The sequence below is a fragment of the Oryza brachyantha genome, chromosome 1 (assembly GCF_000231095.2).
Source record: "Oryza brachyantha chromosome 1, ObraRS2, whole genome shotgun sequence".
NCBI classification, from domain to species: Eukaryota; Viridiplantae; Streptophyta; class Magnoliopsida; order Poales; family Poaceae; genus Oryza; species Oryza brachyantha.
This window is the reverse complement of record NC_023163.2, coordinates 5,647,261-5,750,783: the sequence shown is the minus strand read 5'-3', so window position 1 is coordinate 5,750,783 and position 103,523 is coordinate 5,647,261. Positions and strand designations below refer to the sequence as shown.

Here is a 103,523-nt window from a genome sequence, read left to right as displayed (position 1 = left end):
CCTAATGACAGAAGCTAGACGGAGAATCGTATGGGCCAACCGGCCAGACAAATATTCGATACTTTATCCTAATTTTGCATAGAGTAATGGTACAAAAAGTGAACAGTTTTAAAAGTGATCAATGATCAATATATCATATATGTTCATTTAAAATTCACTGCATAGCTCGTCACCGTATTGAAATGATCAATAATCGAATTTGTTATCTTCCTTGCAATATCTCTTAATATAGATTACCAAACAATTTGTTAAAATCCATCTTCCATTTTATTTTCTAGCCTAATCTTAAGAAGTTGAGCAATTTTACGGTCCAACAAAAAGTAACTCATGGTACTAAATCGTCTTTAATCGTTGAACCTAACAACGCATATCCTACTCAGCTATATCCAATGATAGAAAATGATTCGGTATCTCGAGGTATCGGTACCTCGAGGTATTTTTGTTGGACCAAAACAGATCTCTAAGAAGTTTGATAGCAGAGAATGCTAGTTTTGTAGTTGCAGTTGAAACCGTTAAAGTAAAAACAAGGTGAATTAAACTATAAAGAGAAAAAGAAACTATTTTTATTGAGAGGGACCATGCCTCCTGCTCCCCCAAGTTCTGCCGCTGCATAACATAATTATCGATATTGATTACGCCACACCGATTATCATGATTATCGATTTTAAAAACCGTCACAATTATTGTAAGCATACCTCGATAATCATTGGACACCACACCATTTTCCTCTCAAAACTACGACGGTTTCATTTAAATTTTCAATTTTCAAATCTATATAGTTTTTAAACTATAATCATAATTTTTGCCAAAGACAAACATCGCAAACCCATCTCTCACCAAAAAATCGGCCAACCTCCATAGACGAATGCATATCCTCTTCAGTACTGCTCACTCACAAGTATACACCATAAGTTGTTAAGAGACTCCACGTACTATTGGGCCCATATTACTTAATCTCAATTTCCTGTAGCCCGCAGTCCATCACCTCCGCTTTTCCTGAGAGCGAAACGAGGGCTACGATCGCAAGTGATAATCGACCGAAACTTTTCTTTCGTTTTCTATACGCACGTTTTCTGAACTACTTTATAGGGTATTATTTTAAAAAAAATTATATAAAAGTTGTTTTAAAAAATTAAGTTAATCTATTTTTTAAATTTATAAAAATTAATACTTAATTAATCATATACTATTGGCTATTCTCGTTTTACATGTTTTGATTTGAATTGACTCTGGGCTAGTTTTACTTGCGAACGCAGCCGAGGAGAGGAGGCGCCGAATCCTCGCGTGTCGCCGTGGCTGCATCCGTACGGTGGACGGGGCCACGTCCGGGTTCCGGGACACCACGACGCGGCCGCCGTGCGACGCAGCTGCAGCCAAAGCCGCGGCCTTTGCGGAGAGGAGAGAGAGGTGAGATGAGCAGTGTACTTTGGTTTAGTTTTGGTTCTTTTCCCCGCGGGGCACGCAAGGCCAGGGCCGGGGCCATTCGCGTTTGCGCCTCTCCTCCCCTCCTCTCCGTCGCTCCTCCTCGATCTCTCTCCCACTCAGCCGCGTCCCACTGGTAGCAGCGCCTTCCGTTTCTCTCCACCGACTAAAACCCTCACCGCCCACCCCCCCGCCGCGGCAGCCGGAGGCGCGGCGGCGACGACGACGTGCTTGCGCGCGCGCGCGGCCGCTCTGCTCTGCTCTGCTCGATCCTCGTCTGAGAGAAAACCCGAGGTTCTTCTTATTCTCCTTCTTCTTGTTGTTACCTCACTGGGGGCGGCGGTTTCTTGATCGGTCGATGCTGCTGGCGTCGTTGTACTTGCGTGGAAAGGTTTCGTTTTTCCTCTCTCTCACTCTCTCTTCCCATCGGGGATCGCGGGACGGTGGTTGGTCTTGATGATCCTAGCGTTGGGTTCCTCAGTCGCGCTGTCCTCGCGATCTCTCGTTTTCTTCGTGGAATTTTGGTGGTGGATGATGGTAATACAATGATACTCCTGTTCATAGACGGCGACGGTCCAAGACTGTTCCTTTTTCTTCTTCTTCTGAGATTTGTTCTGTTGCTGTAGCTAAGCGTTTTCTTGGCTTCCTGCTGAGAAAATCAATGTTCCTCTCTCTCTCTCTATCGTTTTTTTTTCCTTGTCTGTTCTTGGGGTAATGGTTTCCCGGTCCCATTGGACCGGCCTTCGCGTGTCTCACTGATTGGAGTGTGGAAGTAGACGCAGACAGGTGAGGAAGATGAACACGAGGTCTAACCGATAAGTTTACCGGGTAAAAAAAAGTATACTAAAAGGGAGAAAAGAGTAGTTGCGTGGGGAGTTGGAATTCTCCAACAAGATGTCGTTTTTTTTCCTTTCCAGTTTTGCTTGATGAGAAGATCGGTTTGTTTTGAAAGTGGAGGACCCCTTTTTGTTGTTTTCTGGCTGTTTAATTCTGATGGTGGCGTGTCAATGTATTTCAGGTGCTTTTTGTGTGAAGCGGGTTTTAAGGATGGTTCTGAACAGGGTGCTCAAGCTGTTTTGTGTGAAGAATAAGGATTCCAAGAAGAAAGGTGTTGTGCTACTATCCCTGATTAACAGGATCTTCGCATCAGTTGCTTCTGTTTGACTGATCATAGATGTTTTAGTCGTCTGGTAACAAATTATCAGTTCGTTTTGTGCATTCTTACTTCCATGATTTCTGCATTTTTTATGTGTAAATGTGTTCTCCGGTGTAGGGATACTGCAGATTAAGTGGGGTTGTCATGGATTTAAATTACTGGATAATTTGCATCTTTTCACTTGATCGTTTTGTTTCAATTATCAGAACTAACCAAAATACCAAACAAGTGGAGCATCTGAAAGAAACTAGTAGTGTCTTTTATGAGGTGAACAGTTATTTGTGCAGTGTATCTTACCACTTACCCCAATGTGATGTGGAAACTACAAACTACAAACTTAATCTTGACAGATTCTGAGTGCTAGTGGTTTGGTTGGATATATCCACTGGATAATGAACTAATAGTGGATAGTATGGTTTTATGAATCAGTGGCTCTTAGTGGTCACATCGTTTTGAAGTTTGTTGAACTGTATAAAGGGGAAAAAAACTTATTAATACTTTTCGTCAGCCTGAATACCCAGCCTCTAAATCTGTGCCTGCCATTGATGCTGGGGAGAGGAGTTCGTGCTATTTTTTTCAGTATATCATGTGTTTTTTTTCTTCTGCTTGGCGTTCTCTAATAAAAGAATATTTTTTCATGCAGGCAAAGCCATCAACCCTCTTTGTAAAGGTATCTTGTCATGCAATTTGTTCCTCATTTGTTTTTGTAATTTTTTTGTGCTCTGTCATCCATGTTCCTGAACCTGTCTTCTTTTAAAAGAATAAAATCAACGAAAATTTAGTGGTCTCCCCCCCCTGTTCCCTATAAAAGGGAAGCAGTTATCTGTTACTTTAACAGAAATACATATTATCTGAATGTTTATCTCTCTTAGCTTTCTTGTCAGTAGTCAGTACTGATGCAAGTAAAACCTCTTTTTTATGGTTATATTCTATTTGTATCTGTCTTAAGCTCAGCGTACCTTTTCTTATAACATCGCTACTTCAAATTAGTTAATCATCACTCTACTGGCTTTCAGTTGCTGCTCCACATCCCACTGAGAATGTCTGTACAAACAACAATCTTTTGGATCCGTTATCAAGTGGGACTGGTACTGTACTATCGGTCCAAAAACATGATCCTGAATGTTCAAGTGTTATTTCATCAATGACAAGGACAGAATATGGATCTGAAAGTGATGGTTACAATTCATTTAACCAATTTGATGTTGTTCAAGATTTTTCTGATCATTACTATGCAAAGAATTCACCAGGGAAGGTATGATATGCCGTTGTATGAATTCTATTTCCATTACTAGATCCAACTGTAAATTAATGTCCTGTTTTTATCTGTGAAACTGTGACCAGACCACCAAAGAGTGGGCGAAGACAATCCAAAATGAATGGAAGCTTCTACAGAAAGATCTACCTGGTCAGTGCATGATTCTTTGTGGCAAATCAGTGCCTAGATGATGAACACATATAATGGTCCTTTCTTATTGTCACTGTCTCACTGTTTTTGCCGATTATATCTGATCAGTTTGACGTGCCAACAGAATATGTTTGTCATCTTTAATGACTTAAAGATAGTCACATGCCCTGCCTGGGGTTGGGTAGGATATATTAATTGGTTATACCAATTTGCTGTGTGGTTGGGAGTTCTAACATGACTGTTGCTGAGTCCCAAACTAGCTAAGGGCATTGTCTAGGCTTGATGTATAAAATACTTTATTGGTGTCATATCTGATATTTTGTTAATGTGCAGCAAACCTGCAATCTTTTATTTATGGTCTGCATTTATCAATGAGAGAATTCTTTATATGGCATTGAAATTAGATTGGTTTCCTTATATGCCACTCGAAATTGGCTCTTCCCTCTATGCCAATACCGTCAATGGACCGTTAGTTGACCGCTAAGTCAACGGGAAAAAGACATGTTTGCCCTTAAGGAAAAATTCATGTGACTAACAAAAAATTGTTTCTCATAGGTTATATCCAACAGTTCTATTAGTAATAAATTGTTCCATACATACACATATAGCTGCTAAATTTTACTCAATTGTCATCTATTGTGTAGCACAATTTATTACTAATAGAGCTGTTGGATATAATCTATGAGATAAAATTTTGATAGTCACATATGAATTTTTCCTTAAGGATGAATACATATTTTTTTCCATTGATTTAACGGTCAACTAACGTCTCATTGATGGTATGGGCATCATGGGATGCAGAAATTGGAACAATGACATGAAAGGGGAAGAGCCCATTTCAAGTGGCATATAAGGAAACTGGTCAATTTCCAATGACATAAATATTTCTCTCTTTATCAACCTTTTTCCATGTAATCTTGTCACAGGAGCATATAACATATCTTCAGAAATTAATCCTTTTAAGTTTGGGGAATGTGACAAATGGAAAAGGCATATATCAAATCATGTCACCAAAGGCAGCTACAAGGATCGTTACATACAGTTCACATTTGTGCCTTATCTTTCGTTTAGAGAAACGGTGCCTGAAATTAGCTACGGTCTTTAATACTAGATACTTGCATCTCATTCTGGTTTCAATCATGCAGAATCTGTCTATGTTAGAGTTTATGAGGATAGGATTGATCTGTTGAGGGCTGCTATTGTTGGGCCAGCTGGAACTCCATATCATGATGGTCTGTTCTTCTTTGATGTTCGCTTTCCTTCTGAATACCCACAATGTCCACCAGTATGTAAACACTTTACACCTGCTTCCCACCATTATTTTAATGTTACTACCATCATTAATATCTCTTCCATATCATCCAACTTGTACAGAAAGTTCATTACCATTCCGGTGGGCTTCGGTTAAATCCAAACTTGTATGAGAGTGGGAAAGTTTGCCTTAGCCTGCTGAACACCTGGTGGGGTACTGGATGTGAGAAGTGGGGCAAGTCAAAATCCACCATACTGCAGGTGTTGGTTTCCATCCAGGGTCTTGTGTTGAATGATAAACCATACTTTAATGAGCCAGGCAACAAAAATTCGGCCAATACAGCTCCTGGAGAGAAGAACTCATTGGCTTATAATCAGACTACCTTCCTACTATCCTGCAGGACAATGATGTATTCGCTTCGGAAGCCTCCAAAGGTAACTTCAAATCCCATCTCTTTTCAAGCTAAAACTGGTAATTTTGGAAGTTGCCGTACTGGAAAAAAATAGTGATAGTAAGAATTACAGCTGTCAGGGTTGTAGCAGTACCTGTATAGTCATCCAGATATAATAAACTGCTCCCTGTTTATGTTGTTAATCACTGTTAAACAGTTTGAAACTACTATAACAACCTACTGTCAATTAGTCATGCTGTGCCAACTGCACTTGTCATTCCCTGAAACTCTTTAGCAGGCGGCCAGGTGCCAGGAGAGGTGTTTTCCAGTAGGAAGATTGTGTTGTCTCATGAAATCACCCCTACAAAATTTATATGTGGGCACACTTAACAAAAAGATAATGTGTTTGGAATATGACAGCATGTAATTACAAATGACTAAATACATGGGGAAGAACATTTGTTTCGAGCTCCTACAAACACAATTTGGGCCGCGTTCGGCAGTAGGGGGAAGTGGGTTAGTTATCCGGTGTGAAAAACGTAATAATAGATTAGTACATGATTAATTATTATTAATTATTAAAAATATTAAAATATATATAAATAGATTAATATGATTTTTTAAAACAACTTTTCTATAGAAATTTTTTGCAAAAAATACATTGTTTAGCAGTTCAGGAAGTGTGTGCGCGTGAAAAACGATAGGGTTTAGATAACTTATCCTGGTTCCATACCTCTCTTGCAGTATTGTTATCTCTTCATGAGATTGAATTCGTTCTCACACACCATTCGTCCACTGCAGCACTTCGAGTCCCTCGTTGCACGCCACTTTCATGATCGCGAGCGCGCCATCCTGGACGCGTGTGGTTCATACATGTCTGGCACGGTCGTTGGATCATCCCCTGGGAACGGCACCAAGTATCCCCGGGACAACAGATCCTTTGCAGACTTCAAGAAATCGCTAGAGAAGTACACTGAACTGCTCCGGAAGGACCTGGCCACAAACCGCACTCAGTTCCTGGAACTGACAAGAGACTCTTCTTCAGCTGCAGCTGCAGATGAGATTGTTGTCTACCAGCAGCTAGAATCGTTTTGTCAGAGCATGACCATTGCAGGTTCACCTGTCTAACTGGAAAGTGAAAACCTGGGGGTGTATAGATCATAGCGCGTCACACACACACTGTGTAGGTTTTTTTTGAAGGCAACCACTACGAATTGTGGAAGGATTCGGCTTGAGTTCAGTGGTTGCCCATTCGCTTTAGCTTTTTCTGATGATACATCAACTGGATGATCAAAATGTGGCCCAATTCTGTAAGACTTGAACCTGTTGCATTTTAGGTTTTTTTTTAATAGAACCTGTTGCACTAGTTTCAATGCCTGTATTTACATGATATACCAAATAGAACTCGTTATAGTTTTGTTTCGGAAACGTGGCATTGTGGTGACAACTTCAGGACATCTTTTTATGCTCGTACTTGTATAAACCACCACAGATTACAGATTCAGTCATGATGCATAGTCTGTAAAAGCTTAGTCCATATCGACACGGCGCGATTATTGTTTCGCAAAAAACAAATGTCTGAATTTCACCGTTTTTTGTTGGTAATTGCGATCACCGACCTTAATCCAAAAACAACTACTCCTTGTTTCACAATAAATGCATTTATGTAATTCAAATTTATCTCGCAAGGATTGCATTTGTACAGTACTATTTGTCTCATTAATCATATCACAGTCAAATCTCTATCCATTTTACTCGTGCCTATGTTCATGTTTTCGTGGAGACCGAAGCACAATTATTGTGTTAACAACTTTTCACGATGATAATTACGGTTAGCATGATAACCGTGGTTTTCATTAGAGACGATTTTGTAATCCCTATCTAGCTCTCACCAACATTTAAGTCATTTTTAACTAATTTGTATCTACGGTGCATGCTAAAATGTATTTATACTGGGTCGTAGAGTAGAAACATTAGTTTCTCTCTCGCGCGAATAAGTTTGGTTAGCTAAACAAGGGCATACACTAAAATGAACATATGGCTATGAGTGGTAATAGGTCAAGGTTCTTGGTTATTTTATAACCCTATTTAATTTTTAAAAAACTTTAGTTCAAAACTTTATATAGTTTTATTTTCAACATATTTTAAACCCAACCTTTAAATTTTATAGGCAAAAAGTTTAGGCTTATTACCATCCCCCTAGATATGGCTAGCACTGCGAATGGACGCCATTAGCGCTAACCATTGTTATTAACATTTAATGATGAGTGAAGTACACCCGCGGTCTCTAAACTTATGTGGATGTGTCATCTAGATCTCTGAACTCTCAAAATATATTTTTGGGTCCCCGAACTTGTCCGAGGATGTCATATAACGAGCTCCAACCCGCTCCATCCGTTGACGTGCTATGCCACGGTGGTGCATACGAGAAGGGAAAGAAAAGAATAAGGAGGAGAGAGATACTGACATATGGGACCCACATGACACCATCAACATGGAGGCGCCACCGTGGCATGCCACGTCAGCGGATGGAGCGGGTCAGAGTCTATTTGGACCTATATGACACCCCCGGATAAGTTCAGAGACCCAAAAATGCATCTTGAGAGTTCAGGGACCTATCCACGGACAAGTTCAGGGACCCAAAAATGCATTTTGAGAGTTCAGGTACCTAGATGACACATGCACACAAGTTTAGGGACCGCTGGTGCACTTTACTCTTTAATGATTCTTAAGTGTATAATAATAGATAGTACTAAATTGAGTTAAAAGTATTGAAATTTAAGTTTGAGGTTGAAGTTTTTAAAGTACAGTTCAAAATTTCAATGGAGTTAAAAAATTCATCGCACATGCATGGCCCCACCTTTGACCCGGAATCGTGCCGTGCGCTAATTAGGGCTGGCTCATCTGCTCGAGGCAAGTCTTTTTCAGCTAATAAATGAACATCTGCCTGAGCCCTGAGGCAGGTTTTGATCAGCCAAGAGGTGAACTGCACAACGCAGGTTTGATCAGCTAAGAAGGGTGTTTGGACAAAGTATTTATTTTTAGTCTTTTTTACTATCGAATGTTTAGATGTTTATTATAAATAGTAAACATATACTATTAATAAAACACATTCCTAATCTTGGACTAATTCGTGAGACGAATCTATTGAGCCTAATTAATCCATATTTAGTCTACGTGATGCTACAATAAACATGTTCTAATTATGGATTAATTAGGCTTAAAAAATTCGTCTAACGGATTACCACTTATTTATAAATTAGTTTTTTTTATTAATCTATATTTAATACTTCAAATTAGTGTCTAAACATCCGATATGACATGGGCTAAAAATTTTAGCCCCACTTAAACAACCCATAAGGAACGAACATCTGTCGGTTGGTGTTACGAAATCTTGACAATTCATTAGTCATTGTTAGCAACAAACTATCACATTGTTCTGCACAGAACCTCTCAAGTATACCAGGATTTTCTTGTGTATACCAAGGACTCCAAGAATCATGTAAGGTAAACAACATTACAGTAGTAACAAAGAATCATAGACATAATGACAAGAAGCACAAAACATCTGTACTGTATCTAATGGTTTCAGTTTGAGTCCTAGAAATACTCAAAATCGCGGGGGGAGGAATCGCTCGCGGCCGCTGGCTTGGCCGCCGCTTTGGTCGTCGGCGCGGCGACCTCCGGCGGCGACAACGCCGGCTTCTCCCTAGCTCCGAACTGGCTGAAGTCCATGGGCTCAGGTACGGAAGGCGGGTGAGCGCTCCGGACGAGCGCCCAGTTGACGCCTTCGAAGAAAGGGTGCTGCTTGATCTCGGTGGCGCCCCTCCTCGACGCGATCCTCTTGTGGGGGTCCTTCACCAGGAGGCCGCGGATGAGGTCCCGCGCGACGCCGCTCGCCGGCGCCGGGAACCCGCCGGAGTCCGGGAACCGGAGCGGCTGCTCGACGACGTTGCAGAGCGTGGCGCGGTTGGTGGCCCCCTTGAACGGCGTCATGCCGTGCAGCAGCTCGTAGAGGAAGACGCCGAACGTCCACCAGTCGACGGCGCTGCCGTGGCCTTCCCCGCGGATGATCTCCGGCGCCAGGTACTCGTGCGTGCCGACGAACGACATGGACCGGGCGTCCGTCGGCTCCGCGTTGAACTCCAGCGGCGCGCCGTGGTGGAGGCCGAGGTCCGACTTGGACGTCTTGCGGTTCCTCTTGGGGAGGATCCGCGGGAAGAACGCCGACGGCGGGATGCAGCCCACGCCCACGCCCTCGCCGTCGCCGGCGCCGACGAGGCCCCTCACGACGCCGTTGGCGCCCGCGTGCACCGACGACGACTTCACCAGCATCGGGCTCACGGAGCACCGCAGCGACAGGTCGAAGTCGGACAGCATGATGTGACCGTCGTCCCTGACCAGCACGTTCTCAGGCTTCAGGTCTCTGTACACAATGCCAAGCATGTGCAGGTACTCCAGCGCAAGCAACACCTCAGAGGCGTAAAACCTGATCAAAACAACCCAAAAATTCACAATCTTTGGAATGGACAATGTGCAAGAAGATACTGGAGCGATCTTGAAATGGACAAAACCAACCTTGCAGCTTGCTCATTGAAATGCTTGCTGGGTTGCTTCTGCCGGAGCGAATGAAGGTTGCCGCCGCAGCAATACTCCATGACAAGGCAGTAGAACTTGTCGGTCTCGAAATGGGTGTACAATGTGGGCAAGAAGGGATGATCAAGAAGGCCCAGTATCTCCCTCTCGGTCTCTGCCCGGACCAGCTTGTTCCTGCTGATGAGCGACTCCTTGTCCATCACTTTCATCGCGAAGAATGTGTCGGTGTCCCCCAGCTCCACGAGGTACACGCTGCCGATGTCTCCGTAGCCGAGTCGCTTGAGAAGCCTGAAGTGGACAAGGTTGAGGGAGGAGTCCCTCGAGTTGGCCAGCCGGATGGCCTCCCACCTGCGGTCGCCTCCGGTGTGCCGCTTCACCTGACCGGAGCTGCAGCTGTCCAGACTGTTACTTCTGGCCATGCTACCTTGGCTAGACGCCACACAAGAATCATTGGTCTTGGCCCTGCTCGCTGGTGATTTCGTTGCCGTAGTAGTTGTGCCAGATGTTTCAGATTTTGTTGTTGCTGCTGCTGCTGCTGAACCCTGCACTGGATTTGTTTTGTCAGCTGGGTCAGATTTCTTCTTGAGGCGCGATTTCTTATCAGAAGGGATCTGAGATTGCGCTGCTGCTTTGGAGGTTGTGGATGGATTGGCTGAAACACCTGATTGATTCCGGTCTAATGTGCCATGGGACCCTGCATTTCCACGGGTATTGAAATCCATTGTGTCATTCGCTCTGGACAGCTTGTTGTATGACATGGAGTTCATCTGAAATTTCAAAAAGAGTGTGGAGATTAGGACAGTAACAAATCAGAGGTGGTGATGGTTAAGAATCATTTACTGCTTGAGCCCTTAACCATAAGTATCAGTCAGAAGCAGGATGAAAATCATAAACTTTGCAACGACAATAGATTCCAAGATCAAATAGAATTTGACAACAGAATTTATTGCAGATATATTTCTACGGAACTTAAACAGAAGGCCAATGAACAATAGCATCTCCAAGAACAGTAAATACTGGTGCGACGAATGCGCATTTAGGACATCTAACCATATGTGTTCGCCAAAATTTACCATCCATCATGGTAGTTTTTCAATATCGGACACAACCGGCACATATGAATTTAAAATATATATAAGTCGTGCAAACGTATTGAAGGCATTACAAAATATGTATTTTAAATATTCCAATTGATAAAGGATAACAAAAAAGCATATCTATACATGATTCTTTTGACTTACTTTGAGCAACACAACATGGGTGTCATTTCCTACCAAGGTCAATCCAGCACGTCGACATGATCATGCAAAATTGTGAACACTAAACAAACAATTATAAATGGATATATTAAATCCATCAAACTGAAGAATTGGGTCTAACATAGCAATACACAATCCTCCATCTCACAACGCATGGGAGAAAAAAAAAATCAGCATGATGACATCATCCGGTTTAAACTTAAAGTTCAACGATTAATCCCAATCAGGCGGTCTAGGCATTCCGAGATTCAGGGAAAGAACGAAATCGAAATCATGCACAGGGAAGGAAACAAGCCGCACGGACCTAGCGATCGAACCCAGCATTCAACGGAGGAAGACGCGGCGAGAGATCGCTCCGGGAGAGGAGAAGCCAAGGCGCGCCTCCATGGACGCACCGCACCGCACGCGCGTGTACCGGAGCGGAAGAAGGTAGAGCCGGCAGGCCGGCAAGGGCTCGATCGATGCGCAGGCGCGGCCTGGGTGTGGGTGCGGGCGGGAGGAGGAGGAGGAGGAGGAGGTGGGGAGCGAGAAGAAGGTAGATGGAGCGGACGAGAGGAGAGGAGAGGAGGCCTCGGCTAAATTTAAGAGGGACGGACGTGCGCGCGCGTGGGTCTCGTACGCCGCGCGCCATGGAGTAGGTGAGCAAGGGTGCAAGTGCGCAATGCGGTGGCCGGCGGCCGGCGGCCGGCGGCGGCGGAGGGGAGAAGAGGCGGTGGTTGAAGGGGTCGTCTCGTCGGCACGGGAGATTGCCAAGGCGGGGGCCGGGGGGGCGGTGTTCCCGAGAGAGGCTCCGGCCGACGTGGGATGGGACGGGGTGTGTTGTTTGGCCGGTTTGCTCCAACGGCCCGGCCCGGCCCAGGCCCATGTTACGTTGTTGTACATCATGGTTCCAAAAAGTTCAGTTTGAGTCCCTCAATATAGGCCGGATATGGTCCGCATCCTTAGACTGCAAAACTGGATATAACGACGGCTCCATTTATAGAAACCGGTGCAAAAAACTTCCCACTAAAATCTAAAAAAAACACTAAAATGGGATTGACATGTCGTTAGAAAGTTAAACTAAAATGGAATCTTGATTTTTCTTTTTTGAGTTAAGCAGGGTTGTTTGGTTGATAACGAATATACAATACCAATTAGACTACCGTGTGGTAGAAAAACACTACCATGCCTTTTCCTCGTGATGTGATTAGGGGTGAGCGTTCGGTTTTGCAAGAAAATATGCCTATCTAAAAAGTCAAGCCAGAATTGCGACAAAAAAACTCAAGACCAAGCAATCCAGTTTCGGTCAGTTCGATTTGGACTTTTCGGTTTTGAAGAAATCCGCTATCTAAAAACTCAGGCCACAATTGCGCTAAAAAAATCTCAAGACTGAGCAATTCGGTTTTGGTTAGTTTGGTTCTGTCTTTGATCATGATAGGAATGTGTAACAGCTTGAGGACATAAAAAAAATCAAGTAAACTACAAAAGAATTTTGGTGGCATTTCCCTCTTTTATGAAATTAAATAGCAGATGATCATAACCAATAATATATAGTGTGCTGATTTACCAACATATTGTCAAATCATATTTGGTCTTACTTCCAACTTTTGCTCCAAATCACCAAGGTTACTATTAGCTCTATGGCATTTTTCCTAATTTCTGTTAATTCGGTCGTTTTGATTAATAATGATGAGGATGACCAAATAAACCAAATTAATTTTGGTAACCAAATTTCTAACCAAAAAATTTAGTCTTGATCATTTTAGTTTCAACTCAGTTAGTTTGGTTTGGTTCCTCGATCTCAGCTACTTTTGTCCACCCATAGAAGTGGTAGTGTTGTTTTGTCACACTAGGCGGGGTATTGTGGCAAGAAGGTTTGGATAGGAAATAAGAGTTGGAATGGTGTACTTTTAAAATTAAAAGGTAAAAAAAGGTTCAAAAATAGCAAGAAATTATAATAAAGGACATGGTTTTATATTTTTAAAGGAAAATACAGTCCCATTCCTATAAACAAACTATTATAAAATGGGGGTGTTTGAGATAATTGAGATTAAGGTACCGAGAAATTATCTAATTTTGTAGTAACTATTTGAGGGCATAAATAATTGAATTAGCTAATATAAATTTAAGATCATGTTTAAGAAAAGTATGATCAGAAACTTGTACATGTAATTATTTTCTGCAACATACTATTTCTGTATTTTAATAGATGATGTGAAAATGATTTGATAGCATCTCTAAAAAAGTTAATAGCGTCACCAATTAAAATAGGGTTAATTAGATACATACCATTATAATTTTACCGGATTAGAAAAATACCATTACAATTCAGCAAATCACAAGGATGCCATTACAAATTGCATGAAACTTGCTAGACGTCACCGCATACGACGGCCGGCCGTTTGTTGACTAGATTTGACAAAAAAAATTTGTTGATGACGAATCTGCCCCTGCGTGCATGGCTGGCTAAACTGGTCGGGTCGGACCGAGGGAGCAAGGCCAACTAGACCGCTCGCGCCTCCCCTTTCACTAAGCCGGCGGTGAGGGCGACGACCACGACGGCGGCGGAGGCGGCAGCGACGACTAGCGGCGGAGCCAAAGTAGTCTTCCCAACACCACCAATACTAGAAATGGCCACCACATTTACATTCTCAGATTCATATTCATATTCTTGGTTGCTGCAAGATGATCTGGTTGATGCAGAAGGGAGACCGTTGTTCGTCCTGGTCCTCTTGCGAGCTGAAGCAGCTTCTCCTTCGATTCGCCGCTTGTGCTCCCGTCCAGAGCACATCTTCACCTCCAGTAGCTTGAGCACCTCACTCTCCAGGCCACAGACCTTAGATTTGTTATAGAAGCAGCTCATGGCCGACCTCAGCAGCTTGCCGATCCGATGAGGTGGCTCGGAGCGGGCGCAGCGGTCGAGGACGGCCCCAAGCGTGTTCCTGAGGTAGTTGAGATCGTCCAGGATCTCCCTCACCGTGTCGCCGTCGGCGATGCCCTGCAGGAAACCACCCTCCTCCCACAACGGCTGCTCCAGCTCCGCCGCCGTGTCCGGCACCGGTTGGAGCTGGCGGTGATGGCGATTGAACTCGTCGAGGAGGTCGGAGGCGTCATAGACACAACCCTTGAGCTCGGGAAGGAGCCTGGCCACCTCCTTGTCGCCCTTGATGAAGCTGAACCACTCGGCATGGCTGATGAGATCCGGCAGCTGGAGCATGCAGTAGTGGAGCTGCTTCATCTTGGCGTCTTCCCGCTTCCACTTGAGCTACCTCCGCTCCGCCAGCGCCTCATCCTGCCGCTGCTCCCATCGGCACCTCCACCGGGACAGCAGCTCCGACGCGGCGGCGAAGGCCGCCCCGAGGAACTCGAACCATTGTTTGGCGTTGGAGACGTGAGACGTCGCGGATTGGGGCATTTCGGCCATTAACAAAATACAGTACACCCAGATCAACTACAAACGGTTTACCGGCGTATGCGGTGGCGTCTAGCAAATTTCATGTAATTTGTAATGGCATCCTTGCAATTTATTGAAATGTAATGGCATTTTTTCAATCCGTTAAAATTGTAATGGTACGCATTTAATTAACCCATTAAAATACGGAGGGGTACTATTCCGGGACTTAAAACATGTTTGGGGAATCCAAAACACATAATTGGATTATAAAAGAGAATCAAGAAAGGAGAATTACACATCCCTCGCACACGGTTCTGTCATCATTCACTCTCATTTACAACACATTACTTATTCTCTATTTTTAGAGATGCTATCGAATCATTTTATACAAAATCCATGTTGCATTTTAAATACGTACTTAAGGCAGTGTTCTTTCCTAACTGGAGAGAGATGGAAGATGAAATAGTTTTATACTTTATTAATAGTATAAATAATGAATTTAACTACTGTAAAGCTAAAATTTTACTTTAGAAAAGTGAGATTGTGCAATTCTATATAAAAACCTTTTGACGCGCCGTTTACGGTTCAGGAGTTCAGGAAGTATGTGCACAAAAGGCAATGGAAAATCTCCACTATTTAGAATGACTTGAAGGCATCTTTATGTTGTATTCTTCACGGATTATTAAATGGTGTGATTTTATTTAAAAAATCACTATAAAAGTTTTATCATATCTAATCCACAATGTAGATTTTCAACTTCGTAGTGATTAATTGTATCGTTTAAGCCACTAAAGAGATATCATCTACCCAATAACGCACCAACTAATTTTACTCATTCTACATATTTCATTTATCAATGTTCAAATCCGACGGCTAAAATTATCTTCATAAGATCGAACGGCTATGACTAACTCCACCGCTCCTTACACAAACTTAATATATATTATAGACTTTCTAAACTAGAAATTGTCTTACACAGTATGGAGTTTCCATATGTTAGAAATTATCTTATTGAAACAAGACACACAGTTTATATATAATAGAGATTTTATATAAAGTTTCTATAAATATGCGATGTATATCTTTAGAATCAAAGTTCAATTATAACATCAGCAAGGCATATTTAGTATCACAAGCCAGCATATGACATTGTTAGAACACTAGTAACGATACCAAGCAATGAAATCCATGTTCAATTCCATGTCGCAGTTGAACTAATCATAAGATCGACCAAAACTATGGACCAGTATCATTGGCAATCAAGTAGCCAAATCATTAACAATAACATCAGAAATAAATCTCTACAAAATAGAAATGAGTAGCTGGGGTTCTTGAAATATTTTGTTGATGCCGTCTTTTTACGTAAAATAAGTAAATTCATTGATCTGTCATATGATGCATTATTGCAGAATATTTTTTTATTCACTGAAAGATGTGTGCATCACTAGATAATTACGAAAAGGAAACGAAACAAATTGAAACATCTTTAGTTATTTCACTTTTTAAAAAATGTCACATATTTTTTGTAACTGAAAAAACTCCTATTACAAATATTTGGTAGGTCTTATATGATCACTTAATATTTGATTTAAATGTCTTTTTATATAATAAAAGAAGACAAAGCCAATTTTTTTGAAACTCATAAAAAAATTAGGCTTTGAATTACTTGTTATTTGAGAATTGCACATTTGGTTTTGCTCATTTGATATGTACGAACGTCAACAAATTTTCGTTTATTATAAGGGGATAGAAAGTTATGTTGGAAGCAACATGTGTTTGTCTAATGTAGTTTTTATTAAGTTTAGCGTCATATAGTTTAAATTATGTGTTAATATTATATAATATAAATAAATTATTTAATTAAAATTACCGTTGAATTGTGTGAACTTGATCTCGTAACGATTCTAAAATTAGTGTATTGATTTGTCGTTCCAATATTTCTGAAATTAGTATACAAACTTTGCATTGCAAGTTCTGGAATTACCTTACCAACTACGGAACTTTTAATTGTAATGTATGCCAACCTATAATTAATTATGTAAAATTACAATAGTCACTATTAACTAGTGATTCGTTGCTATTTTGTCAGAGTTTGTTTAAATAATAATCATATTAAGAAATGCTTGATAGACAAACATCTTCAAATATTTAGTTTATATGATTGTATTTGAAAGAGTTTATGATATTTTTTTTGCATTACTAAATTGAGCCTCAGCTTTAGCACATGTATAATAATAGTATAAGTTAAATAATCTTTTGTCTTTTAATTTCTCAAACATAGCCTTAACGATCTGATAGCTAGAATATAGAAGATCATATGATTTTCTAATATCCATTAACGATATAAATGATAGAATTAACTATTAAAAAATTAAAAATCTACTTCTTATGTAAACCGAAGGGAGAATGATTACATTCTTTTATGGCTGAAAGATAGAAGTTTATTTAATTTTTAATAGCTATTCAATTATATAAATAATGAACTAATCACTAAAAAGTTAAAAAAATCTATCTAGATTTTGTTAGTAGAAGACATACTGAGCAGTAGTTTGGTAGCGTAAAATCCGAGAAAAAAAAATAAAATTCTAACAAAAGAACGCGGCCAATGCAGCCATCCTGGATATTTTTCTCTAGCAGTCGTGAGTTTTTGACAGATGACATTTTTTCGACACTGGTCACTATATCTGCATGAACAAACAAGGTCACCGACTCTCGTCTGCATGCGAACGACATCATAGCCACGGTGGCAAGTAGGTGGGCCCCTACCTTTGTTTGCCAATGTTACCCGATAGACCATCTTGGAACGTCTTTTTTAAAAATTTGAATTGAATGCACACCCCGATATCTCAAACTTTCCTTCCCTTCAGTTCAAAAATTTTAAATCCGGAAAGACCTTCTACTCACCTCCCCAGTAACTCTAATGTAACCTTGATCCGAACCCATAACTCACCCGCCCACGTCAGGTGATGGTTCCGCCTTTAATAGTATAGCCAACTGCAAGATCTAATTTATCTATAGTAAATCTAACAGTTAATTTATATAATAATTACTTACAAAACATTAATACATAGTCCTATATATCATACATACTGGCTATAAATTAGTAGCTCACTGCTTCTCTCTCTTCTCTTTTACCTCTTTAAAATATATTTATAGCTTACTTATAGCTTGCTATTGTACCTGCTCTCATGGTGAGCGTACCACGCAAACAAGAGGGTGGCCGACAGGTGGGGCCCGGGGGTATTTAACTTTTTGCCACTTTTAGAAATGACATTTAATATATTTGCCACCCGCTGTCTATGACACGTGGGTTATTATGTCTATGTGAGAGCAGTAAAAAGTTAATTATTGGGACGGTTCAAAAGCGACCGTTTTCCTCCTGTGGCAATAAAGAAACAGAGAATAGTGTGTTTGAAAGAATAAAGAAAGAGGGCGCACCGTTGCACACTCCACGCTGCCTTTTGCTGTGTGCATTGTGGGCACTGATGAAGTGATGAACTCTTCTTTGGTCCTCACTAAATTGCATTGTGACAAATGAGTCCTCGTCCCATCTCATCTCACGTGGGGATTCAGATTTCAAAATTCAAAAGAGATTAGGAGTGCAAGGGGGAGGAGTAACTGGACTGGCCACAAAGGGACAAAAGGCAATCTTAATTTGACCGTTTTAATACAGCTGACTATCTGAGTTTTGACAAACATTAGGTGTAGTGATATAATCTTTTTTTATAGTTTCGTATTACACGGTTAAGTAAAATTGTGTTTATATGGGGTATTTCTCTAGCCTCGTATTTTCGATGCTTATAAGTTAATTTGGATTTTTGACCCTAAATTTGAAGTTGATTTTAAGGTTGTTTAATTATACTGCTTTTAGATTGTTAAGAATACATATATAAAAGTTTTATTAATTTTTTTTTACAAATATATTGTTTGGATTTTCACCTGAAAAAATGACCTCCCTCACGTGCAACACTATGCAATTATAGTCTTTAAAGAACTTCCATAATTGTCGTTCACATAATTAAGAAATATTTAATATTACCTTCCAACCGGTACGTATAGATATTTGCTATGATATCACAATACTCCTTCCAATGTTGCAAACATGTCACTTTGGGCATGTTATAAACTCCCCGACCGTTGGACGTTGTTTTAAACTTCCCGACTGTTGGCTATAAATGTCTTGTACGGTAAGCACAGTACCATCTTAAATCTTGACATGCACTTTGCACATGTTTCAAACTTTCCGACCGTTAGTAATAAATCTCTATCGTCATGGACGCATATCAGGCCAAAACTACAAATCTAAGCATCAACTCTATCCTTTTAAACATGTTGACATTCTCTCCGACAGGAGATGTAACGCTCGCAACTAATTTAGTTCTGTGCCCGTTATACTTATGAATAATAGTTAATGACATAAACAACCCACCTACGACGCGATAAAACACACGAATAACCGAAACTATCCGTACGAATAAAATAGCCGCAAAACCAACCAGATTACCAAGGCTGGAAGCACATGCTGTTTGAAATTTGAACAACAAGCCAATGTGAGTAACTGAGAGCAGAAGAAGCTGATGATGGCGCAGAGATAGATTAGAGAGTAGTAGGCCCAAAACTGGAAGTGTAACAATATTGAAAGTACAGGGGTGTTTCCCTAAAATAGCAGCCGGCGGCGTCACTACTCAACTCCTCTCCCTTTTCTTTCTTCTCCTCCTCCTAATCCCGTCGTGTCGGAGACCCAAACCCTCGCCTCCGCTCCCCGCCGCCCTCGCAACCCTAGCCCCGTTGCCAGAGTAGGACGGGGTGGTTGGTTCCGGTGGTTGTTGTTGAGGCGGAGCTCTCGCGCCGTCCGTCGGTGATGTCGACCAGCCACGCCGCCGCACCCCGCCGCTCGTCCTCGGCGATGGCGACCGCGGCGGCCAAGCGCCCCGCGGTGGCGGAGGGGGGAGGGAAGGCGGCGGCGGCGGCCGCAGCCGCGGCGGGAGGGCAGCAGGCGAAGAAGCGCGTGGCGCTCGGGAACATCACCAACGTCGTCGCGGCCGCGGGAGGGAGGGCGGCGGCCGCCGCTGGTCCCGGGAAGGCCGGCAATGCGGTAGGGTTTTTTCTTCGCTCGCGTTGATGGATCGATCGCTGCGGGATTGGGCGATTACTTTTGTCGAGACATCGCTTCTTTGTCGCGCTTTGGTTTGAGATCTTTGGTTCTTGCTGTGTTTCGAGATGCTTCCTTTTGCTTCTTGGTTGCTCCGGGGGCGGATCAAGTGCGCTTTTCTCCGTTCTTGGAAGCGGGGAATTCTCGATGAGGGAATGGCCGAAGCGATCTGTATATAATTTTGGTTTTTCTCCCGTCGTGGAGGAGATACGCCTCGATTTGTTGGTTTCAAGCCAACCAGCAGCGTTTCTTGAATTCGTGTTCTTGAGTTCTTTCAGCCTCAACATTTGCATTTCTTCATCAATCAAGCAGCATTTCTTCAGTATCTTATTGTTTAGCCTGCAAACGTATCTCCCTTTCCAATCCCCAAGATTTTCTTGCTATTCTAATTCAAATTTGAACCTCTGCCATTCCTTGTCGTGGTATTCGATTGATTTATTTCTTGGGAACATTCGAAAGGTCAACAGTCTAAACTGCACCGGAGCATAAAGTTCATTTACCACCTTTAAAATAAAGCTTCTTGGTGTTCGTGAAGTGTTTTTTCTTGTTTGCTCGCTTTGGAATCTTCTATTGGTATTGTGATATTGTGTAATGCCTCTAAATTTAAACTCCAAAATGAATATAGCTTTGAAACAAATTAAATTTCTTTTGTTCGATTCTCCTCGCAGAAGTTGAATTCAGCTGCATCAGTTGCACCTTTGAAGAAGGGATCTTTGGGTAGTGGCCGCAGTGCGAGCACGAATCGGGCCTCTGCGGTGAAATCGGCTTCCACCAAGCCAGCTCCGGCGATATCACGCCATGAGGTCGCCGCGCAGAAGGAGTCTGTTCTTCCTCCCAAAGTGCCTAGCATTGTGGCGACTGTCGCACTCGCACCTGCACATGTACCCTGCAGCAGCTTCGTCTCTCCGATGCATTCAGGAGATTCAGTTTCGGTTGACGAGACGATGTCGACGTGTGACTCGATGAAAAGCCCAGATTTTGAGTATATTGATAATGGGGACTCCTCCTCAGTTCTTGCTTCCTTGCAGCGAAGAGCAAATGAAAACCTGCGCATCTCAGAGGATAGAGATGTTGAAGGTTTGTTTTAGTTACTTAAATTTGCAGTGATGGCCAGAATTTGTTCCAAGTGGCACTTTTTATTGGACGTGTTGAACTGTTGATTGATGTTATCCTTTGTTTCTTTTGCAGAAGCTAAGTGGAAGAAGGATGCTCCTTCCCCAATGGAAATTGACCAAATTTGTGATGTTGACAATAACTATGAGGATCCGCAGTTGTGTGCTACTCTTGCTTCTGACATCTACATGCACTTGCGTGAGGCTGAGGTAATACATTCTTGTTTGCTTGCTCATGATTGCAGACTTGATTGCATCCATTACTAAACGAGCAATTTTACAGTCCAACAAAAAGTAACAAAAAGTACCTCGAGGTACCGGTATCTTGCGGTACCAAATTGTTTCTGATCGTTGGATCTAACAACGCACATCCTACACAACTAGATCCAATGGTGAGAAATGATTTGATACCTCGAGGTATCGATACCTCGAGGTACTTTTTGTTGGGGAGCAAATCTCTTACTAAGCACAAGTAAAAACTTTACTTTGATAAGGCTAAATAAGACAATAGGTGCAGTCCCTAGTTCTCAGGTCCAGTGGGTGTAACATTGCATTATTCCACTGTAATCTAGTACTAGCACCACTGCACCAGTCAATTTTATTTGTCACTTTGGACAGATGTTTTGGAATGTTTCCTAGTAATTTGGTTGTCCTAAATGACAAATAATTATGTCTGGAGGGAGTATCATGATGGTCTTCATATTTCTCTACAAGCCCTTCTTTTCTGCTTTGCACTATCATCAAATCAGACTTGTTTTGCGACCATAATTTTCAGTAGTTTGCTCTGCGTAGTATGTAAACACCTTATATGAAACACGCTTGGAGAATAATTTTTCTTAATTGTTGGTTCCATTTAATAGCCTTCACACTGAAATTACTTAGACCCAGTATAAAAGCACAGCCACTATAATATGTAGAAATTGTAATGGAGTTATCTGCATAAAGCATTAATTGATGCGACGGGATTGATATATCACTTTGATTGTTGTAACGAATGCTCTTGATTCTTGAATTAATTTCAATTGCACATGATGTTTTCCGTAGCATGGCACTACTGCAGTCAGTTTGATCAAATGATACTTAATCTGACCTGAGCACACTAACTTCAAATCAAGGTTAAATTCTGTATTTACATTCTGGTTTTCTATTTGCCTTGTTGCAGACCAGGAAACGTCCATCAACTGATTTTATGGAAACAATCCAAAAGGATGTAAACCCAAGCATGAGGGCGATCCTGATAGATTGGCTTGTGGAAGTAAGCTTTTTTGTCACAAAAATCTTTTACTTGGTAGGAGCATAGAGACCACACTCATTACTTACCATTCTATCCACTCCTTTGCTTTGTGCAGGTCGCTGAAGAATACCGTCTTGTTCCTGATACATTATACCTGACAGTTAACTACATTGACCGCTATCTTTCTGGCAATGAGATCAATCGTCAAAGATTGCAATTACTTGGTGTTGCTTGTATGCTTATTGCTGCGTAAGATCTGACTAGCAATTTTTCAATTTATATTCTGCTTAGTTTGCATCTGATTCTTGCATACTCATTTTGGCATGCTCAAATTATCAGGAAATATGAAGAGATATGTGCACCTCAAGTAGAAGAATTCTGCTATATAACTGACAACACATACTTCAGAGATGAGGTTCGTTGTGCATCTGTGAGCACATATCTGTGCAGTTGCTCTGTTTGTCTTCATGGCTAACACATAGATAATCAGGTTTTGGAAATGGAAGCTTCCGTCCTGAATTACCTGAAGTTTGAAATGACAGCCCCTACGGCAAAATGCTTTCTGAGGTTCTATTCTCTTCCATACCGTTCATGTTTATAATGCTGAAATGAGTTGAACTCCACTAATCTAACTTGTTCTTCTTGCGTACAACAGGAGATTTGTTCGTGTTGCACAAGTATCGGATGAGGTGCTGATCGCCTAACCATCTCCTGCTTACTTCAATTCCATACATGCTATTATATTGCTGATACGTTGAATTGCATTAACAACTTTTCGTTGTGCAGGATCCAGCTTTGCATCTTGAGTTTCTAGCCAATTATGTTGCTGAGCTATCACTGCTGGAGTACAATCTGCTTTCTTACCCTCCTTCACTAGTAGCAGCATCGGCTATTTTCTTGGCCAAATTCATACTACAGCCAACAAAGCACCCTTGGGTACGTGGTGGCTTGACCATCCATACTTCTTTATATCAACAGTCAAATATAAAATATACAAGAGCTAACATGTGCCTCTCATTGTAAATTGGAAGCAGAATTCCACCCTTGCTCATTACACACAATACAAGTCATCAGAGTTAAGCGACTGCGTAAAGGCATTGCACCGCCTTTTCAGCGTTGGTCCCGGAAGTAACCTTCCAGCAATCAGGGAGAAGTATAGCCAACATAAGGTATAACTGTATATCCTCCCCCCCATTTTCTTCATTTAGGTATACAGTTTCTAATGCTGTCCTGTAACTTCATTCCTGCAGTACAAATTTGTGGCAAAGAAGCACTGTCCGCCTTCAGTTCCGACCGAATTCTTTCGCAACGCAGCATGCTAAACTAGAAAAACCCAGGATTAGTTACAGTTGCTGACTGAATTTTTCCTCCAGAGGCACCTATGCCAGGTTGAGCTGCCAATCCGTCCATATAACTTCGATGCAAGGCATGCTGATTGCCCACCTGTTCTTTCAGGTGGTTTGGCTGAGTGTAGATTCTAGATATATGCTGCTGCTGCAGTTTGGTAAGGCCGTGATACTGATGCGCTTTCTTCTATCTTCCCCTTCTGCTGTTCTTTTCCCTGTACCTAGATCCATGTTTTTCAGTAAATTGTACATCAGAGCCCTGCAGCAAAAGCTTGAAACATCTTGTTTGTAATGGCATGGTACTTGGAAATATTAGCTGCCAACCTGGGCGTCTTCCAGGTTGATGTATGAGAGTCTGTTCGTGCTGCTCTTGTCGAGTCCCAATAAGAGCACCACATTTTAAGGTGGTGTTTAGATTGAGAAAATTTTTGGGAGAAACGTCACGTTAAATGTTTGACTGGATGTCGAAAGGGGTTTTCGGATACGAATGAAAAAATGAATTTCACGGCTAGCCTAAAAAGCGCGAGACAAATCTTTTAAGCCTAATTAATCTATCATTAGCACATGTTGGTTACTGTAGTACTTATGGCTAATTATGAACTAATTAGGCTCAAAAGATTCGTCTCAAGATTTCTTCCGTAACTGTGTAAATTTTTTGGTTCATCTATATTTAATGTTTTATTTAAGTGTTCAAGATTCGATATGATGTTTTTGAAAAAAAAAATTAGGAACTAAAAAGTCCTAACTGTGCTCATTCTGAACAAGTTCCATGTCCAATCTGTCCTTGCTATCAAGTACTACTAGCATTCTTGATAGTCAAAAGTAGTATTTGAACGAATTGATTTTCTTCTTTACGAATAGCAGCTTCATTTTCCCCCTTCTTTACCTGTTTCTTTTGGCGGATACATGCAGCTGATGTGATCGACTTACACCGCGTTCGGGTAACGGTGGGAAAGTTAACTTACTTGGTACTAAAAATTAGTAGTAGATTAGTATATAATTAATTAATTATTAAAAATATAAAACAAATTAATATGATTTTTAAAAACAACTTTCCTATAGAAATTTTTTTAAAAAAATATATCGTTTAGCAGTTTGGAAAACGTGTGCGTGAAAAACCAAAGGTTAAGTTAACTTATAGGAGGGGGCGAACATGATCTTAAGCATAATGAGGTAGGAAGATGCTCGATCCAATGTATCTTGACATATCAGCCTCATTCTGATATAACGTAATAGGGATGTTCCGTTAGAGTTATAACTGATCGATATGAATGATCAGATTTGGATAAGTTGTTGGGAGATGCTTTGATGGGTAGATAACATTTTTCGACACCGGTCACTGCTCCTGCATGATTGCATGAACAAACAACAAACAAACGGTCATCGATTCTCATCTGCATCCCAACGGCATCGTAGCCATGGCGGCAAGCCCCTACCTTGGTTTGCCGCAACGCTTACCTGATAGGTCGTCTTTGAACCCCCCTCAAAAAAAATTGAAATGAATGCACACCCCGATATCTCAAACCTTCCCCTCCTTGCACTTCAAAAAAAATTTTAAAGTTGGAAATCCCTCTTCCACTCACCTCCCTGGCACACACCGAAAATCGCAAGCTCAAGTGCCACTAGTGCGCGTCAGGTGATGGTTCCGCCTAGGTTCACTCGCGGTGAGCGTACCGTGCAGCGTGCAGCGGGAGGGTCGGTGACTGGTGGGGTCTGCGCCAGGCCCACTGCTGCATCCAAGCGAAGGCATCGTCACACACCCGTCGATGAGCGGATGGACGGTTGGGATGGATGGAGGGACAGTTCAAAGTTCCAACGCGGTCGTTTCCCTCCTGTGGCGATAAAGAAACGAGGATTTGGTGTGTTTAGAGAAAAGAATAAAGAAAAAAAGGGCACATAGTTGCACACTCCATACAGCCTTTTGTTGTGCATTGTCGGTAATTAAAAAATATATATAGAGAGAGGGATATTTAACTTTTTATCACTTTTACAAATGTTTGTAACAGATTTGTCACTAAACCCATCTGTCATAGATCCATGAAGATCCACATGTTATAGACAGTAAGTGACAAATCTGTTTTGTCCACTCATAAGAGTGGCAAAAAGTTAAATTTTCCCTATATAGATGATGTTATATGAATGTTCTGTTGGAGTGATAAATGATATGAATAGAAAATCTATTTTGGATGGTAATCCAAATGGTAATATGGATGATAAAATTTAGATTAGCGGTTGAAAATACTATAAGGATTAATAGCAACTCAATTGACCACAAAGAGACAAAATGCAATCTTAATTTGACCAATTTAAGAGCACCTCCAATAGTGCCCAATATATGTCCCTAAAACTTATTTTTGAGAAATTAGCCCAAAATAATCTCCAACATTGTCTAATACCTACTCCCAATTTTACAGTGCTCTTAATCTTGACTCAAAAATAAACCAAATTTTTGGTAAACTCAGTCGCTCCATCTGGTAAGAATAGAAGGAGTGTTGGAGTTGGAGAAAATTTAGGAGGATAATTTTTTAGAACGACACCCAATATAACGATTTCGAGACTTGATTTTTAGTTTCATATTACACAATTAAGTAAATTACGTTTATATGACGGCTCTCTCTTTGAAATGCTCTATAGCTGACTATTTGAGTTTTGACAAACATTAGGTGTAGTGGTATAATCTTTTTTTAGTTTCGTATTACACAATTAAGTAAATTACATTTATATGGGGGGTGGGGTATTTCTCATGTGCAACACTATGCAATTATAGTCTTCAAAAACTTCCACAATTGTCGCTTATAGAATTAAGAAATACTTAATGTTACCTCCCAACAGTTATCTATAGATATTTGTTATGATAGCATAATACTCCGTCCAATCTTGAAAACATGTCACTTTGAGTATGTTTTAAACTTCCCGACCGTTAGATGTTGTTTCAAACTTACCGACCATTGGCTATAAATACCTTGTACGATGAGCATAACAATCTCAAATCTTGAGATTGTGTCACTTTGCACGCGTTTCAAACTTTCGAACCATTCGTAATAAATCTCTGTCATCATGGATGCATATCCAGCCAAAAATATAAATCTAAGCATCAAACATATATGTTTAAACATTACGATTTCCTCTCCGACAGGAGATGTAACGCTCGCAACTAATTTAATTCTACACCGTTATATTTATGAATAATAGTTAATAACCTAAACAACAAACCTAGTAAGCATTAAAACAATCGCACACATAATTGAAACTATCCACACAAATAAAATAGCCGCAAACCAACCAGATTACCGAGGCTGGAAGCACATGCCGCTTGAAATTTGAACAACCACACTGCTACAAGCCAATACAGTAGAATTAGAGTGACGGGGCGGCGCAGCCACTTGGCAACCCGGTGGGGCAGTGCAGCGACTGCAGCCCGCGGCGGCCAGCGTCCTCACCCTTCTCTCTGGCGACTGTGAGTTCCGATCCCTACGCTCTTTCTGTCTCTATGCCTTTTGCGGATCGCTAAGGCCCTGTCCAGGGCCGGGATCTACTGGGGGAGAAGTTCGTCCTATTTTTATTTTTGGGGCTGAGGCTAGGAAAGAAATTTGGGATCAAGGCCGTTCTTGCACTAACTCTTTCTCATCCACATCAGCAATACAAATTTATCTTATAACGCTATGCACAAAGTTAGAGTAATGTATGTTTTCTTCATTAATAAATTAATTTTTTTATTTCTTTTTATCCATCACATTCAACAAAATCTAATTTAAATTGCAAGTCAACTATAAGTCGTTGTCATGTAAACACATTTTTTTTCTCTTTATTCAATGTCATTATATTTACATGTGTGAATATGAATAGAGTCAAATAATAATTGGCTTTGGACGTGACCTCAATGATATAAGAGTGAATTACACGATGGACTAGTTTTATTTACCTAAGTTGCATAATGGACCATGCTCCCCTTCATGCTTTCACTTAGAACCAGGTTTCTTTTCAAATTAATTCACATTGGACTAGGTTGGTCCTTTTCTCTCACCGTTCTCCACCATTGATGCCAGAGCATGAGCTTGACCATTTTCTCACTGTCTATGCAATCATTCCTCGTGCTGGCACTGACCATCAATGAGTTCATGACAGGAAGTTCAGAGAGCCACACAACCGCTTGAACTTGAGCTTGAGCTCGAGCACAGGGGAGGCCATGAACTCGTGTGCAGTTGGACGGGAGAGGATGAGCCCGAGCTCACCAGCATGATGAAATGGCAATGGGCCAGAGACTCATTCAGATTCATCGGGGGTTGATGATGAAGAACATTTCAGACCCTGCCATGTGGGCCACTGGTCCAATGTGCCAAATTTGGTGGTTAAACCTGGTTTGAGGTAAAAAGCTTACCTCCCACCTAGTCCAATATGCAACTTAGGTCTTAAAACATGGCCAAAAGTGAAATTTACTCATGATATAATAGCTAAAGGATGGAAAAATATTCGTTTTTTTGTTATATCTATTTAATTAATAAATAATAGAATTGACTACTATAAAATTAAAAAAAATTACTTAAATATACATGATGATAGGCTTATATATGTATATATATAATATAATTTTTTAAAAAATTAAACTATTTAATAGTTAGAGAAGAATGCTTACATAAACCGAGAAAAAAGGCACGGGAGAACATAGGTATCATGACGATTTTTCTCTAGCAGTCATGAGACTCATGACTTAGGCCATGCACAGTGCGGTGAGCTGACGCGCACCTTCATCCGACCAGCTCAAAGATTTTTCTCCAGCTCAACTCATCCCATGCCCCTGTAGAGCTCCTCGTCTTCTTTGCAGGGCACAGGTTTCTCACCAGAAAATACAACTTTTCTCATAGCTTTTGTCAGCGCACGGGTACCGAGAAGAGAGAGAGGGACACCGCTGACAAGCTGTCGCCGTCGGGACTCGCCATCGCCCGCTCGATCCGTCGCCGCCTCTGCCCAAACTCGTCGTCGTTCACCCGATGCACCACCAGGACGGTCGGCACTCGGCATCGCCGCCGCAACTATCACCGCGACTCGAAGAGAGATGGAGGGAGACGAACGAGAGAGAGGGAGACGGAGAGAGAAGGGAATAAAAAAAAGTTTATGTGAGCCCATCTTAAGACACATGCACTATAAGGTAAAATCTTATGTATAGTTTTATTTTATATGGCACTTTTTTTTTTCCTGAAACTCCTCAGAGCTCGATAAAGCATGCCCTTACGAGAAATCGACTGAGGACAGATAATAATTTTCGACTTAGGTCACTTCAGCCTGCATGAACAAACAACCAACAAACGGTCACTGACTCCATCTGCATCCGAACGGCACAGTAAGCACGGCGGCAGGCACGTGGGCCCCACCTTTTGTCTGCCGCAACGTTTACCCGATAGACCTGGTTTGAAAACTTCTATTTTTTTTTTTCAAATTTGAAATGGTGCACGCAGTGTCCGGGAACCAAACCCTCGCCTCCGCTGCGCTCCCCGCCGCCCCCACAACCCTAGCCCCGTGGCCGGAGTAGGAGGGGTGGTGGTGGTTGTTTTGAGGCGGAGCTTTCGCGCCGTCCGTCGATGATGTCGACCCGCCGCTCGTCCTCATCCTCGGCGATGGCGACCGCGGCGGCCAAGCGCCCCGCGGTGGCGGAGGGGGGAGGGAAGGCGACGACCGCGGCCGTGGCGGCAGGGCAGCAGGCGAAGAAGCGCGTGGCGCTCGGGAACATCACCAACGTCGCGGCCGCGGGAGGGAGGGCGGCGACCGCCGCTGGAGCCGGGAAGGCCGGCAATGCGGTAGGGTTTTTCTGTTGCTCGCGTTGATGGATCGATCGCTGCGGGATTGGGCGCTTACTTTTGTCGAGACCTCGTTTCTTCGTCGCGCGTTGGGTCGAGACCTTTTGGTCGTGCTGTGTTTCGAAATGCTTCGTTTTGCTTCTTGGTTGCTCCGGGGGCGGATCAAGTGCACATTTCTGCGTTCTTTGGCCATCTGTATATAATTTTGGTTTTTCTCCCGTTGTGGAGGACACACGCTTCGATTTGTTACTTTCAAAGACAACCAGCAGCGTTTCTTGAATTCGTGTTCTTGAGTTCTTTCAGCCAAGATTTGCATTTCTTCATCAATCAAGCAGCATTTCTTCAGTCTCTTGTTGTTTAGCCTACAAACGTACTACTCCATCCAAAAAAGACAATTTCTGGGTCTGGTATGTCCAGCTTTTGATCATCCGTTTTATTTGAAAAATTTATTAAAATTTTTAAAAAAATTAGTCGTAGGTAATTTATCATGCAGTAATAATAAAAATATTAATCATAAAAAATTTTCAAATAAAACGAATAGTTAAAAATTCTATCAAAAAACACAGAAATTCGTTTATTTTGGTACGGAGGTTGTATCTCCCCTTTCCAAACCCCAAGATTTTCTTGCTATTCTAATTCAAATTTGAACCTCTGCCATGGAGCATAAAGTTCATTTACCACTTTCAAAATAAAGCTTCTTGTTTGCTCGCTTTGGAATCTTCTAAATTTGAACTCCAAAATGAATATAGCTTTGAAACAAATTAATTCCGTTTGTTCGATTCTCCTTGCAGAAGTTGAATTCAGCTGCCTCCGTTGCACCTTTGAAGAAGGGATCTTTGGGTAGTGGCCGCAGTGCGAGCACGAATCGGGCCTCTGGAGTGAAATCGGCTCCCACCAAGCCAGCTCCGGCGATATCACGCCATGAGGTCGCCGCGCAGAAGGAGTCTGTTCTTCCTCCTAAAGTGCCTAGCATTGTGGCGACTGCCGCACTCGCACCTGCCCCTGTACCCTGCAGCAGCTTCGTCTCTCCTATGCATTCAGGAGATTCAGTTTCGGTTGACGAGACAATGTCGACGTGCGACTCGATGAAAAGCCCAGATTTTGAGTACATTGATAACGGGGACTCCTCCTCAGTTCTTGCTTCCTTGCAGCGAAGAGCAAACGAAAACCTGCGCATCTCAGAGGATAGAGATGTTGAAGGTTTGTTTTGGTTACTGAAATTTGCAGTGATGGCCAGAATTTGTGTAAAGTGGCACTTTTTATTGGACGTGTTTAACTGTTGATTGATGTTATCCTTTGTTTCTTTTGTAGAAGCTAAGTGGAAGAAGGATGCTCCTTCCCCAATGGAAATCGACCAAATATGTGAAGTTGACAATAACTATGAGGATCCGCAGTTGTGTGCCACTCTTGCTTCTGACATCTACATGCACTTGCGCGAGGCTGAGGTAGTACATTCTTGTTTGCTTGCTCATGATTGCAGACTTGATTGCATCCAATACTAAACACAAGAAAAAAATTTACTTTGATGAGACTAAATTAATAAGACAATAGGTCCAATGGGTATAACTGATACAAGGCATATTACCACGGGTCCGCCTCTACTGGAAGTATAATTTAATCGACACCGTTGATCTATTTTTATTGGACGACTGGGATTAAATTATACTACCAACAATATTTGGTATAGTAAAATTTGAAGGGGCAATGTTGTCCTTTTTATTGTGATCTTTGTTGCCAAAAAAACAAAATTAAAAAATACTACTAATTAATTAACAAAGTACTACAAAAATACCTTTTTTTAATCAATGGCTGAGATTAGTTCTACTGATAGTATAATAATACTAGTAGAATGCACTAGAGAGGGACCTATTACCATGGAACATTGCATTATTCCAATGTAATCTAGTCCTACCTCCCATCAATTTTATTTTTCGCTTCGGACAGATGTTTTGGCATGTTTCCTTAGTAATTTGGTTGTCCTAAATGCCAAGTAATTATGTCTAGAGGGAGTATCATGATGATCTTCATATTTCTCTACAAGCCCTTCTTCTCTGCTTTTCCCTTTGTTGGTGGGCAACTACATTATCCACCTTATCATCAAATCAGACTTGTTTTGCGACCGTAATTTTCAGTAGTTTGTCCTGCATATTATGTAAACACCTTATATGAAACATGCCTGAAGTACAATTTTTCTTAATTGCTGATCCCTTTTAATGGCCTTCACATTCTAATTACTTAGAGCATAAAAGCACAACCACTATGATATGTAGAATTTGTAATAGAGTTATCTGCATAAAGCATTGATTGATGCGACGGATTGATATATGACTTTGATTGTTGTAACCAATGCTCTTGATTCTGTGACTACTGCAGTTAGTTTGATTAAATTCTGTATTTACATTGTGGTTTTCTGTTTGCCTTGATGCAGACCAGGAAACGTCCATCAAGTGATTTTATGGAAACAATCCAAAAGGATGTAAACCCAAGCATGAGGGCGATCCTGATAGATTGGCTTGTGGAAGTAAGCTTTAATGTCGCAAAAATATTTTACTTGGCAGGAGCCTAGAGACCACACTCATTACTTACCATTCTATCCACTCCTTTGCTTTGTGCAGGTCGCTGAAGAATACCGTCTTGTTCCTGATACATTATACCTGACAGTTAACTACATTGACCGCTATCTTTCTGGCAATGAGATCAATCGTCAAAGATTGCAATTACTTGGTGTTGCTTGTATGCTTATTGCTGCGTAAGATCTGACTAGCAATTTTTCAATTTATACTCTGCTTAGTTTGCATCTGATTCTTGCATACTCATTTTGGCATGCTCAAATATCAGGAAATATGAGGAGGTATGTGCACCTCAAGTAGAAGAATTCTGCTATGTAACTGACAACACATACTTCAGAGATGAGGTTCGTTGTGCATCTGTGAACACATATGTGGGCAGTTGCTTTGTCTTCATGGCTAACACATAGATAATCAGGTTTTGGAAATGGAAGCTTCCGTCCTGAATTACCTGAAGTTTGAAATGACAGCACCTACGGCAAAATGCTTTTTGAGGTTCTATTCTCTTCCATAGCATTCAAGTTTATGATGCTGAAATGAGTTGAACTCCACTAATCTAACTCGTTCTTCTTGCTTACAACAGGAGATTTGTTCGTGTTGCACAAGTATCGGATGAGGTGCTGATAGCCTAAGCATCTCCTGCTTACTTCAATTCCATACCTGCTAGTATATTGCCTATATGTTGCATTGCATTAACAGCTTTTCGTTGTGCAGGATCCAGCTTTGCATCTTGAGTTTCTAGCCAATTATGTTGCTGAGCTATCACTGCTGGAGTACAATCTGCTTTCTTACCCTCCTTCACTAGTAGCGGCATCGGCTATTTTCTTGGCCAAATTCATACTACAGCCAACAAAGCACCCTTGGGTAAGTGGTGGCATGACCATCCATACTTCTTTATATCAACAGTCAAATAAAAAATATACAAGAGCTAACATGTGCTTCTCATTGTAAATTGGAAGCAGAATTCCACCCTTGCTCATTACACACAATACAAGTCATCAGAGTTAAGCGACTGCGTAAAGGCATTGCACCGCCTTTTCAGCGTTGGTCCCGGGAGTAACCTTCCAGCAATCAGGGAGAAGTATAGCCAACATAAGGTATAACTTTATATCCTCCCCCCATTTTCTTCAGTTAGGTATACAGTTTCTAATGCTGTCCTCCTGTAACTTCATTCCTGCAGTACAAATTTGTGGCCAAGAAGCACTGCCCGCCTTCAGTTCCTACCGAATTCTTTCGCAACGCAACATGCTAAACTAGAAAAACCCAGGATTAGTTACAGTTGCTGACTGAATTCTTCCTCCAGAGGCACTTGTGCCAGGTTGAGCTGATTGCCCAAGGCATGCTGATTGCCCACCTGTTCTTTCAGGTGGTTTGGCTTAGTGTAGATTCTAGATATAGGCGGCCGCTGCCTGCGTGTGTGGTAATGCTGTGCTTTCTTCTATCTTCCCCTTCTGCTGTTCTTTTCCCTGTACCTAGATCCATGCTTTTCAGTACATTGTACATCGGAGTCCTGCAGCAAAAGCTTGAGGCCATGTTCTTTTCCTAAAAACATCATATCGAATATTTGGACACCTAAATAAAGTATTAAATATACATAAACATTAAAACTATTACATTGTTACGGGAAAACAGTGAGACGAATCTTTTGAGCCTAATTAAAACATGATTAGCCATAAGTGCTACAGTAACCAACATGTACTAATGATGGATTAATTAGACTCAAAAATTCGTCTTGCGGTTTCCAGACGGAATCTGAAATTTATTTTATAATTAGACTATGTTTAATATTTTAAATATGTGTCCAAAATTTTGATTTGATGTTTTTGTAAAATGTTTTTGCAATCTAAACCAGGCCTGAAACATCTTGTTTGTATTGGCATGATACATGGAAATATTAGCTGCCAACCTGGGCGTCTTCCAGGTTGATGTATGAAAGTCTGTTCGTGTTGCTCTTGTGAAATCCCAATAAGAGCATCACATTTTAACTGTGCTCATTCTGAATAAGTTCCATGTCCACTCTGTGCTGCTATCAAGTACTAGTACTAGTACTAGCATTCTTCTTGATGTTTTCTTGTCAAAAGTAGCATTTGAACGAATTACTTCTCATCTTTAGGCATAGCAGCTTCATTTTTTTTCCCCCTTCTCTACTTGTTTCTGTTGACGGATACATGCAGCTGATGTGATCGACTTAAGCATAATGAGCCAGGGTGATGCTCGATCCAGTGTATCTGGACATATCTTTTCCAACAAAAATATCAGTCTCATCGTTTTGCTTAAATTAATCATAAGCAAAGCAACTTATTAACAATAAAAATAATTTATAAGTAAAATATTAATATATTTTTTAATTAATCCAATAACAAAGGGTAGAAAATAAATCATGTAAAAATCACTAAAATTAACTCCAATTTAATTGTAAAATTTAAAATTTTAATTATAAGCATAAGCATACCTGAAAAGATATGGGACTATATATTTCTTAAACAAACGCGTTAAGAACACGGAATATTCTGTCAATGTACCTGTCAATGCAATCTTGTTGAACAAGTCTGTAGTCATGCTCAAGCTATTTCCATACTGGATGCTAAGGACAGCTGTTTCAGACGTGCATGCCTACGTATAGCACAATCATACTGTACTTAAACTAATTAATCGTTGTGAAAAAATGTAGTAATCTAGAGAGATCGTGCCAACTTGTGCCATTAGCAAATCACGGTTAGCAACGACCAATTTCAAGAATATATGACAGCTAAACTGATGGGCCTGGACGGTTCAAGAAGATTGTGTGTTGCATGTATAGGAATGTTTTGAACTTGTTGCATGATTGATTGAATTAATTTGTGCCTGATGGGGTCATTAGCATATATAGTAATTGATTCATATATTTTATTAGTTCCTGTATTTTTCATGATCTGTGATGAAGAATTGTTGTGTATCTATGTACATACATACCACTTACATATAAAAGACTTGGATATTATGGAATGATCTAATATCAATTAAATGGGTAGAAGTAAGATTTCGAATCCAGACTGTCTAATCCACCACCTCGTGAAGCTAGCGAGAAAATCTAGGTGTTTCTCCACTTACATATAAGAGAATATGTGGATGTATATTGTATGCCTTGGAAATCAGTAGCTAACTCACCTAAACTTTCTGTTTGAGCAGAAGCAGTAGTTGGGACATAGATGCTCTGGGGGTGTCACTGTTTAGGAATTTTGTTAGTGTAAAAGCAACCAAAAACTATTCTTTATGTTTGTGAATATTTGCAAGGAATTATGATTGCAGGATTCCTAGATCACTGTGAGATGGTACTATGTAATCACCTCATACGTAGTACAAAGGAAATATGATTACAAAAACATCCTCAATCATTGTAAGATGGTACTCCTAAATCAAGTGTATCGAATAATTAATACCAACTGCTCCTGAATAAATAGTTGTACAATTAGCAATATACTAGTACATATACTACGTATTTTTTGTGGGGCAGATGATTACATACAATTCCTAGTATTCTTGGCGAATATGCTGGCAAAAAGGGGAAATACATTGATTTTTCTCCTAGCAAAAAATATTAAAAAAAACTCTGCAATTTCCTTTATTTTGCGATGAAAATTCTTCACAATTTCTGTCATAACCATAGTACTCATTTTGCCAAGAAGGCAACAGAGCTATTACTTGGAGGGATGGTTTGGTTATCCTGAATAATAACCTAACCTGATTGGTGATGCAGACAGTATTTGCACGGAAATTAAGTTTTATTCCGTTGGGTATTAAACAAACGAATCTTAGCTCATCAGTTGAGTGTCCAGTCATTACAAGTAACTTGACCTGGAAATTTTGATTCCTGGGGCTCCTAATTATCTTTTCAGGAAACCATTTCTGACCTAATTGATTGTGTGCAGAGAAGCAGAGTTGAAGCACACCATGGTTGCTTGTGTGCTGCACACACTCAAGCATAGCTTGCTGACTAGAACAAAATAATGCATAAAATTTTTTTTCAACTAATTTAAGAATTGGTGTTTGTTGATTGAGGAATGCATCAGTTATTAGCTGTTCTCGTTACATGGCTCATAAACATCTGACAGCAAATGAGGGCTGTCATGTGGCAAGTGGGCATGAATTCTATTATTCAGGACAGTAGAGGAGGGCCTATGTTTTGTGTTGTTTTCTTTCAATTTTTTCATGTAGTTATTGGTTCTTGCTAGACCCAATCTTGCTAACTATATATGAAACATTTTATTTCCACCAAAACAAACAAATAGTCTTATATCCCAAAGGAAAAACAGTTTATTTATACTTGCAGACTCCTCCTCATCATCGTCATTATAATTATTATCGACATCTTCTTATTCTTTCTTGTAAAAAGAAAAAGAAGATATACAAGAGAGACATGAGAGATACAAGAAGAACAAATAGACTTTTTTTTTCTCTCGATATAAACAGAAATAGCGTATATATATCCGAAGTGGCAGACACCTACGGCCAGTTGGGAAGGAGGGGAGCTGTCATGCAGGTAGAGGTACCATTCATGCCAGCACACTGGAGTGCAACACCCTCCTCTCCATACAACCAGCCTCAAAACCCTAAAATATCCTAATAAAAATCTTGAAGGAAGGAGATGTGAAGGGTATTCTAGCTAATGCTGCAAGTTAACTTACTAAACAAACACTGCTCAACACAGCTGCTGGATTTTGTCTAACCTGAGACCATTAGGTGGCAAGTTAGCTGGGGTTTTGCCCCATTAAACTTCTGATCAATGTAATTGTTTGAGAGTAGTATATACTATTTATATATTGGCTTCTTTCTTGGCCCAGGATGAGGGCTGTGATTGGCTGGGAGTTGCTTCTTCGAGGAGCTCACGCTACCTCTCTCTCTCCTTGGAGGGTGTGGGCCCCACAGTCGAGCAGGTGTGGGCCACACGCAAGAATGCCAGTGCCATGGACACTGTTAGTATTATCTGGCTCTACCCGATCTTCTGTGGGGTTAAGGATGTGAGGCTTCCCCTAGTCTAGCGAGTGGCGTGTTTCGAAAGATGCAGTTGGTTAAGGGTTTATTTGAAACGAAAAAAAACCATATAAATTATGGGGATTTATTTTTAATAGAAAATAATCCTATAAATCTCTTTGAATTAAATGACTAATTCCTACCAATTTCTTTGACATTTCTATGGAATAAGCTATTATAAATGAATTTTGGAGTAAAATAAGCATAAGGTCTTACGTCTGACTTTGTTGTGTCTATAATTCGTGTGTTTTTATGTGTACCAATCAAACATCAATTTTGAAGTTTTCCTGGCGTTTTGAAATCCTGTAGGAATTCAATGTGTCTGGCATGCCATTTCATGTTTGTTTTATTCCTGTGATTTCACAATCCCGCATTTTAAATAAAATCTAAACGTATGTTCTCAAAAAAAACTCTAAACGTAAATTGGTATAATATGTGGTGGTAGTTACGGTAGGCTCATATATATCCAATTATATATTTTCTTCGTTTCACATTATAAGACTTTTTAGCTTTAACTAGATTCATTTGTGTGATAATAAATCTAAACACATATATATTGATATATTGATGAATTTAAGTAAACCAAAAAATCTTATAATATGAAACAAAGTATGTATGTGGTAACAACATGGAAAAGTTTGGACAATAATATATAGTTATTGTTGTTTAGCAAAATCAATGAGAAAGACATTGAATTAGCCCGGGGCAGATACATGGTGTTGCTGCTTTTGCTGAAGTTTAATTAGCTTTTAAATACACACTACTTTTAGAATAAGGTAATAATAACACGATGTGTCCAGTATATATTTCATAACATTCTTGCTTCTTGCAAAAGAGACGCTAGTTTGATGTGAACTCGCTATCAATAATATACAAATAACCCCTTTCCCTAAAAAGTGATTAGTATCATATAGGAAAAGGTGCATGCTGGATGATGATCTCACATTCAGGGAAAAAAAACCAAAGACAAGGGAGAACTCATTAAATTGCATAACTAATTCATATTTTTCTAACTATTGGTTTCTTAACTTAAGTGCTCCTATTTTATAAAACGGCATATATACACACACGCAAGCAATACTATTTCCCTAATTTTTATAACCCTTTATTTGCTTAAATAAATTACTCAAATCAAAGTAACTTCATCATCATCCATCCAGTTGATAACAGATTACAGAGTCATGGCACAGAGGATCCTAGCCACACAAAAAAAAAGAAAAAAAAACACTTCCTCTTCTCTCTCGTCCAGCGCAGCTTTCAAGCCTCCACGATCCACCACCATCTCCTCCGTGGCTTAATGACACCCCTTCCATAATCTCCTCCATTTTGACACTTATGCCCCTGCCACCTCCAAACCAAATGACCAATTGAGGGTCATACCCAGGGGCATTCATGTAAATATCTCCCAAGTTCAGGGTGGCTTTCTGGCCAGCCCATTATATATCACTCTCATGGGCAAGGGTGGCTCCTGTACTGCTGCCCATTGATAGGCTGGTGATCACAGCTACAACACATCACAGGAAGGAAGCCAAGAAGACATCTTCCTTTATTTCTCTCTTTCTTTCTCCTTGCTGCCTACATGTATGTTTCTTCTCTATCTTGCTCTGATCATATATTTCTTCCATGGATTCATTCCTTGATCTCTAGTTTCCATGATAATATAAACTCTCCTGTAGATTTTTGTTTTGAGTTTTAAGAAGGGATTTTGTTGTGGATTTTTTTTTCTTATGATGTTTGTTATTGTTTTTTGTTATGATTTTGGAGTATAGATTCTTGAAGGAGAGAGATGGCCAGTGTTTGGAAGACCAAGGTTCTCCCTGGACTCAACAAGTTCTTTGACAAGGATGGCAAGAAGGCTGCTGCTGCTGAGTTCTTGAAATCCTTCAACAAGGTAGGGTACTAGGGATACACACACTCTTTGGAAGGTGAAATTATGTTTATTTTCACATATTTTTTTATTGATTGGTTTGTGATGTGTATATGTGTTTGTATAGGAGGAGATTGGCAAGGAGATTGATGACAAGAAGACAGAGCTGGAGCCCAAGGTTGTGGAGGCTGTTGAATCATCTCCTCCTGAGATTAAGGTAAGAGGTTTTCAGGTGTTCTTTTAGGTTTCTTGAGGACATCCTTGCTCAAGTGAGATGATAATTTACATCCTTTTTCTGTAAAAATATTGTAGGCTTTGTTAAAGGACAAAAAACCAGCCAGCAAAATCAAGAAGAACGCACCTGCAGTCACCAAGTTCCTTGAGGAATTGGCTAAGATTGGTAAGAATGGACAAAATCAAGTATTATTGGTTTTCTATTTGATCACATCATGTACGGAATATAATAATTACAGTATTTTTTAATAAAATATGTAACTTGTGTTTTTTACATTTCCATGTAAAAATGCATTTTTATATGAAAATAAAGAAGGTTTATCACCCTTTAGTGTATTTCCAAAATAGATCATAACATCAGAAAGAAGATAATTTTTTTAAAAGCATTAGTTACCATTTAGCAATCACCCTTTTTGTAAACAAATAGAATCCCTAGTTGCTTTTAGCCATCTTGCTTATCCATTCTATTATGTTTTTATTCGATAGGGACCTTTACTATTTACCCTCTGAACATCAATCTGGACTTTATTCCCTCTTGTTAGACAATTGAACTTCATAGGAATCTTCTCATCTATGTCTCTTTGAACAGAATCTCACATGCTAACTCCTTTACCATAGCTGATGCGGACAAAAACCAAAATAGTCAAACAAAAACCAACGAAACTAACAAGGTTTTAAGTTAAACATAAACCATAAAATCTACTCTTTCTCTCGGTGTACCTTAAAATATCTCGTATGTGTGAGAAGCCTCAGATTTGGGCACAACTACAAAATGATAATCACCCCATTTTTTTTTTGCTTCTGTTTATGCTTATAAGTCAAAATTTAAATTTCTAACCTTAAAATTAAAGATGATTTTAGGATTTTTTCACCGAAATTTATTTTCCAACATTACTTTGTGATCGCTAAAAAAATATATAAAAGTTTCATTTTTAAATTATTTTGCGTTTACAAAACTGTCGTTTGACCCCAATATTGAAAGGATTTCACACTACTATTCCTAAACAAACATTTTTTTTCATTAGGTGGCCCTTAAATATTTTATTTTTTGATGTACAAAATAAAAAATAAATTTCCATGAATATTTTTCTTATAGTGAAACTTATCTCTCTCTCTCTCTCTCTCTCAGAATTCCCCGGAGCCAAGCTGGTGAGCGACGCGGTGGCCAAGTCCGGCACGACGCCGGTCTCGCCGGCGATCGCCTTCATCCTGGAGAAGGTCGCGCCTTTCGTCCCCAAGGAGGAGCCCAAGGCCGAGCCGGCGGCGGAGACCACCTCCCGGGAAGTCGCCGTGGAGGAGGAGAAGAAGGAGGAGGAGGCGGCGGCCCCAGCCGAGCCCGCCGCCGCGACCGAGGAGGCGGCGGCGGCGGCCGAGGCCCCGTCGGCGGAGGTGGTAGAGGAGAAGAAGGAGGAGGCGGAGAAGCCGGCGGAGGCCGCCGCCGAGCCCGCCGCGCCGGCAGCTGAGCCGGAGAAGAAGTGATCACTGCAGAAGCAAGCAAAAGCTAGCTACTTTGCATGGTAGCTAAGCCAATTAAGCTGGTGGTAATTAAAACCAAGATTAAGTTAAATGTGATCACTGTCTCTCTCTGTCTGCAACAAAAGTAAGTACATCAAGATACACATACACTTGGCATGCAAGAACATTTGTTATGAAATTCTTTCACCCTTGATCTTTTCTCTCCTATATATCTGTATGGTCGCCTCATCATCATTTGTAAATTAATTTATGTGGGGTTTTTTGTTTTTGGGGTGATTAAACATGTGTAATTATATTCATATGTTTGTTGGTCATGATAAGGAACTTGTGTATATTGTCCATATCTTCCTTTTTGTTTTTCAAATTTTCGGCTTGAGGTGTGATGAAGATATATATATAGACATAAATCTACACCCTCTCCAATTGTAATACAAATTGATTGCTGTGGATGTATATGCATGGTTCTAGTTTGTTGTTATTGTTAATCCAAACTTGGTGACATTTTGGTTACCTAGGGGGAGAAAAATCTACCTCACATGTCATGATCAACTTAATTTGATTGCATATACGTAAACAAAAAATGGTTAGGTGGGAAGGACATGTCTGGCCTTTCCAGTTAATTGTTCCATGAGTGATATGATGCCATGCATGATGTGCATCTTTATACTATCCTCTTCATCCCCCCCAAAAAAAAAAGACTCAACCTGTGGCCACTTCTATTACAGTGAATCTAGATAGACGGTTATGTAAATTCGTTGTACTAGAAAATGTTACATCTGATCGTAGGTCAAGTCTTTTTGGGACAGAAGAGTAGCACATAGACAGTATCCTAATTATGGATGTTGTTTTGCAAGCTTCACAAACTACACGTACACATCTTAACTGAATTTTAGTTTTGCTGTAAGGTACTCACTAATTATTGGAAAAATTTAGAGATATATAAATATTGATTTTTTTTCTCAAAATAACACTTATAGTCTATCCTACCATCTTTTTATTGAAAAAAAACAACATCAGCACAATATAAAAAACACACAATTTTGGAATTAAATTCTTTCAGGCTATATCTATAAAATCTAGTAAGTAAACTGTATAATATTCATCGATATATTACATACTTATACAAATATCTATATATTAATAACTCCAGGAACATTCTTTTACAGAGACAATAAACATTATATAAAAAAGTTCAATGTTTGAACAATACTGGACTTCAAGCTACTGGACCTAGGTGATGACATATCATCTTGATATATCCAAACTTTTCCTCACAAGATAAGCACGAGGAATATATAAAATTTTCAGTGACAAATAAGCTGAACACTCTGGTACTACATGTGTACCAAATCATGGCACGGAACTTGATTATTCAGAGATAATTAATTACTGCTTAGGAACCTGAAGCAAGCAAGCAAAGCCCAGAAGCTAAGCCAGAGCCAGACACCAATCAGTGACACGGCGAAAACGACGTGAGCTCGATCCTAATCACTCGCAGTCACTGCACACATCTCTCATTGAAAAAAAGAAAAATTAAAAAGAAGAGGTCGAAAGGGAAATGTTTAATTGATTAATTAACTGAGCAAAGAAGAGAGTGAGGCTCCAAAAAGAAATTAAGAAAGGGAGTAGTAGTAAAGATGTTGATTGATAATTAAGCTTTTGCCTTGGATATTTTTTTTCTTTTGCTGTTTAGGTCAAGGGCAGAGGAGTCATTTCAGTTCTCTGTTTATTCTTTTCTTTTCTTCTAAATACCTGGGGCGTTTGTCGCTGTTTTTGCTCAAACATCACAAGGTCCACAGACATGGGCACTTCAGTATGCCTGTCTTGAGCCTGCAGGATTGTGTGATGATACACCGATATATATATATATATATATATATATATATATATATATATATATATATACACTGTGAAAAAGAGGCTTATAATTAAAATGGTATAGTTAGATTATTCAAAATATCAACTTAGCTGGGATCCATTCGCTTTTTAATTACAAAAGAGCATGTTTATTTTTTCTTTTAGTTGAGGGCATCGTCTGGACTTGTTTAAAAGTTACTTGCAATCAGTGGCAGAGCTTGAATAAATATATAGATGCAATTATATTAAAGGTGGAAGATTTGAAAAAAAAAAAGGAAAAGAAGAAGTGGCCATTTTCAAGTTTATGTGCTTGGTATAAAAAGTGGGGAAGATTCATTGGAATCTAAAGCTTGCTGTCAAACACACAGTACATAAGAACCCATGGGAATTAGATTCCTTCCATTGGTCATTTTCGGAAAGGATAGGTTTTTGAAAAAGACAAACAGGGGAATGGAATCTTCTCTTCAGTGGTATTTACCTTTTATTTGACTCTCTTTCAAGTCTGTCCCTATATAATTTGTCTGCTAATACTATATTTGATTTAGGGATAAATGTTTTTAAAACCTAAAAATGTATGTCTTAAAGCCATACAATTACTGGAAAAAATCTCTGAGTTATTAGTAAGGAGCATACTGCTTAGAAAACATCTGCCATGAAATAAAAATCGATATAGTGAGAGGAACTGTTTCTAAATACAGTTGGAAAAGTAATAGAAGATATTTCTAGGTTTCTTTTTGCTAATATTAGCTAGTGTAAACATTTCTGTCAATATAAATCTGATCTGATATTCTCATTATCTTTCGGAGTTTAGTTGGGCAAGTTACATAGAGTTGTCTTGAACGATTGGGATGTGTTGGTGGTTGGTCTGGTAGAGTTTAGCCAAGCCAGGGAAGTCCAGGGGCCACAGGGCCAGGAGCCCAGGACTACTAATATGTATGGTTAAACAATAGAGATTGTTGCTTCCCAGGCCCTAACTACCTCATGCTAATTAAATTGAGAAGTTTAATTTGCTAGTATTATTAGTTTTGAATCATTACCTAGCTTCTCCTTATTCATTTCATTTTTTTAACTTAGACAGTACAGTGCTTCCCACATAGAAAACATGTTATTGGTCGATATATTATTTGTAAAAAGCCGATGAAATCTTAACACTATAAATTTAACACGGCGGCTCAAACTATTTAAATGTTACTGTGGACCTGTTTAAGGAGCTTAAAGATTCTGGAAAGCAGCTGCTGAAAAGCCAGCTTCTCGTAATCTGGAAAAGCTAGGAAACCAGTTTTTGGCTTCTAGTTCATTTTCTGGATTCTGCAACTTCAGATTCTTAGAAGTTGCGTACTGTTTAGAAGAGCTTCTGACTTCTGAAAGATTCTGTGAGAAGCTACGGTTGCCACAAGCTTTTCAAACAGGCCCTATATCTGATCCCTTCACTATACAGTACTTAGTGGGGACTTGAACTTCCAAGTGTTGCTGACACACTATTTGGATTGGATTAGCTGATGTATCTCGCATAGGAAATTATAACTTGTTAATAGCCCTGAATGTCTTTGTAGTGTGTAGAAGGAATTTGTCATGCTATAGCAGCAAGTGTCACTATTGATGTAGCAAATGTGATGCGTTTGTGCCATCTACCAATGTTTACATGACAGTAGCCATGATTATGATAATATGAAAATTGAGCCACAAGCTATGCTCACTAAGGAAACATCAGATTGCCTTCTTCTGCTTGCTAAAATACCCCCCGTGTGCTTGATACTTATGCCATGGTGGTTGATAGCTGAGAAGACAAGAGAAGTTTCACATTAATATATTTATCTCTAAATTAATTATAACTTCGACAACTACCATGATATCTACTGGTAGCAGAAATAAATCTTCCGTCTTAGTTTTATATTATCAAAGTGGCTTTTATGCGGCTTAATAAGCACTAGTTCAGTACAAATTGTCAACCTGTAGTTTAAGTTGAAAACAAATATATTTTGGACGGACAAGATCATTGCCAGATGCGAAAGACAACGTGCATTTTGGGGGCCTCCCGAATATCGCGGCGCAAATCACAGCCACTCTCGTCAGGGCGACACAGCATGTGGATGCAGTTAATAATAATTCTGAAGGTCTGAACTAACAAACATGGCAGCACGCATCTTTTGTATAATTGTCTGTATGCTCTGATATGGTCTCTGTACCTGTACGTGTGTGGCATCTGTATATGTGCATACGAAACGGATTGGACCATGGCTGGCATCTTGCTACCATGCATCTCCAATATTGCAGAAATGCGGAGCAAAACGGAGGTTTTTTTTTTTTGAGATTTTGATATCTTCTGATAAGGCCATGTTTAGTCCCAAAAACTTTTCTCACAAACATCCCATCGAATCTTTGGACACCTAAATAAAGCATTAAATATACATGAACATTAAAACAGTTACGGGAAAATCGTTAGACGAATCTTTTGACCCTAATTAGAATATGATTAGTCATAAGTGCTACAGTAACCAACATGTGCTAATGACAGATTAATTATGCCCAAAAGATTTGCCTCGCAGTTTCTTGGTGGAATCTAAAATTTTTTTTATTCGTGTCCGATAATCCCTTTCGATATCCAGTTAAACGTTCAACGGACCCTTTTGCCAAAAAGCTTTGGCAACTAAACAAGGCTGAGAGACCTTTCTGTCTTGATCTTTTTTGCTGACAGTCTGAACGTTTTCTGGTCTTGTTGATCTGAACCTGATACATGATGATCTATCAACAACCTGAACTTTTCAGTTACGAGCATGGAAACTAAAAGACAAGAAAGTTCTCGGTTCTCTTCTCTATAACGACTAGGTGATAGAATAATATTTTTCAAGTACAAGAAAACTATGTTGACGAGGTTAGAGGCTTTGTTAGTAAAATCTGAGGACTCCTTCGGAACGGAGTACTTTCATGGGAATTTCAAATGATTCAAATCACAAGAAAAGTTTCTCAATTAGACTGTTTGGAACATAGGATTGAAGCTAGCTAAATTTCTTTGGATTGTAATCCTATACCCCAATTCTACAGGTATATTGTACATGAGCTTCAGCCTTATTTTGATTTTCCTTTAAGAACTCCAATGCATCTTCCTCTTTATCTCTCCTCTCTCTCCAGAAGCAACCCAATTTTTTGTGTTATTTTCTCCTGAAGCTATCAAACATATTATCTTGCAAATCCATGTGTTTTGTATTCGTATGAGATTTGCTTATACATGGCATCTTAATGCTAATTTTGTTTCTTTTCCTATTTCTGTGTTTCTAAAATCCTAGGCTCCAAATTAAGGAGCTCTGGAAAAGTTTGGTCGAATTCTCTGGCCGTTTGTGCCGTTGCAGGTTTGCCAATCGCCCTTGAATCAATGCAGGTTTGCTGAGTGCAGGTGGGTCAGTAGCATAGTAGGCCAAGGACTGGAAACATGTAACATGGCATTCTGATCTCAGCGGCCACAGCTGCATACCAAGTGCGATGTCGCCATGATCGAAGCATTGGATTCCCAAGCTTTTTCCTTCCCATTTTAGGTTGGAGATGATCGCAAGTCGTTGTGATCAACCACGAGCAGGTTTGCATGTTTACTGCATTGTAAGAGGTGCCCATCTTTTGGCTTCTGGAGGAGTGAAACGACATATTTGTAAATAAAAAATAATTTATAAATAAAATTTTTATATATATATTTTTAGCGATCTAAAACCTACGTCTATAAAATAAATTACGATGAAAAAATCTCAAAATAAACTCTAAATTTAAAGTTATGAATTAATATTTGGCTTATAAGCACAAACATAGACGGAAAGGTAGGATGGAAAATGATGACATCGGCACGTGTGTTTCTTTTACAACATTGTTCTTTGAGGAAAAAATGCAGTGGTCAATCTTGAGAAATGCTTGCTAGAGGATTTTGCCAGTTAATTTTACCATTTGGCTTTGACTGTGTATATGTGATAAAAAAATACAATCATGTGTCCGTTAATACCATATCTCTAATACAAGCAACCAACCGTAATCTTATATTAGTAGCTATACTCATACAAACAAAGAAACACATGTATATATACTTCTAAACCAGGCCATGCTCGTCTCGGATGGGAGAGATGTGCCAGGCTAAGACGATGCTAGGAACCAAACGGGGTGGGTCTAATACACGTGCGTGTGCGTCGAGCCGGCGATCAGTTTAGAGGTTAGGATTATACGTATACCTACCTACCTACCTATATAAGTTTATAGGTCTAAAATTTATGCATAGAAAGTTTATACATATAAATTTATATATACAAAACTTTATACACATAAATGATATATATATATATACACACACAAATATACACCCATAAACTTTATACCCATAAACTTTAGACATATAAACTTTAATATATATACACACATTTTAGATTATATAAACTTTATACATACAAACTAATATATATACACACATATACATATACATTAATACAAACACAAAAGGATATATATATATATTATTGATATATTGATATAAACTTTATATAGAAAAATCTTTATACATATAAATTTATACATGCAAACTTTATACCCATAAAGTAAAAAAAAAACCTGTATACCATAAATGGGCCGGCATATGACTTAAACGGGCCGTTTAGCATTCGCGTGCAAATTAGTCTTTCTGAACCAAACGCGCCTATGCAGACTTGAAGGAGATCTCGACTTGAAGGGCCAACGTTACTGGGCCGAAAAGCACGACCCAAACGAACACTTCCTCCGGCCCATTAATCTTGTCTCGTCGTCGTCTCCTTCTTCCCGAGACCCTCGTGTGTAGAGAGAGAGAGAGGAGTCAAGCCTTGGTGATAGTACGAACCGACTAGTGGAGTGGGAGGCGTCTCTCTCTCTCTCCACCGCCACCGCCGCCACCTCCACCAACCGGCCGCTCCCTCCTCTCCGCGATGGCGGGATACCGCGGCGGCGGGGGCTCCGCCTCGGGCGGGGGAGGAGGTGGGGGCGGGGCGGCGGCGTTCGCGACGCGGGTGCTGCTGCTCCTCACGCTGCTGCCGATGGCGCTGGCCGCGTTCGCCTTCGCGCTGCAGTGGAGAGGGGGGATGCGTGACCCGGCCGGCGCCGCGTGGCCCGCGGAGACGCAGAGGTTCCCCGGGATGGAGAACAGCCCGCTCGGGTCCTCCTCGGGGGGCGGCGGCGGCGGCGGGTCCTACTTCGCCGTCACATCCTCGTCGGCCTCCTCCGCGGCGGCTGATTGCGCGGAGATCCTCGGCCGGAGCGCGTCCTCCTCCCACGGCATCTCGCTCTACCGCGGGTGGGGCTTCGACTCCGACGCTGGATTAACCCCTAAGGTGCGATTCGCCTCCCGATCTGATAGATCTCGTCGATGTGACCTCGTGCCGTGGAATTGTGCTTGCTTTAGATGTGAATCCAAAAGTACCAACTGTTAACCCGCGTGGTGTTAAGAGAATCGCGTTCCTGAAATGTTTTGGTGAAATCGAATTTGTGTGGCCGCGAGGATGAGATATCGTCACCATATGCTGTTTCTTCGTGCAATAAAGCAATATTTTATTTTCACAGTAGGGAATCGGCAATGCTATCAAATGGTTGTTCCGGGTGTTATATGCTTTTCTTATGTTCGTAGGTCTGTTCTGCAGACAAATGCTTATCTTCTATGAGTGTATTTTGTTACTTCAATGCTAATTAGTTATTTGTTGTACACTGTGGTGTTTCTGGCCTACTTCTTCACTATTGCATCAAATCGAATCCTGTTTGATGTGATTTGGATTTTGGAAGTTAGTGCTTGCTTACAGGATTTTTTTCAAGCGCACACTGTAGCTCAGAGATAGGAAATGTGTTTGACTTAGAGCAATGTTGAGTGGTACATTCTTCTGAAAACTTTGATTGATAGGGTTTAGTCTAGAGTTCAGTAGTAAACATTATATAGTTTTCTACATTGTTCAAAATACTGAAATCATTGGCCTAGTTCTTGGCAAATGGGGCCATTCATGTGATAATTCATTAGCACATTTTCCTGCATTTACCATTAAAACGTCAGCATTTGAACATCCTGTATTTTGCATTGATATGGATAGTGCATGGAGTTGTAATCAAGCATCCTGCATAGCAGCTCCAGAAAGCATGCTCATGCGCCTCCTATGGTTTTAGATAGTTCATGAATAGAGAAGACCTATATGATGATCATGCCTTGAATTGTCTGCTTTTATGTTGAATTTGAACATGAAATTAAATCTTTATTATTTGTGAGAATTTGCACCATGACATGAGCTTATGTTTAGCTGATAATGTCCCTTGATGTACCTTCATTATACTGCAGATCTGTATCACAGGAAGCACATCCGCAGGCCTACACCAAATTCTTCCATGGTTGTACTACCACAAGGTCATTGGTGTTTCACACTTCTTCCTTTTTGTTGAAGGAGAGGCTGCAAAACCAGCTGTCACATCAGTTCTTGAATCCATTCGGGTAAATAACTCTGCATCCTTTTGTTATGTAACTTGTGGATGATCTAATTCTGACTCCCTTTTTTGTTTCTAATTTAGGGTGTAAAAGTCATTTACAGAACTAAAGAGCTGAAAGAGAAACAGGACAGAAGGTATGGTGATATACTGAGTCTGAGAAGCTATTTATAGTTCCCTTTTTGAAAAGCACTTAGTTCATGTAAAAACTGAATATCCGTTGGGTATTGGTTCTCCAACTATCTAAAATTTAATTCTTGTAGGTAAGACTGCTTTAACAAGATATAGATTATAATTAGTGATAATAAAGTCTTATACATTTTTTACAAGATCTGAGCATTCAGTATTCTTGTTGATTGGAATCTGTATCATGTCCTGTATTCTTGGTTCTCTTGTGCAAGTGAATTATATTTATGTTGCTAACAAGTGTGTGCTGCATTTTTCTTGACATTTCTGTGCCTGAACTTCTACTGTTAAACCATTTTCAGTCGCATTTGGAATGAGACTTGGCTGGCAGGTTTCTTTTACAAACCGTGCAATTATGAACTATTTGTCAAGCAATCGCTGAACATGGAAATGGCTATCATTATGGCAAGGGTATGAGCTGTTTCTTTTACATGCTCAATAGTGTTCAATTACATTAGAAATATTTTATGCTCTTCCGTAATGAACTAATGATGATAATTATCGCTTTTTTTATTCAAAAGCACTAAAGCCTTTTGTTACCCATTTTCAACTATTTTTATTATATTTCCCTCATTTTCTAAGGGGAACAATAATTTGTCATTGGAGCATGTTTAAGCCTCGCTGTTGAACTATGCAGCATAATACAAAACAAACATGTAGATATGAGGCAATTTTGAGTAGCAGCACTGCAGTAATAAAATGGGAACATCCTCTGGTAGAGTTAACTTAGTTTAATAACATTTTTTGCCTTTATATTCTTTCTTCTTTTCCCTTGTGTGTAGGGTGAGCAATGATGTGGTGGTGGAACAAATGTATGTAAAGTTTTTTTTTTTTAAATGCGAACACTGGCAACAGTTACTCATCACTCATCAGTAATTTAAATATCCTTTTTGTCAGTCCACTGTAAATTAGTGCAACATAAAGGACGTCATTTTACATTGGATCACTGTAATATGTTTGCTATTATACCAATGCAATATAAAGGACGTCATTTTACATTGGCCATTCTTAGCAGTTGACAGAAGATTATAATGATCTGCTTACTTACTAAGGCATTTTGCAGTATATTGCATCGATCCAAAAGCCCCTGTATTTGGTATTGAGTTTGGTTTGAACTTTCCTCTTTGTGATTATTTCAGGATGCTGGAATGGACTGGATCATCCATCTTGATACCGATGAGTTAATTCATCCAGCTGGTGCCCGGGAGTACTCTCTGAGGCGTTTGCTTTTAGATGTTCCTGACAATGTTGACATGGTCATCTTCCCCAACTATGTGAGTTGCAGAATAAATTTACTGTTAAAGTATGTAGCCTGTTTCACATCTGATTATTGTACGTTTTTTTTTCCAGGAGAGCAGCATTGAGCGGGATGACATCAAAGATCCTTTCACAGAGGTGTGTAAGTTATTGCTAATTCAAATAAAAGTAAGAAAAGTAAAGGGGAAGAGTGCCCATATACCACATAAATCATAATTGAATGAAAACCACCACAGCAATATTTCTTCAGAGAAAAAATTGATCACTAGTATTTTGCAAACACTTATGTGATGCTGTAGCATTTAGTGGTGTGTGGAGAACAAGATCTTCCCTGTAGTTTGTCGTGCTATTAGAATTTTATTATTACCAGTTTTAGCAAATCAAAGAGAGGCTCACAAATTGTGACCGCTGGCAGCAGGAAGTGCATAGCCCTGCTTTAGTCAATGTGTTAGCTTTCATTTTGCATTACAATAAGAAATTGAAACCTTAACTGGCAGAAGGCAGAAGGTAATACTAATTCTTCTTGTGTATCCTATCAAAAGAAGAAAAGCTTAATGAGAATAAAGTTTTGTTGTCTGGTGGAGAGATGAAGACTAGCTAACCTTTTTCCTTAGTTAATGCAATACCCTATATTGCTGTTAGCCCCATTACCTCATGTCTCTATGTTGTGACTTCTATAACTTAATTATATATTTTTCTTGAATGGTTATTATAGGTTGTGTTTGATCAATAATGTGTATCAATATGCTTCAAGCTGTTTTTTAAAATTTTCTTGCTAAAATTGTTTGTTGGTAGAGTTCATAGCTCAACCATCATATGCCAAATACTACTTCCGTCCCATAATATAAGGGATTATGCCATCTTTTGGGAAGTTAAGGTTGGAGTGAAAAGAGTTGGATACCCCTATTAAATAAGAGATGTTTGGGGTGGGAGGCTAGCTGGAGGTTAAAGTTGGAAGAAATTAGACTTAGAATTGATTGAGGGGACAACTAGTATAGCAAAATCCCTTATATTTTGGGACAAACTAGAAGGGCCATAATTTTTCAATAGAAGGGCCATAATCCCTTATATTATGGGATGGATGGAGTACTATGTAAGTTCTTATTAATTTTTTTATCTTGCAGGTGTCCATGTTTAAGAAAAACTATGATCATCTTCCAAAGGATACATATTTTGGCCTATACAAAGAAGCAACACGCGGTAATCCAAACTATTTCCTCACTTATGGTAATGGGAAATCAGCAGCCAGGGTTCAGGAACATCTGCGTCCGAATGGTGCTCATAGATGGCATAATTACATGAAAACCCCCAAGTAAGATGACAGGCACCAGAAAACATGAGATATATTTTATAAAGCTAAAGTCGTCCATAGAACAATTTTTAGCTTGTTTCTACTGGTTGTTTTAGTCATCAGTTCTATATTCATGTAGTGAAATCAAGTTGGAGGAAGCTGCTATTCTGCATTACACTTACACAAAGTTCTCAGACTTAACTTCAAGGAGGGATAGGTGTGGCTGCAAGCCAACAAAGGAAGATGTCAAGAGATGTTTTATCTTGGAATTTGACAGACTGGTTAGTTTATTTGTGTTTTTTTACTTTGCTCCATGGGCAAAGCTCATTGACTTCTTGTTGCTTATGTGGTCAAACATCATGCATTCTTTTAGTTCCAGTGATGCATTGATCTCATTTGAATTGTAGCAAACAACTGATGTAGCTTGTATGGGATAACTTAGTTGCACCGCTGCATAGCATAGCTGATTGTGTAAGCAGCAAGTTTGATAGTACTAATAAATTTGCATTTCTACTCTGGCATGCCAGGCCTTTATAATTGCATCAACAGCTACTGACGAGGAAATGAGGAACTGGTAACGCCCCTACCTTCCTGCAGCCTGCACTTCCCTTCCTCTCTACCCCACTTAAGTAGAGATTATATTTGTCTGATATTTTGTTCAGGTTCCGGGAACATGTTGTATGGAACGACAAGGATACCAACTTGAAGCTTCTGAGGAAGGGTGTCTTGACACGCATATATGCCCCAATGGCAAGTCACAACCTCAAACATCTATTAGGAGTAAATTTATCTCAACATTGAAGGCAAACAGCTCATACAAAAAATACCGCCTCGTGTGTTTCATCTTTGCAGGCTATTATTCGTGGACTGAAGGAATCTGGCGTGTTCACCACCGCGGTAACGTCAGCGAAAGCACAATCAAAAGTGAAGTCATCAAACACAGGTCTCCAAAACAAGGAGTCTATTCATCCAAATACAACCCAAGGCAGTGGTGATCATTTGCAAGCCACCGTAAGAAAGATCCTGGAAATGGTTGGTGCCCAGGAAGAAGCGGTGCCACCAATGTCGCCTCCCAGCTTGCTCCATCCCGTGGAAATTGCTTTATCCTGAAGTTGAGTGAGATTCCGGAGTAGCACTGGACGTCTGGACTGCTATTGCCTGCCAATGGCAGCTATTTCGGTGCTCTAAGACCGCTAACCTTACAAAGATGAGATTACTGTAGATGCATATTGCTGCTTTATTTCTGTGCATAGATAGATAAACACCGGGGCTGTTGGAGCATGGACGTTGTATTATAATCTTGCAACTCTGATGTAAAATGACATATTATACCTAGACTGGCATTGTCAAGTGCAATTATCACGGCATTTCTACCGAGAAACATAAACAGCTGAACCTTGCTGCATGTTTCGAGCCTTAGACTGATCATTATATGCACTTGCATTGTCAATTGCAATTGTCACGGTATTTCTACCGAGAAACATAAAACAGCTGGACCTTGCTGCCTGTTTCGAGCCTTAGACTGATCATCATATGGTATTACAAACTACAACCCTTCTCTTGAATGCTTAAATGCGTGATCGAACAAACATTGTATTCATAGATGTGTCAAAATGGATGACCATTATTTTCGAGCAACAGCTGTATCACCCACCTCCTCAGTGTCAACAGATTATTTTTGTCCATCAGATTGACTGTTAAAAAAACAAATGATCATGGTGACCCAGCTACACAGTTACAGTGGCCTCGATGTCCTGCAGCCTGAGGGTAACAGCTCTTCTGTGAGCCTCTAGCCCTTCGACTTCCGCCATCTTTGCGACATGCGGGCCCAGCCTTCGCAGCCCTTCCTCTGATAATGACTGGACAGTGATGTACTTGAGGAATGAGTTCAGTGACACGCCGCTGTACATCCTTGCGTAACCGTAGGTTGGAAGGACGTGGTTCGTCCCGCTTGCATAGTCACCCACGCTCTCCGGGGTCCACTGTCCCAAGAAAACCGACCCTGCGATGAAAAAATACGTCGCCTGAGATTACCATTGAAGTATGAAAAATGTTCGGCTGTGTTCTTTCAGTGATGAAAGATTTTATATTTTTTAATAATTATTTAATGATATAAACGATGAAATAAATACACAATTAAAAATCTACTCTAGAAAAGTATGATGACCTTCTGTGTAGAAACTTTTTGCAAAAGAAAATGCACTGAAGCAGTTTAGGAAACATGCGTGTATAAGCCGAGGAAAAAGCTGACGATAATATGGGAAAAAGCACACAGCCTCGTGTCAAGGTTAATACGATCAAAAGTATGCATGTACCTGCATTCTCCACGAGGTCCTCCCATTGCTCAGCATCCTTCACATTAATGATCAAATGCTCAGGAGCATACATATTTGAGAATGAAATTGCCTACAGAAGGAAGAAACACAGAGGGATGTCAACAATCCCTGGGAGCAGTAATGGTCCGATAATTCCTTCACACTAATGCATGCTGCAAAATTCCAGTGATGTATCATATGTCCTTATCAAATTATAATGATAACCTGACAGTGCACAGGAATGAAGACTTACTTCAACCATGTCTTTGGCAAAAACAGTGAAACTGTGACCAAGGGCTTTTGAAGCGAATTCTCCTCTAGGAAGAGCAGAGCACTGCCTGCTAACTTCTGCCTCGATAGCACCCAAATCAACACCTTCTCCTGCAATAACTAGAACCACCTGGCTGTCTGGACCATGTTCTGCCTAAAATTTTGAAAAAAAACTGTGATGTAAAAATTTAACATACATTATGAACATGATATGATACTTAAGAAAGCTTCACAACATCATGTAACTTCTATGCCTCAGATTCTCCAGGATAAGATTTCAAAGAGTAAACAAAGTAGTTCATTAGCAAGTACTACACCTTTGACCTGTACAAAGGAGGATATCAGAAATAGAAGATACCTGAGACAGCAGATCAGCAGCAACGTGAACTGGGTTTGCATATTTATCAGCAATCACTAAAACTTCTGAAGGGCCAGCAGGCATATCTATTGAAACCATGGCTTCACTGTTCTGCCATCAAATAAGAACAATGTTATCAGCAAGACAGATGATGGCCATGATTCTACAGAAATGAACAGAATAGAACCTGAAGAATCATTTTTGCAGCTGTGACATACTGGTTACCAGGTCCAAATATTTTTTCAACCTACAAAAAGGTTCAGAATTTGACTGCTGTAAGTGATGGAAATATGAAGCAAATGTTACACATAAATGAATGCAGCAAAATACCCAAAGCATTTCTGAAGTCAGCTAAGTGAATGCTAATAATAATAAGCCAGGGAAATAGAATCAATGGCACATTTCATATCTACATAGGTTGTTTGAGAAGAGTATGAATCCACTTAGAAAGTATCAAAATAAATCTATCTGTGCTGTTGTAAGCCATATAAGCATATACACATATTTGCAGCTCTTTAACAATCATACCAGAGTAAAACAAAGAGAAGACCATGCCCCATCCCCTACATAGTGCACTTTAAAATAGCCCCTAGAATGGACAAGTAAAATATTCCAAGTACCTTTGGGCATGATACTGTTCCCCATGCCATGGCTGAGATTGCCTGACAGAAAACAACATTAATTTAACTCAACAGTGTAGTGGTGGACACAAGATACTACCATGAACTATCAAATATCCTTCTACCTGAGCTCCTCCAGCTTTCAATATATGTGTGACACCAGCTTTTTTAGCACAGTAAAGAACCTCCTGCAGAAGACAGTAACAATATCCAATTCCAATTAAATCAGCATTGGAAACACAAGTGCACTAACTTTTGGGAAACAATAATCCTGCATCCAACAAAATGTACCTTACATATGCTACCATCACGACTAGGAGGTGTGGCAAGAACAACAGTTTTACAACCAGCAATCTGTGCAGGCTGGTAAAAAGAGATTAACTATATCAAATCACCAAAAAAAAAAGAACAGTCAATGATGAGTTAACACAATTTGGGAAAACTTTGACCATACCACAGCAAGCATCAGTGCAGTGGAAGGCAAAACTGCAGTGCCACCTGGTACATAAAGCCCAACTGAACCAATGCATCTTGTTATTCTTTTACATCTCACTCCCTTCAATACATAGGAAGAGTTCATATGTCAAAAGTTATAAGAGGGCGGAAAGGAGGGAACTAGAGTTAAATGAAATCAACAAGCAGCTCTTACTGTCATATTCTCAACGGTCTTCTCAGGCAACTTTTGCGAAACATGGAAGGCATATATATTGTCATACGCCACATCAAAGGCTTCCTTCACAACTGGATCAAGCTACAAACTCATCCAACTGAGAATAAATCATATATTCCTACGCTTGTTACTGCCTTTAGGTGCACCTATTACTAAGTAACTGAAGACTCTGAATGCAAGTACCTAGAGTTGGCATACATAATTCCAGACTAAACCACAAGTTTAGCACCAAACATTCAGCAAAATACCTCGACATCCGGAAGATCGCTAACACGCACAATCACATCATCGAGCGCAACCTTGTCGAACTTCACTGTATAACTGAACACACCAAATCCAGCAAGTTAATCAAAATCATGCACCAGGTCTCTGTTCCAAAAGGATCAAACACTGCATCATCATCACATACTCCTTAACCGCAGCGTCACCTCGCACGCGCACGTCTTCAACAATCGGATTCACCTAATCACACCCAAAAACGAATGGTTCTGAGGCAATCGCGCAACGCTGGGCTGCCCCCATAGCGATGACTGTCATGATACCTCTCATCTTACCGTGCCGAAAATGGAGGAGAAGTCGATGCGAGGGCGCGCCTTGAGGCCGCTGAGCTCGGCGTCACTGAGCTCCGACAGCCTGTAGGACTTCATGGCGGCGCAGCTGACGGTGCTCAGCCTCAGCTGGGACCTGTTAGGGAGCGGGGTGCGGCGGGGAGACACGAGGGGATACGCCCTGCCCGGCAGCAGGCCGAGGCTCATCTCTAGCCCGCCCCTCTCCCCCCGGTGGTCGGCGGGAAGTCGGCGCGGCGGTCAGCGCTCGCGGTCGCGGGAGACGGAGCTCGGCGGCGCAGGAAAGGAGTCGGATGGACGGGTGTCGACGGGCAGATCGACCGGCCGCCGCGAGCGCGAGGAGCCGGCGGCCGGAGCGCGAGCACGGCGAGCAGCGAGCGGGAGGGAGGGAGGAGGATTGGGTGGGACGAGGGTAGCTAGCTAGGGCTTTCGCTAGCGAGAGAGGGGTACAGTGGCTGGTCTTGGGCTGTTGGCAGCATGTAATTGGGTCGGTCCGTCAATCCGTTTATAAACTAATTAAACGGTAGCTATTGGACCGCTATCCTTTTGGGCTTGGCTCAAGTTCAGGCTTAAGGACAGTAGCTTATTGCAGATGCATTACTAGAATCAGCAGCATCTCAACTTAGGCCGTGTTCGTTTGAGAGGAGGAGGGGTGTTAGTTATCCGGCGTGAAAAACGTAGAAATATATTAATACATGATTAATTAATTATTAATTATTTAGAAAATGTAAAATAGATTAATATGATTTTTTTAAAAATTTTCATAAAACATATACCGTTTAGCAGTTCGGGAAACGTGCGTGTGGAAAACGAGGGGATAAGATAATTTATGGAGGCTCGTCGAACGCAGCCTTAGCCCATACTCTTATATATGTTATGAGAATACGTAGTCATAGTCGTAGAATTTAAAAATAGAATCTAGACTTAAAAAATCTAAGTTTTACCGGTTCTAAGAAGTTTTCATGGTTCTCATAATCTTAAGCATCCCAAACAAGACAACAAGCTTAGAGTCATTGTTTAGCGTCAGTTGCAAGCTCTACGATACATCATTGACGTAGGTATATACTAATACGACGAATCTAAGGACTACTTTAAAGTTGTCCAATATGGCTCGGCTAGACTCTAGAGTTACAGGATCCATAATACCCCTACATTATATGTGTGGATAAAAAATTTGCATTATATGCAATTATTTTCTCTATTTCATAATTATTTTTTTCTAGTCTTGCTTACATTCACATGAATGTTAATGAATCTATATACATATATAAACCATATGCACCGAATAATGAGTGAATCTAGACGAGATCAAAAAATCTTACAATATAAAATGATATGAGTACTAACGTATTGAAGACAAGGTCCATTATAATTATGGTAACACAAACTCTGAGATATCATATAGGATTAAATGGTTTGGTGGAGAAGAGAAGAGATGAGAGAGATATAACCATCCCTAGCTCATGCAAGAGGTAATCTCTACCCAATCTCCAAGAGAAAAGGAGAAAGAGAAATAATAGATTAACTAATCAATGATTGAAACTAGTGTGCTAGAGATTTTGTCAAAGTGTTACGTTGTATATGTTAATCTCTCCGGTTCAAAATGTAAAATATTCATGTGGATGCTAATGAATATATATATATATATATATATATATATATATAATGAATTTAGACAAATCTAGAAAGTCTTATAATATGAAACAGAGATAGTACCTCTTATTTAATGAGCTTCTTACTCGGAGAAAATTAGAGCATGTACAACAGCAGGCTATAAGCCAGCTATAAGCATATTTTAAAGAGATAAGAGGGGAGAGAAGAGAAGAGGCTACTACCTCCGTTTCATAATGTAAGATGTTCGGCTTTTTCGGTTACAATGTTTAACCATTCGTCTTATTCAAAAATTTAGTACAAATATAAAAAATGACAAGTCGTGCTTAAAGGTCTTCTGATAATAAAGTAAGTCACAATCAAAATCAATGATATTTTCATAATTTTTTAAATAAGATAAATAGTCAAACATTGTAAGTAAAAAAGTCAAACATCTTATATTATGAAATGGAGGGAGTACTAATTTGTAGCCAGCTGTAGCACGGGCTTCAAGATACAATGTGTATATGACAGGTGAGGTCAGATATTAATTATGTAGTCTATGACTATTATATGTATTGGCTATTAAATTGGCTATAGACCATTTGTAGCTAGCAACTGGCTATACTATTGAACTTGCTCTTAGAGGCATCATCCACCTCTATCATAAAACTTGCTCTTTGGGATAACCTCGTACAGTAACGTACAATATATCGTCATCCTACGCAATATATCAGTTTTGTTCTTTGTTGCACTCATGAGTGCATCTAATAAAAATCAACTAGCCAGTTGGTGTTAACTTCACACGTATGCTAATATTTCTAAGTAGTAGCGCATCGGTGTTATCTGTTCTCTCTACTATCAAAGGCAAAGTTAGCCCTTTTCGTCGTGGCCCAATGAACCCTACAGAAATTCCTAAATTCTCTATGCTATTTCAATCCATGGTTTACAGCGCTATGCAATATAGACGATGCTTACAACATTTTTGACTCGTTTCATCCTTATCTTCTATAGTTTACGTTGCACTAATACCAGGAAAATGCTCTACGCACGATAAAATCGTACCAGCAGCGTACAATTTCAGCAGCCATCGCCGTAATTTACCGTTGCGCTGCCGTTAATCGTACATACGCATATACCACTCCTCCTAATCTCAAAGCAATCTCCAACAAAAGAAAGAAAGAAGAGAAAACCCCCCAAAACTCCCATCGTGCCAACTCAGAGAGTGGTGGACACCCCCAAAAGAGAAAACACAGAAGGCGTGGCGTGGGTGCCAAGTGCCAGTAGTGCCAGGTGCCACCTCACGAGAAATGAGAATGGGTCCCTCCTTCTGGTCCCCCTCCGCGCCTCCAACCAAGACGCGCCGCCGCGCACCACCGCCTCCGCCGCCGCCGCCGCTTCCGGCCGCGCCGCCTCTCGTATGGTCCCATCTCTCCCTCCCCTGCTCCCCGCTTCCACTGCCGCCGTCATGCCCTCCCCCGCCTGGCGCCGTCCGGGTGCCGCTCTGGTTTGGGACTGGGACGGCGATCGTCCCGGACGCGGCCGCGGGGGACCTGCTGTGCCGCTCGGTGAGTGCAGGTGATCAGGGCCGTTTCGTCGAGCATCTGCCGCCCGTCTCGGGAGACGTGCCCCGTGATGAGGGTGAGGGCGCTTTCGCCGGCGTCCCGTCGGAGATGCTCCCGCCCAAGAAGAGGGTCCTGCGGTACCAGCCCTACGTCGCGGCGTGGACGATCCAGGAGATGGCGGACCACGTGGGGAGGGGACAGGGAGGGTTCGGGGCGGTTCGTCCCGCCGTGGAGGAAGGCGAGGTCGCCGACGCCGACGGTGGGCTGCGCGCCGAGCTGCTCCGGCTCCGCATCTCGCGGCCGGCGCTGGTGCTGACGAAGCGGCTCACCCCGTCGGACCGAAGCCGCGTGAGGTCCCGCCTCGTCCTCCCCGAGGAGATGGTCAGGAGCTCGCCGCTGCTGGGCATGCTGACGGCGGGCGAGCGCCGCCTGGTGCTGAGCGGGGAGGGCGGCGGCCTCCCGGTCCCGGCGTTCGACAGCCTGGGCCGCGCCTACCGCATGGCGCTGAGGCGCGACGCCCCCACCGGCCGCACGTACCACCTCACGGGGCAGTGGTCGCTGTTCGCGTCGCGCCACGCCATGCACGACGGCGACGCCCTCGAGGTGCGCGCGTTCCGCCCGCCCGCCTGGCAGGCGCGCCTCCAGTCCCGCGGCGAGGGCGGCCTCGGCATGGCGCTGCTCCTCCGCCGGTGCACCCGGCCCACGGCCGCCGATCAGCCCGACGCCGTGAGCTGCAGGCTCTGGAGCTTCCACGAGCGCGGCGCGGCGGACGGCCTCCTGCTTCTCGCCGGAGCCGCCGCTCCTCGCCTCGACGGCGCCCTACAGATCGATCACGCCGCCATAAGACGGACGACGGCATGATTCTTCACCATGCACACCCAAGAGAAAGAGTATAAACTTAATCGTGTTAATGAATTATACAATAGAAAAAGAACAAGAAAACGCGAGGACTCGTCAGGTGATCAAATCGCTTGCCGCATTGCAATGTGATGTTTTGGGATGTCACCTGGAAATTGATGTAATCAACAGGTTTTTTTTGTTTAGCTTTCTCTAAGTTAGAGTGATCATGCATGGTAGCTAGAGTGAGTGAAGAAGGCTAGATTGCACATTGAACTAGGACAAGCATTATGTCTATATATATATATGAATGATTTTAGTTTGACTATAAGATTTGATTCAAAAACACGTACGTCATACTAGGCTTTTTTTTTACATTGCTGACGTTGTGATTATTCGTCTTATTTAAAAATTATATAATTATTAATTTTATTATGATTTAATTTATTATTGGGCAAACTATAAAAATAATTAATAATTTTGAATATCTACACATATATTTTGAATAAAATAAATAGTCTAACATGATCTAAAAATCAACAATGAAGTGAGTAAAATACATAATACACGTGAGCTAACTACACTAGCTAGGAGTCTCGTCGTTTGTTAAATTTAAATTTTTAGGGTTTTCATCTTTAGCCTTAGCTTTTAGATAAAACAGAACGCGTATATAAAAGTTTTATTCACAAATTATTTTTATTTACAAATATATCGTTTGACATTTTCTCACAAACAATCGCCCATGCCTCTACTAACACATTACACGTCCACCTCGAATGATCCTATATGCATGCAACATGAGATTGCTGGCAAACTTAGATGTACAAATTATTTAATGGGTTAATTAGATCAATTGTCATTTATAATTTTTACGGATTTAAAATATATTGTTGTTATTTTTCTATTGTAGCCATACTATAATAATTTATAAAAAAATAGAGATATACCACTGCTTACCTATGTGATACACTGAATTTTTTTACAAAAAGTCTTCAGAACAATCTCGTGTCTATATTGAATCCTTTAATGAACAGTTACATCGTTTCTTCGGACATAAACCGAACAGAATTGAATCCCACCACCTCCACGCCGCTTTGTTGTGGCTTCCCCTATGCTGATCAGTTTTCGTCCCTCCGTGTTTGCTTCGCCGCCGGCACCGACCTCCCCCGTACTATTCCCCTCCACCAACTTCGCGTGTCGGCACTTGCCTCCCCTCAGGCTCCGCCTTCACCCCTCCACGCTACCTTGTCATCAATACCGATGATATCGTTGATATAATCTAGAGATATTATTATTAGGTATCAATAATGTTGGTTAATATTATCTGGTGCCGCTCACATGATACCAACACGTGGAGCCTTGTACTTTGCCAAAAGTCACCAAACCGAGTTATGTTATCCTGGCACACAGCGTCGGTGACAATTTGCGTCGATAAGGTATCACACGACAAGAGAGAGATCGATGGCAAGGTTAAACTCACGGAGACGCGTGACACGGTATGGACATTGCTCGCTCCTAACTAGGATGTCTTTCTTTTATATTTGTCTAGAAGGTTAGTAACTCCTCTTATGCACGCACGACATCCCGTGCTGTAGTTCTCTAATTTCCAAGCTGCCCCTTCTTCCTCCTCCCTCTTCTTTCTATTCACCCTTGGATACAGGTCAGTGGGGTTCACTTCGACGCTGTACTCAAGCACGCATCCGATGATCTTGAGCGACCAGGTTTGGTGGCTCGATGTTCTTGGGCGACGGGATGATGCGCGGCTCCTGGTTAGCGAAGGTGTTGAAGATGTAGATGCGGAGCGTGCACTGCATCACTGGTGGTCTTGAGCGCCTCCTAGATGTCCACCTTGCGGAGCAGAAGGCATTGTGTTGTGTGGCACCTTATCTTTTCGCTCATACTTATAATCCAAAATTTTAATTTAAATTTTAAATTTAAAGTTTATTTTAAGGTTTTTTCACCTAAACGTATTTTCTAGCTTTGACTTTTAAATCACTAAGAATACTTATACAAAGTTTTATTTATAAATTATCTTTTATTTGTAAATATATCGTTTAGTATTTTCTCATGAAAAACCTAAGCAGCCAACCCTCCAGATTGAAGGAATAAGTGTGGTCTGTGTGGAGAGAGAGGAGGATGGAGGAAAGAGAGGGTAAAAAAAATCAGTGCATTGACTAGGTAAGCAATGTCATATCTCAAATCAAAAAATTATAATAACATGGCTATAAATAGGTAAATAATAATGATATATTTTAAAACCGATAAAGTTATATTGGCATAGATCTAACTAACCCTAATTATTAATATACTACCTTGAGTTTTGAGAATAGGCAAATCTTTCATCATCTTGGTTAACAGGTTCAGCCAGTCCTAGCAACCAAAAGTTACTTATCTACCAAAAGAAAGGAAAAAAAGAAAAGAAGAAAACTTGCTTCTTCGCAGTCAGGCAAAAAAGCATGACTAATCCAGCCACTCGTCCACCATTTCTGCTGCATTATTACGGGCGCCTACAGTAGGAGTTGCCCCAGAACTCTTCAACTTCTCGGCGAGAAACATCGCTGTGTCGGCGCCCTTCACGTTGAACTCCATCAGGAGCTCCTCGAACAGCGTCTTGAGCTTGTTGATGAACGTGAGCCGTCTATTTCCCAACTTGGCCGGCTGCGGCTGCGGCGCCGCAGCGGCACTGCTGCTGGTGGATGCTCCTGCGTCGCCGTGCTCGGGCTCTTCTACCCATTCAGGGACTACCGATCCGACCTTGTGGCCTTCCATGTAGTGCCTGCATGCTGCCAGAATAGTGTGCCCGCGCTCCCTGAAGTGGATGGTAACAAGGTCTGCAAAGTGCTGCGAGGGGAAAGGGGCAAAGAGAAGAGTGTTAGTACAATTATTATGGTTGCTAGAGCTGTTTGGAAACTTGATTTCTGTTCCACTTTGTGATTTACTCGTTTGCCCGATATATGGGGAAAGGGATTCTGTTATGTTATAAATCGGATGTAGGATCATTTTGGTAACATAATCTAGAACCAAGCTAGAGTCTCAAATCATGTGTTTTAATGCAGCAAACTTCTCTATTTCATCCTCCACCTATAATCATTATCTTCGACAAAAAAGAACATATTCTATTCCCCTTCATCAATCTATGTTTTGCATGCTAATCTTAATCAGTATATGGCAGTCACAGCAAAGTATTATCATGTCACAAGTATTGTTTACTGCGCAGGGTTTCCAGGTTGCATTGAAGTGCCAAATATTCTTTAGAGTATAGGCAAATTTAAGAAAAATATTACCTCTGGAGGCCGCCGAAGTGAGTACAGCATCGTCCTGCATGAATGCAGAAAGGTGTTGTCGTTATAATCCAAAGCACTCCGCACTACAGATTCACTATTGGTGTGGGATGCATATCCTGGCTCGTTGAAGTAAGGCTTCTCATTCAAAATGAGAGCTTGAATGGAGACAAGCACTTGTAGCATGGTCGACTGAGACGGATTCCATTTCTCACAACCACTACCTGTCCAGGTACCAAGGAGACTAAGGCAGACTTTCCCATTACTGTATAAGTTTGGGTTAATCCGAAGTCCACCAGAGTGGTAATATACTGACTGCAACACCAATATCACACAAATGTCAACAAAAAGGTGAAAATGTCATAAAAGCTGCACTGAAACAGGTACATACCGGAGGATTAGTAGGGTATGCGGAGGTAAATTGAATATCAAAGAAGAAGAGTCCATCGTGGTATGGAGTTCCCTTAGGACCGATAATTGCAGCCCTAAGAAGGTCCATTCTATCTTCAGCGACACGGACAAAAATAGATGCTAAATAAAAGAACAATTATCAGGATTTAGATTTCTACTATGCGAAAATATACTGAAAGAAAATGCAAGGAACAAAGCTTTATCCAATTTCATCTACAATTTTTCCCGATATATCCAAGATCTGAGTTATGAATAGGGATGGGCATAGGTCGGCCCACGGGTAATTTTGGGTCAGTTAGTTTAACTCAATGAACTAAGTTAATGTTAAAAATGAAACTTAGGTTGCTTAGTTGAACTAGAGATGATCCTAAATTACCCACGGACTGACACACGCGCATCCCTAGTTATGAATGATGAGCGACAGTATGCTAAATCCTAACATAAGCATCTTCAGAAACTACTCTCAGATAATAAAAGCATAAGTTCGACAGAGAGAATAAAACAAATACAAGAAAATGACTGGGTGAAACACTAGTTTCCAAAAAAGGAAAATTCAGGTTATGTGCTCAACCCATGAACAGTTGTGTTCAACTATCATATGGCACTTGCATGATGAATATATAATAATGATTTAGCTCACGCTAGCAGCACAGTCAATATTTATACTGAATTATTAACCATACAAACATATTGGCACTAATGACTGATGCATGATTATAGTGTGAAAGGGATACTTATTTTCCTTTTGTTGGGGCTGGTACTTAATGACCAGCTCACATATGCAAACAAGAACTAATACATTATCAGGTTCAGTGAAAAAGCGAAACGACAAATTTGCAAACGAAAAATAATTTGTGAATAAAACTTTTATATGCGTGTTCTTAGCGATCTAAAAGCAAAGGCTGAAAAATAACCTACGATGAAAAACCTCCAAAATCAACTCCAAATTTAAGGTTGAACATTCAAATTTTTGGCTATCGGCAGAAGCAAAAAGATGAGGGCCTATGTAAATCGACAGATAGCTAACCTGGTAGATCCTTCTCCAAAAGTTTCCAGTCATGCTGAATCCTCTTCACCCAGTCTCGCCTTGTCTGAAATAATGTAAATATTGAAGAAAAATAAGATACAAATCTAAAACAAGCACAAAACAATAACAAGTAAGAAACAAATTCAACACATTACCCCTTCCCCTGATTTTGCAGCATAATGATGATCACAGAAATTTTTAACAGTGTCAAACTGTTTGAATTGATGTTTATTGGTGTTTTCATCTTCAATTGTTAATTTGGAACTGCTTTGCTCTTCATTAGTTATCATTTTCTGAAGCCATGGTACAGTAGCCTCCACGCCTGGAGGCAAATCCAAATCATCAAATTTATCAGCAAGACGTTCATTAAAGTAAGTCCCATCAAATTCATTGTCAAATTCATCGCTGTCATCATAAACACAATCGTCCTCATCCAGATAGTAATCTTCTTCCTCATTTTCTCCATTATCAAAATCTTGAAGCTCTGGTTCTGGCATTTGCAAAGAATTACTTGTGCTCGATCCAACTTGGTCATCAGAAGAACCCTGTTGAATAGTATGTTACTATAGAATAATAATAATAATAATAACAATTGGCTAAACAGTAATTGTATTAGCCAACATCAGACATACTCCCTCCATATTTTTATATGTATAACACCGTTGACTTTTAGGATTACGTTTGACCATTCGTCTTATTCAAAATTTATATTCAAATATACAAAATTATAATGCATACTTAAATTTTCTATAATAATAAATCATATTATAACAAAATAATTAATAATTATATAGTTTTTTTGAATAAGACGAATAGTCAAACGTAGACCTAAAAGTCAACGGCATCATATAAAAAAATATGGAGGGAGTATAAAAAAGATTTGTCCAGTGAACTGACAGTCTGACACTCCACTAGCTTCCTAGCTATGACAAGAAAAATTGCAAAAGAGTAAGATCAGCTGACTACAAATTTGCAGCAGAGAGATGTCTATGAAGTATGCAAATAATTTGTATTTGGGGTTTATTCTCCAGCTACTTGCTCTGAACATGTGTCATCCACTCATCCTATAACTTAAATAAGTTCTCTATTCATGTACAACATAATGAACTAGCACGCAATCGGAAACAGGTCAATGAAAAGGAAATAGTTATTTTGCCCAAATTAGAAGGGAATCTATTATTTGCTAAAAAATTGAGTGGATTTGATAATTCGCTCCATACTTGCGTGAAAACTAGAATTTGTTTCCCCCACTCCCTTAAAAAAATGACAAACTTGTTCCTATCCTCCTCCTTCCCCCCACCCCCCACCCCACCCCCCTCCCGCAGCAGATAATCATGGTACTCAAACAAAGAACAAGTCAAACAACAAAGCTCAGTGCAAAACCAGCACAAGTGGGCTGCACAGCAACTGGAGGCAGATATGGGCAAGCAGCCAATACCCTGGTGCAAGGTGCCATAGACGGGGCACATGACTGGCAGCAGAGATGGGCACACATCCACCTTGCTCAGATACAGAGAACAAAGCTCTTCAGCGGAACGCACAGCAGCTGGAGACTGAGCACACATAGTTTGCTGTCTACATGGACAGACCAAGGGAACAGAGATGATACAAAGAAGTGAACGAAGTGGGGAAAACAAGGCAAATTTTGGCATGTGGAGGTTAAAACTTCAATTGGGGTAAAAGATCTACTTTTCGCTCAAACGTGGGGCAAATGATCAAATATGTTCAACTCCATGGGAAATAATTGATGGCCTACTAATTAGTTTTGGGGCGATAGATCAATTTCCTCAAGAGTTCTCATATCCATTGACCCTGTTATCTTAAATAAAATGGCTTTCAGTCCTCAAAGAGGGGGAGAAAAGTGCTGCTGAAAATTGTGGAGAACTGCAGTTGCACTTTAAATTATTCACAGAAGACAATAACAGAGTAATGATATGGAATGGCTGACATTTCACCAATCAACCCAAAAAAGGCCAGAGGCTGCACGAATGAATCTGCAAAATCCCCTTAATTTGGAGATTATTTAGACATTGAATATGGATTATTCGAATGTTATTTAACCTCTAAATCAGTCAGATCTCTGATAATCGGATGAAAAATAAACTGGACGAGATTTACCCCACGAAACTAAAGGCCTTAGCCCATAGGAACAGGTGAAGATATGAGCAGGAGAACCTGGACCACCGTGTGCTCAGTCGTTAGGGAAAGACAGCGACGACGGCATCAAGTAGTGTGATCTGCTGGCCAAGGGCACTGGCAGTGGCTGTCGAGGGCATGTGATGTGCAGCAGCAAGCAGTAGAGGACTAGTACTCTACTACAAGTTAACCAATCTCTTTACTCTCTAACTATCTTAGTCAATTAATAGCATAGTCACTTCAGCTTATTTGATTGTCAGTTTGTCCTGCAACTTTACAATAAATCAATTCTTTGCTTTAGGCATATATAAGACAAAATTAAGTTGAAAGGATGGAGAATCAAACATTGCATAATTTTTCCCACTAAGGCACCAATACTTAATTCTTGACTTTATTTCTTTCTTATTTATGTACAATATTTGAATTATATTTGTATTAGACTTACCGATTTGCGTTTTTAAGTACTCCCTCCGGTCATTGTTTTTGTTGCTTAGGACAATATTTGGTCATAATTTTAAAATTCCAACCATCAATGATTTCTTAAATGTTTAGTTTAAATACAAAACAAATGATATACATAGATAGATTCTATAATTTTATTGTAGCGTAAAATTGGCTGACCAAATCTTGTCCGACAAATATTTTATATTTGTATTGCATCATGGCTTTAGCATACTAGGAGCACACCCTAGATTCGCCAGTCTTCAGCATCGCCTTTTCCTCTCTGGTGAGATCTCCTTCCTCCCAGTTGTTAAGATCCCATTACCCACAGCCCGAGGCGAGAGTCCCAGCGGAAACCGCGCGCGCGAAGACCACCACCTAAAACCCAAACCCTAGTGCGAAGATCGAACCTCCACACCCCCCCCCCCAACGAGAACCCCAATTCCTGACTCGCCCCCAAACCCCCTAAACGCGATGCGCCTTGATCGCCACCGGAACAACGCGGAAATTCCAGTACCGCGCATCGAACTCGTCTACCAAGCCACGCCTAAGATCAAACTCGGGAAAGCGAAAATTACAGGACGAGACGGGATAGGCCGAGCGTCACCACCTCGCACCGCTGCCGCTTCTTCTGGGATGAGTCCCACGCCACGTCCGCCGCCCTGCACGACGACGACGACGACGACGACGACGACGAGCTCCCCTGTCCCACGCCGACGTACCTACAGCAGCAAACAAACCAACCCCCCAAACATTTAAAAAATCCACACCAACAAACAGGAAGACGAGAGGCGCCGCCCCGTCGGGGGGGGGGGGCAAGGCAACCCACCGCAAGTCCATTGCCGCCGGTGGCGGCGGGGGCGCCGCCCGCTCGCGGTGGACGAAGCGCGCGGGTTCGGTCCGGGGGGACGGAACGGAAGCGAGAAGTGGTGCGGAAAAAAAAAAACGTGTGCGGTCTGGTGCGGGCCCCGCACCGATTTATTATGCGACTCGTCCACCCGGGGGAGGGTGCTGACTGGTGGGCCCGGATAAGACCGTGGGCCCACCCGTCAGGGAGACCCGACGGAGGGCGGATTTGGCAAGGGAGAGTCCGGATTTGGCAAGGGAGTCGGAAGGCGACGGCGGTGCAGAGCTGGAGACTTGGGAGTTGGGAGTCCACGTGTGGGTCCGGATTGTCAGGGGCGGTGGGGCCGCGGTTAGCAGTAACCTAGGATCTTCTGTGGCGTGGTCCCCCCCGGGGAGAAGCGCTGCTGTTTATCGACACGTGTGGCTGTGGATGACCGGGATAGAGGGGTGATAAGTTGGATTTACGCGACGCGAAAAAATATAATAATAGATTAGTACATAATTAATTAATTATTAATTATTAAAAAATATAAAATAGATTAATATGATTTTTTTTAATAATTTTTCTATAGAAAATTTTTATATAAAATATATCGTTTAGTATTTCGGATAGCGTGTGCACGAGGCCTAGGAGTAGTATTCTCTTTCGTCAACTCACAAGTCAGGTGACATGTTATTGTTGCTCATTTAACTAATTAAATAGATATGCTTTGTCACCTTAAGAAGAAAAAGATTTAATACTCAAATAAATAAAAATATATTTTTTATGAAATGTATTACCTTTTTTTCTATAGTGATTATTCAGCATAATGTGATTTCAGTTATTTGTGTGAAAACTTACTGGGGCTCATTTGAAACCGGTGACTGAGAAAATAGAAGAACAGGCTTTGATAGAAATATAAGTGTAAAATATATAATTACAACACATAAAAAAAATAAAAATAGTAATGTTTGATTGGACCATAATACACGGAATTGAAGAATAGGTAAAAACTCAAACAAAAAGGTTAACATCATGTTAAATTTTCTCTAAACATTATATAGAATGAGACATTACATATAATTTTCATAGGATTCAATAGGATCCCATATAGACAAAAGGATCATATAGAAATCATAATCCTATAAAATTCATGTATTTTTCCTTCAAATCGAATGGTACATGTTAAATTTTCTCTAGAACTTATATTGAACAAGCATTCCTTATAAATTCCGTTGGATTCAATAGGATCCCATATAGATGGCAAAAAGATCCTCTAGGAATTAGAATCCTATAAAAAGTTGTAGTACATTTCCTTCAAATCAAATAGGAGCTAAATGTTTTGCTTCCGCAGTTATAGGTGTCATAATTCTTTTTAACTCAATAGCCCACATGTCAGATTGTCAGTACACTTATTTCTTTGGCATACTTTGTGGCTGAATGATTTGATGGACACGCTTGAAACAAAATCCGGCTAAAACATAGCAACTCATCTTGTCTCACTTATACTTATGTTAACCCTATATTTTTAATTTTAAAGATGATTTTATGTCTTTTTTATTGTAGTATATTTTACCGTACTTGCTTTTTAATGGTTACAAACACGTATAAAAATGTTTTACTCATAAATTACTTACTACTAACGTAGTAATCTCTACTACCAAACCGCATGGGTAAGCATGAGACTGAGTAACAACATTTGGGATCGAGCCGGTAACATAGGTCTCTGCCCTGGATCGACCATGCATTGGTCTGAATTGTTTGTTTGCTTCACATCTAATGCTGATTTTTCTTATGATCTATCCCTAATGTTTCTTCCTAGAAAGTTTAACAATAATTCAAAATATTTTAAATTGTTAACAAGAAACAACTCGAATTCCTTCTCATCACACTTCACATTGCAACTACTCCTGTCTCAAAAAATAAAAAATATAGTCTTGAATTAGACATATCTGTTCATTTAAATTTAAATTGTACATACTAGCTAGGATATATCCAGTCCAGTTTTCATCGTAAGATGTAGGCAGTTTTCTATTTTAAGACACAGGCAGTAGAACCATCTTCCCCACAGTGTTTGAACAATGTGCAACTCCATGTTGCCAGTAACTCTCGTACGCATTTTCTCACTAGACAATAAATACTTCACTAGATACTTCTAGCTCATTGTCACGCTATGTATAATACACAATTTGCACTATGCAGACAGATATAATGTACTCGACACGTGATCAGTATGATTCATGAAGCATTATTCCCGTATGGCACCTGTTATTAACGTAGCAAACTTTACAATTCCCTTCAAAAGAACCAATATGTTGTACAGTAGCAAAATCAAAATCCCGCCTGAAAGAGCAATCTACAAGTCTTGACTCTTTAAAATAAAACAAGACGACATCAAAAGGAACTGAGAAGATAGGTACAGTTTATTTCAACATAAAATCAAATTTTGTCTAGATACATGATACAACACAATCTCCAGCTGTATCCTTCCTCTGGTCATCTGTTGCAGCAAACCATGCAAAATTTGTTCGTGCGATTCATCCAATTAATCAATGGAACTCTCACGATATGAGCGAAGTTTGCGAGAAGCCAAGCAATTGCGTTGTTGCTACAGTCTGGGCAGACTCACTGCATTCGATTTACTTTTTTGAACCACGTGCTGCTGCGAGATGATCCTGGAAGAAATTAGAACTGTTAACAGACTTACGCAACTATCATAGATTCATGGGTGCCATGCATTATGGCCGCTGGTAACATTTGCACATGTCTATATGAAACGAAAGAAGAAACTAGGGAAAGAATGGAAGCACATACCGAAACAAAATCAAAAGCTTTAGTTTCTTCCTTCTTTGAGTTGCTCATCACAGCAACATGTTGAGGTTGGTTACTTGAATTGAAGATATCAGGAAGCACAGATGCATTTCCGCTGCTCATTGTATTGAAAGATGAGTGTCCCAACCCAGCATTGAAATTTCCTAGATTTTGCAGAAGTTGCTGCTGCTGAGCAAGAAGAACACCCATAGCACCATAGTTTAATTGCTGCCCAGCAAATGATGGATTGAACAGCATCTGTGGTGGCATGTTGTACTGCAAGGGAACCTGCTGTTGCTGATAAAAGGAGCTTTGACCAAGAATACCAGTCATTGCTGCAGAATTGGCCATATTGCTTGTTTGACTGTTCATGTCAAAGAGCTGTGAAACATTGACAGTGTTGTTGTTAGCTTCTGTTTTAACTCCAGGCTGAGCTTCGGCAGTTCCATTAAGGTTCAAACCTCCCATCAAATCATTCACAGTTCCTTTGTCCTCTACACTTTCTTGGAAGAATGGCTCAGGGCTGCTGCCAAAAATATCTGGCAATTCATTTTTGTTTATTGATGAACTATCATGTAAGGCTGAAGATGTTTTTTCTTCTACCTTCATCCCCGAGAATAGGTCATTAGTATCCTTAGTCTCCACCTCATGGAATGACACATCTGCAAATGGATCACTTCCATTACCATTACTGATGGTGGTACTTATATCAGCAATAGGTTCAACACCAAGCAAATCATCAACAGAACAAGAATATGTTCTATTCCCCACTATCTTCTCACTGCCTTCCTGAGCTGAATTTTGAGCCCCAGGGTCATCTTGATCCCCTGTATCAATCAAATCAGGCATCTGTGCAGCAGGTATTGTAGTCTTTGTTTCTGAAAGATTATTGGTTCCAGTAGGTTGTTCCCCAACCAGCAGATTTAAGACCTAAGAATAGCACGGCCCATTATATACTGACAATTGCAGGTAGAAATAGCTATAGCCGAGAGAGGGAGAATTAAGGAGAAGCAAAGCAATTTGTAGAAAATAAAAGGTCCACTGTATAACTTTCTTTTATTAATGGCTTGCAACTTCACTGACCTTTGAAGCTTTTTCTCTGAGAGAAACCTGCGGAAGCTCGCAGCATCTAACAACAGATGCACTGTTCTCACAGAAATATGAAGTAATGATCGAATAAGGATCAGTATCCTGTTTCCTTACAATTGCTTCCAGTACACAAATTGCCTTCATGCGAACCTGAGAAGTAAACAAATATACCGAAAAATTATGAAGTGAAAAGAATGGTGGATAATATGATCTAAGCAGGTATATAAATAATGTGAGATAATATTTTATTAAAATATATGAAAGGGTCAAAAAACTTCAATAATAATGAACATGTCCGTTATGAGAATATCCGTACTGCTAACCCCTAGTTTAATTCCAATGGAAGTTCATGTACTAGTCCTAACAAACATTGAATGAGCAGTATATTAAGGTGGTTATAGGCGAAACTACTATGCAAAACCACTTCAGGTGGATACGTGGAATTATTACACAGGGAAGTTAGATGCCCGGTTTTAAAGTTCAGGTGCTATATGTGGGCTTCCATCCAAAAATTGGAACATATAACAAGGCAAAACTCTCTGATTCCACTGGTCATGTTAAAAAGGATTTGCAGATCACTGCCTAATAATTTTCAGAACCAGTATGCTAGCACACTGGATATGTACATATTACATAAATATACTAAGAGACATGAACTGCAACGAATGCACGTGGAGAAGCCCTTAACTAAGCACTGTTATCATGCAAAAGTGCATTTTCACATATTATTCTTCAAACAAAGTATGCACCATCTTGAAAATTGGATCCTGAGTTAAGCATTATTATGCTTACATACCACTCTCTATTATATACAGCGCTAAACTTCTAATCATAAAATGTGTAGAGCCAGGTCACAAGTCGTAAGTCATAACCAGTCTGTGTGGTTAAATCTTTTCCATATATAGTTATTTTCTTTTGAAGTTTTGAAATCTTAAGACGCACTTGTTAAATTTTAAAAGAACATGCATATGTTTAAAGTATCTATATATTAGCCTATCAACAGTTCTTCCATTTGACTGGACAATGACAAAAACATATCAAATTGTGCATGCAATATAACACTAGTCACTTGTCAGAACAGTTAAAACCACAATTTAGACATCTTTACCCCCGTCCCATTGCAGATATGAATATTGTAAGGTTAAACTAGATCAACAAAAAGCATCATAAAGCCACCTGCCATAAAGGAGAATTCAATTTGTTCTCAAGGGCATGGCTCAAAGCAACTGCATCCAATTTAGTGGCTTCTGTTAGAAATAATTGCAGAGCATCTCTAGTTGGTTGCAACCGTACACCACTTGAAGTTGCGATTGTATCTAAAAGTCTCTCCTCACGAGTCTTAACCCCTGTTTGACTTGAACCAGCATCATCAGTTGGTGCAGAACTGGATGGACTAGGACCCCATGAACCAGAAGTCATGTTCTTTGAAGAACCAGATGAAGAACGACTCTCCCCTTGAATTTCACTTGGATCATACCTACCATATTTATCAGTTTCTGTGGTCAGAGACCTTCGAAGGTTTGGGCTCTTGTACGGACCACCATTATCATTCGTTATCATTGATGAATGAGATGCAGCAAAGTTGCTCAAACCCTGTTTAATGGAAGCACTGCCAATGCCCACTACTTCACTTAACTCGCTAAGGAAAGATTTTTTGTCATCCCTTGATGGCTCAAAATTAGTATTTCCAAAACCCTGTATGCGCTTGCCAAGACCTTCTGTTGCAACAGCTGGTTTAGGGTCCTCTGTGGAGAAAATAGCAGCAATAGCATCATTTGCTGTTTCACGGACGGCCTTATTAAGAGAATCCCCTTTCAACGGATCAGGGTGCCCCTTGTAGTGAACAAGCTGACGCATAGCTGCTGAGTGCCGTTGCATTTCCCGCTTGAAATCAGTACCAGACTTCCCAACAGCATATTTAATCAACCGCAGAGCCTGGAAACAAGCAATTCAAAAGGTTATTACAGAATTGAAGAACAGAAGCCATGTCGTCAATAAATTAAACACCACTGCACTTGAAAGGTTAGACATAAGTTAGTGTATCTTAAAAATTGTATAAAAAATCATTAAGGTACATTCTATGATATATACAGGGGGGCACCATATCATGATCACAAAAGGTGTCATGTGCCACCGCTCAGGAGTCAGGACTGACATGGAACATTCAATAAAAAGGCTTAGCAAAGTAGTATTATATGCCCACAAGAAGCACTTCAAAAGGCTGGTATAAACTTACAATTATGAGATCAGGTGTCAGAATGCAACATGCCATGGATAGAAAGTAATTTATTTTTTAAAATGAAAATTAGTGATCACAAGTTCTTGTGTGAATTTCACATTCAAGTTCACTAAACAACCTTATTTGTCAGCTTATTCCTCTGAAGGTGGATTAACTTATTACTATTCCTATGTTAAGGAAACTTAAACTTATTGGCTAGCTTATTCCTCTGAAGGTAGGTTAACTTATAGCTATTCCTATGTTGAGCAAAAGTCAAAGGCTTTGATCAGGTTATGTTAACCCTACGTTGCCAATGGGTATTTGGTTTGGTGGGTTAAATACACAAAACTATCCCTTAAATGCAAACAAAACGTAACTACTGTAGATTAGGTAAACATCTTTTAGGACTGTCGCTATAATTTTTCTTGTAGTTCATATTAGCCACACAAGTTCTCTGCTTGAGAAAACAGAATTCACCAAATCATACAGGCCACCAAGGTATCACTGGATTTGGAACAGTTACATGCATGATAGTTGGATGGAGAGAACACTCCCAGTTCTTTTAAGTCCCTTTAATTTCAGGTGATGTGAACTACAATGCATAAATCCATTTTAGCTAACTCGCATACACCGTAATAAGCCATCTAATTTAGGGTGTATCCGGGGAGGCAGCAGATCACATCCAGGTGAGCAAGGATGGTTTCTCCCTTCCACTTCATCATGTCACCAGTCACCACCGTTTTATCCCTAAAAACTGGGGCACGCTATCAATGACTAAGCAGTCTCCCTCATTAATCCACATCCAGAATATCAAAATAGAACTATTTTATCTTCAACCCCCAACACATTGGCAATTCAGGAGGCAGGCATGAACTCAGAATCAGCATAAATTATCACTCCCCAGATATATGAGCCGTCGTGCGGCTGCAATCCTCCAGGCATCAGAACTAATCGTCAGTAAGAACACAAAAACACCGACTGCCGCCGGGAAGTATCAATCACCATGAGCGCACGAACGATCGATCGATCTCGCCGTCGCCCACACAACACACCAGTCCTGCCCCATCCCGTCGGGGTCAACCCGAGCGCTGCAGATCACAGAGTAGGAGGAGTTGAGGGGAGGGAAGGGAAGGGGGGCACCTTCTGCTTGACGACGGGGCTCTTGTTGTCGAGTCGCTTGAGGACGAAGTCAGCCACCTCCTTGACGATGCCGGCGTCGGAGGCGCGCAGCAGCTCGCAGATCTCCTCGAGCTTGTAGACGGGGGCCACCTTGTCGTCGTCCGCCGTGACGCCGTCCACCATCCGCGACCGCCAGTACGACTCCACCGCCCTCCTGCTCTGATCCATCTCGCTCCCCTCCCTCTTTCTCTCTCTCCTTCCTAGCTCCGATCGGAGACGGCGAAAACCCTACCCAACCCGAGAGGCCGCCCCGGCGCGGCACTGCCGGATCTGGCAGGGGAGGGGACGGGAGGAGAGCGCGCGGGCGGTGGACCGGGTCTAGGAGGGGAAGGGGGGCGGCGCGGGTGAGCGGCACGTGCGGCCGGAAGGAAGGAAGGAGGAGGCAAGGGTGGAAGCTTCTAGTGGCAGCGCCGGGTCAGGTGAGGTCGGATCGGGTGGGGGTGTGAGGAGGGAAGGGAAGGGCGGGGGAGTTAACGCGATAACCGTTTCGCTTTTCTGTGTGTTCACGGGGAATATTTATAATGATTTGCTATTTTTTCCGACGTCATATCAGATGTTTAAACACTAGTTTAAATTATTGAACATAGACTAATAAAAATTAATTTCATAAATAAATGGTAATCCACGAGACAAATTTTTAAAGTCTAATTAATCCATAATTAGAGCATGTTTATTGTAGTATCACATAGACTAGTCATGAATTAATTAGGTTCAATAGATTCGTCTCGTAAATTAGTCCAGGATTATAGATGAGTTTTATTAATAGTTTACGTTTACTATTTATAACAAGCGTCCAAACATTCGATGGGACAAAAAACTAAAAATAAGTCCCTTGTTCCAAACACCACCTCAGAGCAGGTACAATAGCAGGCTATGGGTCTGTTTGGGGAGCTTTAGATTCTGAGAAGCAGCTGCTTGGTAGCCAGCTTCTGAGAATCTAGAAAAGCTCCTAAACCCAATTTCTCCAACTTCTGGATTCTCAGTTCATTTTCCAGAATCTGTAACTACAGATTCTCAAAAGTTATGAACTGTTTGGGACAGCTTCTGGCAGAAGCAGCTTTTGAGAGAAGCTGCAGCTGAGAGAAGCTCCCCCAAACAGGCCCTACAAGTTGGCTGGAAACATATTTTAATGAGAGGAGAGAGAAGAGTAATGTACTACAGATTTATAGCCAACTACAGCACAGACTCCAATACACAGTATGCGTATGACAGGTGGGACATGTTACTATAAGATTTGTAGTTAAATATTGTATGAATTGACTATTAGATTGACTATATAAGAATTGGAGCTAGTAGTTGGCTATACTATTGAGCTTGCTCTTAGAGGTGGCACTTAATCTCTAACACAGAGAGTGACAAATTGTTAAAATGAGTACCGCAGCAGATGGCAAAAAGTTAAATGCCCCGTTGACGGGAGGGACCAACCGAGGAAGGCGAGACGCCACAATTAAAAAACACGTATGTCGATGCTTATAAAAAATATTTTATATTTAGAGATACTTTCAGAGCTTTTTGCTATAGTTTTATTTTCAGCCTTAACTTTTAGATAGTTAAGGACATACATAAAATGTTTATTTATATATTTTTTATTTATAAAGCCCCACCCCCAATAACTTGAATAAAGGTCATGGCTTATAATAGTGCTTACACGAGTACCTAACTTTGGCGGTGCAAATGTAGAGATCTAGTCAGCACTTTGCTAAATGGCATATCCAACCTATCACTTAGTTTGGCTAGCTTGCAAGGCGACTGTGACGAGACTATCCACTGATAGCTAGCAAGCACGGGAAATGTGCATGGCGTGCAAGATTCGGGTGAAATACATGTGCGGCATGCATGGCAAGATGTCGTCACCTCTACATGCTCGGTCAGTCATCAGTCACTCTTGCGTACCGTTGACAAATTAAGATAACCAAATATCTATAAAAATTATGTCTACCTCACAGACATTATATACTCCCCTTGTTACTATAAAAATGGGACAAGCTCGAGGAGGAGGGGGTCGAGCGTTGGTCAAGTCATGTGGCATACAACAAGACTACGTTTTACACACCTTGTGGTTCAAACATGTATAGACTTTTTCTCTCTTTCGTGCCAATGTGAAACTCTCACTCTATATCATCCAGTCCCCTAGCCGAACTCAGAAAGGTGGACAATGGGTCACCCGTTCGAGGATTTCACGTTCCGACAATCAACATAATCAATAATTTGTAAAATTATCACTAATTGTTTAAAAGAGCAACCCACTTCATCATCAATCTTCACAATTTTAACAAAGATCAAGATTTTAATTGGCCGATAAAAAAGAGGTACAAGAGATAGGCCAAAATTAACCTCTACATAAGCACCGGGTCAGGCATTAGTTATCTATTGGTAAAATATAAAATCCATCTACCCATTAGGTTTTTGGTCGCGGACATGCATGCACATACAAAAAGTTAAACCCATGATCATACATATCGGTCCAAGTACCCCGCATGTACTCTGGTCAATGCCTTAATGGCAACATTGTCATCCATATCTAACGGGGCATTTAACTTTTTGCCACTTTTACGAATGATCATAACAAATTTGTCACTGGACCCCACATGTCATAGACTCATAAAGGCCCACACATTATAGACAGCGAGTGACAAATATATTTTAACCACTCGAAAGAGTGGCAAAAAGTTAAATTTTTCATATCTAACGGTGAGGCCAAGCCGCCGAGGGGAGCTTAAGGTCCTACCCGGGGAATGAAGTTTTTCACATAATACGTTGGAATTTCTCCTACAGAGCATTTAGATTACGAGATTATGCAGTTATAAAATCCAAAAAACTAAACTATAAGCTAGAAGTTGAGAAATCAATCACGGGCTAGGTCTAAGCTCAACTCAACCCTCATGTATTCGATGCAATAAACCACAATGCACAAGAATTCAATGTATTCAGTGTTGGAGTGATCACAGGATGATGGTATGTGTCGTGCTCTCAAAACTAGCACGAGATGTGTTAATGGTGTATATATCTACAATATCCTCCAAATCAGTATTTAGTCCTCGTGGAAGAATCATTGAGGATAGGAGAACAAATCTACTACACGAGGTGGCAGAAATACTATTCGCCATTAAAGATTGGGAGCTTGCTAAAGAACATGCTCAATGCACCAAGAAGAACCCATATTTGGAGTTTTGGCCTATAGGTTGTACGCTTTTTAATCTTAGTTTTCTCAATTTTAAGTTTCGACGTGACAAAGCTTTTAACTAATATCAACCTCAATAAAAAGGTCATTGCTCATTTGCCCCTAATTTTCCCCCAAACTATTTATTTTCCTTCTGTTTCTTTCCTTTCCCCATTTTCCCCGGAGGCATGACCGACTTGAATTTTATTCCCTACCATTTATCTATGCGCGTACCGTCCCATGTTTATTATTATTTTTCTATCATGCCATACTGGTGTGGCAATATTATTTCCTGATGTCGGCTAGATTGGCATGACCAAAATATTGAGATTTATAAATACGTATATGGATGATTTGATTTTGAAATTAAAAAAATACAAAAGGATCAAACAGATAAAAACCGCGGTCCCGCTGCCGCCTACCCGGCGCTTCGGCTGGCGACCGGCATAGAGTCCCTCCATTCAAACAAACGGGCCGCGCGGGCCGTAGCGGGCCGTGCCAGCCCGGCCGACCCGTTGGGCCATCTATAGCGGCCGCGGCGGCGGCGGCGGCGGCGGCTAGGGTTTACAAGGGTAGCAGCCTCCGCCCTCCGCAGCGCAGAACGCCGGAGCACTAGCCGCGCCATCCCGCCCGCCCGCCCGCCTTCGGCTTGGTTGCGCCGCGGCTGGCCGTGCCTCCTGACTGCTTGGCGGGTGTGCCCTTCCTCGCCGCGCCCGTCGCCGGGATGAGGGTGAAGGTGATATCGCGCTCCACCGACGAGTTTACGCGGGAGCGCAGCCAGGACCTGCAGGTGCGATTTGCTTCTGCTTCCCTTGGGCTTTTTTTTTTCCTGTTGCCGTTGCTACTTCTCGATTGGTAGAATAGTGGGTTGTCTCGCTATCTCGCGAGAGAGCGACGTGGTATTTAGTTCTCTGATACGTAGCGAGGAGCTGCTTTGTTGCTGCAATCTTGTCATGGATTCCGAAGCTTTTACCTGTGTTCGCTTGCAATGGCGGGTGAGCGGTAGAAACTCTGCGTAGTGAATTCGGCATAGCTGCAGAATTTCCAGGAGCTAGTGTTTGATTCCTTTATGCTGCGACTGTGTTGAATCCAATTGCTAATTTGCTAGCCGTGTGGTCGGACGCTTAAGGTTTATTGGAGAGTTTCCTTTTTAATTATAAGTGATGTTGAAAGAAGAAGAGATGCCTCAATGCTGTTTTGCATTCTAGCTAAGCTATAGTTTGAGGCTTCCACCATCTATATTTTGGTCGAGCAGTGTACACAATTTTGAACTTGGGCTTTGGTTGAAAGTTTGTTTGATTGCTTGGTTAGGCCATATGATTACTCTGGTTCCAGCCCTGACAGCATTTATCCCATTTGTTACTCCCAACAGAAAGTATTCCGGAATTATGATCCAGCACTTCGCACTCAGGAGAAAGCGGTCGAGTACACTAGGGCTCTCAATGCTGCCAAGTTAGAGAAGGTTTGTGTGCCATTTCTTCTCTGTGTTTCGTTTCTTCCATACTGCAGATTTTGATGTGAACTTTGCTGCTCTATTTGCAGATATTTGCTAGGCCATTTATCGGAGCAATGGATGGCCATGTTGATGCTGTATCATGCATGGCGAAAAACCCCAATTATTTGAAAGCAATATTTTCTGGCTCAATGGATGGGGGTAATTACCATATTTCTCTAATAGGCTGCTGCTTTTGTCTCCTTATGTTCTTATTCATTCTTTTCTGCACATTTGATAAACTAATTCAATTAATGCAGCAGTCCATAGCATGTAGACCTTTAGTTTTCTGTCTTTTGAGCCTGGTGGGTGATAATCACATAATGTGTTTTGCCTGAGTACATTTGCATAGCTAGTTACTTGTGAACTCTTGTCTTCTGATGCACTTTGAAACTACATTATGAACCCGAACATTTGTCTACATTTCCAGTGGACTGATTAATAGAGTATCTCATTGATTGATAAAAAGAATATCCAACACATATATTAAAAAACTCCTGTTTGTGTGCATCAATTATATCTGATGATGCATACATTTGATGCTAGCACATCTTAATGCTTGTATAATCGCACTATTATCAGGAATTAACTTTTAGAATGTAATGACAATGTGCATTCTCTTATGCAATTTTATAATTTAAATCTGATTGTTTTACATTTCAGTATTGTAAATGCTGTGGCCATTTTATGTAATTTTAGAAACTGGAACTGTTTTTGGTTCAGTTCCTGTTATGTTGAAGCAGATTGTTTTCTTTATTTATTTATCAGAACAAATTGACAATCATGCATTGCTTTATCATCTTTATTTCTAGGTTATATTTGGACAGAAATGTTTAACTTTAGCATCTGTTTTGCTGGCAGATATTCGTCTATGGGACATTGCTGCAAGGTACTAATTTAATGGTGGTGATACTTATGCTAGAGGATCATTCCTTGTTATTACGTCCAAACTCATGGCATCAGCTGGTTCATCTTTGCATATCCTTGTTGCAAGGATAAATGTTCTTAATTATGTCACTTATGTTTGCAATTTTCTTTTTTGTTGATTTACAAAAATAGGAAGACAGTCTGCCAGTTCCCTGGACATCAGGGTGCTGTGAGGGGTTTGGCGACATCTACTGATGGTGATCTATTGGTATCTTGTGGTGTTGACTGCACGTAAGTTAGACTGTGACTCTTATGAAACAATTTTATTCCCAAACTCAGTCATTGGCTCTTTGTTGAGTATTTGAATGTCTGCTTTTAAAAGCATGTGGTAGTACTGAGATTAAAGCTGCCACAAGTTTGACCCCACTAAAACAACCCTTTTGTGATGATTAAACAAGAAACTTATAGTGCCTTTGGCATAAAAGTATACATTGGTTACACATGTATTCAACAAACATTTGCAAACAGGTTCTAATATTAATTTTACTTCTTCAAAGTCCTATATATTTATGAAATAAAAAAGGGTAATTGAGGAATATTGGCTATCTGTGTTCTTACTGTGTGCACTTACCCTTCCATGGATTGCAGTGTTCGATTATGGAAAGTCCCTATGCTCAAGATGGTAAACACTAACGATGCTATTGGAGATGCTTCTCAGGTATATGCTAAATGGACACATCTACATTTTGCCCTATACGTGTTATATCTTATTTGATTAACTTGTTGCTGCTTATAGCCTTCAGCAGTGTACACCTGGAAGCATGCGTTTTGGTAAGAGCATTGCTTGGCTGTCTTCCAGATTTATTTGATCATACTTAGCCTATAGGTTCTCAGACTGAGCACAAGTTTTCTTTTCTCATTGGTTTTAGGGGTGTTGACCACCAGTGGGATGGCAATCTTTTCGCAACTGTAGGTGCTCAGGTTGATATATGGGATCAGAACAGGTAGAATATTCAAGGATTCACTTGTAACAATATTTTCTTTCACTTAATTTGTTGCCATAACCAATTCTATTCTCATTTGTATAGGTCAGAGCCAATAAATAGCTTCGAATGGGGTAAAGATACAGTTCTGTCTGTGAGATTTAATCCTGGAGAACCTGATGTTTTAATTACATCAGCTAGGTAAGATTAGTTCTTACGAGAAATAATTGGTGGGTAATTATTTTGAAATTTATGTTCCCCTTTGTCACTCTGTATGCATCCATCTTTATGGACACTATTTTTTTTTGCTCAATCACCTTCATTCAATTATTTTGAGTCTTATTTGTTGGCTGTGAATTTCTTCATTTATTGTTTTGGCCCCTCAAAAACTTCTTAACACACTAAAGCAGAATGAGATCAATTTTGCAGTGATCGGAGTATATCACTTTATGATCTACGCATGTCATCCCCAGCTAGAAAGCTAATCATGAAGGTTTGTTGAATTCTGTTTTATTTTTTGATCCTTGTCATATCTTAAAATTTTAAAACTGATACATGTAACATGTGGATATTGTCAATTCTGACACAGAAAAAAGTTTACTTTGTTCTCTTAGACAGTTAAAATGTACCTGTGATAGACCTCCGTCCCAAAATAGGACTTTTAGAGTTGGGCACGGGTATTAAGGAGATAGAAAACAAAATGAAGCATGATTGTGATTGGTTGAGATGTGGAAGTAGGTGGACAAATTGAATGGGTGATGTTGTGATTGGTTGAGAGGTAGCTATATATTGGGACGATGGGAGTAGTTGACAATGTCTCCATTAAATGTTCTGTGTTGTAGCTGCTGCATCTTTTATTCACGACCAAACTGAAAACATAGGTTGAAATGATTAGCTTATGAAGAGAATTCCTTTTCCACTTGAGAATGGATGGATTGTATTAAAATATAGCTACTATTTTCCCTCTTATTTTTTTGGGCCTTACTGTATACATCACTTTTATCTTGTTATTTAAGTAACTGCTGAACTATCAAGAAGCTAATGTATCCTTTACTTGTGTAGACAAGGTGTAACTCCATATGCTGGAACCCCAGGGAACCTATGAACTTCACTGCTGTAAGATTTATATGTTTCCTTAATATAATGCTCTGTCAAAATGAATTATGTGGGCTATATGCTATTGTTCTGGAGCTGAAAAACTTATTAAGCTTTCCTTACAAATATGAATGCAGACCTAAAACTATGTGTATGTCTGTTTATCGTTTAGTGACATCTGTCCTGATGCTTTTTGCTGCTAGGCCAATGAAGATACAAATTGTTATTCCTTTGATGCTAGAAAGTTGGATGAAGCCAAAGTTGTTCACAAGGGCCATGTTTCAGCAGTGTAAGTAGTATTTGGAAGCTTTTTTCCCCTAATACTCCATTTTCTTTAAAATAGATATATCTGCAAAGACTGATCCCTTGGTAAATAAAAAGTTCAAATGCTATGTAAAAGGTCTAAGTGTTCATTTGTTGCAAAATGTATTAAATAAGTGTACCATAAGTCCTAGAAAACTGACAATTTTCTATAAATACAATAAATGCAATAATGCATGCTTTATATGGTCACATCGATAAGCAGTCAAGATTCTTGGTAAAAGGCTTATATGTGAAATTCAATCCTCCAGAAATGATCCTATAAATGTGCAAAGTTAATATCCCATGCAGTTGATCTTTTTACTGATATATTATATCCTGCATCTTTTGTCTATTCTTGATTTTCGTAAGGCGTTCTTACATGAAATGAGTTCTTCACAGGATGGATATTGATTATTCACCAACAGGGCGTGAATTTGTTACAGGTTCCTATGATAGAACAGTACGTAAACCTTGAAGATCCTGTAATGGCATTACATTTTAGACATGTATTGTGATTTTTGAGTAACAACTTTGTTGTCAATGCTTTTGCAGGTACGGATCTTCCAATATAATGGTGATCATAGCAGGGAGATATACCATACCAAGAGGATGCAAAGGTTCTTTTCCATTATTTCATTGGCATTCTAGCTTACTTTTTTACTGATGCTATTTCTTGAGATCAGATGGCAGAGTGTTCTCAACCTAGTGAGCATTAAGTTAATCAAATAAAATATTTCATCTGCAGATGCATATATAGTTCTTAATTGTTACTTCCTACCTGTCAGGCAATTAGCTATCTTATTGAACACAGCTTTATGGGATTTCCATGCATCAGTCTTACCCAAATCAATTTACCTCTTACCTTTGCAGGGTGTTTTGTGTGAAATACACCTATGATGGAACCTATTTGGTTTCTGGCAGTGATGATACAAATCTTCGGCTGTGGAAATCCAAAGCTTCAGAACAGTTGGGAGTTGTAAGTTTATAACACCATCTGCTGTTTGCCAGTTGGTGCAATGCCTTGGCGTGTTTCTTGCTACATATGTCTTTTAATTTGCACTTACCTTCTTGCTACATATTGGAAGCTAATTTGGAGAAGACGCTAGTAGATAACTCACTGTAGAATGTAAATGCTTAACAAAGCAACACACCCACCATTTGTTTTTTTTCTTGCTTTTAATTGCTTTTCTGTGCTATTACCATTTGCTTTAGAGATCAAACAAAATGACGCGCTGAATTAAAAATGATATACAACCACCATAACATGTTGGAATATATACATGCCCACTTGCCCAGTGAGAGGAAAGGAAAAGAAACCTTATACAGTTTGGTGTTGCTGATCTCTAAAGCAGCGCACTTTGTGGGTCTATACTCTGTACGACAGAAACTCCCAGCACAGGTTAATAAGAACTGCATGCTGTCCTTATAATTGATGCATGGTACAACTTACAAGGAAACTGTCATATATTAGCACCTGAAAACATAAATACAGCAACTATCAGTCAACTACTGTGCTCCAGATTCCTGGTGAGAACTGCAACTAATAGTAAGTAATTGAGAATAGTGGCAAGCACAACTCTAATTGATTGCAGGGAATACATTGCTTTTACAATGTTAATTACAAATAACAGAGTGTATTACTCTTGAATTACTCTGTTTTGGTCCAAAACGATTCCTCAATTAAGAAGTGATGCTAGGTGATAGCCTGCTAGGGTTTCTTTTGGTTCCATTGTAGTCTTGTGAGGTGCTAGTTTGCATCAGCAATTACTAAATCCGAACATAGAGCTGTGCAAAGCAACATGAAGACGCCTGCTCCACTACAATCTGGATCGGCCCTGTCCTCTAATGCATGCAACTCACTGAATGTTTTATGTTTCTGTATGCTTTAGTGTGCCATTCTTCCTTTTTTGCCTGACCATTTAATGAAAGTATGAGGCATGAGTTGTGCCTAATTCTTAGAAAGAGCTGTACCACTCAGTACCTTGTTTACATTTCCCCGCTATTAGTTCATGAACACCTGTTCTGGAATCTGTTGCACGTCTTACCATGTCCATTGCTTGTCCCTTTTTTTTCTAGGTGCACAGGTCTTATTGAAAAAAGCAACCTATACATTGTGCATCATTGACTTGTGTTTTTAGTTTACTTCAGCATATTTTCTAATTCTGTTTATTAACAATTTACTGTTAGAAGTATTAGAGACCAACTATTTCCTTTTGCAGCTTCTTCCAAGAGAACGCAGAAAACAAGAATACCTAGACGCTGTTAAGGAGCGGTATAAGCATCTTCCAGAAGTGAAGAGGATTGTAAGGTAATATACTCGTATAGATCATCTTGTTTACCCCCCACCCCCTCCACCCCTCGGGACAATGACTTTGCTAATGTTGCATAATTGGTGTGTACTGCAGGCATAGGCACTTGCCTAAGCCAATCTACAAGGCAGCCAACTTAAGGCGAACAATGATTGAAGCAGAAAACCGTAAAGAAGAAAGGAGGCGTGCACACAGTGCCCCTGGGAGCATGCCTGAGCAGCCCTTCAGGAAGAGAAGAATCATCAAAGAGGTTGAGTAGGGAATGGAATCTGTGTAGCACGAAGCCAAACGCAGCTATATTACAGGTCCATCTCACTGCACGCAAGCAGCTAGAAGTAGGTTTACGCTTCAGTTTAGTGCTGTTTTTTTTTTTGCCTGCTCATTTTTGTTGTATCATATCATTTTGCCTCTGCGATTTATATGCCTTCTCGTTCTGCATCTCACCTTTTGGGTAACCTGTGCAACAGCTATGTTGAATTGAAGCACGTCCACACTGAATGTTGGCTGTGCTTGGAACCTGTTATTGTGCAATGTCACTACTACTGTCGTTAGCAAGTCAAAGGAGAAGTTTAAGCTTCAGAGTTCATGTCAGTGCTCAGTGGAGAAAAGGAAAAAAACAGACTAATCTTTTATTTTCTGCAGAAAAAAACAAAAAAACACATATTGATAACATATTTCTATGATTGAAGATGTTCTGCAATATAAGCATTCCTAAGTCCTAACACCCTTCATAATATTATTGCATCATTAATCACCTTAAATTTCTTATTTATAAAATCATTTATGCTTTTATTGTAAAAAGAAAAATACAACTCACCTAAATGGTAAAATAACATCCCTACTAAAAGACCCCTTTTTTGTCCAGTTTTCTAAGTATAGAAAAATATACCGGGAACTGAAAGCGTTTTTTTAAAGTAGTAGGTGCATCTTAAGTTAGAAACGAGGAATATGCAGGGTTCGCTGACCGTTCTTCCTTTGAAAACTGCTGTACTAAGCTGAAAAAACGCATGAGAATCGAGGAAACCGTGGTTTCCCGCACGGTTTTTGCAGCCGAAATCATACCATTAGGAAACCGTGAATGAGATGTCAAATGCAAAAAAACATTAAAAAATCTTTAAAAATATATGAACAATAAGAAAAATATTTTAGGACTATATTTGTGAGTTGTGACGTAGGAAAAATAGAAAAATAGAACATGTTTTAGGGAAAACAAGAAAATTTTCATATGACCTTTTCTAAATTCTTGATATTGCATTATACAAGCATACACCAACATATCACCCTTCACCAGATAATTTATACCAATAACAAGTAACAACAACTCTATACTCTATTTTGATTGATGCGTCACAACTATACTTATTACCAATTATTACTACCGTGCACGTATAATTTTTCTCCATATATATTTTCCATATATCCATAGTTGTATATTTATATTTCAACGTTATCTACCCTAGTGTCTAGCGTAAATTAATAATGACAACAACAAAATATTCTTAAACATCTTCATATGAAATATTATTTGCAATAGACTATTTTTTAATTTTGTTTCCCGAAATTCTCATTTATGATTTTTAATTACACCGGAAATAAATTTTTTCATGAATTTCTTTAACGAAACTATACTATATATATCAATATATACGACACATATTTTTTATTAAATTTTTTTAAAATTTTTTAATTTCTCATCAAATTTAAACTCGGTTGCTATGGCTTACCGAAACCATGCCTCCGCAGAGAGCGCGGTTACCACAGCGGTAACCACGGTAACACAAACCCTAGGAATATGTAAGCCACTTGGCGATAAGGTAAACTTCATCTCCGGAGTCCCCAAGCCTGTGTTCTTTTGAGCACATGAAGATGATAAGTTGAAAACTCTCCAATTTTGGTGATAGCTATTTAACAATATAAAAAAAAATATTATGAAGTTAAAAATCTACTTTAGAAATATAAAATAATAAATTTCTATATCAAACCTTTTCTTAAAATGTATACCATTTAGCAGTTCAGGAGTGTATGCAAAAGCCGAGAGAAATGTTGATAAAAATATACAGAAAATACGTATCCTAAAATTATTCATGAATGCATCATCTATAATGGCAAATATTAAAAAGATCACTTATCAAAGATTCAGAGTGGCATATACTCAACCACCCATCAAAATAAATAAATTAGATGGGTAGGTTTTTCACGTTTGCTCAAGACTTGAAAATAGTCGACAATGTGTATTGCAGAAAACAACGCCAAAAATTAACATTACAATTGAAAACAAATTATACACTATTCTATCTGACTACAGGGTAATTGGCCTCACCAGTAATTTCTCATGGATGCTGTCTACGATTGGATTCTCAGGTCAAAAAAATGTTCTATTTAAGAATATTGTACATTATATTCTATCCAGTTCAGTACATAACAGCCTCCTGGACCTCATCAGATTCGTCAACCACCATCTCATCTTTGAACAAAAGCTTCAGGTGAGGCAGAACCTTCGGCAGTACGGGCAAATCCGCGAGATTCACACTCATCAGGTCAAACGCTATGCAAGTTTTTTGCATATCAACCTCATCAAAAACTGGGATTTTAGGGTATCTTTGGCTAAAGTGGGTCAAGATTATACGGTATGCTCCCGCTGATGTGCCCACTGCTATGGCCTCCTTTGTTGTGCTATGGTTCCTAGCGATAGCCTCATCCTTCATACTGTCTTCGAATGTTGCCTGAAGAAACGAGTATTATAAAGACAGTCTAGACAAGCAATATCATCATAGCCATTAAGTAATTAATGTTGATACAGGAACACCTTATCCCTATTCGCCTAAGTGAGGTAAAGCAGATTGTGGTGTATATGCTTCATGAGCATACTGTGATGTGTATGCATGTTGTATATGCATTATGAGTAGGTTGTGGCGTATATGCATTGTGTAGATTCTAGCGTGTATGCTTCATGAGCATATTGCGATGTATATGCTTCACAGACATATTGTGATGCATGTACATTACAAGTAGATTGTAGTATATATGCATTATGAGTAGATTGTATGTATGTGTCCGAGAAGTAATGAGATGAAGCTTGCTGGTTACGACTCCATGGGATATTCCCTCGAGATGCCCGAGGACCAGTACTCAAGCGCTGGCGACAGCTCGTAAAGTGGTCCCAATATACCATATATATTAACAAAATAGCCTTATGCATTGTATAACAAACTAAGGTGTCCTTCTTGTAACTATACAAGGGGATTCCCGAGCTATAAAAGCCAATACCTCCCCTTGCAAAAACAAAATTAATTAGATAATACACCATTAGAGTATTTGAGCATCTCTACGCCGGGGTTCACTTTGGATAGGCGAGGAGAATTCTCCCTCGTCGCCTATTCGCATTCTTGTTCGTGACTTTGGGTCACAACAATTAGCATCCCCAATAATTAGGACTTTAGGAGAGAGCATTCTACATCTAGAAATATTAAAATTTGAAATAGCTGTTGATGGCGCTTGTGGTCGACATAAATTGGGGAGTGAAATATGTGGTGCAGGACAATAGGTTAGGGAAGAAAAAACAGAAGGGATAAATAATATGTTTTGGAAACCATCTTGGAGCATAAGCAGTGATGCCAACCACTCAAAGATAGGAATATACAAAAAAGCATAGCTACCATGAAACGGATAGAAATGGCAGTGGATATCAAGTTGATCAATGGAATTAGTTACCCAAAAGGTAAATCATGTTCATCTTACCTCATGTATTAGCACTGTGGCATCCCTAGACGCATCTATAAGAGCTGGGCAGGGCCTTGTGTCACCTGAATATACAACCTTCCATCCTAAAATAGCTTTTCCAGCACTGCTCACCTTCTCCTTGGCTCTCAGAACAACCCCAAACGACTGAGGACAGTGCAGAACAGGGACGCTGTAAAGAACCTCCAAACCTGATTCATGTAGAATTTCTTTCAAATTAGCAAGAGCTGTAGTATCTTTTGGACTTGCAGGCTTCCGGCTGTAGTATTCCATTCTACTTCCAGGAGCAAATATAGTGTTTTCAAGTTGAGATGTGGTAGACTCGGTAACATTATCGCTGAGAAAAGCCTCTATACTAGGCTTTAAAGTATGCCTGCAGTCTAGGAACTGCATGTCAAGATCTTCAAGTGTGGAATATGCATTAAGAAATCTTTCAAGTGGTCTTGGTCCAATAACAAGCAAGGGTTTGTGAGCTATCCCTTTTAACAAATTAGACCTCAAAGCAAGAATTCTAGCTAAACCAGTATGGTGATCAGCATGAATATGTGAAATCCAAATACACTTCAAACTTTTCACAACTTCATCAGCACCGCTTACACCAAACCTATAAAAAGATGTGTTAGGACTGCATATATGAAATATCAGTGTTTTTTCAATTATATAATGAAGTCCGTTAGAACTAACCTTCTTTTCAATTGCCCTAAAGTTCCTTCACCGCAATCAAGAAGTATACCTCCTCGTGCAAACAGGTTAATATATATGGAAGTTACATTCCGATATTTTGAAGGTTGGGATGAACCAGTACCCAGGAAAGTAATTTCCATATCTTCTCTTGTCGCATTCTCCACACAGCAAGGGATATCTGGATTGTCCTTTGGGTGCTTTCTCCAGTCACTTTCTCTCAATGGAGTGCCATCTTGTAGCTTGCCTGAATTACTCTCTCTGTCTACAACATTAGAAGCAGATGAATTCTCAGTAATCCATGGCTCTTCAACCATGAGCATATGCTTGCCAGCTGAATGCATTGTATTTTGGTTTGCATTACTTTGCCAGAACTTGCTAATCTGTTCAGGAACTTCTTCAATATCTGGGATCTCCTTTAAGAGCTCATCTACAATATCTCCATAAGAAGACAAACTAGGTATAGAAGCTCTGTCCAGTCCCAGTTGGGCATATGGACGAAGATGAAACTGAAAACGGAAACCCACTAATTAATCAGCATTGTACTGAACCAAACGAATTTGAACCAGCAACAGCAATTGGTCTCAGAGATGATGCACATATTTTATGATTTATCACTCCTTTCTCCCCTCAGCCTCTTTTTTATATTTCGTGAGAAGAATCTCTTTCTCGGCTTCTAATTGTAATCATGTGCCATAGCATGGCATGGAACATAATTGCATGGTGTATATGTTCGAGCCCAAATTTCCAATAAGAGAAAATAAGCAAAAAAAAAACAACTGAACTATTAATTCATGCCCACACATGGAAAATGGCCAGTATACTCATCATAGAAAGTTATTAGGGAGCACTGTTACAAATACAAATAGTTGCATTGTATAGAAAGATAATCTACAAATGCTACTTTATCACAATTTGTTAGTGTGATAGGTTGACAAGTGTGAAGTTTCAAGACAATAATTATCTGTTGGATTTTCACATCCATATATGACAGTGAAGCTATTTCATCACAAAGTCCAGAAATACAAATTCCAGCTAGGTTGACAGGCATACTCACGTGACAAGTACTAAAAGGGAAATACAGCATGGTTATACACTTGACCATACCTTCAGAAGATTAGCTGCTGACACAGTTTCACACGCTTGCAATAAAGAAGTCTGGAAGAATGATAAGAAAGTGTCATGTATACAAGCAGATTGTATTTTCACATTTAAGAAAATGGTATTTTGTACATCACTCAAAGTTACCTTATTCTTCTCTGAATCAACATCATTTGCAAGTTCCACAGGCCAAAATCCAGACGATGGGAAGAGATGAGGGCACACAAAATGAAGACGTGATGATATCCTTGCACTACCCTTCAAGATAGGAATTTCCATGTTTTTACTGCACATAAGAGGAAAAAAATCCCATCAAATTGGATGTCAAATTGTAACTGATCCAATCTAAGATGGCGTTTGGATTCACGGTGGGAATGAGATAAGTAGACAATGTGAGATGAACAGTGAATTTTGGATTGGAATATTGGATTGTGAGTTTTCCTTTGTTTGGCATATATTTGGATTAGGATTGGGGTATGGTTTTAGCTGGTCAAAATGCCTTATGTTATGAGCAGGGAAAAAAGAGAAAAAACAAACCAACAAAATGTTTCAGGTTGTGAAATAATGAAGGAAAAAGTCCATTTTAAGAAACCTTAACTACAGCTGTCTCACGGGGGTCAAATTTTGACCATAAACTTCAAAATGTATCATTTGACCCTAAACTCTCAAAACAGTTCACTGTACAGGTTGACATGCTCAAATTTTAAAACTGGATCATAACCAACAAACGGTGGTATTTGTAATGGTTTTTGTCACGTAAACCCATATGATGAAGTGCCACACTTGCATCCACATGCAAGACTGGTAGTAATACTATACTGGTGATAACCAAGGGACCTAAAATCCTAAGGCAGATAACCAGATAGTATACAATAATAATAAAATGGCATTTTACAGAAGGGGGAAAATGTTAGAAAGTGAAACAAACATAACTTCCCTAATTATCAATTAGGAACTGATCAAGACAATATGGCAGCAAATAAACCTTCAAAATGTGTGATCACTAAGAAAAACTCATAGTTGTTAAACATCAATTCCATCTGGATTAAATATTTCTACAATGTGGACTTCTCACTTCTTTCCTAAAATAGTTAATTTAAGATATACAAGTTATAACCATTTAATGTAAATTCAAACACAAGTAGGTAAAGCAATTATAGGGAGCTGCGATATGCCTTAGAAAAGGTGAACATAACTGAAACTCACATTTCATGCCCTGCCATGATATGCTGTGCGGAACCAAATCTTCTCATCCAGTTCTGATAATCGAGAGCTTTAGTAATAGAAGATGGGCCCAAGTGGATTACACAATTTACTTTCTTGGATGTCCCTGTTTGCCTGGAAGAATCTTCATAAAAGCATCCAAGAGATTGCAGGGAAAATAGTTCGTGCATATGATATTCTGTAGGGCAATCCACCAAAAGTACAATAGGTCCAGGAATCGACGGGCCAAGGACATCACTTGGATGGACCTAGAAATTGGCAAAGGAAATGAGCTTTACATAAGAAATTTTCATCAAGTTATCTGGCGTCTGTAATTTAATATTTGAAGTTGCATCCTAAGTTTAAATTACGTAAAACATTTAAATTATGCTATCAAGGAAAATACAGCAGATAGTCAGGTGACACTACTTAGTTTAGTGTTTAATAATATTGAAATGCTAACAAAATATCACATCAGCAATCTATACGTAAAAATATTCTAAGAAACCCTCATTGAGATGAACCAGTATACATAACAGCCTCAGAAAAAGAAGTTAGGTTGCCTACAGGAAGCATTGGTATACCTGGTGGTAAAAGCTCAAGTTCAGATCAACAAAGAACGTATTATAAAGAACAAATCAAAGAATACTGTTTGCGATCTTATAAGCAGCTTAGAGTTTAAATATCTTGGTATTCAGGACTAACCATTTTATCGAATGCATCAGACCGCACAGAGTTACCAAGCTGAAGTTCGCGATACTTTGGTCCAGGCTTCAGACCAAGGGCAGCAGCCTTAGCAGGGTCAAACTTTCCTTTAAGTTCTGGCAGTTCACATGCATAAATTATAGCAGTATCACCGGGCTTCACGTTGGTATCAGTCAAGCAACTGGCTTCGTTACTGCATCTTGGTTTGACAAACATTGCAGATATTCGAACTACTTCGTCATCAATAATAACAGTAGCATCTTTAGATTGTGAAGGTACATTTTGTTCCACACCAAAGCTATGTGTGTGAAGCATTGCTCTATTTGGAATAAATGATCTCATTGCACTAGCTAAAAAGTCTAGGTCAGAAGGGCCCCATATGTTCACCTATATAGTTAAAGGGAACAATACAATAGATACAACCGAATGAGTTTGGCAATTAGTTAGTACTGAAAAGCAGGGAATGAAGAAATCATGTGATCTCACCGACATGCCCTCCTCTCCCATGCCTGCCAGAGTTAGCACCAGCCCTATAAAAATGGAAGGTAAAAAAAGGAACAGAAACAAAAAATTGTCATGGTACAGTCACAATTCATCAAACAATTCCGTACATAAAGCGATCAAGTTTACATTACCTGGAAGTCCCCCTGCAGTTTCTGAGCATACACGAGTCAAAAATACGTGATCAATCTGGGAGATGGATAATCATCATGTAAGCTGGTTACAGGTTTATAGACACAATCGAAAAAAGAACAAAAGAAATAAATGATCAGTACATTGCACGTAGATCAAGGGAGGACCCATCATACCTTTGATAACTTTATCTTGTGTTCAGTGCAGAAACGTTGAAGACCCTGTCAGGTGGCAAGATTGCTTTTGAGCACTTTAAGTTCACCAAAATAAGACATGACAGAAAGGCTAAGGATGATAAAATTAAATAAATGAAGTAAATAGAACTACACTTGAAAAAAAAAAAGACAAATGGAACTCAATGCCCCCCAAGGCAACTGGAGTATAGGTTATAAACAGTTTGTGCACTTAAGCACATGAATTAGAACATAAGTATGTTAATAATAGAGAGAGAGAGAGATTTCATGCTGCTGCAGATCATACCTCGCCAGCATTAAATATAAACCTCTGTTTGTCAAAAAAGAGTAAAATGGAAGGGGAAGTGTCTTGTGTATCCATTCCTGTACCAAGGACCTGCACAGCAAGAAGCCAATAACAAAGCGGTAAGACCAATAGAAAAGCATTTGTCCATGTCCTCATGGGTAAGGGAAGGGGGTAGATTAACTGAACTATCTCTGAAGGGGATGGCACAGAAACAGCTAGAACCACCGCATTCTAGGTCTGGTGTTCATATCTAGTTTTATGAACCCTTGGCTAAACTAACTCGACTTGATCGCTTGCTCTTCCTGCTGGCACTGCGGCAGCAGCATCCACAAGACTCTGACAACATAGTATTTTTGGTCTACAACAGGTTATGGAAATCAAGAATAAAAACTCCTACAAGTGATTATCAACAACATAAACATCAGAGCATTGAAGTTCTGAATCATTTGTACCAATTTGTTATCGGGTGGCACTAATATGATCTATCCTCAGGTGAACTTTGACATCATGACAAAAAATATTCTTTTATTATTTTCTTAGCGCATAATCCCTCCATTCAAAAATATAAGCATTTTTAGGACTCAAATTTTGTACTACGATACAAGTATTCTTGTATTGATTCACATGATTTCAATCATTCCAACGACTCCAGAGCCAATCGGGTGCTTGGAAAGGCAATCTAAGAAAAATAAAATCCAAAAAATGATCATTGAAGTGACTAATAGGGAACCTTTTGACTTTACCTTAGTATTTGCTAAACAACCTCGAAACGCTTATATTTTGGACGGAGGTAGTAGATAATAAGAGAAAATGGTTTAAAGTTTAGTTCAGATGCTATGCTCCCTTTAAACCTAAATGGGACGTATGTTGCAATCAATTTGGGACAACAATTTAGTCTATGCAGATGGTAGACCAGCAGAAAAGGTGACATATGCACATTCTTACAAAGCAAAAAACAAAAAAAAAAGTAATCAACATACTGAAACCCGAGTAAGCCGAGGAATTAACTGTGATCGCTAAGTCATAAAGGAAACCAACATGCGCAATCAGCAACACACAATTCTAGCAGGTGGTAACTTGTGCTGATAGGAATAGAAACTGATTTCCTAATAAAAACAACTCCCGTGCTTTGCATTGTTCGCCATCCTCGCGTTTTTGGAAAAAAAAAACAACAAAATGTTGCATAAAACGCAGATAGCCACCAACTAATCGCGCTGAGCTGAAGCTTAACGACGCAATCGGGAGTGACGATCACGACGCCCCACCTGCACGTAGCAGATGGTGTTGACGGGATTGAGCTTCCGGCTCTTGAGCTCCATGCTCCTGCCCTTCCTCCCGTCCTTCCCCTCCGCGCGCGTCTTGTTGAACGCCACCTCCGCCTCCCCTCCTTCGCCGCCTCCCATCTTCTCCTCGCTCCTCTTCCCGAGCGTGCTGCTCCCGCGGCGGAGGAGGCGGAGGCGGCCGTGGTGGCCGCGGCGCCCTCCTCCTCCTCCTCCCGCCTGGACGCGGTGGGCGAGGAGGAGGCGAGGGGAGGAGCGGGAGCCCGCGTGCGGCGCGTGGATGTAGCAGCAGTAGGAGGGGGAGGGGAGGAGGCGGCGCGAGAGGTGGAGGAGCGGGGCCGGGGCGGCGGCGGCTAGGGTTTGGGAGAGCGGGAGGAGGCGGCGGAGAGGGGAGGGCAGTTGCGGCATGGCGAGGGGTTTAAGGGCGGAGGGGTGAAGCCGGCCAAGCCAGAGGGCGCGGAGCTCCGGATGGATCACGCATTCACGCGGGTGAGGGCTATTTTCGTCATTTCCTCCAAAATATTTTCTCCCTCTGTCTTGCATTTTTATTTTCTCGGCTAAGTTTTGTTTTTGTTTTTTCCTTTCAGCATATTCAAATGGTTTATCTCAGACTACAAAGTCTACAATCAACGTGAAAAACGGATAACTTCACGGCTGATTAAATATCGAGGTAGTTCAATTGGGCCTATGGCTATCTAAAATTAGCCCAATAGTATAACCTCCTCAGCAAAATGACCCAGCCTATAAGAAAGAAATGCTAGGGTTTGCAGCGCGCAGCCGCGCACGCGCTGAAGCGCTAAGCAGTGAGTAGAGCTAAAAAGACCGATTACATGGATAAGAATTTTTATCCGCAATCAAACTAGTTACAAATATTTGCCAATCCAAGCATTTAGTGTCGCTTAGTCATCTCCTTCACAAACAAAACTGGCTAGGACTTAGGTGGGCTGCAACATAACAAAAGATTTTCAAATTGACAATTCAATTATCCTTTCAGGGGCCTGTTCGTTTCGGAGGAAAGCCATAGAAAATATCTATTCCTTTGGAATAAGCACTGTTCATTCATTCGTTTCACAGGATTCAAAAGAAAATTTTCCTTAGGAATCATGTACAAATCCTCTAAAATGTACTAATTCCATAGGAATAAAAACATCCACTCCATCCTCTTTATTTAGCTCATTGAAGAAAAAATTCATATGTTTCAATCCTCTGTTTTGCATGTGTATTCCTACAATATTCCTATGTTTTATCTATTTCTGTGGTTTGAAAATCCTATGAACCAAACGATCCCTCATACAACTCTACTACTCCAATAGAAACCCTCTCACTATGGATTAGTTTATCACATCTCTAGGGACTAGGATGCTGAAGCTTGAGGCCTCTCCCCTTTAAGTCCAGCCACTACATATAAGATGGGTCCCCGCCACTACATATAAGATGGGTCCCCAAAATAATTAAATAAAGTAGCTGATCATATGGCTAGATAATCAAAAATATCATCGACAGTATCGCTTATATAAAAAAATTGACAATATGAATCACAATATCTTAGCCCCTTAAGAGTTTAAAATCACTCGTGCATTTTGCATGCCACTTTCTTTTCTAATAAAGGTATGCCTCATGAGTCGCTAAAAGTTTTTTTTCTCGCTTACCTAAAAGACTATGAACATCACCAACAAAATCCCAATATAGATCCCACTTTTAAGCTTTTAAGTTTCTAGGCGAAAAGTTACCATAAAAATAATCCTAAACAGTCATAAGAAAAAATACAATCCCAACAACACCATATCTATAATTGGAGAGGTCGCCTTTCGATATCCATGTCAGAGGAAAATGGAGTGACTTGTGGACGAGGAAACAATTTTTCACTTTTGTCTTTTTTAAGGTAAATTAGGGCATACACACCTTTTTTAATTGTTGAGCGTCAATTTATAGTAATCGGTTGAAAAGATCAACATATCCCAGGACTAAAAATCTGATTGGATGGCTCAAAAGAAGATTGTGGGGATTAATTTTTGGGCAACTGTTGGTGATTATGGCTAGTTGCTTATCATGGGAACTCTTTTCAAACTACAAAATAGTTTATAAAAAACTTTAAAATACAAATGAATATATTTTTTAAGTTTGTAATAGTGAATGTTTAAGTAATTATGTGACAATTATGAAACTTATCTAGTAAGAACGTGGCTGCTCGACTGGTAAGTCGTTTTGAACGCTGCCTGCGCTCACAGAAAAATATGCACCCTGTATTTATATACATGTTTATGCATTCTATTTTTGGCAGACAAACGGGAAAATTTTCATGACCGTCCAATTTTAGACACACTGGAACTAGATTTTCTGTAGGTTCTCTTCATGCAAATGCTAAAATAAAATTGGGAGATCCACACAGATCATCAGCCTTTTCTTCTCAATTAATTTTCTCATCATTAATTGTCATACTAGCATTTTTCTCGTCCAAGATTTTTTTTTTGCAATTACATGAAAAATGCACACACCACGTATACACACAGCTATATATGCACAATATATATTTATATATTTTGTACATATGCTTATGTTATTGTCTCTTTGGTAGCCGAACTAAAGAATTTTACCATCTGATTTTCGAACCGTGGGAAATGGTTTTTATGGGTTAACATTTTCATTTTGTCCCTTTCATCCTCCACACCATTTAGATATTTTCTACTATATTTAAAAATTGAAATCTTGGTTTGAGAACAACTCAAACACTTTGGACTAGTTAGTCGGTCTTGGGCCTAACGGGCCCCTTTAGTGGGATAACCATGCAACTCTCCTTAGTGGTATAGACGTAGCTAGTCCATAATTGTTTTTTTATATAAATACATCTTTTAAATATTTATAAAAGTGGTTGCTTTGATACGGTAGCCCATTTCAAAACGGGATAATTTTTATGATGTATCAAATATAATACATCACCGGTACTGGCTGATATCATGATGATACTGGCTGATACTCAGTTGGTACCAACTGATACTAGCATGATATCAGTTGATACCCTATTAATAACGATTGATACCATGATGATATTGACAATACTTGTTGGTACTAAGATAATATTATAAAATATAAATGAGACCTTAAAATATCTCAAAGTTAATAATAAAAATAAATTGAAAATGATAAAAGATTGAAAAATCCAATTCAGGTAATGGATAAGCAATGGCTAGTACGGGGCCACTTATAAAATATTCACTCTAAGGTAACGGATGAGCTTGTGAACGCTTGCTGCTCCCTCTACGGACGAGGATTCAGTGACATTGCACCGTGACATTCTCGGTGACATTCTGTCACTGACATGTAGACTCCACGTGGGTCCATGCACATGCAGAACCCACATGCCAATGATATAATATCATCGAGAATGTCACGGGACAATATCACTGAATCTATATCCCCTCTGCTAATGCACATCTTGATGAAAAATACAGAAAACTCAAGCAACAAAAAGAGGATTAAAGCAAGACATCGATGACGCGATGACTACCTAGCTAGCTTGGGTGTCTTGCGCAACGAGTGAACAATGAAAAAGAACCAAGCTACCGTACATGGTGGTGTGGATGGAACAATGTTGTCTAGCATCCCCTTATTAAAATAAACCATCTGAAAACTTATTTCTAAAATCTACACCATTTAACCACTCTCACATTATAATCTATTAGCATGACAGTGTTTTTGCAACATCGGTTTGGTTAGTGTGGCACCATAATACTATCACTCTAACTCTAGTGGGAGTGACATTACAGCATTGTCTTGTCACGCTGGTAAGATTGACATGGTAGAGGTGCAAATTTTAAAAATAATTTTTACAATATTTTATTTAAAAATATTTAAATATGTATTTGATTAAGGTGTCCATCGTTTAGCTTTTGAGAAAAAACGAAACGACATATTTACGAATGAAATATAATTTTATGAATAAAATATTTATATATGTGTTTTTAGCGATTTAAAAAGTAAAGAGTAAAAAAACTACGATGACAAAAAGTAAAATCAACTTTAAATTTAGGGTTAATTAGATCTACGTCATTATAAATTTGCTAGTTTTGAAATATACCATTACAATTCGACTAATTGTAAAGATGTCATTATAATTTCAGAACTATTAGAAATATGCCACTCCATACCCTTTCGTTGTATTTTTTAAAAAAATTTGGACCATATTGCCCATGTGGCGTTTATTGTGCCCTTGACATGTGTAAAGGGCAATTTGGGTCTAAAATGGCATATTTGAAATAGTTTCTTACGATTAGTCGAATTGTAGTGACATATTTTAAAACTGGTAAATTTATAATGGCATAAATCTAATTAACCCTTAAATTTATCATTAAAACTTGTAAATATAAGCAGAAGTGAAAAGACCATACTTAAAAAGTTTAGCTAGCCCACCCCATATTTATTTCCTCATTCACTCCAGTGTAGGCTACTAATGAGGCACTGCTGCCAATCTATCAAAACACACGTCTTGCAGTTGGATATCTCGATATGTGCTAACTCATTTGTAGTCAATCTAATAGCCAATTTATATAATAGTTATCTACAAAATATTATATACTATACACATTGTGTCTTGAAGTTCGTGCTGCAGCTGACTACAAATCTGTAGTTCACTGCTCTTCTCTTTCTTCTATTATCTCTTTAAAATATATTTATAGCTGACTTATAGTCTGCTATTGAACCTGCTCTTGCTGGCCAATATCTGACATTTCCAGTAGTCTTGACAGGTTTAACGATGTTCATTTCTGTTTTCGTTTCTGCTATATAAGAGCACGTTTTATAGTATAGCCAACTGCTGGCTCTAAGTTGTCTATAGACAATTTAATAGCCAATTCATACAATATTCATATATTACATAATTAATATCCTGCCCCGCATGTCATACACACGTGTGTCTTGGAGTTCGTGCTGTAGTTGACTTCAAATTTGTAGTCCACTGCTTTTCTCTCTCCTCTCTTTATCTCCTTAAAATATACTTATAGCTAGCTTATAGTCTGCTATTTTACCTGCTCTAAGTGGTACTCTCCGTTTCCGTTTTATGCTACGAAATGCTTATCGTTTGTTTTTTTTAAAAAAAGGCAACAAAAAAGATTGTGAATACAATTTTATATATATGCCCTGTCAATCTAAAAGCAAATGCTAAAAACTAAATTATTATAAAAACTCCAAATCAATTCTTTATTAAAACTTAAAATTTTAAAATTTAGCTTATAAGCACAAGCAAAAAATAAAATATATTATAATTTTCCGAATTCAAATTTGAGCTCCTACGGTTGCCGAAGCGGCTAGCTCGCCACTGCCCATCCACCCCCCGACGTCATATCTTTTGGTTTTTGCTTATACTTATATATATGATAAATTTTAAATTTTTACCTCTAAATTTGGAATTTATTTTTGGGTATTTCACTTAATTTTATTTTTCAGCATTGACTTTTAGATTGCTAAGAATACATATATATATATATATAAATTTTATTTATAAATTATTTTTCGTTTACACATAGAACGGAAAACCTAAACAATTACCCTTTTGATCGATGGCCGTCGATGCAGCCCTACCACCTCCAACAACTCGCCGGCGGCTGCATGCGCAGGCGATCGAGCGAACGGCGTTGCTTGCATCTGAGAATTGAACGCGTAAACCAAGCAATTAATCCATGTCGACGCCAATAATCATAGGCAGCATAGTCCCTGCAGCAGGTAACTTCGCTTGATGATGAGATCGTCGCACTAGCTAGCTAGCCGTGTGGCGCCCGGGCATGCGCTGATTGATGGCTGCATGTTTTCTCACCTAGGCCGCTTTCGCCATAGTACAAGTTAACCTACTTTTCTCGTTTTTCACATGCATATTTTTCAAACTGTTAAATAATGTATATTTTAAAAAAAATTTATAGAAAAGTTATTTTTTTATTTTTAATAATTAATAATTAATTAATCATATACTAATCTATTACTACGTTTTCCGTGACACAATAAGTTAACTTACGCCCCAGGGCCGAACGCGGCCCTAATCCTGCGACCTTTGGAGTTGCTCTCCCCTGGAGCCTCCAGCGTTCAATGCCCCGGATGGATTTTTGGACAATTCTTTTTTGGCCCTTTGGAAAACATGCTTTACGAACACACCCTCTAAGAATTAATCTTAGTGCAGATACCCTCTAAAAACGCACTTTACGTTCTTGTCAGGGTTAATTGGCGCCGGTACACGAAGCTCGGCGCTAGATGTTCTTGGTAGGGAGGAACATGGGTCGATTCATAGATAATCCATCCTATGTTATAGTACAAACAAATAAACTAAGTATCGTTTTAAAATAAAACTTAATTCATTTGTTTGAACTAAAGCTCACAGGCCGACCCAGGCCTATGCCTAGTTTTGCCGCCGGCCTCTCCCAGTTACATATACTAACAAATTATTTTCTCTCCTCCAAATCTTATTAATTTGGTGTTAAATACTGGGAAACTTACAAACTAAATTATGTATCATCATTTATTTCTGCTAGTTTTTTATTTATAAAAATCTTACTATGGATTAAAAGTAAAATGTAGTCTCTCCCCCTTCCTCACGTCCTATAGTTTGCTACCAAATGTTGACAAAAATATAGAGCTATGATCATTATACATTGATTTATCAACATGTTTTTAAAATTTGAAGGCAAATCAATAGGCATGGGGATGGAGAGAAGGAAGAGACTCACATCCTTCCCTTAGATTAATTAAGCTTTTTGTAAATAAAAATAAATGAGTGGAAATAAGTTAAGATACATCGATTTGGTCAATTTGGCATCAAAGCTATAGGATCGGAGAAAATATGGAGATTTTTTTTTATTTTTTCTCTCCTTAAATTAAGTTTTTGTAAATAAAAAACGAGTCAAGAAAATTACTATAAATTGATTTACGGCAATTTGGGAGCCTAGCTATATGATTTGGAGAAAAGGGAAAATTTTCCTCTCTTCGATTAAGTTTTTGTAAACAAAAAAAAGTGAAAATAAATTGCAATACATCAATTTAGGTCAATTTTGCGCCAAGGACGACAATTGACGCCAAGACTATCGGCGTCTATTTAGTTGACACTAATGCATACAAACTCAATGCAGAGTAACCAGCAACTTTGGCAATGAGGGAGGGATCTATTGTGTAATAAGTTTTCTATAAAGTCTGTTTTAAAATGTCTTTTAAAAAGCTAAAATGTCAAAAATACGGGGAAAATATCTGCATAGTTAAGTTCATAAATATGCTTGCATGTGAAGCATGGGACCACCCTACAACACGTATACATGCTTGATTTGACAGATCGATCAATATCCCAATGGGAACATTCCTGCCTTCGATACATCATCAATTATTATGGCATTATTCTTCGTCTAAATAATCCACTTGAAACTAGGAATCTGAAATATTGCTTCATGGAGTATGCCTCCTTTTTCTCATTCATTTCAAACGGCTCTATATTACTTCTTTTTACCTTTTAGGAATTGAATTGTTTGATATTCTTTTGAAAGTCCTTCAATCCAAATATTCCCTCAGTGCATAATAAGTATTTCTCGAATTCAAATTTTATCTCATAATTGTGCGTTCTT

General features: G+C 39.9%; 11 protein-coding genes across 17 annotated transcripts; 6 read left to right on the top strand and 5 right to left on the bottom strand.

Annotated features, from left to right (window-relative positions):
• The first annotated feature begins 1,426 nt into the window (after positions 1-1,426).
• LOC102706137 (putative ubiquitin-conjugating enzyme E2 38) lies at positions 1,427-7,133 on the top strand. Of its 5 annotated transcripts, none has more exons than XM_015832681.2 (8): positions 1,427-1,716; positions 2,441-2,530; positions 3,222-3,248; positions 3,595-3,833; positions 3,923-3,986; positions 5,132-5,271; positions 5,361-5,672; positions 6,374-7,133. In XM_015832681.2, the coding sequence occupies exons 2-8, from the start codon at positions 2,470-2,472 to the stop codon at positions 6,755-6,757; spliced, it is 1,227 nt and encodes a 408-aa protein (XP_015688167.1). In that variant the 5' UTR covers positions 1,427-1,716; positions 2,441-2,469; the 3' UTR covers positions 6,758-7,133. The 5 variants fall into 5 exon arrangements, with proteins under 5 accessions (XP_015688167.1, XP_015688166.1, XP_015688165.1 ...); XM_015832680.2 differs by lacking the exon at positions 1,427-1,716 and adding an exon at positions 1,946-2,208; XM_015832679.2 differs by lacking the exon at positions 1,427-1,716 and having other exon boundaries at positions 2,245-2,530.
• Positions 7,134-9,013: 1,880 nt separating this feature from the next.
• Positions 9,014-11,983, bottom strand: LOC102702991 (serine/threonine-protein kinase RHS3-like). Its single transcript, XM_006645622.2, has 3 exons — positions 11,789-11,983; positions 10,208-10,992; positions 9,014-10,118 (listed from the first exon to the last, which is right to left on the bottom strand). Exons 2-3 carry the CDS (start codon positions 10,990-10,992, stop codon positions 9,230-9,232), a joined length of 1,674 nt encoding a protein of 557 aa, XP_006645685.1. The 5' UTR covers positions 11,789-11,983; the 3' UTR covers positions 9,014-9,229.
• Positions 11,984-19,542: 7,559 nt separating this feature from the next.
• Positions 19,543-24,169, top strand: LOC102702709 (cyclin-A1-2). The gene is made up of 11 exons (XM_015843748.2): positions 19,543-19,952; positions 20,678-21,086; positions 21,198-21,331; positions 22,284-22,376; positions 22,471-22,604; positions 22,695-22,770; positions 22,846-22,922; positions 23,011-23,044; positions 23,142-23,291; positions 23,390-23,524; positions 23,606-24,169. The coding sequence occupies exons 1-11, from the start codon at positions 19,719-19,721 to the stop codon at positions 23,675-23,677; spliced, it is 1,548 nt and encodes a 515-aa protein (XP_015699234.2). The 5' UTR covers positions 19,543-19,718; the 3' UTR covers positions 23,678-24,169.
• Positions 24,170-29,212: 5,043 nt separating this feature from the next.
• On the top strand, positions 29,213-33,628 carry LOC102705853 (cyclin-A1-1). Its single transcript, XM_015832742.2, has 11 exons — positions 29,213-29,493; positions 30,285-30,693; positions 30,805-30,938; positions 31,922-32,014; positions 32,109-32,242; positions 32,332-32,407; positions 32,479-32,555; positions 32,644-32,677; positions 32,775-32,924; positions 33,023-33,157; positions 33,241-33,628. Exons 1-11 carry the CDS (start codon positions 29,278-29,280, stop codon positions 33,310-33,312), a joined length of 1,530 nt encoding a protein of 509 aa, XP_015688228.2. The 5' UTR covers positions 29,213-29,277; the 3' UTR covers positions 33,313-33,628.
• Positions 33,629-38,541: 4,913 nt separating this feature from the next.
• LOC102705570 (salt stress root protein RS1-like) lies at positions 38,542-41,125 on the top strand. Its single transcript, XM_006643894.3, has 5 exons — positions 38,542-38,651; positions 38,840-38,961; positions 39,065-39,154; positions 39,250-39,337; positions 40,301-41,125. Exons 2-5 carry the CDS (start codon positions 38,857-38,859, stop codon positions 40,648-40,650), a joined length of 633 nt encoding a protein of 210 aa, XP_006643957.3. The 5' UTR covers positions 38,542-38,651; positions 38,840-38,856; the 3' UTR covers positions 40,651-41,125.
• A 6,195-nt stretch (positions 41,126-47,320) lies between these two features.
• On the top strand, positions 47,321-53,056 carry LOC102705292 (glycosyltransferase-like KOBITO 1). The gene is made up of 11 exons (XM_006643893.3): positions 47,321-47,831; positions 48,818-48,967; positions 49,045-49,097; positions 49,449-49,557; positions 50,286-50,420; positions 50,497-50,541; positions 51,528-51,715; positions 51,834-51,975; positions 52,222-52,268; positions 52,357-52,444; positions 52,547-53,056. The coding sequence occupies exons 1-11, from the start codon at positions 47,430-47,432 to the stop codon at positions 52,802-52,804; spliced, it is 1,617 nt and encodes a 538-aa protein (XP_006643956.3). The 5' UTR covers positions 47,321-47,429; the 3' UTR covers positions 52,805-53,056.
• A 211-nt stretch (positions 53,057-53,267) lies between these two features.
• On the bottom strand, positions 53,268-56,898 carry LOC102702429 (histidinol dehydrogenase, chloroplastic). Its single transcript, XM_040521352.1, has 13 exons — positions 56,482-56,898; positions 56,337-56,389; positions 56,176-56,248; positions 55,907-56,008; positions 55,712-55,813; positions 55,549-55,620; positions 55,383-55,445; positions 55,258-55,299; positions 54,825-54,884; positions 54,638-54,748; positions 54,263-54,433; positions 54,010-54,100; positions 53,268-53,696 (listed from the first exon to the last, which is right to left on the bottom strand). Exons 1-13 carry the CDS (start codon positions 56,680-56,682, stop codon positions 53,422-53,424), a joined length of 1,416 nt encoding a protein of 471 aa, XP_040377286.1. The 5' UTR covers positions 56,683-56,898; the 3' UTR covers positions 53,268-53,421.
• A 5,905-nt stretch (positions 56,899-62,803) lies between these two features.
• On the bottom strand, positions 62,804-68,705 carry LOC102702149 (putative ubiquitin-conjugating enzyme E2 38). Its single transcript, XM_040520233.1, has 7 exons — positions 68,611-68,705; positions 68,392-68,503; positions 65,360-65,749; positions 65,205-65,268; positions 64,158-64,297; positions 63,770-64,081; positions 62,804-63,326 (listed from the first exon to the last, which is right to left on the bottom strand). Exons 1-7 carry the CDS (start codon positions 68,619-68,621, stop codon positions 62,946-62,948), a joined length of 1,410 nt encoding a protein of 469 aa, XP_040376167.1. The 5' UTR covers positions 68,622-68,705; the 3' UTR covers positions 62,804-62,945.
• A 2,170-nt stretch (positions 68,706-70,875) lies between these two features.
• Positions 70,876-76,342, bottom strand: LOC102705016 (protein MODIFIED TRANSPORT TO THE VACUOLE 1). The gene is made up of 5 exons (XM_006643892.3): positions 75,866-76,342; positions 73,684-74,442; positions 72,502-72,657; positions 71,422-72,348; positions 70,876-71,282 (listed from the first exon to the last, which is right to left on the bottom strand). Exons 1-5 carry the CDS (start codon positions 76,070-76,072, stop codon positions 71,247-71,249), a joined length of 2,085 nt encoding a protein of 694 aa, XP_006643955.1. The 5' UTR covers positions 76,073-76,342; the 3' UTR covers positions 70,876-71,246.
• Positions 76,343-79,636: 3,294 nt separating this feature from the next.
• Positions 79,637-86,674, top strand: LOC102704651 (DDB1- and CUL4-associated factor 13). 3 transcript variants are annotated; one of them, XM_015842238.2, is made up of 18 exons: positions 79,637-79,854; positions 80,437-80,526; positions 80,607-80,718; positions 81,418-81,445; positions 81,616-81,714; positions 82,072-82,141; positions 82,220-82,254; positions 82,353-82,427; positions 82,512-82,607; positions 82,836-82,899; positions 83,469-83,522; positions 83,705-83,790; positions 84,204-84,264; positions 84,357-84,421; positions 84,675-84,780; positions 86,024-86,112; positions 86,210-86,418; positions 86,581-86,674. In XM_015842238.2, the coding sequence occupies exons 1-17, from the start codon at positions 79,789-79,791 to the stop codon at positions 86,370-86,372; spliced, it is 1,359 nt and encodes a 452-aa protein (XP_015697724.1). In that variant the 5' UTR covers positions 79,637-79,788; the 3' UTR covers positions 86,373-86,418; positions 86,581-86,674. The 3 variants fall into 3 exon arrangements, 2 of the variants coding, with proteins under 2 accessions (XP_015697724.1, XP_006643954.1); XR_422979.3 differs by having other exon boundaries at positions 79,639-79,854; positions 86,210-86,448; XM_006643891.3 differs by having other exon boundaries at positions 79,639-79,854; positions 86,210-86,674.
• A 1,654-nt stretch (positions 86,675-88,328) lies between these two features.
• LOC102701877 (tRNase Z TRZ3, mitochondrial) lies at positions 88,329-96,301 on the bottom strand. The gene is made up of 13 exons (XM_015842224.2): positions 95,920-96,301; positions 94,655-94,744; positions 94,351-94,395; positions 94,177-94,231; positions 94,028-94,071; positions 93,542-93,928; positions 92,840-93,105; positions 91,781-91,919; positions 91,640-91,690; positions 90,897-91,041; positions 90,536-90,797; positions 89,852-90,455; positions 88,329-88,836 (listed from the first exon to the last, which is right to left on the bottom strand). The coding sequence occupies exons 1-13, from the start codon at positions 96,055-96,057 to the stop codon at positions 88,525-88,527; spliced, it is 2,538 nt and encodes an 845-aa protein (XP_015697710.1). The 5' UTR covers positions 96,058-96,301; the 3' UTR covers positions 88,329-88,524.
• Between the last annotated feature and the right edge of the window lie 7,222 nt (positions 96,302-103,523).

Coding starts and splice junctions, on each gene's coding strand:
- LOC102702991 (XM_006645622.2), bottom strand. CDS start 10,992: ATGAACTCCATGTCATACAACAAGCTGTCCAGAGCGAATGACACAATG. Junction 10,119..10,207: donor TTCAATGAGCAAGCTGCAAG/GTTGGTTTTGTC, acceptor TGTTTTGATCAG/GTTTTACGCCTCTGAGGTGT.
- LOC102705853 (XM_015832742.2), top strand. CDS start 29,278: ATGATGTCGACCCGCCGCTCGTCCTCATCCTCGGCGATGGCGACCGCG. Junction 30,694..30,804: donor AGAGGATAGAGATGTTGAAG/GTTTGTTTTGGT, acceptor TTTCTTTTGTAG/AAGCTAAGTGGAAGAAGGAT. Junction 32,925..33,022: donor AGCCAACAAAGCACCCTTGG/GTAAGTGGTGGC, acceptor AATTGGAAGCAG/AATTCCACCCTTGCTCATTA.
- LOC102702149 (XM_040520233.1), bottom strand. Junction 64,298..65,204: donor TTTGGAGAAGGATCTACCAG/GTTAGCTATCTG, acceptor TCTTTTATTTAG/CATCTATTTTTGTCCGTGTC. Junction 63,327..63,769: donor CACTTCGGCGGCCTCCAGAG/GTAATATTTTTC, acceptor TTCCCCTCGCAG/CACTTTGCAGACCTTGTTAC.
- LOC102705016 (XM_006643892.3), bottom strand. CDS start 76,072: ATGGATCAGAGCAGGAGGGCGGTGGAGTCGTACTGGCGGTCGCGGATG. Junction 74,443..75,865: donor GCCCCGTCGTCAAGCAGAAG/GTGCCCCCCTTC, acceptor GCTTGTTTCCAG/GCTCTGCGGTTGATTAAATA. Junction 72,349..72,501: donor TCAGAGAAAAAGCTTCAAAG/GTCAGTGAAGTT, acceptor TGCTATTCTTAG/GTCTTAAATCTGCTGGTTGG.
- LOC102705292 (XM_006643893.3), top strand. CDS start 47,430: ATGGCGGGATACCGCGGCGGCGGGGGCTCCGCCTCGGGCGGGGGAGGA. Junction 47,832..48,817: donor ACGCTGGATTAACCCCTAAG/GTGCGATTCGCC, acceptor ATTATACTGCAG/ATCTGTATCACAGGAAGCAC. Junction 49,558..50,285: donor TGGCTATCATTATGGCAAGG/GTATGAGCTGTT, acceptor TGATTATTTCAG/GATGCTGGAATGGACTGGAT.
- LOC102705570 (XM_006643894.3), top strand. CDS start 38,857: ATGGCCAGTGTTTGGAAGACCAAGGTTCTCCCTGGACTCAACAAGTTC. Junction 38,962..39,064: donor TCTTGAAATCCTTCAACAAG/GTAGGGTACTAG, acceptor GTGTTTGTATAG/GAGGAGATTGGCAAGGAGAT. Junction 39,155..39,249: donor CATCTCCTCCTGAGATTAAG/GTAAGAGGTTTT, acceptor AAAATATTGTAG/GCTTTGTTAAAGGACAAAAA.
- LOC102704651 (XM_015842238.2), top strand. CDS start 79,789: ATGAGGGTGAAGGTGATATCGCGCTCCACCGACGAGTTTACGCGGGAG. Junction 82,608..82,835: donor GTTTTAATTACATCAGCTAG/GTAAGATTAGTT, acceptor TCAATTTTGCAG/TGATCGGAGTATATCACTTT. Junction 84,781..86,023: donor CTTCAGAACAGTTGGGAGTT/GTAAGTTTATAA, acceptor TTCCTTTTGCAG/CTTCTTCCAAGAGAACGCAG.
- LOC102702429 (XM_040521352.1), bottom strand. CDS start 56,682: ATGAGCCTCGGCCTGCTGCCGGGCAGGGCGTATCCCCTCGTGTCTCCC. Junction 56,390..56,481: donor TCTCCTCCATTTTCGGCACG/GTAAGATGAGAG, acceptor GGGTGTGATTAG/GTGAATCCGATTGTTGAAGA. Junction 54,434..54,637: donor CTGCTGATCTGCTGTCTCAG/GTATCTTCTATT, acceptor TCAAAATTTTAG/GCAGAACATGGTCCAGACAG.
- LOC102706137 (XM_015832679.2), top strand. CDS start 2,416: ATGGTGGCGTGTCAATGTATTTCAGGTGCTTTTTGTGTGAAGCGGGTT. Junction 2,531..3,221: donor TAAGGATTCCAAGAAGAAAG/GTGTTGTGCTAC, acceptor TTTTTCATGCAG/GCAAAGCCATCAACCCTCTT. Junction 5,673..6,373: donor CGCTTCGGAAGCCTCCAAAG/GTAACTTCAAAT, acceptor CCTCTCTTGCAG/TATTGTTATCTCTTCATGAG.
- LOC102701877 (XM_015842224.2), bottom strand. CDS start 96,057: ATGGGAGGCGGCGAAGGAGGGGAGGCGGAGGTGGCGTTCAACAAGACG. Junction 91,691..91,780: donor TTGATTCAGAGAAGAATAAG/GTAACTTTGAGT, acceptor TCATTCTTCCAG/ACTTCTTTATTGCAAGCGTG. Junction 90,798..90,896: donor GATTAGCAAGTTCTGGCAAA/GTAATGCAAACC, acceptor CTAATGTTGTAG/ACAGAGAGAGTAATTCAGGC.
- LOC102702709 (XM_015843748.2), top strand. CDS start 19,719: ATGTCGACCAGCCACGCCGCCGCACCCCGCCGCTCGTCCTCGGCGATG. Junction 19,953..20,677: donor CCGGGAAGGCCGGCAATGCG/GTAGGGTTTTTT, acceptor TTCTCCTCGCAG/AAGTTGAATTCAGCTGCATC. Junction 22,377..22,470: donor TGATAGATTGGCTTGTGGAA/GTAAGCTTTTTT, acceptor TGCTTTGTGCAG/GTCGCTGAAGAATACCGTCT.